Below are 144,179 nucleotides of genomic sequence, written 5' to 3' on the forward strand. Positions count from 1 at the left end.
TCATCGCTTCTGTCACCATCGTTTCTGTAATGGGATATGTCCCCACCGTTCACAGGCCAAAAATGTAGCTCCTAGCATACCATTTACATGACTCCCGACACAGTAGTAAGTTCTTATCGCTATTATGGGAAAAACTATCAGTTGTGTGTCGCCGATCATGGTCAGCATCTCATTCTTGATATCGTTTATTTTAGAATTTTTAGGACAGTGTTTTGGCATCATCTATACTCAGTTACCGCTCACGTCTCGTTTAAGCATGCTTGTTTCAGTTTGGAGCTGGAGCCTGAATGTCTATGATCTCCCCCTCCTCCGCCTCCTCGTCTCTTTGGGCCTTGCACAGCTTTTGGCTGACAGTACCGATCACAATTGTTTCCTAATCTCAGACTGAGCCAGCTTACTCTCTGATTCTGTGACCTGCTATCGTAGCTTCACCCAGAGTTGTCATTCATACACTCATCCACATGTCAATTGCTGTATTGCTGTCTACCTGCTACAAAACTCTCTTTTCTGTCCCCTCCCACGTACTTGTCCATTTTTAAGATGGATTTGAAAGCTCCAAGGCCACCTTTCTCTACACAGAATAGGGAGCTCTTATGTTCATTGGGCACCGCGTTGATGAAGAGCTGTGTTAGCTCGCCAGGATTATGGGAGTGATCCACATGCTGAATTTATTTCTAAATAGTTTTGAAGTGTGCCGAGTACGTAAGGAGTCTAATAACACGGCCAGAGTAAAGTCGTGGCGACCAGCGGCATCATGCTTGTGGAAGTGGATTTGCTTCAGGAACTGTCTGCAATAAGCAATTCGGGAAAGAAGACCGTTTCACTGAATAGCGGCTGCTGCCCAGGAGACGCACGTTCTCTACTTTTTAGACACTGTGGGGAGCTTTCCACCAGCATTACGGGACTACCCAGGCCTCCTGACTCCCTCCATCCTGGTAAGAAATAGAATACTTTCCCCTGCCAGCAAAACGTCTCGAGTTCAACAAGTTAATCGCCATGTATCCGTAACAGAACTGGAAATGAATCGCAAAACGATATGTGACAGGCACGTCACATTGTATTGTTTGGTTGATTTGCCGGTAGGTGGCCAAACGGCCATCAAATTAGGGAAGGATGGGGAAAGAAGTCGTCCGTACCCTGTCAAACGAACCATCCCGGCATTTGCCTGGAGTGATTTGGGGAAATCACTGGAAACCTAATCGAGATGACCGGAAGTGGGTTCCAACCGTCGTCCTCCCGAATGTGAGCACGGTGTGCTAACCACTTCGCCACCTCACTCGGTCACATCGTATTCAGACGTGCACACGTGTTTACTATGCTGTTAATATTATTAACCTTGTTACTAACGGAAATGATGTTGTTTACAGGCATGTAGACCCATTAGGCATAAAAAGATAATCTACTGGTCTTGTGTCCCATTTACTACAAAATTTTCTCGCTTTGGAGTTCATAGTTCCTTGCCCAGATTCTTACTACCAAACTAGCTGAGCAACTAGGCATTTCCCGGCTATTACTTCTGAAAATTTCCATTAGAAACGAAACCAAAAGGTGAACTATATCAGTAGTGTGCAGTTTCTTAACACGGGGAGCAGCTGCTTCACTTGCGTGCAACCAGATTTTGTGAACATCTCTATGCCAACGGCTCTTAACAGCAGTAGCGATGGCTATTGTTTTCGCCTATAGCAGTTTGTGCTTCGACGTTGAAAACTGTCAAAACTGCTGCCAGATGTCACAAATTTATTTAAGTTTACTCCACTGAAGGTGTGTCTTCGTAATAAACAATAAATGTGTTAAAGCTCCATAAATAATGCGGCAATTTTTTACGCACCTCAGTGTTTATAACGTCATATCTTTTGAACTATGTGTTGCACAATAACATGTTGTTTGTGCATTCAGCTGTATTTGTGGATACTGGTTGTGAAATACGCTACGAGTAAAATTTGTAGCAAAGAACTAATATATTCAAACGTCATAAATGATAAGACAGTTTGAAGAGTTTGGAAATTGGTGGTAAGGTCTTATGGTACCAAACTGTTCAGGTTATCAGTGCCTAGCGGCAGTTTGACCCGCCAGGGTAGCTGAGAGCGCTAATACGCTACTTCCTGGACTCAGGTAGGCGCGACGACACCGGATCGAATCCTCCTGGCGGATTAAAGAGGAGTGCCAGTATGCCGACCAACCTGGATGTGGTTTTTAGAAGGTTTTCCGCATGCCACTAGGTGAATACCGGGCTGATCCCCACCTCTCGCCTCAGTTACGCTACTCGCAGACATTTGGAAACGTTCACACTCTTTCATGGTTTACACTAGATGCAGACAGCTCGGGTACACTAATTACATCCTTGGGAATTCGGGGTGGGGTCAGGAAGTGCATGCAGCCACCCTCTGCGACTAACACTGCCAAATCCGTAGGAACAAGGCCGAGCCCGCGTCGAAGCGGGACAAAGGCCCAAAGAAAATGATGACATTATGTTGCAGTTCCTTACACACATCAGTATCTGTTGTTGTTGTGGTCTTGAATGTTAACACTTCTCGGGGCTGTATAAAAATGATTGAGAACCTGGCAGGGGACGCAACAATTAAAGTTATCTAGGCAGGTTCATACACAATGAAAGTTAGCCTGGCGTGGGACACCACAATGAAAGTTAACATTTGGGGTGACTATATAAAAAGATTGAGAATGTATGGAAAATCTAGTTTTTTGACAATATTTATTTTCCCAAAAACCCAAGGGTGACAACTTATACAAAACACGTTTTGGTAGAGTATCATAAAGAACTTACAGGTGGTTTAAGACCACCATGGGCAAGAATCATGGGTGGCAAATGTGAGTAAAGTACTTTGGCTCTAGAAACGTGGACAACACAGTTTGAAATAATCTGATGCTGAGCAGACTTTGACTGTCCAAATGAACAGAAGTTTATAATGGTGCAGCTGAGAGCACATGGCGATTGGGATTTGTACGCTCTGGCAAGGCTGGAGCATCAGTATGTTATTCGGTTTGCTTCTTGCAGCTTGCTAGATGTGTGTGCAGAGGCGAGGATTGAGGCGGCACCTGTGAGTCGTCGGGGTCACGAAAGAAAAGCAAAATCTCACGGTTTAGCGATGAGGCAGGCAGAACGCTATTTAGTCTCCACGAGAGCTCTAAAATCACAGTAGACTTCAGTGTATCACACACCCATTCGATTGTAGTTCCAAGGACCAATTTGGCTCACTTATATGACAGAGAGTACAAGGATACCAAACGTCCAGAGTGGTAAACCAAAAACGAATAAGTGTACCCTCGGCAAACGAGTAGTCTGAGACATTTGAAATCACACTGTCAGTACAGCAAGGAATTCACCACAGATTCCCCAGTCTAACTACTCGCAAGTGAAGTCAGTCTTAGGACAGGTCCCAAGAACGAACCACATATGCAAGATCTTCGACCAAAGTTGCTTCCAGACCAAAGGCCACAACCCAAGTGGCTCTCACCTCCTCCGAAAAAAACAATTCCGTTTTTCCGCAAAGTACAGGAACGACACTGTCTTCACGTCTTCACCCTGTCTTGAGCCATTCACAGGGCTTGACTGGCGATAAATCTCCCTTCGTACACGACAGCACGAACTCATGTCAAACAAGCACAAGAGTTAAGAAACCTGTGTCTCTGAAAAAAAAATGAAACCTCCAATTACTTGCCTTTTTAAGTTTTCCTGAAGGGAGAAGATGTTTTTCTCTGAAGTTGCATTGCTTCCCTTAGCAACAAGCCAACAGTTATAATCTTAAAGATCTCTATCTAAATCGACTGTGCCTTGGAGCATGTTAGTCCTACCTATGAGGCGTCATAAAGATTCTGTCTCTAAACGTTTCTAGAACACCAGAGTTTCTTATACGTCTGAGGAGGTCGATTGAGGTGGGTCTCAGATCTATTTGCATTATCAGCGAACACGAAAACTTGTGAATTTTTAATAGGCATGGTGCTGCAGACAATGACTGGTTTACGACTCCACTGTGTAGACACGTCCCTTCAGTCCGTCGCCCCCCAGTCCAACCTACGGCTGGCGCCAACGTAGGTATAGCGGCCTTGTCCTGCTGGAAACCTGTCTCGACTAGGGGGTGCTCTGTCTACCCTGTGTGGCTGTGGACTTGTCCAGCAGGATTTACTGAGGGATTGGCTCGCCGTCACTTGCTTTCAACTTCGAACATGCCGTTTCTATGAAATAAGAACCATAAAAATACTTCATGCTTTTGGTGACCAACCAGGCTCCAACAACGCTTGCTCAGAGACACAGAGAGAGACGTTCTAGAGTCTCGCTCAAGTTGTGTAACGCTGTCACAAAATCTCTATGAAAAGCGAGAGAGTAACTGGTCGTCTCTCAGTCCTTAGACCGAAGACTGGTTTTACACACCTCTCCATGATACTCTATTGTATGCAAGCCTCTTCATCCCTTAATAGCTACAGCAACTTATATCCTTCTGCGTATGCTTACAGTATACAGCTCATTTTATCCCTCTACAATTTTCACCTCCAACACTTCCCTCAAATATTGGATTGGTAACCTCTTGATGTCTCAGAATTTGTCCTAGAAACCAATCCATCCTCCTAGTCAGGTTGCGTCTCAAATTTCTTTTCTTGACAATTATTTTCAATACTTCCTAATTAGTTATGTGATCCACACATAAAATCTTCAGCATTCTTCTGTAACACCTTATTTCAAAATATTCTATTCTCTACTTATCTAAACTGTTCATCATCCATGCTTCAATTCCTTGAATGGCCACTTCTGGGATCCTCGGATATTTTGCTGTCCAAATAGAACAAACTCATCAACTCCTTTAAGTTTCTCATTTACTAATTTAATTGCCCGACTTAATTCAAGTACATTCCACTAGATACTAGAAGGTATCAGACAGATAATATAATGGTAAGACAGAGATTTAGGAACCAGGTTTTTAATTGTAAGGAATTTACGAGGCAGATGTGGACTCTGACCACAATCTATTGCTTATGAACTGTGGATTAAAATTGAAGAAACTGCAAAATGGTAGGAATTTAGGAAGATGGGAGTTGGATAAACTGACTGAACCAGGGGTTGTACAGAGTTTCAAGGAGAGCAAGAGGGAGCAATTGGCAGGACCGGCGGAAAGAAATACAATAGAAGAAGAATGGGTAGCTTTGAGTGATGAAATACTAAAGGCAGGAGAGGATCAAGTATCTAAAAATACGAGGGCTAGTAGAAATCCTTGGGTAACAAAAGAAATATTGAATTTAACTGATGGAAGGAGAAAATATATAAATGCAATAAATGAAGCAGGCAAAAAGGAATACAAACGTTTCAAAAATGAGATCGACAGGAAGTGCAAAATGGCTAATCAGGGATGGCTAGAGGACAAATATAAGGATGTAGAGGCTTATCTCACTAGGGGTAAAATAGATACTGCCTACAGGAAAATTAAAGAGACCTTGTTTGAATACCAAGACCCAGAAGTAACCAAAGAAGGGAAAGCAGAAAGGTGGCAGGAATATATAGAGGGTCTATACAAGGGCGATGTACTTGACGACAGTATTATGGAAATGGAAGAGGATGTAGATGAAGATGAAATGGGAGCTATGATACTGTGTGAACAGTTTGTCAAAGTACTGAAAGACCTAAGTCGAAACAAGACATCATTCCATTAGAACTACTTACAGCCTTAGGAGATCCAGTCCTGACAAAACTCTAACATCTGGTGAGCAAGATGTATGAGACAGGCGAAATACCCACAGACTTTAAGAAGAAATTAATAATTCCAATCCCAAAGAAAGAGGTGTTGACAGATGTAAAATAACCGAACTATCAGCTTAATAAGTAATGGCTGCAAAATACTAACGCGAATTCCTTACAGATGAGTGGAAAAACTGGTCGAAGCCGGCCTCACGGAGGATCAGTTTGGATTCTGTAGAAATAATGGAACACAAGAGGCAATACTGACCCTACGACTTATCTTAGAAGAAAGATTAAGGAAAGGCAAACCAACGTTTCTAGTATTTATAGACTTAGAGAAAGCTTTTGATAAAGTTGAATGGAACACTCTCTTTCAAATTATGAATGTGGCAGGGGTAAAATACTGGGAGAGAAAGCCTAGTTACAATTTGTACAGAAACCAGATGGCAGTTATAACAGTCGAGAGACTCGAAAGGGAAGCGATGGTTGCGAATGGAGTTAGACAGGTTTGTAACCTCTCCCCGATGTTATTCAATCTGTATATTGAGCAAATAGTAAAGGAACCAAAAGAAAAATTCGGAGTAGGTACTAAAATCCATGGAGAAGAAATAAAAACTTTGAGGTTTGACGATGACATTGTAATTCCGTCACAGACAGCAAAGGACTTGGTAGAGCAGTTGAATGGAATTGACAGTGTCTTGAAAAGAGGATATAAGATAAACATCAACAATAGCGAAACGAGGATAATGGAATGTAGTCGAATGCTGAGGGAATTAGATTAGGAAATGAGACACTTAAAGTAGTAAAGAAGTTTTGATATTTTGGTAGATGATGGTCGAAGTAGAGAGGATACAAATTGTAGACTGGCAATGGCAAGGTAAGCGTTTCTGAAGAAGAGAAATTTATTAACATCGAGTATAGATTTAAGTGTCAAGAAGTTGTTTCTGAAAGTATTTGTATGGAGTGTAGCCATGTATGGAAGTGAAACAAAGACGATAAAAAGTTTGGACAAGAAGAGAGCAGAAGCTTTAGAAATGTGCTACAGAATAATGCCGAAAATTAGATGAGTAGATCACATAAATAATGAGGAGGTCCTAAATAGAATTGTGGAGAGATGTTTGTGGCACAACATTACTGGAGGAAGGGATCGGTTGGTAGGACATATTCTGAGGCATCAAGGGATCACCAGTTTAGTATTGGAGGACAGTGTGGAGGTTAAAAAACGTAGAGGGAAACCAAGAGATGAATACACTAAGCAGATTCAGAAGGATGTAGGTTGCAGTATGTACGTGGAGATGAAGAAGCTTGCATAGGATAGAGTAGCATGGAGTGGTAAATCAAACCAGTCTCAGGACTGAAGATCACAACAACGACAACAACATTCCACTATACTTGGTTGATTATGTTGTTGTTAGTCTTGTGCCCACCTACCTTTCATGACAGTGTCCATTCTGTTCAACCCCTCGTCCAAATTCTTTGTTGTCTGTGACAGAATTACAGTGTCATAGGCAAACCTCAAAGTTTTTATTTCTTCTCTCTGAATTTTAACTCCTTTTCCAAATTTTTCTCTGGTTTCTTTTACTGCTTTCTCAAAGTACAGATTAAATAACATCGGAGAGTGGCTGCAACCCTTGTGACACTTACTTTTCAGTCACTCTTTCCTTTTCATGGCGCTCTACTCTTGTAACTGCCGTCTAGTTTCTGTGAATTTTGTAAATAGCCTTTCGCTTCCTTTATTTTACTCCTCCTACTCAGAATTTCAAAGGGAGTATCCCAGTCAACATGGGTAAAAGCTTTCTCTAACTCTACAGATCCTATAAAGATTTATCTTCCCATAAGTTACCTTCAAAGATTAGTCTTAGCGTCATTATTGCCTGACATGCGCCCACGCATCTCCAGAATCCAAACTAACCTTCCGCAAGGTCGTCTCCTATCAGCTTTTCCATTCTTCTGCAAGGAATTCGTGTTAGTACTTTGCACCCATAACTTGTTAAATTGCTAATTCGGTGTATTCACACCTGTCGGCAACTGCTTTTTGGGGAATTGGAATTTCGACATTTTTCTTGAAATCTGAGAGTATTTCGGCTCTGTCATATATCTTGCACACCATGTGGAAGAGTTTCGTCGTGGCTGGTTCTCCCAAGTCCAGCAATAGATCTGATGGAATGTCGTTTGCTCCCTGGGCCTTGTTTCGACTTAGGTCTACCAGTGTTCTGTCAAATTCGTCTCGCAGTATCATGTGTACCACTCACTGTATAGGACTGGTTTTCTGTCTAAGCTCTTGATCTTCATATACCTGCTTCTCTCTTCTCCAAACGTTTCTTTAATTTTCATGCAGTCGGTGTCTATCTTTCCCCTAGTGATACACGCTTCTGTTTCCTTACACTTGTCCTCTAGCCATTCCTGCTTAGCCATTTAGCATTTCCTGACAATGTTTATAATATGTGTGAATTCGTTATTTGACGTACCCCTGCCTAGCCCCTATAGGTTTTTTGGTTATAGCCCTATACTCACCTGAAGAAAAGTCCAGTTCTTCCCACCACCGTGCTTCAGTAAACCATAATAAGTCTAAGTTATCCCTTTTGCTTTTCAGTTTTCTAACGGAATTATCCTTTTAAGTGACTTAACATTCCTTGCTTCGGCTCACGGAACTCCACTTTTTTTTGATAAAAACATTATTGTAAGTACTTGCCACGCGGCAAATAGAGAGGCATGTAATGTTATTAACTTAGACTCTGTTGATAAATAACATAATGATTTTGTGTGATATCAGTTCAAGGCAATCATCTTTTGAGATGCATGAGATATACAGGCCACAGACTCGATCTTCTGGTATCCTGACTGGCATTTCTACTAAAAGGTGCAATTACTGAGTCCATCACATTTTCAAGTTTGTTGCTTCAGCCGGTAATGGAGTCAGAAAATACAAAAGATCATTTATGAACAAAAAGGAATAAATCACATGGTATCAAATCGAAACCAATACAAAGAATCTACATTCTCGTGCTCCTTGTAGTCTGAGTGCAACATGATTTGCGTGGTTTCATGTAGAATTATGGTCGTAAGGATAATAACATTTTGTGTTCAAAGACCACGTAGGTAAAAAACAAGGTCTAATGCAAGTCCTTAAATAAGACAGTACACAGTGAATGTAATTGAAGAAGGGAGAAGAAAGACAGTAGGGAGATCGGAGAGGTGGACGGAATATCTATAGGATCTGTGTAAAGGGTACCGTATTATACAAAAGGCTCTCAGAAGGTTTCCGTTTGAGGGCGTGGTTACAGCGTAATGCGCAACCCAGTTTGGCTGTGATACGGAATTATAAACACCGACATGGAGGCAAGAGATCAGTTTGACCATCATATAGAAACTTTTGCATCGCTCCTTGTAGAAATAGGAGATAAAGTAGGTGAATGTCGGATGGGGTATACGATAATTCGAAAAGAGTTAGAGCACTGACAGAGCTATGAAGAAAGATGGTCCTCAGAATAGATGACAGCCAGTCGAGGACACCGATACAAGTACAGTAAACCTCATGATTGTTGAAGTCTACTTCGTAATCCAATAGTTGGACGTTTCTACTACATCCCCTCATTGTTTTGTGAAAAAACCAACATCCTTGTCCATCACATTAGCAATAGGAATTGGTCATTTTCTTCATGCGGTATTTCGAATGTTACGCAGTTGAGTACAATGTACTAAAATTATGAGCTATTCTATTCTTGGCCGGTGTGCAGGTTGTTACCCCTGTGGAAATGTAAGGTTCATAGTTGTGGAAACCCGATCTGGATCCTGAGTACCATGTCACTTGCTTACTTTCTAGTGCAACTTGCTTTCCATAATTTAATTATAATTTGTAGTCACTTGTTGTACCGTTAACGTTGATTTCGTGAGCTACCCAGATGCGCAGATCTTTTTGTGTTTTATCTATCAAGTCTTCCAAACTTTTTGGTACCTTCAGACAGCGTTAGCGTCATTTTGTTATTTGATATGAGTCTTAGAGAACTTAGTTCTCTGTTAGTCTTACTGAGATTCATGTTAATCATAAGAGCAAATAAATACCTCTTAATCTCAGCCTTGACTTAGATTTAAAGAACTTTAAAATTATCCTACAACTGTTCCATGGTTAGGTGCCCAACTAATGATGAATATAACCTGCAGCACACCTGAGCGTTTTGTTCACACTGGCTGGTGTTGTCGTCATGCACAATGGCCGAACTCAGTGATTATTCAGTGACGGTAACAACCATTGCATTTTCTCGCCTTGTTTCGTTAAAAACCTGTTTAGGGAGAGCTGTGTCCTTTATCCCTAGAATCAAAAGTTAGCTGCGTGTTGTTTCATGACTATTTGGCTCACAACCCTGGAGTTTTCAGATTTATTAAAAAGCAGTAATTAACTAAATTTCAAATGACAGCACGCTACATTTTCCAATTTAGTGGTCCGATCATGGAACCTTTCTGAATGCATTGAGAATGCATGACTTTTTACATTTCTGTTGAGGAAGTGACAGTTTCAAACCGGTTTTCTGTGTCTCCCTGCACCAGCGATCCTTATTCCAAATGCTCTATGCTGAAAACAGATTCATGTCCTCCACTACGCTTATGTAATGTGATTAAAGATCAGAGATGGCTTTTGACGCATTGCTTGTACATTATGTGGTCAAAAGTATCCGGATACCCCCAAAAACATACGTTTTTCATATTAGGTGCATTGTTATGCCACCTACTGCAAGGTACGCCATAGCAGGGACCTTAATAGCCATTAGACCTCTTGAGAGAGCAGAATGGGGCCCTCCGAGCACTCATGGACTTTGAACACGGTCAGGTGATTGAGTGTCACTGGAGTCATGCGTCCGTACGTGAGATTTACACACTCCTAAACATTCGTAGGTCCACTGTTTCCTATCTGACAGTGAAGTGGAAACGTGAAGGGATACGTACAGTACAAAAGCGTACAGGCTGAACTCGTCTGTTGACTGACAGAGACCACCGACAGTTGAACACAGCTGTAATGTGTAATAGGCAAACATCTATCCCGACCATCACACAGGAATTCCAAACCGCCTCAGGATCGAGTGCAAGTACTATGACAGTTACGCGGGAGGTGAGAAAACTTTGATTTCATGGTCGAGCGACTGCTCATAAGCCACACATCACGCCGGTAAATGCCAAACGACGCTTCACTTGGTGCAAGGATCGTAAACATTGGGCTACTGAACTGTGGAAAAACGTTGTGCGGAGTGACGAATCACGGTACACAATGTGGTGATCCGATGGCAGGGGGTGGGTATGGCGAATTCCAGGTGAAAGTCATCTGCCAGTGTGTGTACTGCCAACAGCAAAATTCGGGGGCGGTGGTGTTACGGTGTGGTCGTGTTTTTCAAGGAGGGGGCTTGCACCTCTTGTTGTTTTGCGTGACACTATCACAGCACAGGCCTACATTGATGTATGACGCACCTTCTTGTTTCTCACTGTTGAAGAGCAATTCGGGGATAGCTATTGCATTTTTCAACACTACCGAGCACCTGTTCGCCATGGACAGCCTGTGAAGGAGTGGTTACACTGAAATAACATCCCTGAAATGGACTGGCCTGCACAGAGCCCTGATCTGAATTCTACAGAACACCTTTGGCAAGTTTTGGAAAGCCGACTTCGTGCCAGGCCTCACTGACCGACAACGATACCTCTCCTCAGTGCAGCACTCCGTCAAGAATGGGCTGACATATGCCTGACTGAACATATGCCTGCGAGAGTGAAATCCGTCATCAAGGATAACGGTGGGCCAACGCCATATTGAATTGCACCATTACCGATGGAGGGCGAAACGGACATGTAAGTCATTTCAGCCAGGTGTCCGGATAGTTCTGATCACATAGTGTATACATGTATTTTCATGAATATTTTGATGACTAGTAAGTACAGCATTGAAGCTGCAACAGATGAAAGCTATCTAGTAGTGCTGGCAACATTTCTTGTTAGCAAGGAGATTTGGTCAATAGTTTGGAATCGATGCATACCAAAAGAAGAAGGAATAACGTGCATCGAAGACGTCGGATCATTCTAAGGTGTTAGTCATTAATGCAGTTCGATTTGAAGGGTAATCCTGCATAACAGATTTAACCAGATGTGTTAAATCACGTTTTCCCTTCATATGTGTGTGGTAGAGTAATTTGAATTAATATCTAGTTCTTGCCTAGCCAATATGCAAACAGTCATATTTCGATGATATTTGTGTATGAGAGTGTCGCAATATATTTAATCTTCTTTCCAGATGAGGTACAGAAGTGTGAGAAAGGTTATGATGTCATATACTGTTTCGTACTTAGTACACTTCCCTCCTAGATCACGCTGATTTAGTCCTGATGTTATTGATGTGTGATTAACAGGGTTAACTTCATATCTGCAGTAAACGGACTGCAAAGTGAAGACTGTGTATTCTGTATTTGCTCAAGTAGTTTTCTGTTGTTTAATGCAATGATTTTGTATCCCCAAGGTTATAGTCTGGTGAGCGATGACACAGGCTTCAATGTGTTGAAACAAAGAAGATCCTTGACAAAGTTGAACCTAGCACCATGGGACACTCATGAGCAAAATGGAATCATGGAACTACAAAATTAAGTGCACTGTGATAAATTAGATACTTATGTTATATATGTTTGTATTCATTGAGTGGTGATCAAGAGATACTATATATAAGATTTGTCAGTGAAGATGTTATGATTATCCATAATCCTTGTGTGATCACTTTCTTAAACTATTGTTAATTTCTTGCACTTGTTTTCAAGTCTAAAAAGGAGGTAGACACGGTCAAAAGAGTGACAGCATTAGGACACACAAGAGAGTGAGTATTATTATCAGCTGATTACTTTCCCACACCAGATAATGGGCATTCCTGCTGTACTACTTGTCCATTCCAGCTAATGGACATTTCTGATTGATGTGTGTCAGGTACACTCAGTAATTACTAGATAATTGGATTGTTGACCTCCTAAGTGGAGATATGATTTTGTCTTCCAATAAAATACGTCATACGGCCTACCAACACAGCATTAATGCACCTTATCTACTCACACTACCAACCAAATTCAACTGTCAAGTGTGACAGAATCACAGTATGCTAACAACAATGTCATGTCAAAGAATTACCAGAGCCGTTGTAGAGTCACACGTGTGTGTGACAGTTTCTGTTCCAACTACAAAGCCAGTCATATACAACAACCAGTTACTCTTCCCTCTCAGTATATCAGTGCCTATGACGCCTCATATATGTTACTTACTGAAATTTTTAGGGGTTAAGTTTTTCATAAATAGTTGGGCAACATGTATTTCATGGAAGAAAGTACTGCCACATGGTGTGATTCAATGTTATCTTAATGACATTGTGTTTTCATCATTATAATGGGTTTATTGATTTGATGTGCTAATGTCACTAATTCATCTAATTTTCAGTTTAGCTCAGCATAGGTGAGCTCAGCTCAGTTTAGCTGTATCCAATTATGAGCCAACTTCTTCGTTTGTTTCTTTATTCTGTTCATATGATTTTTTTGTTTGCAGTACTGATGTTGCCTGAAGCGAAAATATTGTTGCCTTTGGTGTTTTATTTTCATTTTTCATCTGAAACCTTGAGCAGTCATTTGATTTTGTTCTGCAGAGTCTGCTGGTACCAAGTGATGACTGAAGCTATTCTTGTTATCCATATCAAACAATGGAGACTTCAGGTTGGAATATCAACATTATTATGAAAAGGATAGATTGCTGCTCAGTGTGAAGAGGAGTCGTTGATTAGAAGACAGGCACAAAAAAAGACTGTTACACATTGTAGCTTTTGGACAAAGGCTTCTTCGTCAAAGAAAGTGCACACACATTAACGCAAACAAGCACACCTCATTTACACATGACTGCAATCACCGGCAGCTCCTACTGAGACGGGTTTCGTATCTATCTTTATCTTCTGTTGCTATATGTTAATCCTTAAGCGTTTGTTGCTCAGTCAGGTAATTCACATATCACTTCCTAACTAGACAGCAAACTGTTGTGCCAATATTATATGTATTATGGGTTTTAACAATCGATCTTTGTGTCTAAACACTTTTTTGCTGAACCTGTGCCTTAATGATGCGCTGATACGATTCTGTACTTAAGCCTTGATGTCGTGCTTGACTTTTGTGTGAAGAAGGACAGCATGTTTGTTTTATTGGGGGCTACAAATTGACATTCAATCTTGCTTCTTTTTGCAGGATACGACAGGAACTCTTTGGGACATCTCCTTGTCATCTTCCTCCAAAAGACATTTAAGATCTGCTCTCAACTGAAAGTGGAGAGTGATAAAGGCGGTTTGCTGCACTTACGACAATGATACAATCCTGTACCCAGTTATAGATTGCTGCATAGGTTATCTTTGGGTTAGTCTGAAACATTTTGGGGCAGAAACCTTTGTTTCCTATTAATCCATCCGTATGGGAGAACATTTAATTTCATCACATCTGTGCCGGTGGGTTTTTGCCATTCTTTTGAGACATTTATAGATTTTCCTTTGTATCATTGTGTTACGTATAAAGCTCTGTGTAACAAGTGTCTTCTGGGCACCAGTGTTACACATGCTATCGTGGCTCAACGAAGTTTGGGGATAATTATATCCATTTATATTCAAACGCATTTCCTTGACACTACTTTCTACTTGCACGTAGCAGTTAGCATACGATCACCTGAAGCCGAGCGTACAGTTTGCCAAAAGCAATGCTAAAAACGTTCTACAATTCTTACAACAATTAATCTCAAAACCAGGCCAAATCACTCTGAACGATATACAATGTGCTCATAAAAGAATATCACAGATAGAAATATTTAATAATACCAACTGTAAGCATTGTAAAGTGTTGATTCAAAGGCACAATTAAAGAGTAACTAAAATAGCTTTAGATATGCACGTGTAGCAGTACTACTTTGTTGTTATCCCTATCTGGCTTTCAGCGCTAAATAAGCCAGATACGCAACATGGTGATTCCTGAGTGTAAAACGTTTTGTGTTCTGCTTGTTCGGTAAGTGTCAATCTGTAATTTAAGTTCAACATCCATTTCTTTAATGTTTAATTATGATTTATCAGAGTTGGGACCTAGAGTTGAAGAGATTATTGCATCCATCACTGTGGACTAGTTAATCAAAGTGTGGGAAGAATTGGATTTATGTTGGAGCTGTGGCACATATCTAGAGGAGACCGTATTGAACTTTGGTAAAAACATCTGTATTGAACACCTTACAGAAAAAGTTGTTTAGTTTACCTTCGTTTTGATGTATATGTCGTAAAGAATTTAAATGTAACTCTTATGATGTAGCATTGAAACTGGGGCATTCCTTTATGGACAACATATGCTTCACGTTTCAAAGAATAATTTTTCAGCACAATACGTAGGTGTCGTAGTTTTACGCAGCTGGCAGAGTCCAGTCCTTCGTACCATAGAAAGTGCTATTATTCGATGTCTTGCGTTTGTGCATTATCACAACAGTGACAGATCCACACGCCCACTACACGGTATGACCCTGTAAGTGTTAGTTCTTTACACGTTTTCACCTAAATTGAATGTTATTATTCTTTCGGTTAATGTAAATTCATTTGTCTGTGCCTAAGCCCTTTCCAAATTGTTCGAAAACGCTAGATTACCTTGTCTACTTTCCACAAATTTATATTCTGTAAATTCTGTAGTCACATCACATAACCAATTTGATTCAAGGGCCTAAAGAATGTTTATGAGAAGGAGTTTTTCATTCAGGGCATATTCAAGACTGACTGTTATACTGTACATTTTCCTAGACTCAGCACGAAGCTTCCAAATCCTAATATTTAAATTTATATTAGATAAAACGAATTGCCCTTTTTGAGTAATGCTTTGCTTGCTCTTGCCAGTCTACGTTTTGTATCCACTCTACTTCCATCATTATCATGTAGTTTGATGACCAAATAGCATACCACATTTTCTACTTTTTGTACCCCTATCGCTAATCTAAACTCCTCGGAATGAACTGATTTAATTCGACTACGTTCTCTTACCTTTCTGTAACTTTCGTTGACATTTATTGTAAACAGCTTTTCAAGAAACTAACAACCCCGTGCAAATGCTATTCAAACTGTTTTGTCGTTTCTGATAGAAATACAATGCCTCTGGCAAACAACAACATTTTATTTCTTTCCCATGACCTTCAGTTCCCTTGTCAAACCTCTCCTTTGCTACTTTACTGCTTGCTCAATGTACAGATTGAACAACATTGAGGATGGTTTTTCCAGACTGTCATACTATCAACAGAACTACTGCTACATTTGATGTAATTCGACTCTTACAGTCGTAATCTTCTCTCTACACACATTTTAAATAAACTTTCGCTCCATACAGATTATCCCTGCTACCCTCACAATTCCAAAGAATGTAGTCCAGCAAACATCACCAAACGTTTTCTCTAAATCTACTTACGCTATAAACCTATGTTTATATTTGTACATCCTGTCTTCTAAGATAAAGCATGGGGTAAATATTGCTTGGTATATTTCTACATCCCTGTGAAGTCATCTCCTCCTAGGTCATGTTCTACCACTTTTCAGATTTTTCAGTATCAGTACTACATGACCATGAATCGCAAAATTAATAGTTCGGTAGTACTCACACCAGTTTGCACCAGCCTTCTTTGAAACTGTAGTTATTAGAGATTTCTTGGCCCTCATTGTATCTGCCCAAACTCATTTGTTTTGCACACCAGATTGAACACGTTTGGAATGGCAACCTAACGCTAGGATCTCTGTAGATAGATGAAGAAGATCACCCACTGCCTTTTGCCAATGTGATGGACAAGAATGTTGGTTATTTCACGAAACAACAAGGGGATGCAGTATCTTGGCATACGATATAGACATCAACAAACATGAGGTTGGCTGTACTTGTACCTGTCTCCTCGACTGGTCGGCTTCGTCTCACAAGCGTGATAGGGTGGCAATTAAGTTCGATCAGCTGTCCAATGTTTTTCTCATGCTGTCCAGGCTGCATCACACCATCTCTATCTTTGATGGTTTTGCAGTAGAGGCAAAAACGTCAAATACAATGATTCTCTATGGGCAGCGGTGGCGGCACTGAACGCCCTTACTCAGCTACGTCAGGTACTGACTCTGCTCACAAAAGCCAAGGCAAGCTACAATCTCACTTCCACGAAAACTATGCGGCTCTCTGGTGAGGATCGCTTTTGCTAATGAGATTCCCTGACTGCCTTCTGTCAAGAACAGGACCCTGCGACACAGTGGAGTCTACCTTCACAGAACTAAAAACATAAAGCACTCATCCCAAACCCACGTATCCTGTAATGTCAATAAAGTAATCATCAAACAGAGGTGGAAGACGAAACAATATTGCTTAGCGACATGTACAACCAATGTCAAGTGTACCTACACAGGTTCCAACTGTAGATACGGTGAAAAGGAATTGTTTTCTCCTTGCCTTTTGAATGACATTACAACAATCATCCGCAGTTTCAGCGGTTCTGGGTTTTGTCTTAATAATTCCGAGATCCCGATCGTTTGGCAGAAATGTGTGTCCAGATAACATAAACTTATGGTCAACCATATGAATCTCATTTCTTGAGTTCTTTACAATCTCTTTCCAAATAAGCACAAGTTTAGAATTCCAATTTTGGCCATTTGCAGTGTCAAGGTACGCTATCATGGCCATGGAGTTCTACCTGCCTCAGAAGGTTGGAACCTACTTCATAGGAGCCTTTTGATGCCAAATTCTTATCCCAAATGTAGATAAAGCCATCTGGCATGCGAGTATTATGTTCTAAACTTTCTTGTGAATACATCGAACAAAGCACAGTGTATATTTTATATATTTAATGTGAGACTTCAGTGTGAGTTTTGAGGTAGACTTCAACATGGATTTTTTTTCCTTTATTGTTATTTTAACACCTTACATAAGATGGGCTGGCAGCAGCATATTACGTTGCTTTTCAGCCTCAAGTTGTACAATGAAAATGCAAAGGAGACACAGAAGATACAACACAAAGTGGTGGGAAAAAATACCGTAAACACAGAAACAAAGAACACGAAGCCGTTCGCACTCGACGAAAAAAACACTAAAAATTGTCGGCAGGGCGCACAAACACTGACAACAACGACGGCACAGGTGAACGAAGGAGCGTGATGGCGAAGAACACTAAACACAAACACGATGGCACACACACGAGAAACTGATGGCGATGATCTTGGGAATAAGGATGTCCACTCAGTGTGTGCAAGTCCAGGGACCTCCCATAAGGGGAAGAAGGTGGTGGGGGAGGGAGTGGGGAGAGCAAAGATGTCAAGGGCAGAGGGGATGGGGAGAGAAATGAAGGTAAGGGGTAGGGGAAGCCTGGGGGAGGAGGGGGAAGAGAGGGAGGAGGGAGGGAAAGGGGAGAGAAGGAAGAGAGAGTGCCCGTAAGAAGAAACACAGGAAGAGGTAGGGAGTATCAAAGTTGGTAGGAGGGGTAGATGGAGGGGAGGAGGGCATCATCCGGGAGGGAGAACTGGCGGAAGGCACCTTGGGAGACGGAATGGAGAGTGGAGAGATGGAGAGCAGTTGGGACGTAGAAATTCAGGCGCAGCAGTGGACAGGGGCTTCAACATGAAGTGCAAACATCCCTTGTAAAGACAATTTGTGCTTTAATAACATCTGGGTTCTACAAAAACAAAGAAAGAAAACAATGATAATACTTTCTAGCACTGTTGCGATGCCTTTTTGATTTTAGAGAGTAAATAAACCCGCAAAACAGCACAGACTAGCACGATTATATGGCCTTTCCACTTGACTTATACCACTACTGCTGCGAACGCACTTCACACTGGCGTGAAAGGTAGAATGCATTTGGCGCTCTCAAGCATCTTCGGTGAGAGTCTCGTTATACCACTTCTCCACAGGAAATTTCTGTGCATTGTGAGTAAACAGAGAGCTATAACTGGAAACCTATAATTATTTTATTCATACCACTTTTTTTCTTAGTGGCTTGTTTGATCTTAAGTCGGTGAAACCTCTCTCAAATTCCGATTCTACTACTGGATCTCCTTCCTTTTTCCTGTTGACTCTGGTAACATAAGTCTTGCTCCTCATAGAGACCTTCAGTGTACACTTTCCAGCTATCTGCTCTTTCCTTCACATTTAATAATTTCAAATGTTAATTGTATCGCTTTTGCTTTAAATTTCATGGAAAGTACGGTTAACTTTCTAACATGCTCTGTCAGTACATTCCACAAAACTTCTTTTTCGATTTCTTTACATTTCTCATGCAGTCATTTCCTTACGTACCTTGTACTTCGCCGGCCAAGCGGTTCTAGGCGCTTCAGTCTGGAACCGCGCGACCGCTACACTCGCAGGTGCGAATCCTGCCTCGGGCATGGATGTTTGTGATGTCCTTAGGTTAGTTAGGTTTAAGTAGTTCTAAGTTCTAGTGGACTGATGATCTTAGATGTTAAGTCCCATAGTGCTCTTAGCCACTTGAACCATTTTTGGACCCAATACTTCCTGTTTATTTAGTTCCCAAATCACTTGTAATTCTGTATTCCACAATTTCTCTGCATATCTTTATACTTCCTTCTTTAGTCGCTCAGCTGAAGTATTTTTCTATTACCCACTTTCTCTTCGCTGATACCTTTGTTGTACCCACATTCTTCATCCCACTTCTGTGGCTGCAGTTTTTAGAGATGTCCATTCCTCTTCATCTAAACTGCCTACGGAAGTATTTCTTATCGCAGTATCGACAGCGTCAGAGAACCTCAAGGGTACTTCTTTATTTCTTAGACCTTCCATATCTAACTTCTTTGCACTTTGATTGTTCCTGACTAGTATCTTAAGCTTCAGCCAACTCTTCACCATAACTGTGTTGTGATCAGAGTCTATACATCCTTCTCGGCATGCCTTACAAACCAATACCTGATTTCGGAATCTCTGCCTGACTATGATGTAACCTGACATAAATCTTCTCGTACCTCCCGGCCTTTTGCTAGTATACCTCATCATCTTGTGATTCTTGGACAGAGTATTTGCTGTTACCAGCTGAAATTTATTTCAAAGCTCTATTAGCCTTTCTCTTCTGTCATTTCTAGCACCAAGCCCATTTTCAAATCTAAACCTTCCCCTTCAATCACATTTTAGCCCCCATGACTACAAGATTTTAATTTTCTCTTACATACATAATTACCCATACAATATCCCCTTATACATTCGCTATCTTATCATGCTCTGCTTGCTACGTCGGATGTATGTCTGAACTAATGTGTCAATGTTGGTTTGCTGTCGATTATGATAAGAACAACCAAGTCGCTGAACTATTCACTGTAACTCACTCTCTGCCCTACCTTCCTATTCGTAACGAATAATTCCTTGTGCTGTTGCTATTATCCTATACCACTCTCATCAGAAACCACTGTTTTTTTTTGCGTGTCATTTCACTGAGCCCCACTATATCTAGACAGAGCCTCTGCACCTACATTTTCAGATTTTCTAGTTTCTCTTCCATAACCAAATGTCTGACATCCACGCCTCGAGTCATAGAACGCTACACTCTCGCTGATTACTCAATAAATCCCCTTAATCACTTCCCCTGTGTCAGTCGCCTTTCGGGGAACTGAACGGGGGACTAGTCTAGAATCGTTTGCCAATAATCTAATAATCATGGGGAATTGTAATGCCGTTGTAGATGAAAGAGCAGAAGAATGGGTTACGAGAGAATATTGGCTTGGTACTAGGAATGAGAGAGGAGAAAGGCTAATGGAGTTATGCAATAAATGTCAGTTAGTAATAGCGAATACTCTGTTCAAGAATCCCTAGAGCAGGAGGTATACTTGGAAAGGCTGGATAATATGGGAAGACTGAAGTCAGATTACTTCGTAGTAAGGCACATATGCTGTAATCAGATACTGGATTGTAAAGCGTACCCAGGAGCCGATATAATACAGTTACTATGAAGAGTGGGCTGTAGATTAAGAGACTAGTCAGGAAGAATCAAAGAAGTGGGACATGTAAGTACTAAGGAATAAAGAAATACCCTTGAGGATCGCTGACGCTGCGATAAGGAGTAGCTCAACAGGCATTTCAGTTGAACAGGAATGGACATCCCTAAAATGGGCAATCGCAGAAGTAGGAAAAAAAATACCGCAGGTACAATGAAGGTAACTGCAAAGAGACGATGGGTAGCAGAAGAAACACTTCAACTGATTGGTGAAAGAAGGAATTACAAAGATATGCAGGAAAATTCAGAAGTATAGGAAGAGAAGTCTCTGAGGAATGAAATAAATAGGAAATGCAGGGATGCTAAGGTGAAATGGTTTGCACGAAAAATGTGATGAAATAAAGAATAAAAGATTGTCGGAAGGAATGACCCAGCATACAGAAAATTCAAAACAACCTTTGGTGAAATTAAAAGCAGGGTCCATTACAGTGCGATTGCGTTGAGAATTCCACTGTTAAATGCACAGGACAAGGCAGGTATTTGGAAGAGTACATTGAAGGCATAACTGAGGAAGAACGACTATACGATGACGTGATAGAAGAATAAACATGAATCTATATAGAAGGGACAGGTGATCCAGTATTAGTATCAGAACAGAAAATAGTTTTAGTAGACATATAATCGAATACGGCAATAGCGGGTGGATAAAATTCCCTCGGAATTTTTAAAATCATTTTTTTAACTGGAAGCAAAGCGACTATTTACGTTGTTGGGTAGAGTGTATGAGACAGGCGAATTTCGGGGAAACGTAATCTAAACAGTTCTGAAGACAGCAAGAGCCCACAAATGCGAGAATTGTCGCACAATCAGCTAAACAGATCGTACATCTAATTTGTGGACAAGAGTAGTATTGCCGACCTAGAAAAATCATTTGAGCATGTAAAGTGGTCCTAGATGTTCGAAATTCTGAGAAAAGTAGTAGTAACCAATAGAGAGACAGAGGTAGTATATAATACGTAGAAGAACCAATAGGAGAACAACAAGACCCAGATACCAAGAAGAAAGTGCTTGGATTAAAACTTGTGTAAGGTAATGATGTAATCTTTGATTCCTACTGTTCAATCTATATATTGAAGATTCAATGACAGAAATAAAAGTGCGGGATTAAAATTCAGGGTGAAAGGATATCAGCGACAAGACTGGGCGATGGAATTGGTATCCTCAGTGAAAGTGAAGATGAGTTACAGGATCTGTTGGATGGAATGACAGTGTAATGGGTACAGGATATGGATTGCGAAGAAAGACGAACCTAATGAAAAGTAAAAAATATGAGAAGAGCTGGAAACTTAACACTAGGATTGATGGTCACGAAGTTGATGGAGTTACAGTTTTCTGCTACCTACACATTAAGATAACCCGTGACAGAAGGAGTAAAAGGACATCAAAAACTGACTAGACCTGGCATAAACGGCACTCCTGGCCAAGACAAGTCTGCTACTATTAAAGATAGGCCTCAATGTGATGAAGAAATTACTGCAAATGTACGTTTGAAGCACAGCATTGTATGGTAGTGAAATATGGACTGAGGGGAAGCCGGAACAGAAGAGAATCGAAGCATTTGAAATACAGTGCTATAGAACCATGTTGAAAATACAGTGGACTTAAAAGGTAAGGAGTGGACGAATTCCCCTCAGAATCGGCGAGGGAAGGAATATATGGAGAATAATGACAAGAAGGAAGGACAGGGTGATAGGACATGTGTTAACACATCAGGGAATAACTTCCACCATATTAGAGGGAGCCGTGGAGAGTAAAAGCTAGGGGGGAAGACAGCGATTGGAATACAGTCTGCAAGTAATTGAGCACGTACGTTGCAAGTGCTACTCTGAGATGAAAAGTTTGGCACAGGAGAGAAATTCGTAGCAGGCTGTGTCAAACAATTCAGAAGACTGATGACTGTCTACCACTCTGGCGTCTTCGACAAGACTACTGGGAGAACAAGAATATATTCTTATGAAAGAAGTCTTCAGATGCCGCTCGTGACAATTTTTATTCAGAATTGGAAAGGTTCTAAACCGGGACCTGGGCACTTGGCTCAGTAATCAAAGATGTTACCCTTAGATCACAAGTCCACCTCTTAGATGTTTGGAAACTGTTATATCAAGAATGCTGTTACGTTCTGTCATTATAACACTCATTTCTGTCACTGTTGAGGACTAAAATATTTTACAGTATATCCCATGCTTTTGTAATTAACTATTACTCCTTTTACTAAACTATGTTTTCTTTACCAATACTAATCAGAATGAATTTTTTTTCATTTGGTAAGAAAGTACATGGTCTGGTTCTTATAGACCTAGATATTTCTCAAAATAATTATCGAAACATTACATAGGTTTTGGGATCACTATGGTTTGGTGCTTTCACTACTTAGGAAATTTAACATACTCTAGTTGGGCGACTTTACTTTTCTGTTTACTAATGCTGTCTTTTCTCAAACTGTTCTGCACTTAAATTATAAGAAAATTAATATAAACCTCACTTACGAAAATTCTGGGAAATATCAGCTTTAAATACATTTTAGAGCTTTTGTATGTGGCTAAAATGCCATCAGTAAAATTTAGTTATATTTCATTCTCTGTAAATCCACTTGCTGTGTATTTTACTATAGGGTTTTTTATGTGACCTTTTTGTAAGTATTTCTATGCCTTATGAATTTGAGCATTATACTAAATGGTAGATATGTTAGGAGTACATAGAGTATGAGAAAAATCATGCCACTACTCCTTCATTTCAACAAATTGAAACCTACTTTCAAAGTAACAGCTTTATATAGAAACTGGATGCAAAGACTACTATGGAAACAACTGTAAAATTATGCGAATAACGAGAGTCTCAGCACTATGAAAAAAAGGGAATCTTCTGCTAATGATTACAGAATGGCATTACATTAATTTTACTAATATGAAATATTCAACATATAATATTACCAAAAATTCCTTTGAAGAGAAATAAGTGGCAATTCTAAAATACTGGTCCCACTGAACTAGTGTAATTCAACAAAGTTTCTTATCAAAATGAAAATCAGCTATCATTAAAACAGAAAATGCTGTAAAAGTATAATACATGCAAGAATGAAAATTATACACTAAAATTATTCATAATTTTGCAATCAATTAGATAAATAAAAACATACTTTTTCAGTAATCTCTTACTTATTATCAATAAGACACTTCAGAAATCTTATGATTTTCGTAGGGTTTAAAACATTGATCACAAAGTAGTTGAAATTTCCTTGTTATAGCTGGAATGCTAATTTCTTTACTCTTATTTTTTATTCACACTACTGTAGTATTTTACATTATAAGGTTTTATGTTTTTTCTATATCCTTCCCATTCAAAATTATACTAACCAAAATTTAGTTCTGAAGGTTTTATAGATTTTTGGACCGATTTCTAAATTTCATTTTACATATTTCTGAGTTTTAAACACAATTACTAGCAAAAGTCTTTTTCCATGTAAAATATTCGGAGTATTCGAACTGTGTTAAAATTTGATTTTGGACATATTTTCAAGTTTGATATCTAAAGCTACAAATATCTTACAAATTCTGTGTCCAACATTGTGTGACAGGGATATTTTAATGAATCCCATCCCACTGAATGTTTGATTAATTAATGAACACTAGGATACTACCTAAGTTGTGACTACATATGAATTGTTATTCATAGGTAATTATATATACTTATAAATATAGATTTATACAGGGTCATGTAATAGTTGGGTACAGTTTTTCTGGAAATACAAATTTCTATTTGTATATCGATATATTTTCAAACCTGTGTCTTAACATTATGAAAATTATTTGACATACAATTAGCTTGAAATGCTCTGAAAACAAATGTACATTTCTTTTGATATTATCGCCACCAAGTTTTAAATGTGGAAAAACCAGATGTCTCTATTTACATTTTATTTATTCACTATCTATATGAGCAATAATAAGAACTATAATTCTTTTGTGTTTATGTTTACTGTTCGATATTTGGAAAGGAAGTGTGAGTAAATGTGAAAAGATAAATAAAAAAAGGATTTTAAATAGCAAAAAAATTTAAGGACCAGCACCTCATACAGGGTATTGTACATGTTTCCGCTAATATGGAAAGTGAGGCGTTCTCAGCGGCAACTGAACTTTCCAGTACATATGTCTAACGCATTATCTCTTAGTTTTACCAACACATGGCTCCTCATCAGTTTTTGTTTCCAAGTAATGTCTATGTAGACTTCAACCATAAAAGCTTAAGCAAGAACAGTGCGTCATACCACAGAACTATGGCTGTACCCAGACACGTACATCTTTGTGTGAAAGAAATCGATGGGACAAAGATATTTCTTCATGGCAGCAAAAATATGGAAATCAGAAGGGGAAAAGATCAGGTCTGTATGGAGGATGTCTCAGGGCTTCCCTGTTAAACTTCTGTACTTTAGTGGAAACAACCTCGACAACATGTGAGCCCGATCTCTCCCATGCAATTCCAGTGTTTTGGGAGACCTGAACAAAGACATTCACGACTGACGACTTGCTCCATACGAAGACGTGCACACCTGGGTACAATCATGGTACCGTAGGAAACTGGAAAAATTTCCCATGAAGGCACTGACTTTCTTGTCACACAGTGAGGTATAAGTATTAACAATTACGGCGACTGATTTTTTAATAATGAACAGTTTACTTAATTTTCCTGTTTTTTGTGTTCAGTCTATAAAACGGAACACTTATAGGAGCACTATGTTGCCCACTGAGCAACTTGACATTTATGTCACATACTGAGGTCTACAGATCCTGGGCCGTGCAAAACATCGAAACTTGTAAATTAATGCAATAAAATCATACTGCCATTATCTTACATATTTTGTCCCTCGCAAACTCACTCATCATAACCTATAGGGGACTTCCCGTTGAACTAGATTCATGAAATTTGGCAAGAAGTGAAATTACACAGTTCAAGTAAAGCAAAAACTCCGGGAGTTGATAGTTTGTAGTTATATCACACGAAAAAATGTCTCTTTGTCGTTTTTTATCCATCTGTCTATCTGTCTGTCAGTCCATCTGTTGGGACCTATATCTCAGGAAAGGAGACGCCTAGGAAGTTAAAATTTATGTCACTTAATAGGGTCTACAATCTCTTTTCGGTGTAAAATAATTCGTTTGTAAGTCATTGCAATCAAAGTATACGGCCATTTACAGTCATTCTTTTGGTACAAACAAGATTTAATCAAGAAATTTACCATGAAGCAAGGTGTAACAGTACAATTAACTGAGAAAACTTGAAAAATTGTTTAATAGTAATTATATCACTTAAAAATTCTTTTTGCCATTAGAACTCTCTAAGCATACGTCATACATCAAAATCATAATATAAATATTACTTCACGTAGTAGTCACGTTTGAGTTTGCAAATAAAAGTTATACCATTAAATGTTCATTCCATGCGCACTTCTTTTTGTATGTCTGGGCAAGTCTCAGGAAGTACTGTAGGGATATTGGTACGGTCTTGTAATTCTCATGACGTATATCTTACCATTATCGTTATCGATAACTGGCTAAAATCGTGTAGACTCTCGATTCCTGGGATGCATGAATCTCATTTATAAGCAACTAATCCTTCACACAAGTTTTCTGGCAAGGGAGTGGCTATCGGTCAATCGAAGAGAATTTCCTGATTTTGGCCTTTGTGTTTTCCGAGTTCAGAAGGTCGTGAGCTGCCGAAAACTAGGACGCTAAGGCTGGGGCAGCGTCAGCAGAGCGGAGCTGTGTTCACGTCTGGAGACGGTGTGGAGGCCGCTTGAAGTGTGTTTGGCAGGGTGTGTTGCTGCTGACACCGACTGAGCGAGGTCGTAAGAAGGCGGCATATACTGGAACAGGCAGTTGTGCCACGGCAGTATCCTTGGACAGCTGTCTGAAGTTGCACGCACCGCGGTTGACTGATAATTTGCCCACATGTTACACACTGGACCTCACGGTAAGCATCCCACCGTTGGCTGATTGACCAGATGTTGACATTTCTGTCACCAAGGCACTTCACCAAGGCACTTGTGTTGAGTTTTTTCGTTTGGCTGTGAGTTAGGTTGAGCGCATTTAGACCACAGACTGTACCTGTCGAAGTATCAGGAACCTACTGAACTTTTTATACAGAGTGAACCGAATTAGTATGTCGGCATGTTGCACGTTTTCTAATCCTATCCAATGATATTTCAGGTTTGTATTTTTGTAATTATTTTGATACATAAATATTATGTTAACTGAAGAGAGTAGTTAACGCTAAAAATTGTCTCTACTGTGTAGGCTGATTTATATCAGTGGCAGGCCGCACATAACTCTTTTTTTTACCGTTGCGTGTCAGCAGTAGTATATTGTACTATTGCAATTTAATGTTCTGTTCCTGTCGTATGGAGAATGTGTGCCGATTATGGTTTCTATCTTATGCGGTGTAACTGCGTGTGGTTCGCACCGTTTAATCTGACTACTTGTGCGTGGAGTCAAATATTCTGGTAATGATCATGATCAAACCAGGTAGCAGATGGAGGAGTTGTTAGGTTTCTGTACTTGAAATAAAGCCTTAGTTCTTAAAGAACTTGGTGTTAAATTGTTCCTTTTGATTTTACAAATGTGTGCCGTTCTATTTTGGATAGTTCGGTAATTGCTGTGTTGCATGTTTCAGTTTGCCCACGTTGTTTTAAACACACTAAGCTACATCAGTGCCATGCGGTTGACGTTTGATTACCTAAGTGGCATGAATTCGAGAGAGCGTGAATTTAGTTCCATGGAATGTTAACTTATGTGACAAAAGGTATATTTCGTAATCAACGATTTTAATCTCTGTGTCAGCAAATTGTTTAGTTGTGTTAAGGGCGCAAGATTAATTACTGTTATGTTTTGATAGATCCTTTCACTGAATAATCACGTGTCTGTGTTACATAACAAAGTCCCTTTCAAATCGCCAGGTAGAATTGAGTGGCTTGTCATGATTATGCATATAGAATTGTAACTTTAGATTGCCTTATGGACTGAACACTGAAAAGTTTAAGTAATTTAATATTGTTCGAATAATTCTCTTTGTTAACATACCTGAAGAATCAAATCAGCATCACCTCTCGTAGCGGCTGTTACTGCAAAAACTTACTTGTATAGAGTTTATCCATATTATTCATTAAGAAAATTTGATTTTGTTGTTAATTCAAATAATAAATCCTTTGCTAATGATTACTATGTTATGAACTCTTTGACCACAAACGTGATGTAAATTTTGTAGCAGCAGTCCAGTGTGTATTCCCCAATCATATTAAATCTACTAAGCTTTGTTTTATTTCACTTAATGATTCTTTCATTTATTTGGCAAATTATTTTGTACTATTTCAATTTAATTGAGTGTCAGTCTGGTGTAAAGTTTAAAGTCGCTGCTACTGTTGATCTTTGACAGTTGATTAATCCCTGAATGATGACCTTAGAGTAATAAGTACGGTTAAACTTTGTCAATTTTTGATTAACTGCGAGTCGTGCGTGATGCAAAATTGTTTAATCACGGGCTTCTCTTATTCTGTCAAGATATCGAGTTTGGTTAGTAAATGCGTGTTGTGCACTAGATTGTTTCATTTGGCCACCAGCTACAACCTCTCTCCCCACCGCCTGAATAATTAAATTTGCACCCAACCGTCAATGCGCGAATCCTTCTCGCACTTAGCCAGTTTTTCCCGTTAATTTCGTTTTAATTTGACACCCGCTTATAAACTGTTGATCTTTGCGTCTCACGCCTTATTCGTTGACCATAGTCATACTGGCATCCGTTACCAGAACCTTCTGGAGAAGTAGATTACGTCGAAGCTACACCAGAGAAACGTGGAACATAATGAGATGACCGTAGTTTTAATGTTGCGCGTCAACCACATACACGAGGCCCGCAGCAGAATACCGCCGGCGGCCGCGTCTGCTGCACCGCGAGGAGTTCGCGTAGTCGGGTGGCTCGCCGTGGCCGCGACCTGGGGGCTGCAGCACGGCCCAGGTGGGGAATATACATAAGCGACCGACGCTGATGCGCGGCCGCGCGCCCTGTTTTATGCATGCGCTGAGCGGCGTAGCGCGGCCTGGTCCGGCAGCCAACAGCTAGCCTCGCGAATCAATATTAATGGCCACCTCGCTCCGCTCCGGAGCGCCAGACGACCGCGGGCTTGGTCTGTTCCACTTGGAGCCCCCCGCAACACACGCACCACAGGAGTTGCTGTCCCTCAGCCGAGCCTCCCTCCATTTCCGAAATTCTAAGCAGTAGTTTGCTTTCTGTGCCCTGTAAATGGTAACATGTCGGGCGGTTGGCTATTAGAGAAAATCCCACACAGCAATTCTGTCATGGTGTTAACAAATTTGTAGAAGAAGAAAAGGGTTTATAATGAAGTATATGAGGACCTGGCGTTCCCTGGGTATGTACTTTCTCCAGTCTTCTATTGATACATGTCCTCCCTCCCTCTCTTTCTGTCCATCTCTACCACCCCCTCTCTATCTGTCCACCTCCTAGACCCCACATTCTCTTTCCATCTTCTCCTACCAGTTATGTCTCTCAATCTGCTCCTTCCTCTCTGTCCCTCTGCTCCTTCTCCCTTTGTTCTTCTCCTTCTCTCCTCCTATCTGCTCCTTCCCCACTCTTTGTCAATCTCTTCTGCCTCTTCGCTGTGCCTATCACCCTTTTCACTTTCTCTATCCATCTCCTGCTCGTACCACTCATTCCATTTCCTCCTCACCCGGTCTCTGTCAGTCTCTTCCTTACCTTCTCTCTATCCAACTCCTCTACCCATCTCTTTCTGTTCGTCTCCTACACTTTCCATTCTGTGTCTATTCCCAATTCCCCTATTCTCCCCTCTCTATATCTATCTCCCCCTCTTCCCCTTCTCTGTCAATTTCTTCCTTCTCCTATGTCTGTTCATCTTCTCCTCCCATATCCTTCTGAATTTGTCTTCCTCCACCTGCCTCTGCTCATCTGTTTCCTGTCTCTCGCCCCCCTCTCTGTCTCCATTTCCCCCTTCCCTACTTCTTCCCATCTTCTCCTGCTCCTATCTGTACCGATCGCCTCTTTCCCCTTCGCTCTCTGTCCATCTCCTCGTCCTCCCTTCTCTCTTCACGTTATCACACTCACGTCAGCAAGAGGCTTGCGCTTACTACCCCTCCAGTATTTTTTTTTTCAAACTGTAATCGATACGTGTACCAAATTTCATTGAAATCGTTCCTGGGGTTTGGGATGAGTTTTTAACCTGTTACTTTCCTGGAACACGAATATATAAAATGTAGTCCACATATAGCACCAGACTTCACTGTTATTTCTATACATATTTCACCTGTATACCTAGTGAATTTCGCCCTGGGGTTTCATTATCACGAAGCGCAATCTTTATAACGTCTTATCTCCTGAACTATCTGCTGCTCGACGATATAGTTTTTGAGGTGCATCCACTAGGACATGTGTCGACGATCTGGAAATGTATTGTGAATAGAATTAGTAGTATTAGGAAAGTAATAAAGTAAAACGTCACGCATGATGCGGCACTTTCTCACGCATCCCAGTGTTTGCGACGTCATGACTGCAGAACTAATTTTCATACGGTGATATATTTTCTAGGTTCATTCAACGGCATATATAGGTACTCCATGCGAAATTTTTAGCGATTAATGGTAGTAGCAAATAAGTAAGAAATTAAAACGTCAAGCCCCATGCTGCAGTTTTACTACATGACCAGCTAAAATGTAGTAAGCAACAAACATTTTTCCTGTCATGATTTTCTTGGGTCGTCAGCGAGAAAAGTTTCTGAAAGCTTTGATATTACGTGCAAAGTTTGTTGCAAGTCTCTTAGTGCCCGCATCCTCAAATTCTGGATGACGAAAGTCTGGATACTGGATGAATTACGTCGTGGGCTACAATGCTCCACGTCCATCCCCACCCCTTTGATAGATGGGTGGTTTCTAACCTCACAGTGGCTCTTTGCGGACAGCGATATGTGTACCTAAGCTAGATGAAATCGGTCCACTGACTTAAGAGCAAATAAGGAACGTATGCAGGGTGTAAGTTCTAAGTTGACAAACCAGAATAATTCGAAAAATAAGCTTCACACGAAAAAATGTCTAGAATCCAAAGTTGATTATTTTCGAGGGGGACATCTGCTAGTGCTAAAATTATCCCACCACCCAAGCCCCCTGGGAGTGGGGCGGGAGGCTACCTTAAAATTTCAAATCGGAGCCCCATTTTTCATTGCAGAATCGGATACTACATAAAAATCTATGTACATTTTGTCTCTGAATATTTGTTTTGATTCCGGGTACTTAGCGTTGTAATTCAGAAAATCCATGTTCTCGTTTTTGCGTGGAAAATGGTTACGGATAAATAAAAGATACTTACTTACTTCGTAAATTTTGATTCGCTAAAACTAAAACTCTCCCTCTCTCCCCATAGGGGATAAGTTTTGTTTGTTTTGTGGTCACGACGCCACACAACTTTTAATTATCAAACAAGTTATCTGCATAGGTAACTAACTAACCAAACATCCTACTTCTTATCGAGTGAACTCATTTTTTATTTATCCGTAACCATGTTCCACGTAAAAATGAGAACATGGATTTCTTGAATTACAACGCAGACTACCAAGAATCAAAACAAATGTTTAAAACAAAATGTACGTATTTTTTATGTAGAAGCTGATTCCGCAACAAAAATGGGGGTTCCCATATGAAATTTGAAAGTTATCCCCAGCAACACCTCCAGGGGGCTGGGGTGGCGGGTTAATTTTAGCACCAGCAACTTTGAATTCTACACATTTTTCCGTGTGAAACATATTTTTCCAGTTATTCTGGTTTGTAAACTTAAAATTTATACTCTGTATACATACATAAATATACACATACGTACATGCATTATTATAATCTGTATGAATTCGATAGCACTGTTGTGAAAAGTTCTAGGTTCTCTTTTTACACAGAAAGACATTTATCACTGTTGTTTAGGTAATATGTAATTAGAAACAGAATGTAAAAGCTTTTTCTGAATAATTCAAACAATGCTGGAAAGGGACTTCGGGAAATCGTGAAGAAGGTCTTAAATTTTGGGTCCACTCCTGTTCTTTATATATGTGAAGGACTTCCCATTTGGCTTTCATCGAACTTGGCTGATACTTTTTACAAACGATGTTGTTATTATAACACATCCTATTAGAGAGAAAATGACAAAATAAATAGTTACTGATATTCTGCTAATAACTGTTAAGTTGTTCTCTTAAACTGGGCTCCTCCTGATTTTTTTTATTCGGATTTATGGAGCTAACAGTCATACCAAGAATTACTCTAACACACGAACAAGAATCGATAGAATAGTCCAGATTTATGGGCATAGATACTGATGAAAACTTCAGCTTGAAGAAACATGTTAGTGAGCTGCTGAAACAGTGAAGTTCAGCTTACAACTGCTAGTCTATGAAACAGGCGAATCAATTTCATAACATATGTTGCGCATTTCCACTGAATACTATGGAATAATTTTCCTGGGTAACTCGTCAGGGTACTGTTTACACAAATCTGACCAGTAAGAGTAATATGTGGTGTCCTCATGCTGTCGTCTTGCAAGTACTTCTTGAATAATTTACGCATTTCAACTGCACTTTCACAATACATACATTCGGGTCTGAATTGCATCATAAAGAAATGCATCACAATTCGAAAAGAGCAATGATGTCAGTATCTACAACATAAGAAGAAAAAATAAACTCTATTGCCCATTATTAAAGCTGCCTGAGGCCCAAGAACGAGTTCAGTGTATGCTAAAATAAGTTTTCTATCGTTTGTCCTATAACATAATTTGCCTGACATTCAGCAAAAATAAGTAGTCCTAACTGTAGTTGTATGAGTAGGACTGAAAAATTATCTGTTCGTTAATGTTGAAATCAGTCATGTAGACAATCCTGTGATCTGACTCTTTCCACATTTTTTCGATAAAAATAATCGGTCAAATCATGCGTGGAATTTGTAATTGACTTAGTAAATAGGACTGGACACGAGGGAGATGTCCTCTTAACAGAAAATAATATCTTTAGACAAATTTTTTGTTCAGTTATCACATGAAAAGGGCACACACTACGAAATCGTGGTGTGAGCCAAATGAATCCAGCAACAGTCCAAGATTCTGAGATACATAGACATCTTGTGCTTTATAGGTGAAACAACAGCCTCATGTAACCACAAATTTCATTATATCACCATATCAGCATTATTGATGTAAAATTTTGTCACGTTTCCTCCTAAGCATAAGACCAGAGTTATACACCCCTAACAGGTTTTACTTTGGTTGACAGACCCGGTAAGTGCTTCGGTGGCTCATTGGTAAAGCGTCAGACAGCATATCCATAGGTCAACGGTTCGATCGGGTCCAGGGATTTTTATCAGTCATTTGTCATGTCAGTCACCTCTGGCACTGTTAACTGAGATATAAAGTGCCTACCTGCAACCAGGCTTGGAGTCAATGTTTAACTGTAGATTCCCAGGTAACGGAGTTCCAAGATCAGACGGCGGCAGCGGCACAGCACCTCCACTGTGTTTTTCAAACCAACCTTCGGCTGATAACAGCTTTACAATTTTTATTTTGGCTGTGAATTTAGAATGTCCAAGGAGGTATAGGTCATGGGTTCAATTCACCAGTCAGATGGGAATGATACGTTTTTGGATCTTTGATGTTTCCATTTCTCAAGTGTTCCAGCAAAGAAAGCTGGCTTTTCATTTTGACACAAATGACAGCTTCTAGGTGGTTGATTATCCCTGTATGTATACCAAACTTATTTTTTGCTATACGACGACTGTATTCTCGCGCAGCATTGTAAGATGGCATAGTTAGACGAATATGCTAGAATTCCATTTACGAGTAGTCGAAATTGACACCTTGTCGGTACCATGTATCCGTCCCTCCTGACGTCGCCGGCGATGGTTTGTGGAACATTATAGGAAAACGGAAATCGTGGGAGAGCCGTGCTGTAGAGGGATACTGGTAAATGGAGGACTGTGAGTACGGCTCGTCGGTGGTGCATCGATAGCCCTGTTGCTTCGGCACTTGCCCACCAAAGTCCCAGTGTGACATAGTGTACTAAACCGCCAGGATATTTTGGATCAAATTATGCCTTCGGACCTGCGATTTCTCTCTACAAGTTCTCGCGCAGACAAAAATGAAGCACTCGAGGAGCACCAAATAATCATTATTGCCATGGGTAACTTGCTATTGAAACAAAAAAGTGGAGAAATCACGATGTACACAAAGCATTCTCATGTTCTCCTTCACACACAGTTAAGTAGCTTGCAGAGTATACAGGGTGGACCATTGATCGTGACCGGGCCAAATATCTCACGAAATAAGCGTCAAACGAAACTTGTCTAGCTTGAAGGGGGAAACCAGATGGCGCTATGGTTCGCCCGATAGATGTCGCTGGCATTGGTCGATACCAACTGCGTTTTTTTAAAAAGGAACCCCAATTTTTTGTTACACATTCTTGTAGTACGTAAAGAAATATGAATGTTTTAGTTCGGCCACTTTTTTCGCTTTGATATACGTGGCATTGTAATACTCACAAACATATGGCTCCCAATTTTAGACGAAGAGTTGGTAACAGGTAGGTTTTTTAAATTAAAATACAGAACGTAGGTACGTTTGAACATTTTATTTCGGTTGTTCCAATGTGATACATGTACCTTTGTGAACTTATCATTTCTGAGAACGCATGCTGTTACAGCGTGATTACCTGTAAATATCACATTAATGCAATAAATGCTCAAAATGATGTCCGTCAACCTCAATGCATTTGGCAATACGTGTAACGACATTCCTCTCAACAGCGAGTAGTTCGCCTTCCGTAATGTTCGCACATGTATTGACAATGGGCTGACGCATGTTGTCAGGCGTTGTCGGTGGATCACGACAGCAAATATCCTTCAACTCTTCCCACAGAAAGAAATCCGGGGACTTCAGATCCGGTAAACGTGCCATGGTGTGGTGTTGCGACGACCAATGCACCTGTCATGAAATATGCTATGATAAGTTGACAAAGGTACATGTATCACATTGGAACAACTGAAATAAAATGTTCAAACGTACCTACGTTCTGTATTTTAATTTAAAAAACCTACCTGTTACCAACTGTTCGTGTAAAATTGTGAGCCATAAGTTTGTGACTATTACAGCGCCATCTATCACAAAGCGAAAAAAGTGGTCCAACTAAAACATACATATTTCTTTACGTATTACACGAATATGTAATATAAGTGGGGGTTCCTATATAAAAAAAAACAGTTGATATCCGTTTGCCCTACGGCAGCGCTTTGTAGCCGGCCAACAACAGCGCCATCTGGTTTCCCCCTTCAAGCTAGACGAGTTTCGTTCTCTGTAGTTTTTTCGTTTGATGCTTATTTCGTGAGACATTTGGCCCGGTCAATATCAATGGACCACCCTGTATATGACGGATAATACACCAACATATCACATAATTAAATATTTGTGAAGTCTTCCAATAAAGATTACGAGAAGTACCAAGCCATTGCCTTTAAAGAGGAAAAAGTATTAATGCTATTGCAACTCGATTCTACAGTGTCACTTACCCTTGACCCAGGTCCAATTACGGAGATGTTTGTGGCTTAATCTGAGAGAGCCGGAAGTCAGTATCTGTATCCCACCAAACATCTTCCTTTTGTGGCCATGTGGTGGTGCTGAAAATATCTTCCACAGTAGGGATTCGAACGGGCGTTCACCAAGTCGAACACACCACAGAAGTTTACACTGTGATCTACCATTAAACACATGAAATAGCTGCGTGTAGCTCTAAAACAAAAATCACTCATTATTACTGTTTGTCTTCCAAAACTCCCGTTATCATAAAGCAAAGTCGTCGTTGCATAAATGAGCTAACCTCTCATTTTGCAGCTACTGTGATAAAATCAACACAAATGTGGCCTGCAGGGATTTAATTTCATGCAAACAGAAGTGCACACAAATGTGCCTGTTATGAAGACGCGATCGTTGCTGAATCATACACATAACTGGAATAATAATTTGTTTTGTTCTCATTAAATACTCTTTCAACTTAATTATCATACGTAATTAAAATTTCTGGTATATCTGTTACTAATTTTTGACAAATTGTCAGTTGTGGAGCACAGCGCGTGTTTATCATATTAATGTATGATACGATCAGACTTGATTGCATTTGCTAAACGATTATTTACGTCGTTCACCATTAACTGTTTCGGATCATCCAATGTCTTTCCTGAATGAAAACAACAATAAAATCTGTATCTCTCTCCTAACACATTAGTGATGGCGACAAATCTTAGAATTCAGTAGCGCAGACCTTACTCAGTGAGATACCATCATTAAGTCAAACCGTAACACAAACACTGTTACCTCTCGTTCCTAACGTGCAGTACAGTGGCCGGATATAGTGTCAAATGTACTTCAGCACAACATTAACAGCTCCTAAAAACAATTTTAAAGCTAAGGTTTTAATAATCAGGAAATTACGTTTGAACTTGTTTTACTAGAAAACTTGGCAGTCCCACAACAGGGCACTTGCTTCGAGGAGTGTAGATTGATGTCACCTGCGGAACAATCACAGAGTGTGAATTACCGAATAATGGAGCAGTTAAGGCGATATACGAGGATGTTACTGTCATACAAATTGATGTTATGTGGAAACTCGAGATTTAGCAATTTGCTTTAATTATTTTCCACAGTATGCGAAAACACATTCTCACGCATCTTGTGACTGTCGAAGGGATTTCTAGGCATTAAAATAGTGACACTTTGTAAGAATACGAGCTGGGAAAAACATTCAATGTTAGACTGTTAATCCGGAGATCTGTGCACGTGGTAACATTAATAGTGAGATAAGCCCGAATCAACTAGGCTTCCTAATCCACACATGCCTTGCTGGAATTAGTCCCTAGAGGCAAATTGTCCTCCTAGACGCTGTGAGGATTTCATGCCAGATGCTCCTTGGTATTATCTCTAACAGAGCTAACTCCAGTGATACGTATGCTATTGCTGAGCTGGTCAATCAGCTCGGCAATGACGCCAGTGGCACTATGCGCATCTCAGACATCCAGTTTACATACTGAAACAAATGAAAGGTCTCTGGTGGATTCCTTTCATGTTAATTTCTTAAATCTGTTGTCAGTTACGGCATAAATTCCTCTTCTAAATTTACTGTGGTGTTTCTGACTATCTGGTAGGAGACAGAGCAGTGAAAGATGTTACTTTACACATAAACAAGAACGATCTGTCACACTACTACACTTTAAAACACACCTTATATGTAATTCATGTCACACAGTCTCATACGGAACCTACATCCACTTTCTATTATATATTGTATATGATAAGATACTGTCATCCCCCTTCTCTTCTGTGTGAGTGGATGAATGAACAAATGTATTTCTAGTTGCATGCTTGATGGTAGCAGACAAGCCTGTCTGCTAGCGAACAGTAGGACCAACGTCGGAACAGGTAGCTACGCTTTCTAAAAGCAGAGAGGTTTCCATTCTTAGTATGTTCCTGTCCGGCCCTTCTCATGTTGGCATAGGAAGATGTCTCTCTGGTCACTTCCGTTTGTATCAGGGAAACACGCTCGATAGGAGAGCAGGTCAGTCTGTCCGTGGCGAGCGTCTGAAGTGATAAGATCTCCGGCTAAGCGCGTGTCTGCTAAGTCCGTGGGACAATGGATTTCTTAAGATCAGCCTAACTGAAAATTTAATGACCTTTATTTCAGGTTTAGCTCTAAAATATCTAATGTTATCTTAAATTGCAGCGCAGTGTAATTCGAGTGTGAAGTACAGAATATATTCCGGTAGTTGCTTTGTCACTACTTTGTGAGTAAAGTGGAACCACGTGTTGATCAGTAACTCTAACTAAGATCATCAATCTTAAATGCGAATGTGCGTGAGATTATAACGTCTCGTCTTGACAATGTTTTTCAATATAGCGACTTTTCTTTATGCTCAACCCACGTGAGGTGTACTTTGAGAGACCAGCACCACGTGCTTATACAATTGTTTGACCCATCAGGTTAATAGTAAGACGATAGTAACCAGTTCCAGGTTTTTTCTTTTGTAAACTGCTTTTCGATCTAATTTATTTTAATTATCAAAATTATTGTGGAGTTACACTCTTTGTGTAAACCAAGTTGACCACGTGAAGCCCTCAGCTATTCTTTTCGGGAAGATTTCACAGAGAGTTAGTATGAATTTAGTATAGCAGTGTGTAGTAATTACGTGACGGACAGGATTGCGCTACGAACGTAACTTCTTTGGGTGAAAATTGAATCGGTTGGTTGTGGTTAATTTCCTCTTGCATATGTTTCAACGTTCTTCGTGTGTTATTTTGTGAATGTAGTGTTGTATTCAGTCTCCCAATATTGTTCCATATTTGATGTGTTCCGTAAGATTACAAACTCATATTTTCACAATCCTAAATACGGCACCAGCTTAGTTATGACTCAAGTTTAATATGCTGAAATTTCAATGATCAATGTTAAAATAAATTTCCAATTATAAATTGATTTATTTCTTTTTATTTAAATTATCTTTATATATATATATATATATAACCGGTTTTCGTATGACTATTAAAAGATTATAATTAATGTTAGTCTGGTTGGAAATTTGGTAAGCTAGACTGGATACCTGATGAAACAGTTGCGCAATAATGCAAGGTTAACTTACCCAGACAGCTCACAGCTTTTAACCCACTTTTATGGTCTTGAATAGCAGCACCGCTTACACCACAAATTAATGCAGCAATATTACACACATTCTTATGTAGAACATGACTATCGTACATAAAGCAACACCATTCTTCTGTATTCATCCTACCCAGTTGCCGTCTGTACCATTAATTTGATAAGAGTTCGCGTCGTTAGACACTTTTTAATTATAGACTTGCATCATAATTTTCTTCTAACGATTTTTCCTTTCTTATTCAATGGATATCTTTTAGTTCAAGTGTTATATACCATTTTATGGCAACAGGAACGAAATATTTGGTTCCTCTTGAATTCGTAGGGAAGCGATTTGTGAGATGTACGCTGTAACATCAACGAGATAAATTTTAGCTACAGTGCGACGAGAGGAAATTATGCCTCTAACAGTTATAAATATTATCTATACGAAATATAAGAAAACAAGTAAAAACGATGGTAAATATTAATTATTTATATAATATTTAATGATGTAATTGGACGTATCGATGTGTACCGTACAAAGACAATTATAATTGTAAATTCCTTTTATGATCTGCGTTTGTCTTCCTTTGTTTTTACCTTTTGTTGGTTGGCTTTTGTGGGTTGCGCACGCATATCAAACTGAGGTCTGTTAAGAAATTGTAATCATTTGTTTATTATTACTTGAGAATAGAGTTCATTATTATAATAAATATGAGTGAATAATTATTTGAAACTTTTATTCCTCTCTCAGTAAGCTTTATCTGTGTTAATAATTTATTTTCGCAGCCAGGAGCGCAGCCATTGATGATAGCAATTTGTATCGCGTTTTTGCCTGCGTTTTCCTTAGAAAAAAAATCTAATGTTTGCTTGATGAAGTCTAAATAATGCACAAAACGAAAGGGAAGTTTAATAAGCATTTCAAATACTTATCCTATTTGCTGTGACAATAGAAAGTCTCTGTCAATTGTCTGCATCCATCTTAACAATTATCTCAGTGGCAAATTAAAATTACGCGCTCTGAAGACATAAATGCCGAAGGTAAAACAAATGTGTAAAAATAAATGTACTCCGGTGGTTCCGAACTCATTTCAATGAAAATAATTCGAATCAGATTGGTTCTTTAAAAACAGTGCTCGTAGCACGAGCGTTATACCAAACTTTTCTAGCTGATATATGAAGCCGAAATTAATTACGCACGAGTTGTGAAAAATATTGTTTCAGGTATCATACGTCATTGTTGGGCGCGAATGACATCCAGTGGTTTTAATGATCATTTTGCTGAAGATCACTGTTTCCATCATAATCCATGGTTGTATAGAGTCTGTTGTATGAACTGTGATTTAGTGACACTAACACAACTTACAGACAGCACTTTAACACGGCGTTAACTTGGAGTTCTTTAGCAACTTGACCAAATATTTAGCCGGGAGAAAAATTATTTAGTAATTACTCAATGTAATAAAGTAAGATTATCATTTTCATTTACAAATTACTTAAATACCAATCATAGCGAACGCCACAACGCGCATGGCCGAACGATGCCAAATCATCTTCAGTGCTCAACAGAATTGAAGGAACACTCTCTAGAAACCTGGTCATTATCTACCATTGCCAAGCATAGGCTTTCAATTAGCCCAGAAGGTGCCTACTACCTTCTTCTGTAATCTCTGTAAAGGTATAAGATTGTGGCGTCCTGCGGCGTCACGCTTGCGCTCGACAACGCTTCAGACAGCAAGGGGTTGATAAGACGGTCACAACTCAGAAGTTCATCTGAGATGTGAAGTAGGTTAATGATTCACACTGAGACCAAACTTCGCTACAGGACGTGTTACATTATGGGAAGGTCATCACATTTTATCCCTTTGTTTGACGTCTGTGCGATGGAGGTTATTAACCGCAACTCCCGGCGTTTTCTTATGAGTGGCCGAGGAAAACATTCCCGACACACCGCCGGTAAGAAAAGTCACGAAAGGGGCTCGGGGTGAGGCATAAGGTGCATCAATTAAACCATCTGTTTCCTTGCAGCGCTGATTCCACTGCATTTAGTGGTCACAAACGACAGTTTGAAGTGTGATGAGGAACAGGGCGACGTTTTTGACCAACTTTGTCACTGCTGACACTCTCGGACGTTTCCGCGCTTCTGCAGGGACACTGCATCCCCATTAAACGTGATCTGATCCCTTTGGAGTCGTGGACGACCGCAAGTTTTGCTTTCGTGTACAGACTGGAAACATTAGGGTTCGTTCAAAATCATTAGACGAAATTTGAACGTGATACCATGCAGAAAACAGTTCTTATGCAACTGATCCCTCCTATCTCGCGCCCTCCTTAGGCATGACCTCAGGGGGTGCGACATTCACACCGGCATGAATAAAACGGCAAGGGGCCCTCTAAGAGTAGCAGTTCAGGGAAATCTAAAGTGGCACCCTCTTACTCCTATTGGCTATTTTAAAAACCTCTCTCTACAGAAACAAATGGTTCAAGTGGCTCTGAGCACTATGGGACTTAACTACTGTGGTCATCAGTCCCCTAGAACTTACAACTACTTAAACCTAACTAACCTAAGGACATCAAAGACATCCATGCCCGAGGCAGGATTCGAACCTGCGACCGTAGCAGTCGCGCGGTTCCGGACTGCGCTCCTAGAACCGCTAGACCACCGCGGCCGGCTCTACAGAAACAACCTACAAAGTAATCAAAAGTGTTTGCAGGCATGCAACTGGTTATGCAGGGGTGCCAATGGGTTGCTTACCGGCAGATGCCTTGGACTGCCTTACAATTTTTTCCTCTACACCATAATTTTTAAAATTCTCGTGAAATATGGGCAGGTTCCATCTAGGGTCTTCACTAAGTGGGTGGCCTTAGAGGGAGCCTTTGCCGTTTTATTCAGGCACATGTCAGTGTCGCAGCTCCACGTAACTAAGCAACATGTGGACATGAAGTACGAGGGATGAGAATGAGTAAGTATTTATTCCTGCTTTGTAACTTTTAAATTTTTTCAATGGCTTTGAACAGTCCCTACTGTTTCCAGCCTGTACACGAGAGCAAAAATTGCGGTCGTCCTGCACCCCAAATTGGTCAGACCACGTTTAAAGGGAATTCAGGCTCACAATGTCCTTAGACATGAGCGTAAACGTCCGAGGGTGCCAGCAGTGTCCGTTTCTTGACGATGTCTTTCAGTTGCTCACTGCAAAGCGAAATGTCGTCTTCGAGCGCGAAATGTGTGGGAATCAAAAGCCCAGGGAGATTGGTAGCTCCATTGACACTCCTTATAACAGCCGCTGAGGTCTTTTCGTGCCTCTTCTCAGCGACGGTGTGTCTAGAATGTTCTTCTGGGCCACTCACAAGGAAACAGCATAACTACAACGCTGGGCGTCGCACAGCCGTCAGAGGTGGTGATGAAATGGGGTAAGAGCTGCTGGGACGATCTCCTCATCGTGTGACACCTCCACGGTGGGGTTAGTGAGAATTGTGGTGAACTTTGGTGCCAATGTGAATCATTAGCCTACGATACTCGTCACGTCGCCCTTTTCTTCGCATGTGCTGACACCATTCTGTCTGAGGTGTCGTCAAGCCCCATGCTGACATCGCAGGGTCTCAGTCTTTTGCACCATCAGAGGAGAACTTTTTACTCGACCTTAAGTTCGAACCTATGTGTCGTAATGGTTGAGAATTAAAGGCTTTTGAAAATGTGATCCGTTAATTCTGTGACGCAGTGTATTTTTCATAGAAAATTGTTGGAGATGACTGGCCATGTTCTTACGAATATGACTCTCGAGGCAATAAACAATCGAGCCAGTGGAAAATAGCCTCATCACCACAAATGAAGTGCCCGTACTATGTGAGAAGCGACGTGACATTAACGTTTACTAGTTTTTCCGAGAAGAGGAGTTCACCATGAGTTCTCGTGACGGTACTGCTACATCCGTGCGGATGCTCCACACGGTACAGCATTGTCTGCTGGGTTGCCTGATCGGCAGGCTTTAAGCACCGAGGCAACACTAAACTTTCGGTTAGGCGCGTTGTTTTGTAGTGGCTGTCAGTTGGATGGAAATAGAGTTCAGTATTCATACGTTCACCAGGTGTTTATGGGGTTGCACGCCCCGACGAAAGCAGGAAGGAATGAACAGTAGGCTGGAGAGTGTGTGGCTCTGCTTCCGGGGTCGATGTACTACTGGCTAGTACGAGGACCACCAGGGCTAGAGCTAGAGCACGGGCAACGTAACTTGGTGCCTGCACAGAAGCACATTCTCGTTCTCAATTCTGGGCGAGTCCACACATCTGGTTCGAAGCGGCGGCCGCCTCAGTTTCCTGCCGCTGACTGAGCTGTGTGCTTCATCTGCAGTGAATGAAACATTCTCTCTCCACCTCGGTTACGCAGCAGGGATTGAAGCAAATTACCTGCGTCTGCTCTTCAGCTTTTCCTAAGCGATTGTAAAGAAACTATTCCGCAAAAAATGCGTTTCCGTGGCATGTCATAATCTCGTTTGTCAGTACCGTGATAAAAGGTCTACAATTTTCTTAATGGTCATAGCTACTATGATACTTCTGTATTAAGTAGGGTACTGCGCGAAATTCTAATAGTTCACCGTAAGAAAGAGGGGTGACATTGAGTTTTCGTTTGTTGGATGTTAGGCCACATATTGATGTTTACAAACTGTAGATAATACATAAAACTCTCCTTTAAATATGAGACAGAATCTAAATCTATCTTCAGTCTCGAGAAAATGATTCGTATGTAGTGCACTCACTTCGAATCACATTCTTGAACAATAAAGTCAAGGCGAAATCCCCCATTTATCATAAACAGTTCGAGATATCGAATCGAGTTTTTGGAAAACGTTAGCACACAAGGCAGACAGAGTATTGACATTTGGTTACTGATAAAATTTCTTGTCTACCGCATGGCTATAATCACAATTCAGCTACTCGTGAGGGTCCAGTTTGGGCAGTAATTATTGTATGACAGCGAAAATTGGTAGATAAGCTGATGCGTTAATGCGGAATCGGTCTACACTGGACGAAAATTAGTTCCAATTTTCTCCACCAAATGCAAATCTGGAACAGCACAGTCCCTCGCCGTCGTCTCCGGTGTTCATACTGAACAAATTGTGTAGGAGCGGTTAATAATAATATCAATATGCCTTGCTCACTTGTTTGATCTTTTCTACCCACGACCTTTTCCTAATCGGTTACATATGGGAACAGTGATGTGCCTTTTTCTTGCATTCATAGCGCCATATTTGCACCTGAAGGCGACATTTGGAACTATCTACGAAGTTTATCTTTCATATGATAATTACTGCCCACACTGGACCTCTGCAGTTAGATGCTTTTTAATAATAGCCGCCGGTACTATGATATGAGGAACTAGTGATTATTTCAATATAATAATGTAATTACTTTAAGGGACGTGGATAACTGGTGAAATGAAAATTATTATGGGCTTGTAATAACAAAAGTGAAGGAATCAAACGTTCATCTTTACACTGAGATAGTGTTTTTCGTAAGCTATTAACCTGACGTTCCCTCAGTCGTTTGTATAATAATAGACTGCTTCAAGGACTCTTTCATAGATGGAACTTCATTAGCATGTTAGTGAGGTGAAATTATGTAAACTGCATTGTAGTTTTGCAAAAGAAGTTAATTTTATTGTGGAAATAGGAGAAAGAAAAGTAGATTCACAAATCAGTAAAAAACAAATCGATCCTTGGGCTGCAATGTCCGCGTAATCCTGTAATCCATTGTGTTTTTAATAATATACGGTTTACTTTCCCACGTGTGGGAAATTAAGGAGATGGGACCTGGATAAACTGAAAGAACCAGAGGTTGTACAGAGTTTCAGGGAGAGCATAAGGGAACAAATGACAGGAATAGGGGAAAGAAATACAGTAGAAGAAGAATGGGTAGCTCTGAGGGATGAAGTAGTGAAGGCAGCAGAGGATAAAGTAGGTACAAAGACGAGGGCTGCTAGAAATCCTTGGGTAACAGAAGAAATATTGAATTTAATTGATGAAAGGAGAAAATATAAAAATGCAGTAAATGAAGCAGGCAAAAAGGAATACAAACGTCTCAAAAATGAGATCGACAGGAAGTGCAAAATGGCTAAACAGGGATGGCTAGAGGACAAATGTAAGGATGTAGAAGCTTATCTCACTAGGGGTAAGATAGATACTGCCTACAGGAAAATTAAAGAGACCTTTGGAGAGAAGAGAACCATGTGTATGAATATCAAGAGCTCAGATGGCAGCCCAGTTCTAAGCAAAGAAGGGAAGGCAGAAAGGTGGAAGGAGTATATAGAAGGTTTATACAAGGGCGATGTACTTGAGGACAATATTATAGAAATGGAAGAAGATGTAGATGAAGACGAAATGGGAGATACGATACTGCGTGAAGAGTTTGACAGAGCACTGAAAGACCTGAGTCGAAACAAGGCCCCCGGAGTAGACAACATTCCATTAGAACTACTGACGGCCTTGGAAGAACCAGTCCTGACAAAACTCTACCAGCTAGTGAGCAAGATGTATGAGACAGGCGAAATACCCTCAGACTACAAGAAGAATATAATAATTCCAATCCCAAAAAAAGCAGGTGCTGACAGATGTGAAAATTACCGAACTATCAGTTTAATAAGCCACGGCTGCAAAATACTAACGCGAATTCTTTACAGACGAATGGAAAAACTGGTAGATGCAGACCTCGGGGAGGATCAGTTTGGATTCCGTCGAAATGTTGGAACACGGGAGGCAATACTGACCTTACGACTTATCTTAGAAGAACGATTAAGAAAAGGCAAACCTACGTTTCTAGCATTTGTAAACTTAAAGCTTTTGACAATGTTGACTGGAATACTCTCTTTCAAATTCTAAAAGTGGCAGGGGTAAAATACAGGGAGCGAAAGGCTATTTACAATTTGTACAGAAACCAGATGGCAGTTATTAAAGTCGAGGGGCATGAAAGGGAACCAGTGGTTGGGAAAGGAGTGAGACTGGGTTGTAGGCTCTCCCCGATGTTATTCAATCTGTATATTGAGCAAGCAGTAAAGGAAACAAAAGAAAAATTTGGAGGAGGTATTAAAATTCATGGAGAAGAAGTAAAAACTTTGAGGTTCGCCGATGACATTGTAATTCTGTCAGAGACGGCAAAGGGTTTGGAAGAGCAGTTGAACGGAATGGACAGTGTCTTGAAAAGAGGATATAAGATGAACATCAACAAAAGCAAAACTAGGATAATGGAATGTAGTCAAATTAAATCGGGTGATGCTGAGGGAATTAGATTAGGAAATGAGACACTTAAAGTAGTGAAGGAGTTTTGCTATTTAGGAAGTAAAATAACTGATGATGGTCGAAGTAGGGAGGATATAAAATGTAGACTGGCAATGGCAAGGAAAGCGTTTCTGAAGAAGAGAAATTTGTTAACATCGAATATAGATTTATGTATCAGGAAGTCGTTTCTGAAAGTATTTGTTTGGAGTGTAGCCATGTATGGAAGTGAAACATGGACGATAACTAGTTTGGACAAGAAGAGAATAGAAGCTTTTGAAATGTGGTGCTACAGAAGAATGCTGAAGATTAAATGGGTAGATCACATAACTAATGAGGAGGTATTGAATAGGATAGGAGAGAAGAGAAGTTTGTGGCACAACTTGACTAGAAGAAGGGATCGGTTGGTAGGACATGTTTTGAGGCATCAAGGGATCACAAATTTAGCATTGGAGGGCAGCGTGGAGGGTAAAAATCGTAGAGGGAGACCGAGAGATGAGTACACTAAGCAGATTCAGAAGGATGTGGGTTGCAGTAGGTACTGGGAGATGAAGCAGCTTGCACAGGATAGATTAGCATGGAGAGCTGCATCAAACCAGTGTCATGACTGAAGACAACAACAACACGGTTTACTTCTCGAGTTATTGATCATTCTGGTACAACCCATTAATACGATCGTTTCCATACGCTCTAGATGTTGCTTGGAGAGATTGCTTGCGAGATTGTCATTTGAACGAAGGCTTAATGCGTAGACTTACACAATCCCTGTCACAACGTCCCGTCGCCTAGGGAGCCTCCACCACATACCACAGTCTCACCTCCTCCCCACACCACCACTTCTTGCAAGTGTAAATTAGGCTGACTGGCAATCTGACACAATTATTACTAGTCAATTATTGTGATGAACGTACTGTATGTGCTTTATTCAGTGATAAATGCCTTCAAATGTTAGTGCAAACTGCCACTCAGAAGTTGTATTAGTCACTTTGTGAAAACTGATGTAATGTTTTTATGCATGCCCAATATAGCGGGTACCACGCATTATTAAGTGAAGTGCTAAGACTACTACATGGGGAACTGTAGAAGAATTTCCGCCTACTTTGTAGCGGAGGAAGTTTTGGCTCTCTTACCACGATAACACTTCTGGCTGCGATGTATTGGATGCCAGTAGTTTTCGGCGAAGCAAAATGATAACATAGCTATGTCAAAACCTCTTAGCACATCTGGATTCGTTACGTTTCCGGTGTCCCAGGACGAAAAGTAGCAAGAAACGGAAATTATTTCAGGACAAAGACGGAGTCAAGGAAAATCACCGAACAGTTCATATCACATCACGAAAAATCAGGGGTTCTTCTTGATCTTTCTATCACCCCACGCTTCAGTGACTTTTATTGGTACGATCTCTTAGGGTTGATACCACCGATTTCAGGAATAAAAATAACTGAGTTGGATGCCCCCTGATAAGGCGAGAGGTGGAACACGTAACGCACGTAGGAACATTGTCGAAAATGATCGCTTTGTTGTTCCAGGTGTTATGGTGTGGGGAACAATAATATCGTTTGGGCGTGCTGACCTCCAAATCTATCAACGTGGTACATTCATCGATCAACGTTATCGTAACATTGTACTCCTTTTCCATTTGTATTCGGCTACGACTTGGAACGAGAGGATATTTGAGGAATGGAATGACTTGCCCGATCCCACGAATTAAATCCCATCGAGCAAGGTGGGGCTGCGTCGGACAGTCTTACTGCAGCAAATCCATATGCATCAATCCAGCAATTGCCATTTTTGATGGTGAAGGAATGGAAAGCCCTACGGAAAGAACTACTTACCAACTGATAGCCAGCATGGGAACAAGCTCCAGAACATGCATTGCCGTACGTGGTGGTCGCACACCCTATTGACAGCCACATCCAGCCTTTTGCAATGCCCAGCGGACCATCGTGAATCACGATGACTTAACTGTATGTATTGTCTTTGAATAAAAATATCATTTTTGTTCATCCCAGTGTGTATTCCTTTCAGTTACATTCTCGGCTATACTTTAGCAGTCAGTCAGCAGTCACCGAGCTACTTTACCTGTCAGTAACACACCATGCCAAATTTACTTTCGTCGCTGAGTTTTGCACACCACTGTATAACACGGCAACTAATAAATAAATGAAAATGACCATCGCAGTTCACTCCTACATTTAACAGTTCTCCCCTCGACGTAGTGACGAATATTGATACTCCCTAATGACGGGTCAACATATTCCCATTCATTTTTATATCGCGGTTACAGCCACTTTAATACGATTTATTGCGTTTATTAAACATTTAATTATGGATTAATTTTCTTCCTTGTGTCATTTTAAACGTATCGCTTTCTAGGTGCTAAACATCTAGTATGATTTATATCAATTATTCAAAAAAATGAACATTTGCAACCCAGTTACCGCCCCAAATAACCAAATTAAATGAGTTTTATTCTTGTGCTGGATAAAGGGGATGGTATCATTTGGCGGAGGCCAACTTTTTGTCTCTGACTATTAGCCTTGCTTAAAAAACAGCACAGTCATTTATACACCCGCATTGTACCAGATCTCTTAGTGCAGATTTGTTCAAGGAGGCCAGGGGGTCGTACGGCGATTCTCTCTCTTCCTGCGTTTCACAAAATTATCAAATTTCAAATAGTGTTATAGCTTGTTGCTGTAACTAGTTCGTAGTTTGCGATGTATCCCTTGCACACGAGCCACACCAGACAAATCTCGTCATATATCGCCGCGATTGTTCCAGCAGGATCGATACTGTATCTTGTTCTGGAGCGTATCGATCTCGAACCTGCTCGAATGCAATTGTCGTTTGCGTAACCTTATCACAAGCACTGCAATGTAACTGACGTTTTTGCAAAGACGATGATGAGCCGGTTGATTCAAAACAGAGTTGATTGTTTCGTTATAACACTTCCCGCAGCGGTAGGTGGGATGAATACAAAATTCAGACCAGTGCCGTATCAGTAGGATCTAGTACAGACTTTCCATGAATGAAATTTAGTACTATGATCCTATATAACACGCATTTAAAATAATCCCGTCGCACAGAACATCTTTACGTACGAGGAATGCCCTGGCAACGGCATAATTAGGATACACTATATTGCAACTACGAAACAAGATTTAATGTCTATAATCGTTTGGTTCATCACATTGTTAAGTTTCACTGTGTCTTATGGTCTCACTGCAAAGGCCAATAAAGGCATTTTATGCGGACGTGTTCATCCAGTGACGACGGTATACATTCCAGCATCCAGTTGGGTCCATCGACTCACATGGCTGTAACTGCATATGATGGTTTCAAAGACGTAATGGTGAAATAATATTAATATCATTATATTTTATGCGGCTATTATCGTCTGCATTGGTTAAGAGTTAAGAAAGAGTAACATACCTGCAGGATCCTCAAAGGGACTTGTTTGTTGGCGTGAATGTTAGAAACTTAAACAGAATATCATTAAGAAGATCTATGAATCGATCCTTGGGTTGCTTACGCGTCCGGTACAGGTGTGGACAATTTTTTCTAACGTCTCTAGTCTCCACTCCACCAACGATTAAGCTTATCCTAACTGGGTCATGCAACTTTTATCAAAGGAAGAACGACGATACCAGCCATAAACAATGAGTTGGACCATTGCATGAAAGAACTTGACTGTATCATAGTCGCCGTCATCCGCAGGCAAAATGCACGGCTAGTAACTGCAACCCGTCTCTGGCTTCTTACGTCAAGTTTTTTTCCCTTTCGCTATTGGTGGTTGTGAAGATATGCAATTGTAAGAATTTGGTATTTCCATTGCACTGTAGTCTCGTTCACATGCGAACCCCCAGGAGGAATTTAAATTATCTGACACTGATTCTACTACCAATATTGCACTTTTCTCAGTAACCAGATGTCGTTAACAGTGCGTTCAAGTTTTACAGATCTAGTTATTTATTCTGTTCACACAGCCTCGTATAGGGTCCGCTCTGCGTCGCGGTTGTTGAGGGGCAATATCCTGGTTTATTGAGTCGACTTTTACAAAGTACATACGTGCCCTCCATTAACTTCACAGCATAGCACACATATCACATTTACATTGGTTTGTATACAAGGACCAGCCCATAAATCTGTACTAATTTTGTACAGGTAAATTTGATGATCAATATTAACTTCTTGACAAGCATGTGACGAGACCGAAGGCTGACATACTAACTACACGTGACTAGGAAGTATGTCACCTTGTTTCGAATCGTTTACTTATTTCCTAATACTGGCGGTCCACTAGACATTGCATATATCAAGCAATCTGTTTAAAGTGTAAGATAAGGATTAAGGAGGCTGAGCTCAGGTGAGCTTAAGAATACCATCAGATTCAAAAATGGGTTTATTACTTGGCAAAGATAATTCATTGTTATACATAACTATCACAACATGATATTCATGAAGTTCAGGAAGTACATGTTCATAGAAAATGGTACTATGTAATTAAATATCCTATCTTGAACACCAATATAAATAATCCAAACGGATAATCATAAACACACAAACTCTCACAGCTTGGATATGTGGATTAAGGGATACGACGATAAAGAGGAGGAAGCACTCAGTCAAGTCTCACACCTATCTCTTCACGACGAAGATTTAAAGTAAATACTTTGTTGTGTTTCTTTATTCCAGATATCAATGAGCAATCAATGGTGCCAAGGACAGGCACTGAGCTGCCGGGGGTATTTCCTCAGTCAGTGCCATCAGCGAAGAAAAAATGATTAAATGAGCTGCCAAGAGATTTTTTTACGTCAGGTAATAATTTTATTCCGAATGATACGCTTGTTAATCACACTGAATGGACAGACGTAAGAGTCTGGAACACAGGACACATGGAAGTTTAGTGGACGAAATATAAAATATCTCCAATAATTTCGGAGTAGGAAAATTCCATAGGATCCACAATGCATGTAGCTAGTCATTTAACTCAGCGCTTTGCGAGCTAGACTTTAAACATGATGGTTTGATTATAACATTGCATTTGATTGCACATGACGAGCAGAAAACCAAATTTAGCCTAACTCCAAGAAAAACAGAAAATAGGAAACTAATGTAAACTTCTTCCTCATCTAGGAATTCATCTGATTCTACGTAATGTGTTCTTCCTTTTGAACAGCACGGTTTTGGTGTAAAACATATTGGGGGTCATAAGATAGGTTTAAGGGTAACCTACTGTAACTGCAGTAAAGTAAACGAAATTGAAAAATAATGTTAGTTCCACCTTCTGTAGGTAATCACTTGACTATACACACTGTAATATTTTTTGGACAGCTAAGCCTTGCTACAGAAAGCAACCTCTGAACATTTGGTGAAGTTAAGTCAAACAGCCCCGAGATGAACAGAAAGACGACTCCTCAAAAATATTCGAATATTACGAGTCTCAAATGATAAAATGAGGTTCAGGGGATGGAGAATGCAGGACACTACAACATTCGACAGTAAAACATACAGATACTGAAATAACATGTCTCTTCTTAAATTTGCAACAACACGTGTAATTAAGCAATTACATCACTATGAATAGCAAGACAGGGTAATATTCTGGAATTTCTTCACTAACATTACTGCTGAAACGAAATATTTGCGATTCTCTTGAACCAACTTAATTATCATCACTCTTCTCTGCCACTGCATTTAAAAAAAAGCAAGGAATCGAAACGTCAACAACAGAGGACCTGATGATGGGCAAGCTGCGATCACCCACCTAGTTACCAATGGAACGGGCACTTGCCAATAGCCCAGGGGCAGAATACCAACTACTTCCTGGGATGTAGTGATCTAAGCCTCGCCCTATCACTATTCGAAGCTCGCTCTGGATTTTACGACAAGCGGAGACACTTCAAGACGTCATCACAAAGACAGATACAAGGAAAAACTGGTACCAAGTGGGCTGTGTATGGTTTTGTTAATAGACAAAGATACCTCTTCCTTTATCCAGAAACTCAGGGACGTTGCAACAGAGCGAAACTGATAGAGAACATGTTAAAATGAGAAATGCCCTTTACACTTATTAAAAGGATTCAACTGACTCGTTTCATCTTCAGGAAAGGAAATGAACTGTGCCTATCCTAAGTGGAGTGTGAACAGAAGTATTTTATGCATATACTTCACTTCCTGTAATGAAAGCAAACCTAGCTCCTCGTGGACCTCAACATATCAACAAGTGTACAAACTGATAGTGTGACCAACAAAAACCTGCCCAAATTTGGTGCAAAAAACACAGAAAACAATCACCATGCTTAAATATGGATACTCTAAGAAATATTTTTACTTTTACACAAATCCAAGACAAAGGGAAATTTCAAGTTATAGTAGTGAAAGAGTTTAAGTTTACATTTCGTCATACGATAAACACTGTGAACATAAATAAATTACGTTGTTACCTGAGGTACCTGGCCGTATATCGCTGAGCATATTGACAAAACAAAAATTTATACAGCATGTTATGCTCCACAAACAAAGAAAACGTTGAACATAATTGCTGCCCATAATTGTTCCACATATGTAATTATGGCCTCTTAATAGGATCAAGAATCTTCAAAACAACTTGCACTCAACTAATGTGCAAAAATATATGGTTATCAAAATAAACTTAACATCATTTTAATGACCAGCAATTTATCATCCAATATCATAACTGAACACTCAAGAAATAAGTATGTGAACCATAACGGACATTTATTTAAGAAAAACGACCAAGGCACTTAGAAAAAGATCTTCTTTACAGTGGCATGTACCACAAAAAGCCATACCCAAAGAATGTGAATATCTTTACACCGACTTGAGTTAGGGAGGAAACAATATGAGGTACACAGTCAAAAACTAATGTTAGAACATGTGCTCCTCTTCAAAGTGCGTCGGGGAGTACAGATGCATTTTATAGACAAGTATCTGTCTCATAACAACAAGGGAAGGCACATTGGCTTCATAGAAAAAAAAATATCTGTCGACTATACACTTCACTCAAGAGGAGACACAGAAGTGAAGTTGTTACAGAGTTCTATTCTTCTAGCAAAAATGACTGTTACATTTGTCTAATTACTAATAATTTAGAATTGAAGCACAGTGAGCATTCTGATTTTAGACTTTCTCATCTGAGGGAGAGGTGGATTCTGTTCCATAGAGTAGCATTAGACGCCTCTGCTCCTCGCCTGATGATGCTGAGTGTCACCTCCAGTATACTGCAATCACAAGACGTCGGCTTCAACAGGTTTGACAAACTACGTTCTACTGTCAGCGTCACACTGCTGGAACATGATATACATCGAGGCCTCACGTGAACGTTCTGCAGTTTAGGGCCTATATGCACTAGGTGGGTTTGTTGCCGTTTGTCTATTTTCATTTCAGACTCAAACTGCCACAGTTGAATCTACCATCCTCAGAAAAGGCATCAAGTGACATCACTGGCCCTCACGTATGTGGTGGTGAAGATGCTTGAAGTTTTCATAGCTTGGTAAGGCCCATGGTAGTTATCTTGTGAGCCTCATAGCAACCAGAATAGACCTGATGCCAGGCAAGCCAGGAACAAGCCCCTTCATATATATCGGGTTACTCCTACGCAAGTAATCCTTCTTTATATGACCTGGATTACCTTTTACGTTCCTCATATGTAATGTGTAGCGTGGTGTGCATGGGTACTGACTGTACATAACATGTTTATGACAGTACATGGTTCAAATGGCTCTGAGCACTATGGGACTTAACTGCTGTGGTCATCAGTCACCTAGAACTTAGAACTACTTAAACATAACTAACCTAAGGACATCACACACATCCATGCCAGAGGCAGGATTCGAACCTGCGACCGTAGCAGTCCCGCGGTTCCGGACTGCGCGCCCAGAACCACTAGACCACCGCGACCGGCTATGACAGTACATGCAGCGCTACATGCCATAGTATTGGTTTTATGCACTTTGGGTATAAAAAGCTGTGCCTCTGCCACTGCTAGTCACACAGGGTAAGTGATCCCTGCAGCTCGTGATGTCAGATGAACTGAGCAAGCCACTCTGTCACCAGGACGTGAGATACAATTACCTAATTGGCCAGCACCAAGTCTGTATGTTCCCTTGGGAATGCTGGCATACTGCTCTCGACTTTCACTGAGGCTTGAACTCCATACACAAAGGGCCCTGGCTTAGACGACCCCTGTTGGTCAGTGCACGGCATGAAACTTAAAAAACAATAACCCATGGGACCCTAAGTATGCCCTTGAACGGCGCGTCTTATAATCTGTACACTATATTGTTTTGTCTGGTACTTTCTTATTAAAGCTTCGGTAAATCCTAACTAATTTTGGCAGTAAGTGAAATCAATAAGCGGATCAAAATAACGAAACAAGAAGATGCCAGGGAGGAGGCGGAAAAACTGAATTCAACGTAGTTGCTGTTTTCTCTTTAAGTCATCATACGAGAGCGGAAATGGCAGATATTGAAGTAAGTAATCGGGGAATTGGACAAAGGCATATGGGACGTGTGAGATACCGATCAGATTACAGAGAGATTATACGAAACAACTTGTTCTCCTTGTAGCAGAACTGTATTGTAAGCCGTAAGGTCAATGAGGGGTAACTTTCAACAGATAATTCCAGTTTTCTAAAAGGGTCGGCGGGTAAATGCACATAATGATATACATACATAGATAGCTTCAGTTTCTTGTAACAAGTCTATCGCTCTCAGAAAAAATTATACTCTATCTAACAATTCTCTGCCTACTCTATAAGTTTATTTTAACCCTAATGAATTGTTGTGAAAACAGATTTTAAGCAAGTTTGTAGAGGAAGACGGGCTCATAAGTAGGATATTCCAGGGCACAAAGAAGGTCAGCATCGCTCGTAATATCATCTTTTTTCTCCGCAGGCTGGAAAATCTCTTATATGAAAACCAACCTAGATTCCATAATCAAAAATCTTCTGAAACTCGTTTTACCTTACTACCGTATGGCTTTCGATCAGGTTTACCATCGGAGTATGGTTCAAATGGCTCTGAGCACTATGGGACTTAACCTCTAAGGTCATTAGTCCCCTAGAACTTAGAACTACTTAAACCTAACTAACCTAAGGACATCACACACATTCATGCCCGAGGCAGGATTCGAACCCGCGACCGTAGAGGTCGCGTGGTTCCAGACTGTAGCGCCTAGAACCGCTCGGCCTACCCTCGGAGTAGATACACGATTTCGTTGAGGACTTTCTTTCAAACGTAGCGTAGTGTTCTTAAAGGGAAGAAATGAGAGGAGACTGCTTTCAAGGAAAGTCGAGGAAACTTATCACTTTCTCCCACGAGCGTTTTAGGACTAATGTTCGTACATGACTAATTCATATTGGAATATGTGTTGTTACTGTTACGTCGACTAGTTATATCGCAATAATAATAGCTGCGGTGTCAGCTGAAATCTTGGTCAGAAAAAATGATGATATTACGAGCGATGCTGACCTTCTTTGTGCCCTGGAATTTCCTGCTTATCAGCCCGTCCTCCTCTACAACACTTGTTTAAAATCTGTTTTCACAACAATTCATTAGGGTTAAAATAAAATGATAGAGTAGGCAGAGAACTGTTAGCTAGAGCAGCATTTTTTCTCTTCACATCGTCATACTTCTAGCTATGCCTTGTAATTACAAAAGTAAGGTGTCAGCCAAATCCAACACCTTCCATGAAAACCCTGACATGATAAGCAAATCCAGTAGTATGTCACATAGCTCTGAATAAATCGTGACATTAAATTAACCAAAGTAATACGAGTAACGAGTGAGCAAATGGAATACCACAGACTAACACAATTATGCCTAAATGCATGTCATACCTTCCCACCATGAGACCGATGCAGTTCCGAGGGGAGAAACGAGAACAGAAGCCGAGAGCAGAACCGTGTTAAGCTAGAAGGCCCTATGATAAGGGACGGACTGGACACCCACGTCAGCAGCCTACCGCTAACACTACCACCCGCACGTTTTAGTGTTAGACTTTTTCGCGTCTCTGTTACGTCAAGGACCACCCCCAGCCCATGTTAAATGCTAGAGCCCTCCAGAAAAACAGTATAGATCTTACGATAACACAAAAAGGGCCATTACCCACCGCATGTTTTAGCGTGAGACGTTTTCGCGTGTCTGTTACATTAGGACCACCCACCAGCCCATGTTAAAAGATAGAGCACACCAGAAGAACAGTATAGATCTTACTATAACGCTAAAAGGACCACACCAGCTGTAGGTTTTAGCGTGAGACTTTTTAGCGTCTCTGTTACGTTGCAAACCTTAAAAACAATGCCCCACCACGAAAAGTGTAACGTTTCTCATTGGATAGACTGAATTTTTGTAGGTGGAGCTTAATGTTAACATTCAGACCCCGACTGGTCAGATGAAAACACAGCCAGATAGTTTTTTTTAACCAACTTCGGTAAATTGTAGTAAGGAGAAGCTAGGAAAGAGTTGCTTCCGAGATGGCGAGGTGAGTGGAGCTGTGCTGCCCGCCGCTGCCCTGACGCTGCCTAAACACCGATAAGGTAATGAATGCACGCGATCCCGCATTTTTGAGCACATAAGGCTTCACTCAGAACTGCAGAAGTCTCATCTGTTACACCCCCTTTTTGCGTAATACTAGTGTCGATCGTCGATTAAAACCCACGGTGTTCACATTTGCCACTTGAAGAACAGATCTGAAACGCGATTATTTTTCCTTTATATAGTTATTGAGAAGCCACATCAGCCACTGTAATTTACGACAAGTTAGATAAGTAATTAAATATAATTGAGGGTCACTGTAGACCATTTTGATAGTTTTCTCTTTCGTGAAACTTAAATTAAACCTAGATTATAGATGTGATATGGCATAGGTCATCCTTCGATCGATTGTAGAACTTGGAAACCCATTGAGGGAATATTCGTTAACATTTTTGTTGAACGCATTTGGTTTTTACCATCCTGTATCAAAACATTTCTTTTTATCAATAGTGCAATTTATAAACAATGTTTTGGGAGTAGAATAAAATTTCCAATGGTAAACTTAACTGCTTTTTCGTCGTTATTTTACCAGCTAACTAAAAATAGGAAAGCCTTGAACCCCTTCCACTAAATTTAGTTAGTATTAAGATTCTTTTACAGGGAGTGCAGTGGAGCTGACGCTGAGATCATTTAGTATTTGGTTATATCATCGCTAGTCTCACTGAACTCTTCTGAATTCTACATGTCGTGTGTGGTCTGGCGTCTCCTTACGAGCAACAGGTCCCAGGTTCAAACTAGTCAATTCCCTAAAAAACACGCTCAGAGCGTCGTTGCGCGAAAGTGTTAGGGAGACACGTTATAGAGCAATCAGACACCACCCTGAATGTTTAGACAAACTCTGCATGACACAACGGTAGGTGAAAACTATCATGTCCTTCTTCGTAAACCGCGGGCAAACAATTTATTATTGAGTGATGATTCTCGGATGGTACATAAGTAAGTTTCGGTCGGTTGAAAAACGTAAACTACAGTGAAAATCCAATGAAGCTTTGCACAGATGTATTGGGCAGTGTGTCTGTTATGCCAGTTGAGCGCGTCACATTGAACTTCGCAGTTCTGAACTCACAGTGAGCAGCGTTTTCCATGGATAGCGTACCATCACCCACAGTACAGCCCGGGCGCAACTCCCATTGATTTTCATCCCCGCTCACATGAACCGCTGGCTATGAATACAATATTTTGTCACAGACAGCGAGCTGTAGACCAGCATAGAGGATTGATGCCAAGCACTGGCGGCTGTCTTCTATGACGAGGGTATAGGAAAGTTGGTGTAGCGCTATGACAAATATCTACATCGCAGCAGCGAGTATGTAAAGATGTAGCTGGAGGTTTAGCTAACAGTTGCAAGCAAAACATTTTTGACTTTCACTGCACTGTGGTTTCTGTTTTGTGGCCGACCGGAACTTGATTTCTGGACAGCCCTCGTATTTGCGCAACATCTCAAAGCAAAGTTGAAACTAAGACAAAGTGTTACACAATTGTAACTTTGTCCTAGTACTACAAAACCAAAGCCCGTAGAGACGGTAGTTGCGGCTGTCCGTACTAGGCAAAGTTACGCACTTTAAGTTCCACAGAGGCGGTGATTGCTGTGGGGTGCCAGCCCTGTTGGCTGCTGAAGCGACGTCGTGATTCGGGGCGTTGCGTTGCTGTGTCGATGTGGTCGCAAGGGCTGGGCTCGTCGAGAGCCCCGATTGATGGCCCGCTGGGGGTGGCAGGCTCTAAACCCATCTGCTGCTCGCCATTGATTGAGCCGCGTCTTAAGCAGGCCGCAGACGAAAGAATATCGCACATTATTAGGTGGTCAAGAGACCAGCAAGTATGCTCCCTGCGTCTGCAGCAACGCCGCTGCCTCCGATTTGTGCACTGTTTGTGGAGGAAGCTGGCGCCTCTGGTGACGCCTGTTAGAGATCAGTGTGTCAACAACTACTGCTTGGCAAGACGTAGTGGTAACCTGACCATAGCAGACTAACTTAATCTGGTGACTAGTTACAGCCACATTCCAACTGAATGTAGTGCGCCTTGTTGACTCGCAGTGTGAGTGTGAAAAGTCATCACAAAACGTTATCGCAGGAAGTATCTTTGTATATGTGAATGGGTGGTGTCTGTCATTTCGGACATACCTGAAAGAACAGACACCACGTATTCATAGAACTGAATCGCCTCGATGGGCAACGAATCACCACCTTCAGTGTGGATGCCCAGTTGCGTCCTAGATTCTGCGGGAATCTCAAACTAGCGAGCATGGTGAACATGGACGAGAACTGCGGATAGGTGACGCCGGTGGGAATGTGGGCCAGCGGAGAGGCGTGAAGAGAGAGTCTACGTAATTGCGATATACTCTGTATATGCATGGTGCAGTTGTTAACACAGCTGAGCAGTAGGCAGGAGATCCTGGATTCTAATTTCTCTCTTGCACTCATTTTCAGTCGTCGGTAGTGATTCTACATAAAAGTCCCAGTTCGGCTGACATATTCAGTCCCTTTCCCTTCTCCCACCTCCTCCTTCAATTTACATAATAAATATATTTGCGTGAAGCTACGACAACTTGCTGTTAACATCGTTAATTCTACAGACAATAAGAACGAGAAAGTTGCAATGGTGCTGACAGAGAAGATGACGGCAAGTGTATGCATAGTTGAGAAACAAAAGTTACGTAAGTCGATGGAGAACAAATGGTGGAAGGAATTACACGACGCCGATGGAACAGAATTCAAGTATGTGAAAAGCACCTAAAATACACACAGTAAATATGTAACTCAGAATACACATAATCGTATTGTTGCACAGTAATATCTGCTATATTATGAACAATACAAAGCGAACTGCAAAACCTTCACAGCTTGACTTCCAGGCGTTTATAACCTTGACTAACACAATAATATGTCACCCTTCTACGGTTTATTGACACTAATTCAAATAATTCTGTTACCAAGTGCCAATTTTGTAGATGTTCACTTTATAGAAAACTACATAAATTGATGGTGATTATACAAATCTCTAGGAAGTGCAAGTGAAGCGGATAGTTCCAGCGGAAATGACAAGTCCGTTGACATACTAAGCATGGTGACGGTGCACGTTAAAGTCGAAGTTCCAGAAAAGCATTCGGATTTTAATTCCAGAGTGCAGCCAAATCAACAGCGCACAGCAGTTCCACCGCTGCGTAGCGCTTTCTAGTTGTGGCCTAGAACATAGCACCATTAGAATTGCTTGTAGAAGTCAGTATCGGCGTTAAATGAGGCTCCATAGTTAATGATGCTGGTGGTTGGAGTCGCTGTATATTCTGGGGGTCCAGTAGCGTGGTCTGAAGCGCACACGCGCGGAGACGGTCTGCGATGCGGTGCGGAGATATAATAGTGGTGTGTGCCATATGGGCTACTCTGAGAAAAAACTATGACATCAGTGAGATGTGATTAAAATGTGCCTGAATGGAGGAGAGAGGTCTTTTAGGAAAGAAACCAAGGAACATAATTAAAGCATCTAGTGGCGTATTTGCAAAAAAACAATTTACGAATATTGAAAAATAGAAAAATAGCAGATAAGTTTTAGCTGTTGTGGACGCACACTTTTAATTCGTGGCCGTAACAGGAAAATTCCGTAATAAATTCCGCAAAAAAATTACACCACTCAATTCAAGAGCTCAAGTGAGAGTTATTTGATATGTCATACACCCCTCTTCTCTTCTTCTTCTTTTTTTTTTTTTTTTTTAAAAAAAAGACTTGAATCCAAATTGGCGTATTTCAAGGTGGCGGCCAGGAGTGACATTCACTCCAACAGGTGAGGCCCCACATCAAACCTATGTTCCCATCATCACATTTCAATTTTCCCTTTAATCTTCCAATTCATGAAGGTGTCCAAGGACTTTTGAATCGCCCTGTATTTCTTTAAAGTCAGTACCGTAATTAGACTGTTTTTATTTTCAGTGTTACATTTCACGATCATGATTCCGGCTTTACAATGCCATTATCAAGTGTTTTCATGTTATACAGTGCCTAAGATGGCAAACTGTCGTATTTAAAATACACTATTAGACACATTGTCTAACGGACTGTATTTCTGGTAGAAGCCTACTGCTTTGTTTTATCTCTGAGTATACCATCTTGACTTAAGCAATGCCATGTCATTTTATTCTCGTTCAGATTGACATCTTGTTTTGGGATTTTATGTTTCAGAATGTGAGTTAAGAACTGTGTGTAGTACCACGCTGTACAAATACATCTACAAAAACACCCAAACAATTTTTTAAGAGAGTGTCAAACACTAAGAAGGTACATACAATGTGGTTGTAACTCGCTGCTAGAGATCAAAATAATGAAGTAGCCTAATTCCCTATATGAAATATCAACGATTTGGGTCTCAAAAACAAAATTTAAAAAAGCGCCTTTACGAGTGCGTGTGACGAGTGCAGTTATTGGAGGTAATCGTAGTTTACAATATGCATCTGATTAACTAAAATTGTGTCATATTTGATGGTATAGTGTAGAAATATTATGGCAGGCCACTTTCATCTCTGTCTCTTGTCGTTAAGGATTCGATTGCAAATAAATACTCGTGACAAGCAAGAGTATAAAGATGATTGCTGCTAGTTTATTTGCAGTAATTCATGTTGTGCTGTTAGACTCATGTCTAACCACACACTCGGGAATCGCTCTGTATTAGGAAAAAAATTGTGAGTTATTTGTGACAAAGAAAAATATAAATGTAGCCGTCCTTTCTTTCATGCACAGATATTTCATTTTTTAAACACGTGGAAACCACTAAATGGGAGTTATTCATTTTCTCTCGGATGTTTGCCCCAAACAATTATTTGTGGCAATGTACCTCCTTTCTCTTCTAGGCATTAGCACAATTTTGCACACAAAATGGAATACAGAATATCAGAACAGCATCACACCCGTCACGGTCTAACGGCGAGCCTGGACTTCTTGTTTGAACATTAAAGACGCGAATGCCTTACTGATGTTTCCCAGTTCATATCGTGCTTTGACTTCTGACGTTTCACCGCACGCCTTCCTCCACGGCTTACCGTAATGATGCCGCCACACGTAGTCGTCTCATAAATGGGAGTCTAGGCGTGTCTAGGCCTGTCCACCCGTGATGCCGCTGCCATCAACGCTTCAGTTCGCCTCACCCACGGACACCTCCGTGGTGACCGTCGACAAGTTGCCGGCACGGTCTCTAGCACCCTCAATACGGCAACCTGTGTCCTCGGATGCATCCTGCCCTTGGTTTTGCTGTGCAGTTTCTCTGGCGCTCGCAAGATGCAGTGTCGGGACGCGGGTTGCTCTGCTCTGTACCCAGCCAAGCAACCAGCCTCATTCATTATCCACGAAGCAGATTCTCCTGGCACCTTCGAAGTTGGACAGGGAGGGATGCGGTATCGGCCGTCATCCGATCGGCCTCACTTTCAAGTACGTGCGCCGCCGTCATGCTGCCGCGTTTCCTACAGCCGCCACGTGCTGCCGTGAACACTTACGCCGCGGCCAACCATATGTGAGCATCTCCTCACCCAAGCTCCAGCGGCTGGTCTGTGTAAGTTCAAACATCGATACACAAAACCCATTTTTGCGTGTTTGCCATTTTACAACATTTACAGACTTTCTTAGTGGTTAGGGGGTCGTCATCTACAGAGTAGTCATTGCAGAAGAGTGACTGAATTGTAAACCTTTGTTTTTCCTACTGTGTGCAATCTCTAGGGGTTGATCGATGAGAGGACAGGGAACCGGATATGTATGGTTTCCGTGCTAGAGACATTTATTCAATCATACTTTTTTACAGAGATAACAGTCTAATAGGCGCTTCACTGTGCAGCTAGCTACAATATTTATGATTTCCTCCTAGAGGGTGACACTGTTCCTCACACATCATGTCCTAACGCCCCATCCTGACATAGTAATTGGTAATGTTGTGTCCGATTCACTTGTAAGTAGACTGTTTAGAATTTTATGTTGGTAATGTCACCTAGCGCTCTGTATGAAAATCACCGGCTGTGCCGTGTGCAGTCTGTCTGTGACTGGTTGGCATTGTTGGAATATTCGCCATTGTAGTGTTGGGCAGTTAGATGTGAACAGCGCGTAGCGTTGAGCAATTGGAGGTGAGCCGCCAGCAGTGGTGGATGTGGGGAGAGAGATGGCAGAATCTTGAGAGCGGACGATTTGGACGTGTGTCCGTCAGAAGGAGTAAATTTGTAATATTGGGTATCATGAACTGATATATATATATATATATATATATATATATATATATATATATATATATATATATATATATATGATGACTTTGGAACAATATTAAGGTAAATACATTGTTTGTTAGCTATCAAAATCTTTCATTTGCTGACTATGCCTATCAGTAGTTAGTGCCTTCAGTAGTTAGAATCTTTTACTTAGCTGGCAGTTGTGGCGCTCGCTGGATTGCAGTAGTTCGAATAAACGAAGATTTTTGTGAGGTAAGTGATTCATGAAAGGTATAGGTTATTGTTAATCAGGGCCATTCTTTTGTAGCGATTTCTGAAAGTCTGATTGCGTTGCGCTAAAAATATGGTGTGTCAGTTTAGTGTTGATCAGAATAAGTAAAGAGAGTAATGTCTGAGTACGTCCGGTTTTGCCCAGCTGTTTTAAATCAAATAACGTAAGGGGTTTACCAGAACAGTAATTCATTAATTTTTCTAAGGGGACGTTTCACACTTATCTAGCTGACTCACCTTGTAGTGGATGCGATACATCGTTGTACACAATGGTTCCGTATTCGAATCGAGAGCTTGTTGATATCGTGTTTACTTACGGAAAGGGAAATGGCAACGGCAGCTGGCAGCAAGGTTGTCCTCGCCGACAACAACCGCAGCATTCAATGTATGCAAGTTTCACTGTTTGTCTGCGACAGGTCGTTTAAGGAAGCAGGAAATCATGATAAAGGACGTACCCGATGTTTGGACACCATTCTTGGAGGAAAATGTGATTAACGCTGTGGAAGGCGATTGCCGTGTTAGTACCAGGCAGTTGCGCAGCAAGTACAGGGAAGCCAGACGACCGCGTGGAACATTCCCCATCACAACGCTACTAACATAACCACTTACAGCTATTGGAGGGCTTACTAGCGACAGAATTTCCTCATCTGAAGCAATTTTGTAGCTGGTTTCTTCACCAGGCAGCCACGATTCTGTGCTTTCTGCCATGCAATTTACATATGAGGCCATCTGCGGGATAGTATGCAGAACCCCCATGGTATGCGAATCATCAGCATCGGTGCCGCCGGAATGTGTGCATCGGGATGACTGCCGACCGTATTTTGTGACCACACTCCCTGCCACGTCACCTAACAGGCCTGATACTTCTGCGATTCTTGCTGGTGTCCTTGCTTCCGTTGCTCGAAGAAGTGCCATTCATGATTCTAAGGGTTATATGGCTGCTACATGATGGTGTTCTAGCCCACTTCACACGTCCGGACCCAACTCAATCGTGTCTGGCCTGGTCGACATATTACACGAGGAGGTCTAGTTGCGTGGCCTGCTCTTTCATGGGATCTCAGCACGAGCAATTTCTGGTTATGGGGCCATCTTAAAATTATCTAGTAAGCAGAGCCCATTCCAGAAGTGTAAACACTGGAGCACCTGCCTTTGACAATCTTCGGATGCACCCCGGCCGATGGGAACGTCTGAAACAGAACATGCCACACCAAGTACAAGCGTTCTTCAGACACATGTAAGGCATTTTCAACACATACTGTTACTGTGGCCGCATGATACAGCGCCTATTAGACCGCAGTCTCTGTAACAATGTATGGCTCAATAAGTGGTCTCTATCATAGAAACCATACATTTCCAGACGTAAGTTTATTAAACCTTTTTGTTCCATATCCTCTCATAGAGCAATCCCTAGAGTTTGTTTAGCAACTGTTGCTGCAGCCACAAAAAAATATGTTTTACTTTTACTATTGGTATTAGATGTAGAAGAAATAAATATCTGAACTGTCTGTTCATAATATCTGTTCGTGTATTCACAAAAGAACGACACAGCGTGCAAAGAAAGGTAAAAGAGCTGCCTCCATTTCCACCTTCTCTGGCGTAAACACGGCGGTACTGCCAACGTAGTCAGGTTACCAGTTTGGCAAGATATAGTTATATTTGCGAAACACACGGAACACTTGCGACGCTCAGCGCATGACAAGAGCCAGAAGAGCACTTGCAGCACTGTAGCAAGAGTATCCGCCGGTCGCGGGCGTTGTGTCGGAAGCAGAAGTGGCCGCGCATAAGAAAAACAACTTTATACACTTTGTTACGCGGTGACAGGTTGTGCCTCTTCTGCTTTCTTGTCCACTTAAGAAAGTCGTGTAAACTTGATAGTTCTTTTTATTATTATTTCGTTTGGCATCAAGGATACATTACTTGAATTGAACAGCAATGATGTTACTGGTAACACAACATGCATATACTACAAATAAAATAGATTACATTCACTTATGGTAACAAAAGTCTTAGATTAGATCGATAAATCAATAATATTCATATGGATACAAACACTAGGATGAGTTACATGTAAAAGAGAAAAAATTGTTTTTATAAACAGTAATATTGACAAACAGAGCTTCAAGTTGTAATAAAAACTATAGGTTAATATCTAAAGTATACAGCCAGGAGATTGCTTCCTCAGAGACCTCATGTATGCTGGTCAGAGTTCCAGCATATTTCCGTAGGGGACACTCTGTGACTATGTGATGTATTGTTTGGCGTTGGTGTCCGCAGTCACACTTGGCGGGTACAAAGTAGACTAGCCTCCAAGTGGTGTACCCAGAGCAACGTATCTAAGTTACGGCAAAATAGTCTACAGATATAGGCTGCTTGACCTCTGGTGGTTGCAAATTACCTTAGGATATCCCAGCTGTTAGAGGATACATAGCAACTTGATAGTAAGCATGATGTTTTCTGATTTATTGTCAGTTCTAAATCTCGTTATGAATTCAGAAAGTTTTTTCCTTCCATTCCTATGACCATTTCTTGTCACTTTTCTTTTCAAGCTTCTCTGTGATGCTCATACCTGGTAGATCTTTTAAATATTTTTATAAGCAACCAATTTTGACTACCTTCAATTAAGAATGTTAAGGATTCGTCTAGTGAGTGCATGCAATTTCAAGTTTTCCTCGAATTAATAACCGTGAGTACACTTGTGGTGGGCCAATTTTTGTCGGTCCTGTAAATACGGGTGTGACTTTCTTTCCGCGCATCTCTGGCGCATGCTCATAAAACGAGGTGATGGGAGCATGAACTCTAAAAATGCATCATGTATGTGTGATAATGTTATCAACTTTGTTAAAAATGATAACTGAATGTAACCATTAGCTTTTAAAACCATGAAGCACTAGTTGTCACTAATCACATTAAATGGGAGTACTTATGAGCAGAACGTATAGAAGGAAAGACAAGACGAAGTTATATACGTTTTATTTACATCTGCAACATACCTGCATTACTGGGAGGAAAGATATTATTTTCTGGTGGGCTACGAGATGAACTGTCACTCAGTGGTCTGATGTATGTGTGTCACCATCTTGAGAGTTTAGTTGTTCGTTCATGTTTCGCTCCCTGCTCACGAGAACTGGGCGCACTTTTGTGGAACTTTTTCCTCTTAATACAAATATCCAATCGGCTGGAAATGAGGCAACTGTCTTTCCGATTGGTAATAGTAGAGGAAAGACTTCTGGTTCGGCCACTCGCCCAGTAACCAGTACCTTACTTAGAACAAGGGTTCGGAACTATTCTTAATTTGATTCTGGGACGATATGTCCCAAAAAATCTGAAGTTTATGTGAATGCGTTTGTTTATGCGCATACACAGTAACGCCTATGATCTGCCCGAAATTTACAGTATGCCTGCGGTCTTGCTTGACAAAGAAACCCTGTAACTTGCGGTCATTTAGTCACAAAATTTCCCTGGAGGCGCCGTGAGAGAGAGCAAAGTGCATGTCGGCCAATGAAATCACAATTCCTACTTCGACAATGTGTGTGTCCAGCTGCACAGATAAGCCACATAAATTTTCTGAAACGCTAGTCTAGGCGTTAACTGAACGATTTTAATTTTGAAAATAAGCTGTTGCTTGTGATAATAGAATGAACCGTTTTTGGCTCTGAGCACTAAGCGACTTAACATCTGAGGTCATCAGTCGCCTAGAACTTAGAACTAATTAAACCTAACTAACCTAAGGACATCACACACATCCATGTCCGAGGCAGGATTCGAACCTGCGACCGTATCAGTCGCTCGGTTCCAGACTGTAGCGCCCAGAACCGCACCGCCACTCCGGCCGGCCGTACGTTTTTAATGGCTATTTTAACCACCGTAATAAAATTAGATCTGTGGTGAAATGTTAGAATAGTGTTTCAAGAATGAACTGTTGCACTGAAACGATGGAATTATCTTGAGCAGTATCATTTCATTAAAACTTTCTGGCGCAAAAACTCATGATTAATGGCCACATCTTCACTGTGCGAAATAGGTTGCTAACACTAGACACGAGGGTTGCCTTGAAAGTAATGCACCACACTTTTTTTTCTTAGCCGAAAACCATTGCTACGAATGCCAAACGTTACGTATGTATTACCTGAAGTCTCATGAGTGAGTGCGACACGTTTCCGTCACTTCGGGCAGATAGCGTAGCTGCAGGACAGTTTCAATGTGGCGTCTGTAGATGATGTACGTTACAAGCAACGTGCCGTCATTGAATTTCTCACTGGCGAGAAAGAAACTGTGGAGAGTATTCACAAACGCTTGTGCAATGTCTATGGAGCATCTGCTGTACAGAAGTACCGTTAGTCGCTATGGACGGAGGATGAGGTCATCAGAAGGCTGTTCGGCGGAACTACACGATTTGCAGCGGTCGGGGAGACCATCCACGGCTCTCACATGTCGTATTTCAGCGATCTGATGTTATCATTCGTGCGGACAGACGCATTAAAGGATGCCATTCGTGGAAGACATTTTGAGGACGACGAAGAGCTGATTCACACAATGAAACACTGGCTCTGGCACCAGCATAAGAATTGGTACCGGCAGGGTGTACACGCCTTTGTTTCAGGCTGGAGGAAGGTCATAGAACGGGATGGACATTACATGGAAACATTGGGTGTATAGATAAAGCATCATTCTTTAATGTGTGTAGTTTTATGCTCAATGAAGAATTCTTGAAACATACGTGGTATGGACTACTTTCTGGGCAACCATCGCATTTAATGATCATTACACTCATTTCACACTAATGTACCAGCTGCAACATATTTAGATATTACGTTGTTTTATACAGTCTGCAGTTATAACCTACAATCAGCCGGTCACTACGGTTTGGTCTTTGACTGATGTCGGGGATGGTTGATCAGAGTTCTAACACAGGAAAGATTAGTTCACTTTATTACAAGAATGTTAAAAATATTTACTTAAGTTTTTACAATCCACAGGCACAGGATTGTGTCGAAACTTTGCAACTGTGTATGAATACAATGTAGGCTTTCACGGCTGTTGTTGTCTTCAGTTAAAACGTACGGGCTGAGAGGCCGTGGTCGATATATAAAATTTCCACCTTACGTTTCGTCCCCATCTGCGGGGACATCGTCGAGAAAAGAGGAAGTTTTAGAGTTAAACAAAATATGGATGTCGACGTTGCGCCAGCAGAATGACAATCGATTACTCTTAATCGAGAATGATGACTCCTTCCAAAGTTAGGCATACCGTTGGCGTCACGTGACGAATGGTGGTGCCCTCTATGTGCTCTATAAATGCGAGAGTAGCTGGAGCCTCAGTGGCAGTATCCGGACGACCTCAGAAGATGTCTCCCCCAGATGCAGACGAAACGTTAGGTGGAAATTTCATATATCGACGACGGCCTCTCAGCCCGAAGATTTTAACTGTCTATGAATATTTAAGCATCATTTGATGCACACATTTACTAAACTTTTCTCTCTCTCCGAATCAGAATTTAAGTATCACATGTGTCGTAGCTAGAGAATTTTATCTGCTGGATCGTTGGTTACGAGCTGGCGCAGAGTCTCCTCTGGACGGCTGTAATCGGCCCCCGGGCGGCGACGCTGCGGAGCTGAGAAGCAGCATGTGGTGCCTTCCATTCTCCGGTGCGCACTGCCGTGAGACTTCAGTAGCTTCTGCTGTATCGATACGAGTTGCCGACTTTTGTACGGCACCGCTATCTATGGCATTTGCGATGTTATATTTGCAAATGCATAACGATAACTTAGCGTGTTTGTGTGTGTGTATGTGTGTATGTGTGTGTGTGTGTGTGTGTGTGTGTGTGTGTGTGTGTGTGACGGTGGCTGAGTTTGAGTTTGTTTGGGTTTATGTGTGGGATAGTGCGTGGAAATATAGGTTGGTAGCTGAATGCGTTTCTCATGGCTGTCATTTGTTACAAAAATACAGCGATGGCACTCTGTGTCAGATACACTACTGGCCATAAAATTCCTACACCACGAGGATGAGACGCTACAGACGCGAAATTTAACCGACAGGAGGAAGATGCTGTGATATGCAAATTATTAGCTTTTCAGAACATTCACAAAATGTTGGCGCCCCTGGCGACACCTACAACGTGCTGACATGAGGAAAGTTTTCAACGGATTTCTCACACACAAACAGTAGTTGCCCGGCGTTGCCTGGTGAAACGTAGTTGTGATGTCTCGTGTAAGGAGGAGAAATGGGTACCGTTTCCGACTTTGCTAAAGGTCGGATTGCAGCCTATCGCGATTACGGTTTATCGTATCGTGACATTGATGCTCGCGTTGATTGAGACCCAATGACTGTTAGCAGAATATTGAATCGGTGGGTTCAGGAGGGTAATACGGAATGCCATGCTGGATCCCAACGCCCCCGTAACAGTCGAGATGAAAGGCATCTTATTCTCATGGCTGTAACGGATCGTGCAGCCACGTCTCGGTCCCTGTGTCAGCAGATGGGGACGTTTGCAAGACAACAACCATTTGCACGAACAGTTCGACGACGTTTGCAGCAGCATGAGCTATGAGATCGGAGACCATGGCTTTGGTTACCCTTGACGCAGCATCACACACAGTTGCGCCTGCGATGGTGTACTCAACGACGAACCTGGGTGCACTAATGACAAAACGTTATTTTTTTCGGTTCATGATGGTCGCATGCGTGTTTGGCGACATTGCGGTGAACGCACATTGGAAGCGTGCATTCGTCATAGCCATACAGGCGTATCACCCGGCATGATGGTATGGGGTGCCATTGGTTACACGTCTCGTTTGCCTGTTGTTCACATTGACGGCACTTTGAACAGTGGACGTTACGTTTCAGATGTGTTACGACCCGTGGCTGTACCTTTCCATCGATACCTGCGAAACTCTACATTTTAGCAGGATAATGCACTGCCGCGCGTTTCAGGTCCTGTAGGGGCCTTTCTGGATACAGAAAATGTTCGACTGCTGCCCTGGTCAGCACTTTCTCCAGTTCTCTCACCAACTGGAAACGTCTGGTCAATGGCGGCCGAGGAACTGGCTGGTGACAATACGCCAGTCACTACTCTTTATGAACTGTGGTATCGTGTTGAAGCTGCATGGGTATACCTGCACACGCGACCCAAGCTCTGTTTGACCTAATGCCCAAGGGTATCAAGGCCGTTATTACGGCCAGAGGTGATTGTTCTGGGTACTGATTTCTCATGATCTATTCACCCAAATTGCGTGAAAATGTAATACATGCCAGTTCAAGTGTAACATATTTGTCCAATGAATACCCGATTATCGTCTGCATTTCTTCTTGGCGTAGCAATTTTAATGACCAGTAGTGTCTAAATAACCCGCTAGACTTTCGTCAACCTTGCCTACATCATACTATTTCATCAAATTATTTCACAGAAAAAATACATAAGTCAAGGTACAGTATTCGCAGTACGTGTGTTTGAAACGCTCTTGTTAAAACATGACCTTGGGTGTCCGATTAGCTGACAGTAAATATTATTCTCTAGGAAAGATGTATATGTAGGAAAACCCAGCGTCACAAGCTATTTGTCAGAAACCACTGTGAAATCCGTGTTGCAGGAATCGCGGCTGAGGTAGCACTCATCGTTTGCGAAGCTTTGCCGCTGACGTCGTTTTCCTCAAGACAGGCGGCGAGTGTGGAGCGCCGCAGACAAATCACGCCGCTTCGTTCAGCGGGTGGCCAGCTGGAGGCGTCGCTGGTTGGGGGGTGGGGGGGAGCAGGGTGGAGTTGTGGTGCGGGGGTGGAGGGCGGGTATCCACCGCAGACGGCCGCCGCTTAATGGTCGTCGGAGCGTCGTGAAGGATGGCCGCGGCTGTGGCCGGCTGCGAGGCGCCATCCGTCAAGCGTCGCGGCGCTCTACCCCCTACCCGCCTGCCACCTCCCACCACCACGCTGCCGCCCCCCCCTCGCCCCCCCATGCCCCACTGACGGCCGCGACGCGCCTTGTGGCTGACCGCGCCGCGACGCCTTATCTGCCGCTGAAGGATGGCATCCGCGCCGGCGCGCCTGAATTATGCATAACCTGCGGCTGACGTGGCGTTGGTGCCAAGCCGGGTCCTCCGGCAGGCACGAGCCCTTGTAAACGCCGGCTCCGGCGTGCCGAGGAACCGACGGCGTCACGCACGTAAGAGCTCCAGGAGGCTCCACGCCGTACGAGCTGAGCTACAGGTAACAAATGAAAGTCTAGACATAGCGTGTCTGTGACCTTATAACCGCGCTTGGTGACAGTGCCGGCTTTCGGAAACTGAAATTGATAGTCCACAGTTGCCTTAAGCCCAGTTTACACACGTGGCCAACGGTAAATACAGACCAGAACGCACATCTGTGTGACGTCAGCGATGTAGTGTTAATTGCCAGTCGACACAAACACCCGCTTTATCAGATTTCATCAAACTTCATTGATCTAACTACTTCATTGGAGTTGTTACACCATCGCAAAATTTTTCGTCATATAGTTCGGGTACCGACGCCGAAGAGTTAACAATTGCACTTTACTTGAAAAGAAAACGATTGCGTGTGGATAGCGAGAGAAGAAGCTTGAAGTGTTCATGAGATTTGGCTTCGTAAGCTACAATACGAGGACATAACGAACAACAAAAATTACTTGAGAATGGGTGAACGAATATTTCAGTTTGCCCTCTCAAAAGTGACCCTTCAAATGTTCAAACATGATACTAATTTAAGAAATGTCATTCCTTAATTTCATTCATCAACAATCTATATTTATCGAAAGGATGCATCTGCGTCATTCATAGTTTAAATAATGAAACATTGGACTAGTTATGCTATTTTTCATGTTTAATATGCGGATTTTTGAGAAGTTCTTCTCATTACCAAAAGGAAATACATCGGCATTTTGTGTTGTATTTGTACCGGTGTTGTGCTGTATCTCTTGCCCTGCATTGTGTTTTTATGGTTTACAGCAAGCGGAGAGTTTTCTTTTGTCCAGTTTTCCGAAACGCCACATAGAGCACCAATGTAAGTATTTGCACTTGATCATAAGGCTCAATTCTCTCAAAGCATCGAGCAAAAACACATACCAGCTGCAGTCTTCCATTGTTTAACTCGTAAAAGCTATGTCTCCTAAAAAATCATCTCATGGCTAAATAAAGATTGCCGTAACTATTCCAGCTTGCAATATGGTACTCCAATCCCAAAGTGTAAAATTTTTGGCATTATTTCGGAATTATATGAACCAATACATAAATCACCTAATTAGTTCTTATGTATATAGATTGAAGTGGAGAGCTGAAATTTGTGCCAAGGCCAGGAATCAAACCCTGGTCTGCTGCTCAACTGCGTGGACGCGTTACCTAGTAAGCTACCTTGGCACAGCATTCCCCCAATAGCACCGACCATCCTGGCACCGCCTCCCTCCTCAATTCCGATTCTGATGGCCGCCGCTGTATGCTTTAAATTGCCGCTTTCACACGAACAGAATTGCCGAGGCTCTCCATGTTGTGGAACAGCACCTCAGCAGATACACAAAAACATATCACTGTGAGACCAGTGAAGTCTCTGGAACTGTCATTTCCTTTGTAGAACTACCTGCTCCTTCGTTTCGTTACGTTCGATGCTGAGGTGCTACTCCAGAACATGGAGAGCCTCTGCAATTCTTTTCGTGTGTACGGGGGAGTTTAAAGTAGACTCGGCCGACAGTGAGAATTTGGATCGAGGAGAGAACCGTGCCAGGATAATTCGTACAGTTCTGCGAACAGCTCTGCTGAGGAGGCTTAGTGACTAATAGACTTGTCTCGTAAGCAAGAGGCCGGTATCAGGTTCTCGGCCTTCGTACAACTGTTCACTCGCCGCTTCGCTCTATGTACGTAAAATCACATCCGTAGCAGACAGATATTGTCTCTGTATCATTTCATTTCACCTAATTAGGAAATTTGTGAAGGTTATGCTATGTTAATCTTATGTGTTAGCAGAAGAGCCAACAGCGAGTTACGAAAGGAGGCTGAAATGCACGCGTGAAGAGGGAAGAACTATACTAACGTGAGGTCTGGAACGTGACAAGGAATGAGAATTCAGAAAGTGGGCATAATTAGTTTGATACCTAATTTCAATCCATTAATGATGAACGTCGCCCTTCACGGTACATGATGCACAATATTATCTGTTCGGAATACATTCTTGAAGTAATTATAGTAACTGAATATGGCGCCTTGATAGGTCGTAGCAAATGACGTAGCTGAAGGCTATGCTAAAATGTCGTCTCTGTAAATGAGATCGTATGTAGACAGTGAACGATCGCTAGCAAAGTCGGATGTACAACTGGGGCGAGTGCTAGGAAGTCTCTCTAGACCTGCCGTGTGGCGGCGCTTGGTCTGCAATCACTGATAGTGGTGACACGCGGGTCCGACGTATACTTACGGACCGCGGCCGATTTAAAGACTAACGCCTAGCAAGTGTGGTGTCTGGCAGTGACACCACATAATCCATTAATTTCACTTACGTAAGTTCTGACACATTTGACTTTTCACATCTCCCTCTCCTTCCACATTCTTTCTTTTCACATGTTAACATCGACCACAGAGCAGCAACTTTGAATAGAGCTCGTTGCTTCAGATATTTCACTGTTAAGTTCCAACCACTTTTGTCGGTTTTTGTAGTCAGAATTTGGTACTCTTCATACTTCGAAAAGATCACTGTGGTGCTAGCTACACACCAAATGTACTTCGACATTTTATAACTTAAAAGCACTAAACCAAGAGAATCGACGTGTAAACGATAGCCCTCGCTCCAACTTTTATTAAAGATTTTGGCTAAAAGATTACGAAATTGACAACGATTTGACCAAAGGTCTCTGATATGTATTTATCGTTGGCCACGGTGCACAGACGTTACGTCACGTCACTGACGCAGTGTTCTTTCCTGCTACTTGCATGGAAGCTCTTCACACGGAGGTGGTATGGCTTAGACGTGTCGCTTCGTGCTGCGCCCCACTTCCGCTTGCGGCCACGAGTGGCACACCTAAGCGACACGCGATGGCGACGGCGTTCAAGTGGCTTATTGGTGTATTCATTAATGAATAGTGTCTAACTGCGATATTATTGAGAGTCTAAGACAAAGAAAAAAATAAGTGCCGAAATAGTATCGTAGCTCTCAATCAGCAACATCCGTTGGCGAAATGTATAATTATTCGATAAGAAATAAAGCCTTCAGTGGACAGTTGTAGCGAGGTATATTAGTATAACAAGAAATACGGCAATGGCAAACTTCAAGAAAGTGAAACTAAAGTTAATATGAGGATTCTTGGTTGTAGGCTTTGTTAGGAATCGTTTCACCCACGAAGTCATTAAGCGATATAAACTGGCACGTTTGTCTGTAAGCGTCTTTTTTGCGCCCAAAATTGAAAATCTTTGATATTCAATTAGTAACACCTTTTCGTTTTCGACAAGAAGATCATATGACGCATAGAATCGTTTTCTCTCTATTAACTGCCCCTTACTTATATCCAATCGCCGCAAATTGGACTGTTTAAGTGAAGTATGATCAAATGACGTAAGGAGAAGGAGATTGCATCTTACTCACTCACTCTCTCATTAAATGAGAAATAATTATTACTGAGGTTTTTTTCCTGTTCCTGTTTCTGAATGTTGCTTTACAAATATCTCGCTCCACAAATGGTCAACTTCTACCTCAGATAGGAAAATTAAACACCCCAAAAGCAGAACACAGCTGGATATACTTGTATAAATTATAGCATAATCGTCTTCTTTGTTCTAGGTGGACAAAACGGGGAGAACTTTGCATAGGGACTGCAAGGAGCACTGGGATGCTTTCAGCTTCAGTTACAATGACAGGTCGACAACAACATGCCCCTCCTCAGGTACGTACTAAATGACGGCATAACATCCCAGTTGGTCAGATTTTTAAAAACTGTAACTACATTACAACGAAGCATATCAAGAAAAGGATGGTGGAAGCCAATGCCTAATCACTTGAAGATGAGCCTCCAGCGCTTGAAACGCATCGTGAATGGAAGTAGTTATCACAGTTAGTACTGAAAGAGATTGTATAAATACATTCCGTTTCTATTATGATGATGCTGTTATTTAGCCTGTTTCCAATCAATATGTTAGTGCTGTAATTTTATCTTAAACTGTTGAAAGCCTTCTATTGTAATACAAGTTTGAACATCTAAGCTCATCTATTTCCTAATTAAATTACTTATCGTTTCCCTGATATATACATAAACTGAGCAAAAGAATCTGGACTGCCATACAACCCTATGAAATGCGGGATTGACGAGATGCCACGACGAGCGGACCTGCCAGTACAAAAGGGGAGGGAGAGTTTTGTGTTGTCAGTAGAGAAGCGGCAGCAGCAAAATGGATCGGCCAGAAGAACTCAGAGACTCAAATTTTCATTTGATAGCCGGCCGGGGTGGCTGAGCGGTTCTCGGCGCTACAGTCAGGAACCGCGCGATCGCTACGGTCGCAGGTTCGAATCCTGCCTCGAGTATGAATGTGTGTGATGTTCTTATGTTAGATACGTTTAAGTAGTTCTAAGCTCTAGGGGACTGATGACCTCAGAAGTTAAGTCCCTTAGTGCTCAGAGCCATTTGAACCATTTATATTTGATATCAACAAATTTCTCTCTTCCACAAACGCTTTTACTGCTATTAGTGGTCTGTGTAAAAATCTTGACTGCTTGGTGCTCTGCAGTTTCTATGTATTTGTTAAAGTATATATTCTGAACACCATGAGCTGCACTTGAAATATTTAGTAGGTAAACCGGTATATTCAGGTCTTTAACCCTTTGTCTGCGGTGTCTGAAACAGAGGAGCAAACAACTGTATGTACATCAGCTTCTGCAACATAGCGATTGTATGTATAAAAACAGAAACATAAATCTACTTACATAATGATATCTATATCCATGACATGCCTGTCGGTGCAAATTGTTCATGAAGTTCCACCACCCGTCCCTCCCTCTGAACCAAGGAATTTTGTGGCAGGCTGGCTCTTGCGTATCTCTACGATACAGATAACACATCCGTAGGGGTAACCACAGCGGAGGGATATCTGTTGAGAGGCCAGATAAACCTGTGATACCTGAAGAGCGACTGCAATCTTTCCAGTAGTTGCATGGACAGCAGTCTCGAGGACTGACTGATCTGACCTATTAACATCAACAAACATGGCCTCACTATGCTGGTACTCCTAAAGGTTGAATGCAAGGGAAATCTACAGCGTTCTGTTTCGCCAGGGCATGCAGCTTGGTTAAATGATGATGGTATACCTTTGGATAAAATATTCCTATTTCCGGGTAGAGACTACTGAGGAGGACCTCGTCAGCAGGAAAAATTAAACTGACATGCTACGCGTCGGAGCATGGAATGTTGGATCCCATTAACAAGCAGGTAGATTAGAAAACTTTTGAGTGGAAATTGATAGGTTGAATGCAGAAATATTGGGGGAAAGTGAAATTCGGTATCAGGATAAACAGGACTTCTGGTCAGGTAAGTACAGCATTATAACCATGCCATGGGTATGCCAACTAGCAGATGATGAAGAGGTTGAAGAACTACATAATAAGACAAAAAAAAATGGGTAAACAATTGAGGGAGAGAAAAGTGATTTGGGACTGGAATTCGGTATCTGGAAGAGGAAGAGAAAGAAATATAGTAGGTGAGTATGGGCATGGGGAAAGAAATGAAAGAGGAAGCAGCCGTGTAGGATTTTGCCCAGAGCATGATTTAATGACCGATAACACCTGGTTTAAGAATCACGAAAGAATATTGTATACGCGGAAGAGACTGGCAAAACTAGAGGTTTTCAGGCTGATTGTATAATGGTAAGAAAGAGATTTCGGAACTAGATTTTAAACTGTATGATATTTCGGGGGCAGATACAGAGCCTGGCTGTATTGTAGATTAAAAGTAAAGAAGTAGAAAATAGGTAGGACATTAAGGAGATGGATAAGTTGAAAAAAAAAAGAGATTGTTGAGAGTTTCAAAGGGAGCGTTGGGCAACGATTGACTGAAACAGTAGAAGACGGATGTTTAGTTTTGTGACATGAAGCAGTGAAAGTAGAGAGGATCAAATCCGTAAAAGCGCAACACTTAGCTAAGCCCCTTGGATATCACAATATACACTGAATTGAATTGAGGAAAGGAGAAAATAATGCAGCAAACGAAGCAGGCCAAAGGGAATATAGACGTCTAAAATCCATGGAGAAGAAATAAAAATGTTGAGGTTCGCCGATGACATCGTAATTCTGTCAGAGACACCAAAGGACTTGGAAGAGCAGTTGAACGGAATGGATAGTGTCATGAAAGGAGGATATAAGATGAACATCAACAAAAGCAAAACGAGTATAATGGAATGTAGTCGAATTAAGTCGGGTGATGCTGAGGGAATTAGGTTAGGAAATGAGACACTTAAAGTAGTTAAGGAGTTTTGCTATTTGGGGAGCAAAATAACTGATGATGGTCGAAGTAGAGAGAATATAAAATGTAGACCGGCAATGGCAAGGAAAGCGTTTCTGAAGACGAGAAATTTGTTGACATCAAGTATAGATTTAAGTATCAGGAAGTCGTTTCTGAAACTATTTGTGTGGAATGTAGCCATGTATGGAAGCGAAACATGGACGATAACTAGTTTGGACAAGAAGAGAATAGAAGCTTTCGAAATGTGGTGCTACAGAAGAATGCTGAATATTAGATGGGTAGATCACATAACTAATGAGGAAGTATTGAATAGGATTGGGGAGAGGAGAAGTTTGTGGCACAACTTGACCAGAAGAAGGGATCGGTTGGTAGGACATGTTCTGAGGCATCAAGGGATCACCAATTTAGTAATAGAGGGCAGCGTGGAGGGTAAAAATCGTAGAGGGGGACCAAGAGATGACTACACTAAGCAGATTCAGAAGGATGTAGGTTGCAGTAGGTACTGGGAGATGAAGAAGCTTGCACAAGACAGAGTAGCATGGAGAGCTGCATCAAACCAGTCTCAGGGCTGAAGACCACAACAACAACAAAAACGAGATTGACTCAAAGAGCAAAATGGCTAAGAATCAATTGTTAGAGGAAAAATGTAACTCTATAGAAGCATGTATAACTAGGAGAAAGAAAATCTACATAACGGAAATTTACAGTTCAGCGGCAGTGACTACGTTTTTTGTAAGTAAAGTGCTGTTGACTTTCCCCTGTCATCGAAATTTACATGACATTATATTTCAGTAAGATGATTCATGGCCGCATTTTGCCTCTGCCGTCATGATCTGTATCGATGTGCAGGAAGTGGGATTGCTGCTCTTGTAACTCTCTATAGGGAAAAAATTTGGTCATGGATTGCCCACAGACTGCCACTTCGCCACTACAGATCTATTATAGTTCAATAACTATGGCATCGAGTTGGAACACTAGGGAAAATTTACCTGTGTCCATCTCAGTTCAGTCGACATCCTGCCAAGTTAGAGGCAGCAGGTCCTTCTACTAAATGTCCCAAACTGTAGACTCCCAAAACACCTGTAAAAACAATCTATTCTTCGTTCTGTGATGTATACATCCAACAAATAAAATTTAGTTTTTTGAAATTCTTTCTGTTCAGGTTTTAATGACCAGCAATGTATCCTGTGCAAAGCTTCTTATTTGGCCACTAGCCATCTCAACTAACAAAAGACTTTCAAGAGCAGTTGAACGAAATGTGTAGTGTCTTGAAAAGAAGTTGTAATATGAATATCAACAAAAGTAAAATATAGGCTGTAGAATGCAGTCGAAATAGGAAAACAGTGATCTAGACGGAATTAGATTAGGAAGTAGGACACTAAAAGTAGTTGATAAGAGTTTTTATTGGGACACTGAAAAAACTGATGATGGCCTAAATATGAGGGACATAACCCTTTACCTACTATCGGGTCCCATAAGTTGAACGTTGTGTTTCGTATCTTCTCTATATGTAACCATTCGTTTAATTTTAATAAAATTTATGACTTCTCGTGATTTATCAAGTTAGTCATAATTTTGGAAAAAAATATAACAGTTTACCTATGCTTTGTGTTAAAGCGATGGTGCACGTTTCCTCCTTAGAGGCCTCGCAGACTCCTGTAGTTACAAGCAGTTTTTCAACAACCAAATGTCTGTCTGCGCAGCCTCTCTTACGTCATTTGTCATTTCTGACTAACTCCGGTATTCTTTCCCTTGTGATAATCACATGTTTATTTTGATGCATTTTTCTCCTAACAGTTGTCTTTCCTCGAAACTGAAAAATTTATACAGAAGAGGACTATCAGATGAGGAGATATGGGAACTGTGGGAGCAGTATTCTGATTCTGAAAATCTACCTAGTGTATGTGGATCTTCCAGTAACTATGATAATGCTGTAGATGTCGTTGAAAACTCAAACTTACACGGACATAGTGATCGTGAAGAATTCCTTTACGTAGATGGAAGAACAATTTAGTGCAAACTCTGTTGAGGGTAACTCATTGTTTTCCTGTAACGGAAATGAAATAAGGCCAAAGCTCATCAAGCTGGAGTTTCTGGTAGGCAGTGCGTAAAGGACGAGTTGAAAGTAGGCCAGGGACCTACAAGTTATTCGATTAGGAACAGTGATAATCAATAATCTTGTTTCTTGTTCTTCTTTCGTGTATCCTCATTGACAAAGTGTGTACGTGGACCAACAAGGAATGCCAATTCGTTTACGAGTGCTGGGTGGACATAGATATGCGTGACATTAAAAATTTCTTTGTCTTCTAAGAAATGATGATATCAGTCATCTTTGAAGTGTGGAGAGTGGCCGACCACTATTTAATGAAATTATGTCTCACTACCACTTCCATACTATTCTGAGAATGTTGCACTTTGACAATGCAACCAGACGTTATCATAGGACAAGTGACAAACTGGAATCAGTCTGAGACGTGGTACATTACCCTTAAAGATTCCTGCATTCCGTGATGGTGCATGACCGTGGTTGGTCATATTTCGAGGTCGCTGTCCATTTCCACGATACATCACATCAATACCTGGTAGATACGGAATGAAGTTCTGCGCAGTATGTGACATAGCAACAAACTACTGCTGGATGATGAATGTGTATTTGTGATAGGAGGAAGAAACCACAGCTGTGCGACTTGGAGAGAATATTGTGAAAATTCTGGCAACTGAAACTGGAAAGTCTGGACGTAATATCACCTGTGGTAATTCTTTTACTTCTCTAGTTTTAGATCATTATTTGTTGTCAAAAGGTCTGACGTTAGTCGACACTATGTGAAACAGAAGTTGCCTGCCCATTTTATTACACCTAAACGACATGAAGTAAGCTCTACATTATTTGTTTTTTAAGCATATATGATGACAGGCTCTTGTGTTCCTCAGAAAAACAAGGCTGATAGTGGCCTTAGCTCTCTTCATGACCAACAAACGGTGTCATCACAAGTAAAGACGCCTGAAGTTATACATACCCAAAAGGGCAGCACTGACATCAAGGACCGGAAGGCGTGATGTTACAGTGTGAAGATGAAGAAGGCATTGGTCATAGGTGGTTTTCTTAAACATGACCAGCGCAAGTGTAATGAATGCATATAATTTGGATGTTGCTGGTTTCCAGTAAAAAAATGAGACATTGGGCCTACGTCAAAAATTTGCAAAATCATCTTTCTGTGGTAAAGACGTCAGTGATTCATTAGTAGTACCACGAAGGGCAGTGAAACTAACAGCTAAGAAAAGGCTTCTCCTTCCATATTATGTGTACAATGACAGAAGAAGTCAGTTACCTGTTGTAAGGGCACCAAACTTGTATGCATGGAAAATTCTGCTGTTGACTGTAGACCTAGGCACAAATTTCCAATAAGAATGAAAGGAACCAGTTAAAGCAAAAAATTGTGTTGTTTAAAATGTCAGCTTTAAAGAAATAAAATTATTTTGGGTAGTATTCATACCTCAAAAGTCTTTCACATCATAAGTAGTCAATGTATGTTAACATAAGCAACACGGACCTCAGAGGGAACGTTATACAGGTTTTCCGTTAAGGACACCTTTTAAACATCTTGAGCTGCCCTAGAAATGTTTATTAGCCCAGTCAGTATTAGGTCATTTGATACCAGAGAAAAAAAGACTATATGTACATCGATTTCTACAACTTGACAACAGTATATACAAGAGCAAAAACATTGGTTCATTTATACACACTTTAAAAAGTTTTGCATCACCTCGGTTCCGAGAGTTCTGGAACCTGTACAGAAAACTGGATTAGAGATCAACATAAACATCATTTCCTCCCTTTTTATTGCTCATGAAAACCACACATTGCATTTTGTACCACCACACGGCAAGACATCCTGAGGTGCTGGTCCATATTTCAGTACACACCGCTGTCTCTAATACCCAGTAGCACGTCCTCTTACATTGATGTATGCCTGCATTCGTCGTGGCATACTATCCAGAAGTTCATCAAGGCACTGTTGGTCCAGGTTATCCCACTTTTCAACGGCGATTCTGCGTAGATCTCACAGAGTGGTTGGTGGGTCACGTCGTTCATAAACAGCCTTTTTCAATCTATCCCAGGCATGTTCGACAGGGTTCATGTGGGGAGAACATGCTGGCCACTCTAGTCGAGCGATGTCGTTATCCTGAAGGAATTCATTCACAAGATGCGCACGATTAGGGCGAATGCCTCGGCAATATGCTGCCGATATGGTTGCCCTATCGGTCGGAGGGTGGCATTCACTTATCGTACAGCCGTTACGGCGCCTTCCATGACCACCAACATCGTACGTCGGCCCCACATAATCCCACCCTAAAACAGCAGCAAACCACCTTGCTGCACTCGCTGGACAGTGTGACTGAGGCGTTCAGCTTGACCGAGTTGCCTCTAAAAACCTCTGCCACAATTGTCTGGCTGAAGGCATATGCGACGCTAATCGGTGGAGAGAACTTGATGTCAATCCTGAGCGGTCCATTCAGCATGTTGTTGGGCCCATCTGTACCGCGCTGCGTGGCTTCGTCGTTGCAAAGGTTGATCTCGCCATGAACGCCGTAAACTAAGCTGCGCATCATGCAGCCTATTGCGCACAGTTTGAGTTGTAACACTACGTCCTGTTGCTGCACGCAAAGCATTATTCAACATGGTGGCGTTGCTGCCAGGGTTCCTCCGAGCGACAATCCGTAGGTGGCGGTCATCCACTGTAGTAGTAGGCCTTGGGTGATCTGAGCGAGATGTCATCGTCAGTTCCTGTCTCTCTGTATCTCCTCCATGCCCGGACAACATCGCTTTTGTTCACTCCGAGAGGCATGGACACTTGAGAGTCATTCCTGATGCAATGCAACAATGCGGACGCGATCGAACCGCGGTACTGACCGTCCAGGCATATTTTAACTAAAGACGACCCGTGTATCTCCTTCCTGCAGGAATACTGCAACTGATCGGCTGTCGGACCACATACGCCTAATAAGCACTGCTCATACATGGTTGTTTACAGCTTTGGGCGGGTTTAGTGACATCTCTGAACAGTCAAAGGGCCTGTATCAGTGATACAGTACCCACAGTCAACTTCTGTCTTCAGAAGTTATGGGAATGTGTGTATTTCTAACAGTGTCTCTTATTTCACATAGATAACGGCGTACACTTGCTGATGATCGGTTAAATTGGATCAGATGACGCATCCCAGTCCATGTAAACATTGCCCACACCATTATGGAGCCACCACCAGGTTGCACAGTGCCTTGTTCACGATTTGGACCCATGGCATTGTGGAGTGCGGGCCATATTCGAACACTGTCATCAGCTCTTACCAGCTGAAATTGGGACTCATATAACCAAGTCACGGTTTTCTCGCGATGTAGGTATCGCATAATTTTTTTTGAATGAATTAGATTGAATATTGCTTCATACAACGATAAACGGGTATTCATTCGACAAATATATTATACTAGAACTGACATGTGATTACATTTTCACGCAATTTGGGTGCATGGATCCTGAGAAATCAGTATACAGAGCAACCACCTCTGGCCGTAATAACGGCCTTGATACGCCTGGGCATTGAGTCAAACAGAGCTTGGATGGCGTGTACAGGTACAGCTGCCCATGCAGTTTCTACACGACACCACGGTTCATCAAAAGTACTGACCGGCGTATTGTGATGAGCCAGTTGCTCGGTCACCATTGACCAGATGTTTTCAGTTAGTGAGAGATCTGGTGAATATGCTGGCCAGGGCGGCAATCGAACATTTTCTGTATCCAGAAAGGCCCTTACAGGACCTGCCATATGCGGTCGTGCATTATCCTGCTGAAGTTTAGGGTTTCGCAGGGATCGATTGAAGGGTAGAGCCACGGGTCGTAACACGTACGAAATGTAACGTCCACTGTTCAAAGTGCCGTAAATGAGAGCAAGAGGTGACCGAGTCGTGTAACCAACGGCACCCCATACCATCACGCCGGGTGATACGCCATTTGGCTATGACGAATACACGCTTCCAATGTGCGTTCACCGCGATGTCGACAAACACGGATGCGACCATCATGATGCTGTAAACAGAACCTGGGTTCATCCGAAAAGACGACGTTTTGCCATTCGTGCACCCAGTTTCGTCGTTGAGTACACCATCACAGGTGCTCCTGTCTGTGATGCAGCGTCAACGGTAACCGCAGCCTTGGTCTCCGAGCTGATAGTCCATGCTGCTGCAAAAGTTGTCTATCTGTTCGTGCAGATGGTTGTTGTCTTGCAAACGCCACCATCTGTTTACTCAGCGATGGAGACGAGGCTGCACTATCCCTTACAGCCATGCTGATAAGATGCCTGTCATCTCAACTGCCGTTGGGATCCAGCACGACATTCATTATTACTCTCCTGAACCCATCGATTCCATATTCTGCTAACAGTTATTGGATCTCGACCAACGCGAGCAGCGAGCGATAAACCGCAATCGCGATAGGATACAATCCGACCTTTATCAAAGTCTGAAACGTGATGGTACACATTTCTCCTTCATCACAACAACGTTTTACCAGGCATCGCCGGTCAACTGCTGTTTGTGTATGAGAAATCGGTTGGAAACTTCCCTCATGTCAGCACGTTGTAGGTGTCGCCACCGGCGCCAAATTTGTGTGAATGCTCTGAAAAGCTAATCATTTGCATATCAGAGCATCTTCTTCCTGTTGATTAAATTTCCTGTCTGTAGCACGTCATCTTCGGGGCGGTAGTGTAGTACCTATTTGTCTGCGCACCTGAGTGTTTCTTGTAGTAACACTATGGTAATTCATGGTATGTTTGTACGTGAGTGACTGTACCGCCCACAGTACAGAGCTATATGTCCCGCAGATCCATAATCCCCACTTTGCAATCGCCGCTCTCAGCAAGGGAAACGAGCAAAAGCAGGCTAGTGCGAGACGAAAAAGGAATCACGCAACTCGATTGATATGATCAAAATAGGAGCCGTTTGGTAATAATCGCTCAGTGACAAGGCATTTCTAGGAAGCTCTTCATGTGGAAGGCCTCTGCAAAAACGTGCCGGGCCCTCAGGAGCCGCCACCGGAGTGGTTGTGGCTGGAGCTGCGTGGCTACGCCCCCCAGAGGCGCTTCTGCGGCTGCTTGATGTTCGGACGTCAGACGTCAGCGATCGGCGGCGGTGGCAGCGGCGGGCGCGTCTTGTTAGAGTGGCAGCCACCGGCGCCAGCCATGAATACACAAGCAGTCCCCCCCCCCCCCCCCCGCCACAGCATCCCCCTCTCCCCCCCCTCCCCAACCTCACCTCATCCTCACGCCAACACGACGCCCTCACTCTCCGTACACACACCCGCGAGCACTCCCAATAGGCTGACAAATAAATCCGATTTTCTGAATCGCAAGCGGCCGCTTTTCGCTAAATCGCGCTGCGTGAAATTGGAAATGGAATGGCGTTCGAGATGAAAACGGTCAAATATCAGTGGGCGAAGGTAGATTTAAAAAAGCTGCCACAGAAAAAAATTTCGTCGAAGGATGAAGCACTTCGCACTATAGCATTGTGTGACAACAGGCTTAAAATGACTGCTTTCAACTGGATTATGGGTACATGCGCAGCAAACGAATGGTATTCGTTACAGGTGTCTTCGAAACAACGCACAAAAAACGTGTCCCTAATCTGCTGGGCTGTTGTACCTAGTTCACGCAATAACTCTTCACAAGAAGAGTTCACTATCATTCAATTTTAATCGATTAGACACTGTTGTGAACGTGATCGTAATAATTACGGACATATCGTAATAAACTGTTTCAGCCACAAACATTCGTGCATCACTGTGCAATATTATTCACCCACATGCTAGCCCTGCCACTTCGTTTCGTGTACGGTATAATCAGTCAAACAAAATTGATCTAAATTATGTGAAAAAGTGTAGAACTAACTATGAATCTGTGTTGGCAGATAAAATAAATAGAGTTACAAAGACCAGTTGGGATTAACTAGTCGCTTTTATGTTTAACTAATATTTGCATTTTATTGCAATTAAAATCTTGGAATGAAATAAACAGGTCGCCAGCCCTAAAACAGACACTTTATTTGTGACTCTGTTGCTCCTATTCTGTCCTAAGTTCAGATTACAATTAGTTACTTATACAGTGTGGTCCATTGATAGTGACCGGGCCAAATATCTCACGAAATAAGCGTCAAACATAAAAATTACAAAGAACGAAACTTGTCTAGCTTCAAGGGGGAAACCAGATGCCGATATGGTTGGGACGGTAGATGGCGCTGCTATAGGTCAAACGGATATCAGCGGCTTTTTTAAAAATAGGAACCCCCATTTTTATTACATATTCGTCTAGTACGTAAGGAAATATCAATGTTTTAGTTGGACCACTTGTCTCGCTTTCTGATAGATGGCGCTGTAACAATCACAAACGTATAAGTACGTGGTATCACGTAACATTCTGCCAGTGCGGACGGTATTTGCTTCGTGATACATTACCCGTGTTAAGATGGACCGTTTACCAACTGCGGAAAAGATCGATATCGTGTTCATGTATGGCTATTGTGATCAAAATGCCCAACGGGCGTGTGCTGTGTATGCTGCTCGGTATCCTGGACATCATCCAAGTGTCCGAACCGTTCGCCGGATAGTTACGTTATTAAAGGAAACAGAAAGTGTTCAGCCACATGTGAAACGTCAACCACGACCTGAAACAAATGATGATGCGAAAGTAGGTGTTTTAGCTGCTGTCGGGAATCTCAAAGATGTCGGTGTTGAGAATGCTACATCAACATCGATTGCACCCGTACCATATTTCTATGCACCAAGAATTGCATGGCGACGACTTTGAACGTCGTGTACAGTTCTGCCACTGGGCACAATAGAAAGTAGGAGACGATCACACGTTTTTTGCACGTGTTCTATTTAGCGACGAAGCGTCATTCGCCAACAGCGGTAACGTAAATTGGCATAATATGCACTATTGGGCAACGGAAAATCCACGACGATTGCGACAAGTGGAACATCAGCGACCTTGACTGGTTAATGTATGGTGCTGAATTATGGGGGAAAGTATAATTGGCCTCCGTTTTATCGATGGCAATCTAAATGGTGCGATGTATGCTGATTTCCTACGTAATGTTCTACCCATGTTACTACAAGATGTTTCACTGCATGACAGAATGGAGATGTACTTCCAACATGATGGATGTCCGGTACATAGCTCGCGTGCGGGTGAAGCGGTATTGAATAGCATATTTCATGACAGGTGGATTGGTCGTCGAAGCACCTTCCCATGGCTTGCATGTTCACCAGAGCTGACGTCCCCAGATTTCTTTCTGTGGGGAAAGTAGAAGGATATTTGGTATCGTGATCCACCGAAAACGCCTGACAACATGCATCAGCGCATTGTTAACGCATGTGGCACTATAACGGAAGGCGAACTATTCGCTGCCGAGAGAAATATCTTTAGACGTATTGCCAAATGCATAGATGTTGACGGACATCATTTTGAGCATTTATTGCATTAATGTGGTATTTACAGATAATCACGCTGTAACAGCATGCGTTCTCATAAATGATAAGCTCACAAAGGTACATGTATCACATTGGAACAACCGATATAAAATGTTCAAACGTACCTACATTCTGTATTTTAATTTAAAAATCTACCTGTTACCAACTGTTCGTCTAAAATTGTGAGCCATACGTTTGTAACTATTACAGCACCACCTATCACAAAGCTTAAACAGTAGTCTAACAAAAATTGATATTTCTTTACGAACTACAAGAATATGTAATAAAAAATGGGTTTTCCTAATTAAATAAACCCGGCTGACATCCGTTTGACCTATGGCAGCGCCATCTAGCGAGCCAACTATAGTCCATCTGGTTTCCCCCTTGAAGCTAGGCAAGTTTCGTTCTTCGTAGTTTTTTATTCGACGCTTATTTCGTGAGATATTTGGCCCGGTCACGATCGATGGACTACCCCGTATACTCAACATGTCGTCATTTCTTACGGTGGAGTACATTCTCTTATTCGAGGGATCACAAAGTATTTAATGGCATGTGTTTAAAGTCGTTGTGTTTTCGTTTGTCCAGTTGCTATGAGATTATTTATCGATTACCACTTTTTAATTGTAGTCTACTGTTGCTATCAGTCTTTGTATATTGTCATTTCGTCATTTGGAGATACTGAGAGGAGTGCTAAATGGGGAAATCGGAATATTTCCTACATACTCTTATGGCTGAAATTAATAGAGGAATGACAGCTGTGGATGTATCTAGAACCGTTTGCGGATATAACGGTTGTAAGACGGATCGTTTTGACATCAGTGATTCTACACGTTTAGGAAGACCTTCGTAGTTTCATGAAGATAGATTACACGCATTAATCCACAGTGATCACGTCTGATCATTCCATCATCGTGCGACATTGTCAAGCGTTGGAGAAATTTCAAAAATGGGGTTTGTGGGAACCGCATCCTGTAAGCCTAAAATGACAAAAATCAGCCGGCGGTCATACGTGCATTTCTGCTTGCTTGTCGTCAAATGGCTCCTGAATAACACTGACATTTATCGTTACTGGTGACGAGAAATGGTGCCTTTATGCTAAGGTAAGGAAAATAAAGGAACGGTTGATCCAAAAACGAAGCAGCAACTTCCGGTACAAAGGCCTGCGCTCATTCATTCTGGTGGAACAGCGACGGTGTTCAGATGGTTTAGATGGCTCTGCGCACTATGGGACTTAACGTCTGAGGTCATCAGTCCCCTAGAACTTAGAACTACTTAAACCTAACTAACCTAAGGACATCACACACATCCATGCCCGAGGCAGGACACGAACCTGCGACCGTAGCAGTCGGGAGGTTCCAGACTGTAGCGCCTAAAACCTCTCGTCCACTCCGGCCGGCTAGCGACTAGCGACGGTGTGGTCTACTACGAATTGCCTCCCCCAGGTGTCAGCAGCACTGCTGACATTTATTGTCAACAACTGAGACCAGGAAGACCATGTGAAGTTATGCTGTCAAACGATAAAGCCTTTCGGGATCGGAAATCATTCCGCACCCACCTTATTCACCTAATCTTACGCCCTTAGATTTTAACCATTCCTTCTCTCTAACGAATAACCTTCAAGAAAGTTTCTTCACGGATGAAAATGTGCTCCGAACATGGATAGACGATTTCTTGAGCTTAAAACCACGTGATTTCCACAGTCACGGAATCGAAAAGTTACCCGAGCGTTGGAAACTGTTGTAAATAGTGAAGGAGAAGACATTATTGATGACTGAAGTCAGTGTTATTGTATCTTTTGTGTTCATTACATTTACAGAAAAACGCTACGCAATTATCCACGAACCCAGTGCTAACGTCTCAGTTCAAACTCAAATTTTTATGATCGCATAAAGCAGAGATGAACGAAACGAAAAGTGGATGGATCAGAGCACTGATAATAGCGACGTAGCATAACCTTAGTACAATGCTTCCTGTCAGAAATTTCTATGGATTGACAAGTACTAAAAATTCGCTCTCAATATTACTTCATCCAAACGTTAATCGCTTCCAAGAAATAATAAAACACGATAGGCACGATGGAATGTGGCATCTAAGATATCGATACTGAAAATTACCTAAAGCAATGTAATTAATTATAGTTAAATATATATTTATAACTTATTCGACGGTCCAACCGTGCTTTCCATTATTAGCTTGAAACATTCTTCTTTATTTTTGTTGCTCAAATTGTAGTTAATGATTTAAATAATAGGAATAAGATGAATTTTCAAACATAAAAGAGATTCAACTTACATTGTGGCAAAATTATTGTCCTCAACATTAATCACATTAAGTATTCATAACGTCACACTCTGAATGTATGACAATGGGAAATGGGTATCGTTCCAGGTAATAATGACTTGGGATGATGGCTATGAAGCTTATATCACATACAAGATTTTTACAAAGGGAAAATTCTGAAGTGGTTTCATCTTAAACTTTACATACTGCAGGCGCGACGTAGTGACTAGGGCTAACAGCGTTCCATGGTTCCCATTAAAAATTTCTCATCTCGTGGTGGACAAGTCTCTAACACTGTCTGTGGCCAAACACTGCTACTCCTTCCAATGGAAGTCATCAACGTACTGTGGCCCTTGTTAGTTGCAGTGCTTCTAGAAAACACGACAAAATGCTGCACATGTAATCAGTACCAGAGCCACATATCTGCGTTTTTCGTCTCTCTCATCTACACGACATCTCATTGGCCCGTTGTTGTCAGACACTGTCCAACTCCAAATAGTTTGTTATTTTAGTCCCCTTGGACAGTTTCAGTGACAAGATACAACACGATGGTCCTGACTTTACCAGTGTGTTTTCATCAAAAATGTAATAATATAAACAGTTTCGGATCGTTTTCATTTTATTTACCAATTTCCTGGTTTCTGGAAGGAATGGAATCAGCAACTGTATGCGTTGCCATATTATGAAATAAATTGCGGAAAACAGACCAAGTTCCAATATTATTTTTTCTTATTACTTGACGACTAGATTAGAGCCTAAGCTCATATCATCCTAAAAACAGGTACCAAATAGTAATCACATCTTAATTACATAATACGAAGTTTTGAAAATGGTAGAATGTAAGGTGTACCAGTTATGGAAAACACAATTTTTTCCAAGTACCCAAATATGTTTCAGCACCACTGTGCCATCATCAAAGGGTTTCCGTTTTATTTAATCCGTAGTGTGAACATTTTTACTAAATGATTACAAAATTATGTGGATATTTAGTTCAATTAATAATTCGTTTCTTCTTCTTAATACCTTTATACTTGGTGAGCATGATTTTTCAGGACGACGTGCGTAATATATATTACAGGTAGCTGTCCTCTGCAACCAAACAATGCTGATGAGAAATCTTGTTGGGGGTTAACCTATCATGTAAACGTAGTTTAGTATGTAGCGATATTTCGTGCCTATATTAGTTTTTACTTACGTTTTCGTGTGGCAAGCCCTTGTATTCTCAGCATCATGGTGAGGTGTCGTGATTCACACATAAATATAACACGCATTTTCACAAATAAGGTCGTAAAATCGCTTGGCACTTCACAAAAACACAGTGTAATTGTGGTTGTTGTGTGTCCCAGCGCTGGAAGTGTTCGTTTGTTCACCAGTGAGTTCGGTGACAAATTTGAATCTTGTTTACGATTTACCTTTGTGTGTTTGTGTGTGTGTATTCTGTACGCTTATTAGTTGTTTGTGTTGTCTTTTACATTGTGTATCTTTTGTGCATAAAATGGTGCGAGTGTAGTGTATCGATTTTTCGTGTGTGTGTGTGTGTGTGTGTGTGTGTGTGTGTGTGTGTGTGTATGTGTGTGTTTGTATGTGCGTATGTGCACTGACTGGCAAGTGTTGCATTTGAGTTGATATATTCCTGATGTGTTAAATTGATGCATGGGTTTTTTTTGTGTACATTGGACAGACATGCAGAAACTTCAAAACCAGATACTCCGATCATCTCAGAGCTTTAAAAAGCAACAGCTCCCTAGCATATTTGCTGACCACCATACAACCCACAATCGTCACCCAACTACAATAGGACAATAGAAACAGGCTTTAAGAATACTATTTTATATATATATATATATATATATATATATATATATATATATATATATATATATATATATATATGGTGCTATTTGTTGGTGTTTTTAAGACTTAGTACAGGGATTCAAAATCTGTTTCATCTGCATGCCGAGTATGTCGCTGGCATGATGGCATATAGATACATTTTTGTTCCCATTAGATATTGTTAAATAAATATCTTCTTGTAAAGATTTTGTTCTATTTGAAATACGTATTTTGCACTGCTTCTTACCACGTGCACAGTTACAATATAGGAACCTAGCGACAGGAGGAGAAATGCACAACCCACCCATCATTTGGCACGACAATGCGCGGGCGCATACAACGCAAGCTGTGGCTGCTCTGCTCGGTCGATTGGACTGGAAAGTACTGTGCCATCCACCATACTCCCGGGACTTAAGTCTTGTGACTTTGATTTGATTCCGAAGATGGAGGAACCACTTCGTGGCATTCGCTTCAGAACTGTTCAAGAGATTCGAGAGGCAGTAGACCGCTTCATTCACACCATCAGCAGAACAGAATCTGCTAACGGTACACTACGCCTTCCACATCGCTGGCAACGGGTTCTACACAACGCTGGTGACTACTTCGAAGGACAATAACAGGGTCATACATTTAACTCTTTTGTATCGGTTGTGAGTAAATAGTTGCCACTATTTAAGTTCCAACCCCCGTATGTCCTAAAACTTATAACAACGTTCTCCACGTTCAGAAAGTGCTGTCTCTCCAACTGTATATTCAGTTAAGTAATAGCTGATCCTTGTGGTAAATTAGATAGTCATTGAAGTGGACGTCAGATTTCAGCCCTCACAAGCACTCCATTGTCAGCCGAGTCTCAAAATGGTGTGGTTGGAAAGGTGAAATTTCAAAACTATTTGCATAAAAGTCAGCAGCTATTAATTATAAATCTGTACTGTAGTGCCTCTACGCAGCCTTTAGCAAAACTAATAAGTATTAGTGAGGAAGCCACCATGAGGTACTGCATCAGCAGCCACAGGCTGCACATCACAGCGGTAATAAAACCTGCAGTCAGTACACGAGGGCAAGAGTCCTATGACATGACTAGGTGCCAGGTTTTAGCGAAGCAAATGCACCTCGTAGAGATTTAAATGTGTCTGGATTTGAGTCAAAAGTATTCTCGTCATCAAAGTCCAGCACCACGCCAGACCACAGCCAGGGGTTCGCGTCTGTGCAATGCCTGTCGCTGCCAGCTCTCAGTTCCTCATGGGACTTGGAGCCACAGCACCGGCATCCCGCAGTCCCTACCTGCTGCTGAGAATGTTGAGTTTCGCCGTCAGGGCTTTTGCTACAGTGCTTCAGTGCTAGCCGACATGCAGTTATTGTCAGAGAGCAGCGGGTCGAGTCTCGCACATGTCAGTCTTCTCACGTCGCTACAGTGCATGTGTGCGCAGCCGAAGGGTCGTTGGGTCGTTCCAGGTGTCATATCTGACGGAGGAGTAGCACCCCACTGATGTCCCTACCGTGGTCTACAGAGATAGCTGATCTGCCACTGGCTTGCTTGTGGCAACACGGGGGGCCTAAGCAGCATCCTCTCACTAGGGCGGAAGCCACTGCCTGTATCTCACCTCGGGCCGCAGTCAAATGAGTGGGCCATGTTATGCCTTGCAAGCCACAACAAATCACGTACCGAAATTGAGTAAATCCTTCTTTACCGTCAGCAGTGTTTTCACTGGGTCCTCTGGCCCGTCACCACCACCATTCAGCCCATCGGATACAGCTGCAGTGTCGATGTTGCAACAGTCAGTAGCAGAAGACAGTGTGTCACCCCTTCGCCGCTCCTCTACACGTTCTAACGTTCGAGCCATATCCTACAATATCATCAACTGGGATGAATGAGACCGGATTCTTTTTTTGTGGTGACTATCATGGCGACGAGAATTAGAGGTCGTTATAAAGGTAGGGTTACATATGTAAATCCAAAGAACCAGTGGGTTTAGTATGAGGGTAATTCTAGAGACGAGCGGTTAAAACCTGTGCATTTCGCACAGTACAGTTTTCTTGGGCATTCTGTCTCTTGTAATGAATCTGTAGCAGCTGCTTGCATCACATGTAATCGTTTGCGGCATATACACACCTGGAAATTGAAATACGAACACCGTGAATTCATTGTCCCAGGAAGGGGAAACTTTATTGACACATTCCTGGGGTCAGATACATCAAATGATCACACTGACAGAACCACAGGCACATAGACACAGGCAACAGAGCATGCACAATGTCGGCACTAGTACAGTGTATATCCACCTTTCGCAGCAATGCATGCTGCTATTCTCCCATGGAGACGATCGTAGAGATGCTGGATGTAGTCCTGTGGAACGGCTTGCCATGCCATTTCCACCTGGCGCCTCAGTTGGACCAGCGTTCGTGCTGGACGTGCAGACCGCGTGGGACGACGCTTCATACAGTCCCAAACATGCTCAATGGGGGACAGATCCGGAGATCTTGCTGGCCAGGGTAGTTGACTTACACCTTCTAGAGCACGTTGGGTGGCACGGGATACATGCGGACGTGCATTGTCCTGTTGGAACAGCAAGTTCCCTTGCCGGTCTATGAATGGTAGAACGATGGGTTCGTAGACGGTTTGGATGTACTGTGCACTATTCAGTGTCCCCTCGACGATCACCAGAGGTGTACGGCCAGTGTAGGAGATCGCTCCTCACACCATGATGCCGGGTGTTGGCCCTGTGTGCCTCGGTCGTATGCAGTCCTGATTGTGGCGCTCACCTGCACGGCGCCAAACACGCATACTACCATCATTGGCACCAAGGCAGAAGCGACTCTCATCGCTGAAGACGACACGTCTCCATTCGTCCATCCATTCACGCCTGTCGCGACACCACTGGAGGCGGGCTGTACGATGTTGGGGCGTGAGCGGAAGACGGCCTAACGGTGTGCGGGACCGTAGCCGAGCTTCATGGAGACGGTTGCGAATGGTCCTCGCCGATACCCCAGGAGCAACAGTGTCCCTAATTTGCTGGGAAGTGGCAGTGCGGTCCCCTACGGCACTGCGTAGGATCCTACGGTCTTGGCGTGCATCCGTGCGTCGCTGCGGTCCGGTCCCAGGTCGACGGGCACGTGCACCTTCCGCCGACCACTGGCGACAACATCGATGTACTGTGGAGACCTCACACCCCACGTGTTGAGCAATTCGGCGGTACGTCCACCCGGCCTCCCGCATGCCCACTATACGCCCTCGCTCAAAGTCCGTCAACTGCACATACGGTTCACGTCCACGCTGTCGCGGCATGCTACCAGTGTTAAAGACTGCGATGGAGCTCCGTATGCCACGGCAAACTGGCTGACACTGACGGCGGCGGTGCACAAATGCTGCGCAGCTAGCGCCATTCGACGGCCAACACCGCGGTTCCTGGTGTGTCCGCTGTGCCGTGCGTGTGATCATTGCTTGTACAGCCCTCTCGCAGTGTCCGGAGCAAGTATTGTGGGTCTGACACACCGGTGTCAATGTGTTCTTTTTTCCATTTCCAGGAGTATAGTTCAACAGACAGACGTAATAGGTAGTACAAGTATCTGTGTTAATGTTGGATAATTATTTGCGTGTTATTTTGGAGTATTAATTCTCAATTAGGTAAAGTCGAAGAAAGTGGTTTTAGATTATAAGCTAATGGAGATAAGTGCAAATCGGGGTGTTAAGATCGCAGACCCTGTGAGTGGGTTTGGCTCTTACTGACCTTGCTTCTCTCTCTCTCTGGTAGATCGTCTGAAGATGTTTTAGCATTTGTTGAGGATCTCAGGTCATTGGCTAACATAGGGGGTTTGGCCGACATGCAATTATTATAGACGTTGAGCTTATATTTAAAAGGAGAAATGATGTCGTTTGCATGGTGCACAGAGGCTCTGAGCAAGACCTTAGATGGTGATTAGAAAAAATATGTTGGAAACAGAGCAGTCCATGGTTTTTCGGTGAGCAGTTGAGTGTGGTATCCAAATGGCATAATGAAGCAGTAGAAGACTTAGCGGACGTAATTGAGAAACTCAGTGTATATACATATGAGTTAGAGAAGAGTGTGGAGGTAAACGGAATGTTGCTAGAGGAAGCCGAGCAACGTATGCTTGATACGTAACTAAAAGGTTTAGCACCAGAGATGTCTAGGGCAGCGCACACTGGCACACTGCCTGTACCTCACCTCCGGCCGGAGCCAAATGAGTGGGCCATGTTATGCCTTGCAAGCCACAACAAATCACTGGCACACTGGTCTCTATGCAGTGGTTAGATTAACATTAGAGTATGACGAAGTCTGTGTGTCAAAAGGGGTGAGGGACCGGAGAAATGTATTTGCATCAAATGCAAAACCTTTAAATAGGGATGCACAGAGAATGTTCCGAGAAAATGGTACCAGCCACAGAGTGGTAATGCGGATAGTGTGAACTACCAACGATTTAGTAATGACTATGGCAATGGTGATCTGGGGGGGGGGGGATAATAAGTGCCTGTTACACTTCAGAGGGCATTCTAGAGCCGACGGAAGGAAATCCCAGTAAAGGTAAATGCAATAAAAACGACGAATGCAAGAGCTGAATGTGTTGTGCCGTAGCTGGTATGATAGATGGTTGAGAATATAAAGTTTTATTGGATATGCAGAAGCAGGTGTCAGTGACCTCAAGAGTCATACAAGTTGTGTGGAGTAGAGGATAATGATATACAATCATTGGGGTCAATTATCATGAGTTTTTCGTTAGGGACAACTAAGAGTAGGCAATGTGTAGAGGTAGCGTCAGAAGCATGCAAGGGCTACATCCCAATACTAGTGTTTGCATCAAAAGTATGCCATAATTGAACTTCTATGATGTATATTTGATGTTAGCGAGAAGACATACCGGCTGAGGGGAGCTGTTGTCAACATGATCTGTTGCTATGGGTATCTGGTCTCGAGGATAAACTAGAGCAATGAGATTAAAGCTTAATTCACGTGACTGTGTGTCAAGTGGTACCAAAAAGTCGCTACAAGCGAATGTGGAGCCTGACTTACCAAATGATTAAACAGTATGACTGTGGAAGATACCTATCTAATTCCGAACATCACAGAAACAATTGAAAATCTTGAGCAAGGCCGATAGTTCCTGGTTGTAGACTTGAAGAGTGAACATCATCATCAGTTAGAAATGGCTCTAAATGACACATCAAAAATTGCTTTTTCAGCACCTTGGGGATACTATCAGTATAGAAGGATGCTTTTTGGTTTAAAAATGCACAACGAACAGTCCAGCGTTTATCAGAAAGTGTCTGATGTGCCTTGATGACGTAATCGTCTTTTCGAGAGATATGCAGGAACAATGATGACTGATGAGGGAAGCAACGTTACGGAGAACTCATTTGCCACTAAGAACTCAGAAATATTCCTTTACACTAAAAGAAGTATTTAGCATATGTAATTAGTAAGGATGGTGTAAGAACTGATCCTACAGTGAGAGAGATGTTTAGCTTGCTGTAAAGAGTAGCTTATTTTTGGTGTTATCTGTCCGAAAAGAAGTTCAAATTAGTGACAGACCATGGTGTTCTGAAGTGCTTACAAGGTCTGAAGACCCCATTGAGTAGACTGATGGGGTGGATGGTAAAACTCAATGAATGTCAGCATGAAGTAACCCACAAACGAGGTAAGAAGCACAGTACAGGATTTTCCTGTACCAGGACCCCAAAACTCAATTAATGTTAGCATGAAGTAACCCACAAACGAGGTAAGAAGCACAGTTCAGGATTTTCCTGTACCAGGGCCCCCAAACGAGCTACACCCATTTCTGGGGCTTGCAAATTATTACATGAAGTTTGTGAATGGGTCTGTGGACATTGAACAACCAATTAAACAGTGTGCTCCCTGCCGCCGTTGGATAAGCAGCTGCAGTAGCAAGTCGTACACCCCTAGCTTACTTATTTGTTACATAGTTTAATTCTTAATTTCTTTGCGTGTTGTTGGGTACTTGCATTGTTTAATTCGTAAATTTCTGGCGTATTATAGTATTTGATAGTTGTAGCATCGCGCTTTAGTGTTTACTTCGTGGATTCTTACTTGCGTGTGAGTTTCGGATAGGAGGTGTAATTTCGAGTTGTAGCTACTGTAATCGTAAATTCAGGCAGATTGTAGCGCAGTCGTTAGGCATTTGTACAGGTTAGTTAATATATTCTTTTCGTGTTTCCCTTGCGTTATCTAGGCACGGACTCGTGTTTCAGTAACTGTTATTCAACATCGATTAGAATGGACAGGGACTGTGATTGCTGTGTTCGGATGAGGGCTGAGTTGGCATCCGTTCGCTCACAGCTGCAAGCGGCGCTGACTTCGGTCGCGCAGTTTGAGGCTGTTGCCAATGGACACCACTGCGGGGAGCCAGACTTGGGTATCACGGGTATGTCAACCTCGTCCCATCTGTCCCCAGATCGGTCTGCCGCTCTGGTGGCCCCGTTTGCTGCCCGCAATGGGGCTAAGCCCTCGCCTGTGGTTGATGGGGAGGTCGTTCTAAGGCGTGGCAGGCAGCGAAAGACATCCCCGGAGGCTCATCAGAAAGCCTCCCCGGTGCGTCTGACAAACAGGTTTCAGGCACTGTCTCTGGCTGAGCCAGATGCAGCTGCCTGCCCTGTTTCAGAGGATAATTCTCAGCCTTCAAGGTTCGGGCAATCACAGAGGGTGGGCTTATTGGTGGTTGGGAGCTCCAATGTTAGGCACGTAATGGGACTCCTTAGGAATATGGCGGCTAAGGAGGGGAAGAAATCCAGTGTGCACTCCGTGTGCATTCCGGGTGTAGTCATTTCTGATGTGGAAAGGGTACTTCCGGATACCATGAAGAGCACAGGTGCAGCCAGCTGCAGGTGGTGGCACATGTCGGCACTAACGACGTGTGTCGATATGGATCTGAGGAAATTCTCTCTGGATTCCAGCGGCTATCTGATATGGTGAAGGCTGCCGGTCTTGCTTACTAGATGAAGGCAGAGCTCACCATCTTCAACATCGTTGACAGAACTGACTGCGGACCTTTGGAGCAGAGCCAGGTGGAGGGTCTGAATCAGAGGCTCAGACGGTTTTGTGACCGTGTTGGCTGCAGATTCCTTGACTTGCGCCATAGTGTGGTGGGGTTTCGGGTTCCGCTGAAAAGGTCAGGAGTTCACTACACTCAGCTGGCGGCTATACGGGTAGCGGAGGCTGTGTGGCGTGGACTGGGCGGTTTTTTAGGTTAGAAGGCCTCGGGAAAGTACGAGGTGGGCCGCAATCTCAAAGGGTGAATGGCAAATACAGGACGTGCTTGGATCAAGGGACAGTCGGAACTGTAGTTGTAAATTGTTGTAGTTGTGCTGGGAAAGTCCCTGAGCTTCAAGCGCTAATAGAAAGCACAGAAGCTGAAATCGTTATAGGTACAGAAAGCTGGCTAAAGCCTGAAATAATAAATAAGTTCTGCAGAAAAGTCTCAGACGGTGTTCAGGAAAGATAGATTAGACAGAATTGGTGGTGGAGTGTTTGTGTCTGTTAGTAGTGGTTTATCTTGTAGTGAAGTTGAAGTAGATACTCCATGCGAATTGGTATGGGTGAGGTTATACTTAACAGCCGAATTAAGTTAATAATTGGCTCCTTCTACCGATCCCCCGACTCCGATGATATAGTTGCTGAACAGTTCAGAGAAGCTTTTACTCTCGAAACAAATAAATACCCCACTCATACGGTTATAGTTGTTGGGGACTTCAAACTTCCCTCGATATATTGGCAAAAATACTTTTTCAAAAACGGTGGTAGGCAGAAAACCTCTTCCGATATTGTCCTAAATGCTTTCTCCAAAAATTATTTCGAGCAGTAAGTCCACGAACCCACCCGAATTGTAAATGGTTGCGAAAACACACTTGACCTCTTAGCCACAAACAATCCAGAGCTGATAGAGAGCATCCTAACTGATACAGGGATTAGTGATCACAAGGTCGTTGTAGCTAGGCTCAATACCGTTTCTTCCAAATCCACTAGAAACAAACCTAAAATAATTTTATTTAGAAAAGCGGATAAAGTGTCACTAGAAGCCTTCCTAAGAGACAATCTCCATTCTTTCCGAACTGACTATGCAAATGTCGACGAGATGTGGCTCAAAGTCAAAGATATAGTAGCAACAGCAATTGAGAGATTCATACCTCATAAATTGGTAAGAGATGGAACTGATTCCCCATGGTACACAAAACAGGTCCGAACGCCGTTGCAGAGGCAACGGAAAAAGCATGCGAAGTTCAGAAGAACGCGAAATCCCTAAGATTGGCTAAAATTTACAGACGCGAGAAATTTGGCACGGACTTCAATGCGAGATGCCTTTAATATGTTCCACAACGAGACATTGTCTCGAAATTTGGTAGACATTTCCGAAGAAATTCTGGTCGTATGTGAAGTAAACAAGCGGCAAGACGCAGTCAATACCTTCGCTGCGCAGTGCCTATGGTACTGTTACCGACAAGTGTGCCGCTAAAGCGGAGTTATTGAACGCAGTTTTCCGAAATTCCTTCACCAGGGATGACAAATGGAATATTCCAGAATTTGAAACACGAACAGCTGCTAGCATGAGTTTCTTAGAAGTAGATACCTTAGGGGTTGCGAATCAACTCAAGTCGCTTGATACGGGCAAGTCTTCAGATCCAGATTGTATACCAATTAGGTTCTTTCAGATTACACTGATACAATAGTTCCCTACTCAGCAATCATACACAACCGTTCGCTCATCGATAGATCTGTACCTACAGATTGGAAAATTGCGCAGGTCGCACCAGTTTTTAAGAAGGGAAGTAGGAGTAATCCATCGAACTACAGAGCTATATCATTGACGTCGGTTTGCAGTAGGGTTTTGGAGCATTTACTGTATTGAAACACTATGAATTAACTCGAAGGGAACGATCTATTGATACGTAATCAGCATGGTTTCAGACAACATCGTTCTTGTGCAACGCAGCTAGCTCTTTATTCGCACGAAGTAATGGCCGCTATCGACAGGGGATCTCAAGTTGATTCCGTATTTCTAGATTTCCGGAAAGCTTTTGACACCGTTCCTCACAAGTGACTTCTAATCAAGCTGCGGACCTATGGGATATCGTCTCAGTTGGGCGACTGGATTCGTGATTTCCTTTCGGGAAGGTCGCAGTTCGTGGTAATAGACGACAAGTCACCGAGTAAAACTGAAGTGATATCAGGTGTTCCCCAGGGAAGCGTCTTGGGACCTCAGCTGTTCCTGAGCTATATAAATGACCTGGCTGACAATCTGGGCACTTCTCTTAGGTATTTTACCGTCTAGTAAGGTCATCCGAAGACCAGTATCAGTTGCAAAGCGATTTAGAAAAGATTGCTGTAATGTGTGGCAGGTGGCAGTTGACTCTAAATAAGGAAAAGTGTGAGGTGATCCACATGAGTTCCAAAAGAAATCCGTTGAAATTCGATTACTCGATAAATAGTACAATTCTCAAGGCTGTCAATTCAACTAAGCACCTGGGTGTTAAAATTACCAACAACTTCAGTTGGAAAGACCACATAGATAATATTGTTGGGAAGGCGAGCCAAAGGTTGCATTTCATTGGCAGGACACTTAGAAGATGCAACAAGTCCACTAAAGAGACAGCTTACACTACACTCGTTCGTCCTCTGTTAGAATATTGCTGCGGGGTGTGGGATCCTTACCAGATGGGATTGACGTAGGACATCGAAAGGGTGCAAAAAAGGACAGCTCGTTTTGTATTTTCACGCAATAGGGGAGAGAGTGTGGCAGATACGATACGCGAGTTGGGATAGAAGTCATTACAGCAAAGACGTTCTTCGTCGCGGCGAGATCTATTTACGAAATTTCAGTCACCAACTTTCTCTTCCGAATGCTAAAATGTTTTGTTGAGCCCAACCCACATAGGTAGAATGACCATCAAAATAAAATAATAGAAATCAGAGCTCGAACAGGAAGGTTTAGGTGTTGGTTTTCCCGCACGCTGTTCGGGATTGGAATGGTAGAGAGATACTATGAGTGTGGTTCTATGAACCCTCTGCCAAGTACTTAAATGGGAATTGCAAAGTAATCATGTAGATGTAGATGTAAACAGTTGTTGATGGAAAGTGACAAGTTCATGTGGTTTGATTCCCTCTGTCTGACATATAGCACAACGAAGGATCCAAGAACATTGGGTTCTGTGCCCACTCGTAACTTATTTTCAACTTCTGTCGACTGTGCATTATCCTCATTGAATTCGCTTTCCCTGGTTTCCATCTCAAATAGCTCTGCAATACTCATTACTTCGTCCTTTCCTCCTACATTCGTTGTGCATGCCTCTGGTAGTTCATCTTCCTCGTCAGTATTCTCCCAATTAATTTCGTCCCAACACGATATTGTTATTTTCTCTTCTTCGTTTTCATCTGGTCCCTGCGGATTTGTTTCTTCGTTCTTCCCTTCTCGTGATAAGATTTTTACTTCTCTGTTCAAGGTGCTGCAATTGTCCTGGGACGGCGGGTCATTCTCTTTGGCATGGGCGCTTAGCTGTCAATTCGAACGTTTATCGGGGTTTTGTGGTCTTATCTCCGCCTCTTCTATCTGTATTCGCTTTTCTTGTTCAGCTTGTTGATAGTGGTTTCTTTGTTGACAATTTGTCGGTCTATTGGTTCTCCAGTACCCATTCCGGTTGAGGTTATTCCCTCTGTAATAGTTGTTGCCATTCCTGGGCGAATTATAATTATTGCCATATTCTCTTCTAAATCCATAACCGGTTCTTTGTTGCAATCTATTGTCGTTTCTTGGTGCGAAGTTATCACGTGGTTCGTAATTATTGTTTCTTCGTACTGTGTCTTGTGGATTCCACTGCTTTTTGCTTTCGTTCTCACGTGCGTTTCGTCTTTTTCTTGCGTCATCTTCCGAAAATATGAACTCTAGTTCCCTTAGAATACCTTTAAATGCTTCTACGTCATTGCCTCCGCGACCTACTAATGATTGCTGGTATTTCAATGGTAGCTTCATCGCGCATAATTTAATCAACTCTCCGACACTGTGTGGTACATCTAAGCATTGATTTTTGTTTGCCATTACTTCGAAAAATTACACGGGACTCTTCTCTCCTGAATTTTCAAAATATGGGTTCTGTAATAATTCGTATATCACTCTGTTCTGTGCTTCGCTGGACCAATATCGTGAGAGAAACTTCTCTCTGAAATCTTCGTACGATCGGCATGTCGCTGCAAAATTTTCCATGATTTCTGCGACTGTTCCTGACATCTGTGCACATATAAAGTCTAATTTGTGTCCTAGCGTCCAGTGTTCTGGTAATCCTACTCGGAATTGATCAATAAAAGTTCGTGAATGTAATGAGTTTCCTTCTCGAAAGTGTTGAAATTTTCTGACTGTGAGGAAATTATCGTTGTCGTACTTCGTCATAGTTCCATATGAAATTTGCGATTCTTCGCCACTTTTGTTTCTGATCATTTCTCTCGTCGTTCTTTCCTCTTGTGGTAGATCCGTTGGATATTGTCCACTGTAATTTTCGCGTACCCGCGGTGCAGCCTGCCTCATTTCACGTATGTTACTTTCCGCCTGTAATTGGAATCGCAAATGCGTAATATCTTCGTTAATTTCTTGTTTCTCCGGTGCTGTTACAGATGCGGACATGGTTGCAGACTCTGTGCTTGTTCTATCCTGTTCACTACGCTCTCCAATGGTTTGCAACAACTCTTTTCGCAATTTCTGAAATTGTCGCTTCGTTTGCGCTTCTATTTTGTCTATGCGGTTATCATATTTTCAGCGCTGCTCTTGTGATACGTTTATGCAACATACTTTCTTCAACAATTTCACGCGCTGTACCTGCTGCTTGTCTAGTAATTACGTGTATCTGTTTCTTTAGTTTTTTGACTTCTCCCTGGGTGTTGTTACGTAATGTTTTGATCGCGTCCTGAGTGTCGTTACGCAATGTTTGTACGTCCACTTGTACCTTGTCAATGACTGTTCTCAATTGATTATGACCTTTTATTAAGTTTCCTATCACTTCTCCAGATTCTTTTGCCTCGTCTTCAATATGACTTAGGTGTAACTGAATTTTTTTGTTTTGTTCTTTAATCTCACGCATTTGTCTCGTGGTTTCTGCATTCTGAATTTGAATTTGGTTCGCAATTTCTTTATTCTGCCTTGTCATGGTTTCCGTAATTTCTTGTAATAATTGTGCCAGATTGGTGGGTCCTATTGCGTTTTCTTCCGACGTCCTACGCTCTGTGTTTTCGCCCAAGTGTTGGTTCGCAACTGATTGCATTGACCTCTGCTGTGACACGTTTCTGCTCGCATTCCTTGTACTCTGTGGTGAGGGAGCTCTGATTACATGTACCATGGGTTCTACGTATTCAAGACGCAAGTTAGAATCCTCATCGACTGCCTCTCTACTTTCTTGCTCCTCTGTCGTATGCTGACCTAGGTTTTCTGTGCCTTGGCGTACATTATCCTCGTTATGGAGCGTTGTCTGTCCTATTTCTTGCGATACTGCATCGTCTGTTGTACTGTTCTCTATTCTCTGTCGATTTTCATGCTGGATCTCTACCTCAATTCGGTAAAGGTCACGATCTGCCATTGCTAATCTTACCGAATCCCTTATTTTCTGTTTTAAAAGCAATTCACGCGCCCTACTTAGTGTCAACATGCTCTCATACGATCTCACGCGTTTTATAAATTTTTTGTTCACAAGGCTTGACACTACCAAGACTGACAATCCATTCACTTACTTGTAGGGACAGAACCAACTTGTCAACGATGTATCCGCCACCTGTGCGCTTGCATTGGAGAGAAAACTTAATTCTAACAATTTTCGAAATTCATAACTTAATTATGCTATGGTCTCTGGTAGAATGTCTTTCTTGAATACTTTTACTATCTATCGCTGCAGCTACTGTTTTCGACTATGCATAACTTAAACAAAAAAAAAAATTATTTTTTATTATTTTTTTAACAAGATATTTTTCTGACCTACTTAGGCATGTGGTCGACCTTCAATTATGGTATTTTACCATCCTGGCAGGTTCGCCATTTTATAAACATTCATGGTGGTGTCTGTTTGTTCTATATCGTGTCTCCCTACCACTTTCGCGCAACGACACTCTGAGCGTGTTTTTTAGGGAATTAACTAGTTTGAACCTGGGACCTGTTGCTGGTAAGGAGACGCCAGACCACACATGACATGTAGAATTTTTGAAGAGTTCAGTGAGACTAGCGATGATATAACCAAATACTAAATGATCTCAGCGTCAGCTCCACTGCACTCCCTGTAAAAGAATCTTAATACTAACTAAATTTAGTGCAAAGGGTTCAAGGCTTTCCTATTTTTAGTTAGCTGGTAAAATAACGTCGAAAAAGCAGTTAAGTTTACCATTGGAAATCTTATTCTACTCACAAAACATCGTTTATAAATTGCACTATTGATAAAAGGAAATATTTTAATACAGGATGGTAAAAACCAACTGTGTTCAACAAAAATGTGGACGAATATTCCCTAAATGGGTTTCCAAGTTCTACAACCGATCGAACGATGACCTATGCCACATCACATCTATAATCTAGGTTTAAATTAAGTTTCACAAAAGAGAAAACTATCAAAATGGTCTACAGTGATCCTCAATTATCTTTAATTACTTATCTAACCTGTCGTAAATTACAGTGGCTGATGTGGCTTCTCAATAACTATAAAATAGAAAAATCATCGCGTTTCAGATCTTTACTTCAAATGAAAAATGTGAACACCATGAGTTTTAGTTAACGATCAACACTAGTATTACGCAAATAGGGGTGTAGCACATGAGTCTTCTGCAGTTCTGAGTGAAGCCTTATGCGCTCAAAAATGCGGCATCGCGTGCGTTCATTACCTTGTCGGTGTTTAGGCAGCGTCAGGGCGACAGCGGCCGGCGCACCAGCCACCCAGCTCGCCGTCTCGGAACTAACTCTCCTCTAACTTCTCCTTACTACAATTTACCGAAGTTAGTTTAAAAAAACTACCTGGCTATCTTTTCATCTGACCAATCAGGGTCTCAATGTTAACCTTAAGCTCCGCCTACAAAAATTCTGTCTATCCAATGAGAAACGTTATACTTATCGTGGTGGGGCAATGTTTTTAAAGTTAGCAACATAACAGACGCTAAAAGTCTCACGCTAAAACCTGCAGCTAGTGTGGTCCTTTTAGCGTTATCATAAGATCTATACTGTTCTTCTGGAGGGCTCTATCTTTTAACATGGGCTGGGGGGTGGTCCTGGACGTACCTGAGACGCGAAAAAGTCTCAAGCTAAAACATGCGGGTGGTAGTGGCCCTTTTTTGTGTTATCGTAAGATCTATACTGTTTTTCTGGAGGGCTCTTGCTTTTAACACGGGCCTGGGGGGGGGGGGGGGGGGTGGTCCTATACATTACAGAGACGCGAAAAAGACTCACGCTAAAACGTGCAGGTTGTGTAGTCGTACAGGTAGGCAGGCGGCGTGGGTGTCCAGCCCCTCACTTATCGTAGGGCCTTCTAGCTTAACACGGTTCTGCTCTCGGCTTCTGTCCTCGTTTCTCCCTTCGGAACTACGTCTGCCTCACGGTGGGAAGGTACGACATGCATTTAGCCATTCTTGTGTTAGTCTGTGGCATTCCATTTTCTCAGTCGTTACTTGTATTACTTTGGTTAATTTAATGTCACGATTTATTCGGAGCTATGTGACATACTACTAGATTTGGTTATTATGTCAGGGTTTTCATGGAAGGTGTTGGATTTGCCTGACACCTTACATATCACCACCCTTCGAACTTAATTTTTGCACTGAATTTAGGCAATGATTAAATCGTTGTCTAAGTCAGTCAAAAATTTTCTAATTTATCTAAATTTTGTTGCATATTGTTCAGCCACGTTATTCTGTTCTATGCTAGTTTGTATAACTAATTTATATTTTTATATTCTTCCACATTATAATTAAAAATGACAAGAGAAGAATATTTTTATACTATTATTAATTTTTAATTATTTTCTTTCTTTATTTAAGTGTGATGCTTGTTTTTTAAGAAGTTTGTTATCGAAAGTGAGGAGTCTTTCACATTGATTTTCTTAGAAATATTGTTTTTATAAATGTAGTAATTAAGTAAAATCTATTCCTAACACATTTTTCTAAATATCATGTACAAGAAAAATGCTTTTGTTTCTAGACACTCATTTCAACATTGTTACCCTAACAAATAAGCATTATTTCCAAGAATTGCTTTGACAAAAAAATATACATGCACAAATATGGAGATATTATTCTAATAAATGGTACAAATGCTAAAAAAAAGGGAAAACATCCAACAAGATAATTTTTTATTCCTTGTTTTTATAACAAGAAAATAAGTAAAATATAGTTATTCTTTTATTTTTATGAGGAGAAAATAAGTGGCATATTGTTTCTTTATATACTGTCCATTTGAGAACTAATGACTTATTTTTATCGATAGTCTACTTTTTTACTTAAGTCCATAGTCAATGACTGTTATTTTGTAGTTTATTAGCTTTATGGTGTGCTTAACGTATTTAGTTTTTCACACGTTTCTTTTGCACAATTCCTACATCACATAATTTGATTTCACACATTCACACAATCCTATGAATGTTTAAGCATGAGGTTGGCGAATGTTTTTGCACGAAGGTGATGGACTTGAGCGAGGTGGATGTGGGCAAGTATTTGATGTACAGCTTCGTTCGTCCTTCCTTGTTGGCTTTGCAAGTGTGTTGCTGTTGTGGAGGTCCCATGATGGATCGGAGCTGTGGGTGCAGAATCTCGTGGTTTACTGGCTTTGTATGCGTTAAAGTCATCGTTATGTGTCGCTGAAAGCGGTCGTTTTTCGTTGTTATACTTTGCAGACGACTAGTTTACTATAGGATAGGGATTTGGGGAGGCATGTCGTCTATTCTTCACCCATCTTCTTTCTTGGTCTCAATCTTGCGAAACTTCAACTTCTGTTCTTCCTGCTTTTTCTCTGCTTCTTACTTGCTTCTTGGTTCTTCTCTGGGCAGGATATGGAAATATTTATTGATAACTAGTCGCTTTGAAGTTCTCCTCCTAGTAACAGTTTGATAAATTGTTTAGGTGTGTCATTTTTACTTTGTGGAAGTTTTCTTTAGTTTCGTGCATCAGCGTGCTGTTTAATAGCAGTAGTGTGACTTTTACGCATATTTTTTTGCCAGCGGTGGCTTGCCCAAGCGGTCTTCTCGTCGGGCCGTTTTTGCTCGCCCCACTGAGTCGGGGGGCGCCCTGGGGTTTACGAGCGGTGAAAATCCGGTGTCTGCTTGTCTGTCCGTGCAGCCATTCCCTACTGACGCTAGGCGCGTCTCTGTAGGGCTCTGTCACTGTCCATCCCAGAAGGGTTCCACCTAGCGGGCACATTTATTGCCCACTTTCGCTACAAGGGCATTCTGTTAGTTTCGCTGTCCTTTTCCTTCTCTCGACGCTCCTGCAATGTAGGCATCATGTCTTGCTAATTACGTCCTTTTCTTTCTTGATACATCTCGCGTTGCAACTTGTGGGGTGTTGCATCTCTTTCTTGCTGGAATTTTACAATGGTTCTTACAAAAAGTTTTACTTATAATCATCTAACATATATCTAGTACCTACTTGTTATACGCCTTCTTAAAAAGCTTTACAAATTCGGCGCCTTTTCCATGTTACAATTCTAAGATATTTGGAGTCTTAACGTCAACTCAAGAATCCTCAAATTCGTTTTTTATTTTTGTGTAGTGTCGTGGTGTATGGCATTTTAGGATTTCATGCTGTTAGACTATCTACGCTTTATCCCTTCACCTTAATTTATCGTACTATTGGTGTTATTATTGAAACTACTTTCCTTTTCCCACCTTCCTCTCTCTTCATTCCTCTTTCTCCTGACGATCTTATCTGCAACATAATCTTGAAATATTGTGCTGAATATTTACCAGTAATAAAATTAATCTTCAAGCTTTTACTGAAAGTGTTTAATACTGCCAGCCTTAGGTAAATGTACCTCTGATTTATCTCGTAAAATACCCTCTAATTCTTTTTTACTGTGTTCCGAAATATCTTGAACTTCTTGTAATTTTTCGTCGATTTCTTTATGGACTTCTAACATGAGTTGAGGCGATTCCCCCTTTTGTGCATACCATTCTAATTCTTCATCCTCTTTATCTCGCATCATTCTTAATTGTTTGCTTATAACTGGTATTTCTTCTAATTTTAGCTTTTGCTCAAAGAGAATTGTGACATTCCCCAATGTTACGCTACCTTTCCCCATACCTATTATCGCTCGTCTCTCATTTAAAAATCTGCACCTATAATCAAATCTACAGTTAGTTTAGGTATAATCACGAAGTTGGCTTGGATATTTTGACCTTGGCACGAAAGAGTTAACCTTGTTTGTCTCGTAACTTCCGCAGCATTGTTTCTAATAGGACCTCTTACTTTAATCTTACGTGTTTTCAGAACTGGCAGTTCCTCATTGGCATTACACTGCATGAATAAATTTTCTGAGATCGCAGTCAGTTCACTTCCACTATCAATTACAATTTTGACTAGAATATTCTTTACCATGGCCTTCACAATTGGTTGAATTTGAAAGGGTTGGTTCTGTTCTTCTTCTTCTTGCATCAACGAATCCTCCACTGAATCATACATGAGTCTTTTTAGGAATTTCCCTTGTGAATTCAAACTTTCTGTAGGATAAGCTTCGACTGCTACTTCTCTCTCTTTTATTTCCTCTTCTCTATTTCTTCCTTCATTTACGCTTTCTTCTGCATCCTCTACTTTTTCCTCATCCTCGTCTATCTTCTCCTTCTTCGTCGCTACTTCCACATAATCGCATCTAAATGCACTAATTATCGCTTCATAACTTCCTTCATTATATACGTTGGGTTGTGTGCCCACTCGTAACTTATTTTCAACTTCTGTCGACTGTGCATTATCCTCATTGAATTCGCTTTCCCTGGTTTCCATCTCAAATAGCTCTGCAATACTCATTACTTCGTCCTTTCCTCCTACATTCGTTGTGCATGCCTCTGGTAGTTCATCTTCCTCGTCAGTATTCTCCCAATTAATTTCGTCCCAACACGATATTGTTATTTTCTCTTCTTCGTTTTCATCTGGTCCCTGCGGATTTGTTTCTTCGTTCTTCTCTTCTCGTGATAAGATTTTTACTTCTCTGTTCAAGGTGCTGCAATTGTCCTGGGACGGCGGGTCATTCTCTTTGGCATGGGCGCTTAGCTGTCAATTCGAACGTTTATCGGGGTTTTGTGGTCTTATCTCCGCCTCTTCTATCTGTATTCGCTTTTCTTGTTCAGCTTGTTGATAGTGGTTTCTTTGTTGACAATTTGTCGGTCTATTGGTTCTCCAGTACCCATTCCGGTTGAGGTTATTCCCTCTGTAATAGTTGTTGCCATTCCTGGGCGAATTATAATTATTGCCATATTCTCTTCTAAATCCATAACCGGTTCTTTGTTGCAATCTATTGTCGTTTCTTGGTGCGAAGTTATCACGTGGTTCGTAATTATTGTTTCTTCGTACTGTGTCTTGTGGATTCCACTGCTTTTTGCTTTCGTTCTCACGTGCGTTTCGTCTTTTTCTTGCGTCATCTTCCGAAAATATGAACTCTAGTTCCCTTAGAATACCTTTAAATGCTTCTACGTCATTGCCTCCGCGACCTACTAATGATTGCTGGTATTTCAATGGTAGCTTCATCGCGCATAATTTAATCAACTCTCCGACACTGTATGGTACATCTAAGCATTGATTTTTGTTTGCCATTACTTCGAAAAATTACACGGGACTCTTCTCTCCTGAATTTTCAAAATATGGGTTCTGTAATAATTCGTATATCACTCTGTTCTGTGCTTCGCTGGACCAATATCGTGAGAGAAACTTCTCTCTGAAATCTTCGTACGATCGGCATGTCGCTGCAAAATTTTCCATGATTTCTGCGACTGTTCCTGACATCTGTGCACATATAAAGTCTAATTTGTGTCCTAGCGTCCAGTGTTCTGGTAATCCTACTCGGAATTGATCAATAAAAGTTCGTGAATGTAATGAGTTTCCTTCTCGAAAGTGTTGAAATTTTCTGACTGTGAGGAAATTATCGTTGTCGTACTTCGTCATAGTTCCATATGAAATTTGCGATTCTTCGCCACTTTTGTTTCTGATCATTTCTCTCGTCGTTCTTTCCTCTTGTGGTAGATCCATTGGATATTGTCCACTGTAATTTTCGCGTACCCGCGGTGCAGCCTGCCTCATTTCACGTATGTTACTTTCCGCCTGTAATTGGAATCGCAAATGCGTAATATCTTCGTTAATTTCTTGTTTCTCCGGTGCTGTTACAGATGCGGACATGGTTGCAGACTCTGTGCTTGTTCTATCCTGTTCACTACGCTCTCCAATGGTTTGCAACAACTCTTTTCGCAATTTCTGAAATTGTCGCTTCGTTTGTGCTTCTATTTTGACTATGCGGTTATCATATATTTTCAGCGCTGCTCTTGTGATACGTTTATGCAACATACTTTCTTCAACAATTTCACGCGCTGTACCTGCTGCTTGTCTAGTAATTACGTGTATCTGTTTCTTTAGTTTTTTGACTTCTCGCTGGGTGTTGTTACGTAATGTTTTGATCTCGTCCTGAGTGTCATTACGCAATGTTTGTACGTCCACTTGTACCTTGTCAATGACTGTTCTCAATTGATTATGACCTTTTATTAAGTTTCCTATCACTTCTCGAGATTCTTTTGCCTCGTCTTCAATATGACTTAGGTGTAACTGAATTTTTTTGTTTTGTTCTTTAATCTCACGCATTTGTCTCGTGGTTTCTGCATTCTGAATTTGAATTTGGTTCGCAATTTCTTTATTCTGCCTTGTCATGGTTTCCGTAATTTCTTGTAATAATTGTGCCAGATTGGTGGGTCCTATTGCGTTTTCTTCCGACGTCCTACGCTCTGTGTTTTCGCCCAAGTGTTGGTTCGCAACCGATTGCATTGACCTCTGCTGTGACACGTTTCTGCTCGCATTCCTTGTATTCTGTGGTGAGGGAGCTCTGATTACATGTACCATTGGTTCTACGTATTCAAGACGCAAGTTAGAATCCTCATCGACTGCCTCTCTACTTTCTTGCTCCTCTGTCGTATGCTGACCTAGGTTTTCTGTGCCTTGGCGTACATTATCCTCGTTATGGAGCGTTGTCTGTCCTATTTCTTGCGATACTGCATCGTCTGTTGTACTGTTCTCTATTCTCTGTCGATTTTCATGCTGGATCTCTACCTCAATTCGGTAAAGGTCACGATCTGCCATTGCTAATCTTACCGAATCCCTTATTTTCTGTTTTAAAAGCAATTCACGCGCCCTACTTAGTGTCAACATTCTCTCATACGATCTCACGCGTTTTATAAATTTTTTGTTCACAAGGCTTGACACTACCAAGACTGACAATCCATTCACTCCTTGTAGGGACAGAACCAACTTGTCAACGATGTATCCGCCACCTGTGCGCTTGCATTGGAGAGAAAACTTAATTCTAACAATTTTCGAAATTCATAACTTAATTATGCTATGGTCTCTGGTAGAATGTCTTTCTTGAATACTTTTACTATCTATCGCTGCAGCTACTGTTTTCGACTATGCATAACTTAAACAAAAAAAAATTATTTTTTATTATTTTTTTAACAAGATATTTTTCTGACCTACTTAGGCATGTGGTCGACCTTCAATTATGGTATTTTACCATCCTGGCAGGTTCGCCATTTTATAAACATTCATGGTGGTGTCTGTTTGTTCTATATCGTGTCTCCCTACCACTTTCGCGCAACGACACTCTGAGCGTGTTTTTTAGGGAATTAACTAGTTTGAACCTGGGACCTGTTGCTGGTAAGGAGACGCCAGACCACACATGACATGTAGAATTTTTGAAGAGTTCAGTGAGACTAGCGATGATATAACCAAATACTAAATGATCTCAGCGTCAGCTCCACTGCACTCCCTGTAAAAGAATCTTAATACTAACTAAATTTAGTGCAAAGGGTTCAAGGCTTTCCTATTTTTAGTTAGCTGGTAAAATAACGTCGAAAAAGCAGTTAAGTTTACCATTGGAAATCTTATTCTACTCACAAAACATCGTTTATAAATTGCACTATTGATAAAAGGAAATATTTTAATACAGGATGGTAAAAACCAACTGTGTTCAACAAAAATGTGGACGAATATTCCCTAAATGGGTTTCCAAGTTCTACAACCGATCGAACGATGACCTATGCCACATCACATCTATAATCTAGGTTTAAATTAAGTTTCACAAAAGAGAAAACTATCAAAATGGTCTACAGTGATCCTCAATTATCTTTAATTACTTATCTAACCTGTCGTAAATTACAGTGGCTGATGTGGCTTCTCAATAACTATAAAATAGAAAAATCATCGCGTTTCAGATCTTTACTTCAAATGAAAAATGTGAACACCATGAGTTTTAGTTAACGATCAACACTAGTATTACGCAAATAGGGGTGTAGCACATGAGTCTTCTGCAGTTCTGAGTGAAGCCTTATGCGCTCAAAAATGCGGCATCGCGTGCGTTCATTACCTTGTCGGTGTTTAGGCAGCGTCAGGGCGACAGCGGCCGGCGCACCAGCCACCCAGCTCGCCGTCTCGGAACTAACTCTCCTCTAACTTCTCCTTACTACAATTTACCGAAGTTAGTTTAAAAAAAACTACCTGGCTATCTTTTCATCTGACCAATCAGGGTCTCAATATTAACCTTAAGCTCCGCCTACAAAAATTCTGTCTATCCAATGAGAAACGTTATACTTATCGTGGTGGGGCAATGTTTTTAAAGTTAGCAACGTAACAGACGCTAAAAGTCTTACGCTAAAACCTGCAGCTAGTGTGGTCCTTTTAGCGTTATCATAAGATCTATACTGTTCTTCTGGAGGGCTCTATCTTTTAACATGGGCTGGGGGGTGGTCCTTGACGTACCTGAGACGCGAAAAAGTCTCAAGCTAAAACATGCGGGTGGTAGTGGCCCTTTTTTGTGTTATCGTAAGATCTATACTGTTTTTCTGGAGGGCTCTAGCTTTTAACACGGGCTGTGGGGGGGGGGGGGGGGGGGGGGGGGTGGTCCTTTACGTAACAGAGACGCGAAAAAGCCTCACTCTACAACGTGCGGGTTGTGTAGTCGTACAGGTAGCCTGGCGGCGTGGGTGTCCAGCCCCTCCCTTATCGTAATGCATCCTACCTTAACACGGTTCTGCTCTCGGCTTCTGTACTCGTTTCTTCCCTCGGAACTGTGTCTGCCTCACGGTGGAATGGTACGACATGCATTTAGCCATTCTTGTGTTAGTCTGTGGCATTCCATTTTCTCAGTCGTTACTTGTATTACTTTGGTTAATTTAATGTCACGATTTATTCGGAGCTATGTGACGTACTACTTGGTTTGCTTATTATGTCAGGGTTTTCATGGAAGGTGTTGGAGATGCCTGACACCTTACACAAGTTTTTAAAAAATACACTCCTGGAAATTGAAATAAGAACACCGTGAATTCATTGTCCCAGGAAGAGGAAACTTTATTGACACATTCCTGGGGTCAGATACATCACATGATCACACTGACAGAACCACAGGCACATAGACACAGTCAACAGAGCATGCACAATGTCGGCGCTAGTACAGTGTATATCCACCTTTCGCAGCAATGCAGGCTGCTATTCTCCCATGGAGACGATCGTAGAGATGATGGAAGTAGTCCTGTGGAACGGCTTGCCATGCCATTTCCACCTGGCGCCTCAGTTGGACCGGCGTTCGTGCTGGACGTGCAGACCGCGTGAGACGACGCTTCATCCAGTCCCAAACATGCTCAATAGGGGACAGATCCGGAGATCTTGCTGGCCATGGTAGTTGACTTACACTTTCTAGAGCACGTTGGGTGGCACGGGATACATGCGGGCGTGCATTGTCCTGTTGGAACAGCAAGTTCCCTTGCCGGTCTAGGAATGGTAGAACGATGGGTTCGATGACGGTTTGGATGTACCGTGCACTATTCAGTGTCCCCTCGATGATCACCAGAGGTGTACGGCCAGTGTAGGAGATCGCTCCCCACACCATGATGCTGGGTGTTGGCCCTGTGTGCCTCGGTCGTGTGCAGTCCTGATTGTGGCGCTAACCTGCACGGCGTCAAACACGCATACGACCATCATTGGCACCAAGGCAGAAGCGACTCATCGCTGAAGACGACACGTCTCCATTAGTCCCTCCATTCACGCCTGTCGCGACACCACTGGAGGCGGGCTGCACGATGTTGGGGCGTGAGCGGAAGACGGCCTAACGGTGTGCGGGACCGTAGCCCAGCTTCATGGAAACGGTTGCGAATGGTCCTCGCCGATACCCCAGGAGCAACAGTGTCCCTAATTTGCTGGGAAGTGGCGGTGCGGTCCCCTACGGCACTGTGTATGATCCTACGGTCTTGGCGTGCATCCGTGCGTCGCTGCGGTCCGGTCCCAGGTCGACGGGCGCGTGCACCTTCCACTGACCACTGGCGACAACATCGATGTACTGTGGAGACCTCACGCCCCACGTGTTGAGCAATTCGGCGGTACGTCCACCCGGCCTCCCGCATGCCCACTATACGCCCTCGCTCAAAGTCCGTCAACTGCACATACGGTTCACGTCCACGCCGTCGCGGCATGCTACCAGTGTTAAAGACTGCGATGGAGCTCCGTATGCCACGGCAAACTGGCTGAAACTGACGGCGGCGGTGCACAAATGCTGAGCAGCTAGCGCCATTCGACGGCCAACACCGCGGTTCCTGGTGTGTCCGCTGTGCCGTGTGTGTGATCATTGCTTGTACAGCCCTCTCGCAGTGTCCGGAGCAAGTATGGTGGGTCTGACACACCGGTGTCAATGTGTTCTTTTTTTCCATTTCCAGGAGTGTAGCTGAAAATTTTTCAACATGACCTATACACAGCTACAATTATAAAAGTGCCATTAGTTAGTTTAAGCTCACATGCCCGTACCTCTATACGTTGCTCTACACAATAATTTTTAGTTTCTAAATTTTTAACACTATGTGAATTTTAGAATGTGTGAGAACTCGCCCTCTATTCATAGTTTCTGTGCTTACATGTGCTGAAAACTTGCATCCATCTTCATTTATGTTTTCCATATCCGTGATTATATGATGGTCTGACAGGAGTATTCCACCCTCAGTTTCTTACTTTCAAAACGAACAAGAAGCTAGTCTTACTTTGTTTTTTAATTCGCTGATATTGCTTTTATGAGAGTCATGTAACATTTTAATATTATTTTTCACATACTTTTGTGTGAATCTTGTAATTTTTAACATCTCTAGTACCCGCCTGACTAACTTCTCAATAAGCTTAACATCATTTAATGTCGCATAATTGGACACTGATCTTAGCCTAAAAAAGAGGTATTCCCCCGAGTTTCAGTGCCCCTGACCCCCCTATTAACGATTTTTCTATCATGCAGGCCCAAAAAATGGTTCAAATGGCTCTGAGCACTATAGGACTCAACTGCTTTGGTCATCAGTCCCCTAGAACTTAGAACTACTTAAACCTAACTAACCTAAGGACATCGCACACATCTATGCCCGAGGCAGGATTCGAACCTGTGACCGTATCAGTCGCACGGTTCCAGACTGCGCGCCTAGAACCACGAGACCACCGCGGCCGGCATGCAGGCCTACTTACGTTTCCGTTTCCTACTCAGATGCTGTCCAAGCGTTGTGAAGTCCCCCCTAACAACAGCATCTGCTGGAACCAGACCTGTTCCTGACAAATTAATCGTCTGAAGCACCTGGTGTACCTCCATATTGTCCCTCCTGACAGAGCTGTTCAGTTGGGGCCGATTATACCGCATGAAAGCAGGAGTCAAGCCAACACTTGTATAGTTCGCTGCAGATAGTATTTTTAGCCGGCCACACTCAGTATTGTAACCCTGATCCCTATCAGAATTGTTTCGTGCTCCAACTACAATAACGACATGATCCTGATTTGTATATCGCTTGCACAATGATCGTACTTCCTTTACCACTTGGCTAAGACATGCACTGGGCTTGAAAAACCTTGTGACTTGGTACCTCCCACCTAATTTTTCCTGTAAGATCGGGCCCACACCTGATCCATGGCTACTGCCTAACAGCAGGAATATGCCCCTACTTTATATTTTGAAGCAGTTGGGTTGCTGGTGAAAGTCTGTTGTGTATTAACTACACGTACATCTATCTCATTTCTCCTTCCTCTTTCTCTTTTTTTGTTTTTCTTTGAGTGACCAGTCTTCCAAGTGGTTTGATGCCGCATGCCACGAATTCTTCTTCTGTGTCAACCTCTTCATTTCAGAGCAGCACTTAGAATCTGTGTGCTAAATTATTTGGTTGATTTATTCCAATCTCTGTCTTCTTGTCTTCCTCTACAGTTTTCGCTCTTTACAATTACCTGTAGAACCATGGAAGTCATTCCCACATGTCTTAACCGGTATCCTATCATACTGTCTCTTCTCCTTCTCAGTGTTTTTCACATATTCATTACCTCTCCGATGCTGCGCAGAATTTCCTCATTCCTTACTTTATCAGTCCAACGAATTTTCAACATACGTCTGTAGTACCACTTTTTAAAGGCTTCTGTTCTCTTCTGTTCCGGTTTTCCCACAGTCAATGTTTCACTACTATACAATGCTGTGCTCTAAACGTACATTATCAGAAATTTCTTCCTTAGATTAAGATCTAGGTTTGATACTAGTAGAGTTCTCTTGGCAAGGAATGCCCTTTTTGACAGTGCTAGTGTGCTTTTGATGTACTCCTTGATCCGTCCGTTATTGGTTATTTTGCTACTTAGGTAGCAGAATTCCTTAACTTTATCTACTTCGAGACCATCAATCCTGATGTTAAGTTTCTCGCTATTCTCATTTCTGCTACTTCTCATTATATTCGACATTCTTCGATTTACCCTCCGTCCATATTCTGCACTCAATAGACGATTCATTATGTTTAACAGATCATGTAATTCTTTTTCACTTTCACTCAGGTTAGCAATGACATCAGCCAATCTTATCTTTGATATCATTTGAACTTGAATTTTAATTCCACCCCTGATTCTTCCTTTTATTTGCATAATTGCTTCTTCGATATACAGAATGAACAGCAGGACGAAAACTACATCCCTGTCTTACACCCTTTTAAATCCTGGCACTTCTTTCTTGGTCATCCATTCCGATTATTCCCTCTTGTCTCTCCTACATGTGTTATATTACCTGTCTCTCCGTATAGCTTACGCCTATTGTTCTCAGAATTTCGAAGATCTTGCACAATTTTACATTGTCTAACGCTTTTCCAGGTCGACAAATCATATGAACGTGTCTTGATTTTTCTTTTATCTTGCTTCCATTATTAACCGCAACGTCAGAATTGCCTTTCTGGTGTCTTTATCGTTTCTAAAGCCAAAGTCGTCTTGTCAGCGAACTGGATGTATGATCTGTTAAGCTGATTGCGCCATAATTCTTACACTTGTCATCTCTAGCAGTCTTCATAATTGTGTGGATGATATTTTTCAGAAAGTATGATGGTATGTCTTCAGACTCGTACATTTTACAAACCAGCGTGAATAGTCGTTTTGTTACCACTTCCCTCAAGGATTTTAGAAATTTTGATGAAATGTTATCTCTCCCTCCTGCGTTATTTGATCGTAAGTCCTCCATACCCATCTTCAATTTTGATTCTAATACTGGATCCCCTACCTCTTCTAAATCGAATCCTGTTTCTTCTTCTAACACATCAGACAAATCGTCCCTCTCATAGAAAGCTTCAGTGAATTCTTTCCACCTATTCGCTCTCCTCTGCATTTAAAAGTGAAATTTCATTTGCACTCTTAATGCTACCACCCTTGCTTTTTATTCGACCAAAGGTTATTTTGACATTTGTGTATGCTGAGTCAGTCCTTCCGACAATCCTTTCTTTTTAGATTTCTTCACATTTTTCATGTAGCCATTTCGTCTTAGCTTCCCTACACTTCTTATTTACTTCATTCGTCAGCGACTCGTATTTCTACATTCCTGAATTTCCCCCCTGCGTGTCTGGGGGTTAGAATAGGCCTTAGGTATTCCTGCCTGTCGTAAGAGACGACTAAAAGGAGTTACAAACGTTTTGGCCTTCCATGTGATGGTCCCCCTTGGGGTTTGACCTCCATTTTTCAAAATTCTACAGAAGTAGAAGCCTTTTGGAGAAGGACGCCCTACGTGGTGTATCACTGGTCCTCAGTGCACTAAGACCTTGGCACTCATCATTTAACGACGTTGTAACCGCACCCACTATTCCTCAAATTGGGCCTAAACGCCTGATGGGTTGCACAAATGACGCCCATAGTGCGTCCCCATCTACACCTACGATCATGATGGACTTTCCATGGCACCCGAAATCCAGCATGGTAGCCAGCCCGTTGTGGTGGGGTCGTCATGTACCCTCTACGTTGTAGCCCCCTGACAACACAGGGATCGTACTGCCGATACCTGAGCTGAACCCTCCCCACGTCGGCCAAGGAGTAGATGCCCGTCTCCTTGGGGCATCAAAACTCTCGGCAACGGTCATCCTGCCAGGTGGCCCTTGCTGAGGCTGGGTTGCACCCGTGGGGAGAGCCCCTGGTCGGAGTGGGTGGTATCAGGGCGGACGTTTCGCAGATGAAACGTCAACATGTATCAGGTCGATCTGCGCCCGAGTCTTTTAAAAAGAAAGGTACTGTCTCTGGTTCTGGTTCTCCTGCCCTTTCCCCCTTGGCCACTCTGTGGGAGGAAGGACAGGCCTGCTGGCGAAGTACTTCCTCCGCTATTTAGTCGGTTCTCGGACCCATGGGGGAACGTTCGCCACCTCCAAGCCCATGTTCTTTGTCCAGCACATCGAGGACATCTTCGGGGAAATCGAGGCTCTCAGTAAAATGCGTTCAGGGTCCGTTCTTATAAAGACCACATCCGCTACACAGTCGGCGGCGCTCCAGGCGTGCGACCGACTAGGGGACATCCCAGTGTCCATTGTCCCGCATGTGGCACTGAATAGGACTCAGGGGGTTAATTTTCATTGGGACCTCCTGCAGCAATCTGATGAGGAGCTCAAGGCCAACCTGGAGCGCCGAGGCGTGCATTTAGTCCGGCGAGTCCAACGCGGCCAAAAAGATCGTCGCATCGACACCGGGGCCTTTATCCTCACCTTCAAGGGGGCGTTCTCCCGGAGAGGGTAAAGGTGATGTGCTACCGGTGCGACGTGCAACCTTACGTCCCGCCTCCTATACGCTGCTTTTGGTGTTTGTCCTTCGGGCACATGTCGTCACGGTGTGCGACTGAGCCCCTTTGTGGCGATTGTGGACGTCCTCTTCGTGAGGAACATACATGCACCCCACCACACCGGTGTGTCAATTGTCCTGGCCTCCACTCGCCTAGATCTTTAGACTGCCGCGGGTATCAGAAGGAGAAGAAGATTCAAGAATTGAAAACGTTGGACAGTCTCTCTTATTCTGAGGCCAGGAAGAAGTGTGACCGCCTCCGTCCCGTGACGTTGACAACTTCGTTCGCCTCAGTCGTACCCACTCCTTCTACAGTACCCTCACCCCTATCCTGTCCCCCCTCCACCTCCTCAACCCCATCCGGGGTCTATGCCTCCGCTTCCCAAATCCCTCCCTTCCAAATCCTCCTCCATCGCGGCCACTGCCCCCTCTGCCCCAGGGGCCACCCTTCCTCCTCCTCTCCCTCCGCCGCTTGAGAAGCGATCCTCTTCTCAGGCGTCCATCGGGGAAACGTTCCGGACCCCGGCTTCCGAGGTCTGGCGTTCCAAAACGGATCCCGCGCGTGAGGACCTTCTTCGGGTCCAGCCCACCATCCCTGTGCCTCATCAGACTTCCAAGAAGCCCTCCAAGAAGAAGTCTTTATCCCCCTCTCCACTGCGTCACGTTTCGTTTAACGCTCCATCCATGAGTCGCTGCTCCTGGCCGTCCTCAGTTTCGCCGGGACTCTCTGCTGCCAGGCACTCAGCTGGCCTGTCGTCGGCGAATGATGCTGCCCCTCCTACGCAACCCAAGAATGCGGCCGCAGCTGGCGACGACTCGATGGAACAGGATCCGCTTCCCGCCGGTTGTAGCGTTGTTCCCTCGATACCTGGCCCTCAGCGGCCGTCGAGGTGACCAGCTCTTCATCCGTTTCGTTCCCCCTTGTTTCTGTCTAGCGATGGCTTTGTTACATTGGAACATAAGAGGTATTCGATCTAATCGGGAGGAGTTACAACTGCTCCTCCGCCTGCAATGTCCACTCCTCCTTGGTCTCCAGGAAACCAAGTTGCGCCCAACTGGCCGTATTGCTTTTACCCACTATGCCTGGAGTGGTCTGACCTCACCCCTGGGGCCGGTATTCCAGGTCATGGTGGGGTCATGTTGCTCTTTCGGGACGGTGTCTATTACCATCCCATCCCACTGACCACCCCACTCCAAGCAATAGCTGTCTGTATTACTCTTTCTGCCATTACTTTTTCTGTTTGTACTGTCTACACTCCATCGTCCTCCGCAGTTAGTCGGGCTGACGTGATGCACCTGATTGTTCAGCTTCCTCCGCCGTTTTTATTGTTTGGCGGCTTCAATGCCCATCATCCCCTTTGGGGCTCTCCTGCATCCTGTCAAAGAGGCTCCCTCTTGGCGGATGTCTTCAACCATCTCAATCTTGTCTGCCTCAATACTGGCGCCCCGACTTTCCTCTCGAACTCTACTCATACCTACTCCCACCTGGACCTCTAGATCTGTTTTACCACTCTTGCCTATCGGTTCGAGTGGTATGTCCTTTCTGACACCTATTCGAGCGACCATTTCCCCTGTGTCGTTCGTCTCCTGCACCACAACTAAGACCCACGTCCTTAGAGCTGGAACATACCGAAAGCTGACTGGGGACTTTACTCCTCCCTGGTGAACTTTCTGGACCACGATTTTCTCAGTTGTGACAGTCAGGTCGAATACCTCACGGCTGTTATCATCAATGCTGCCGAACGTACCATTCTTCATACTACCTCTTCTTCACGTCGCGTTTCCGTCCCCTGGTGGAATGAGGCTTGTAGAGACGCTATCCGTGCTCGACGACGTGCTTTACGCACCTTTCGCCGCCATCCTACGTTGGCGAATTATATTGGATACAAATGACTCCGAGCGCAATGCCGTAGAGTCATCAAAGACAACAAAAAAGCTTGTTGGGCCTTTTTCACCAGCTCCTTTAGCAGTTTTACTCCCTCTTCTGTCGTCTGGGGTGGCCTGCGCCTGCTGTCGGGCATTAAGGCCCACTCCTCGGTACCTGACCTGACTTCAGGTAATGAGGTACTTGTTGATCCTGTGGATGTCTCCAACGCCTTCGGCCGCTTTTTTCGAAGAAGTTTCAAGCTCCGCCCATTACCACCCTGCCTTCCTTCCCAGGAAAGAGGCAGAAGAGGCTCGGCGACCTTCCTTCCATTCGCTGAATCTGGAAAATTATAATGCCCCCTTTACTATGTGGGAACTCGAACGTGTACTTGCACTGTCCCGGTCCTCTGCTCCGGGGCCAGATGCCATTCACGTTCAGATGCTGACGCACCTTTCCCCAGCAGGCAAAAGCTTTCTTCTTCGTTCCTACAATCGCGTCTGGACCGAAGGTCAAGTCCCCATGCGTTGGCGTGACGCCGTCGTTGTTGCTATACCCAAACCCGGGAAGGATAGACACCTTCCTTCTAGTTACCGCCCCATTTCTGTTACAAGCTGCGTCTGTAAGGTGATGGAGTGCATGGTTAACGCTCGGTTAGTTTGGATTCTTGAATCTCGACGGCTACTTACCAATGTTCAATGCGGCTTTCTTCGCCGCCGCTTCGCTGTTGACCACCTTGTCTCCTTGTCGACATTCATTATGACCAACTTTTGGCGAAAGCGCCAAACGATAGCAGTGTTCTTCGATTTGGAGAAGGCTTATGATACCTGTTGGAGAGGAGGTATCCTCCGCACTATGCACAGGTGGGGTCTACGCGGTCGCCTGCCCCTATTTATTGATTCCTTTTTAACAGATCGAAAGTTTAGGGTACGTGGGGGTTCCGTATTGTCCGACGTCTTCCTCCAGGAGAACGGAGTGCCTCAGGGCTCCATCTTGAGAGTAGCCCTTTTTGCCATAACGATCAATCCCATTATGGATTGCATTCCACCTAATGTCTCAGGCTCTCTTTTTGTCGATGACTTCGCGATCTACTGCAGTGCCCAGAGAACATGCCTCCTGGAGCGCTGCCTTCAGCGTTGCCTTGACAGAATATACTCATGGAGTGTGGCTAATGACTTCTCTGAAGAGAAGACGGTTTGCATCAACTTTTGGCGATATAAAGCGTTCCTTCCGCCATCCTCACATCTCCGTCCCGTTGTTCTCCCATTCGTGGAAACAACTAAGTATCTAAGGCTCACACTGGACAGGAAACTATGTTGGTCTCCGCACATCTCTTATTTGGCTGCTCGTTGTACACGTTCCATTAATGTCCTCAGAGTTCTTAGTGGTTCATCTTGAGGAGCGGATCGCACTGTCCTGCTTCGCTTGTATCGGTCCATAGTCCGATCAAAGCTGGATTATGGGAGCCTTGTCTACTCATCTGCTCGGCCATCTCTCTTACGCCGTCTCAACTCCATCCACCATCGGGGGTTACGTCTTGCAACCGGAGCATTCTACACTAGTCCCGTCGAGAGTCCTTATGCTGAAGCTGCTGAATTACCATTGACCTACTGGCGCAGCGTATTGCTTTGTCGGTATACCTGCTGACTGTTGTCAATGCCCGACCACCCCTCTTATCAATCCTTCTTCGCCGATTCTCTCGACCGACAGTATGGATTGTACATGTCTGCCCTGCTGCCCACTGGAGTCCGCCTTCGTCGTCTGCTTAGACAATTGGACTTTTCCCTCCCTACCACCTTCAGAGAGGGTGAGAACCCGACACCACATTGGCTCCAGGCTCCGGTTCATATTCATCTCGACCTCAGCTCGCTCCCGATGGAGGGTACTCCGGCTGCAGTATATTGCTCACGGTTTGTCGAACTTCGTTCGCGACTTGCCAGTCACGCCTTTATTTACACTGATGGCTCCAAAACCGACGATGGTGTTGGCTGTGCCTTTGTCGTCAGGGCCGTCACTTTTATATACCGGCTCCTCGACCAGTGTTCCAGCTTTACGGCCGAGCTTTTTGCTCTCCATCAGGCCGTTCAGTATGCCCGCCGCCGCCGCCATTCATCGTATGTACTCTGATTCACTCAGTGCTCTTCAGAGCCTTGGAGCTCCATATCCGGTCCATCCCTTGGTGCAACGGATCCACCAGTCCCTCCATTCTTTTGCTGATGATAGATCTCCTGTCAGCTTTCTGTGGGTTCCTGGCCATGTACGAGTGCCTGGGAATGAGGCTGCTGATGCTGCAGCCAAGGCTGCAGTCCTCCTGCCTCTGCCAGCCTCCCATTGTGTCACGTCATCTGACATTAGTGGGGTTGTTTGTAAGAGGCTTGTGTCATTGTGGTGGGATACTTGGTCATGACTTCAAGGAAACAAGCTCTGGGCCGTAAAACCGTTCCCAACTGCTTGGACAACCTCCTCCCGACCATCTCGGCGGGAAGAGGTCCTTCTGACCAGGTTGCGGATTGGGCATTGCCGGTTTAGCCACCGCTACCTGCTCTCCGGTGACCCAGCCCCGCAGTGCCCTTGTGGTCATACATTGACAGTGCGCCATGTTTTATTGTCGTGTCCCCGTTTTAGTCAATCTCGTGTTGTCCTGTCTCTGCCATCTACTTTACAGGATATTTTAGCTGATGACGCTCGAGCAGCTGCTCGTGTTCTTCGTTTTATTACTTTGACTGGCTTGTCCAAAGACATCTAACTCTTTCAATTATTTTATCTGCAACTTTGTAAGAACTTTCTGGTGTGTCCCCCCCCCCCCCCCCTTTTAGTTTTACTAGATTCTATGTGCTCTTACAATTGTGACTGGGCGCTAATGACCTCAGTAGTTGAGCGCCCTTAAACCCCAATAAAAAAAATCCTGAATTTTTATACTTCCTTCTTTCATACCCGTCGTTTCTTCGCAGTTACCGTCTTTGTACCTACGTGTTTCTTTCCAACTTCTGTGACACCCCTTCTTATAAATGTCCATTCCTCTCCAACAGTATGCCTAGTGAGCTATTCCCTATTGCTTGATCTACAGCCTTAGAGAATTTCAAGCGTATCTCGTCATTTTTTAGTACTTCTGTATCCCACTTCATTTTTCCTACTAATCTCTTAAATTTCAGCCTACTCTTCGTCACTTCTACGTTGTAATTTGAATCTGTATCAGCTTGTGGGTACGTCTCACAATCCAGCGTCTGATTCTGAAATCTCTGTTAATGATGTAAACTGCAATCTTGCCATATAACACGGCCTTTTCCAGCTATATATCTTCGGCCTGTAATTCTTGAACAGATTATTCGCTTTTACCTGCTGAAGTTTATTACAGAACTTAGTCTTTCTTCTTTCTCATTCCTTGGTTCAAGCTCATATCCTCCAGTGAACTTTTCACCTGCTCCTTCCCCTAAAACAGCATTCCAGGTTGCTATGACTATTTTATTTTCATCTCTCTTTATGTACTGTACTGTAGTACCCTTTCAATATGCTTATATACTTTTTCTACCTCTTCATGTTTAGCTTGCGATATCTGCATGTATACCTGAACTATCGTTATCTGTGTTTGTCTGCTGTCGATTCTGATGTGAACAACCCTATCACTGAATTGTTCGCAGTAACACACTCTCTGCCATGCCTTCCTATTCATAAAGAATCCTGCTCCCGTTATACAATTTTCTACTGCTCTTGATACTACCCTACACTCATCAAACCAGAAATCCCTGTCTTCTTTCCGCTTCACTTCACTGACCTCTATTATATTTAGATTGAGCCTTTGCATTTCCCATTTCAGATTTTCTAGCTTCCCTACCACGTTCAAGCTTCTGATATTCCACTCCCCGATTCGTAGCACGTTATCATTTCGTTGGTTACTCGATCTTTTTCTCATGGTCACGTCCACTCTGACAGTCCCCTCCAGGAGATCCGAATGGGGGACTGTTCCGGAATCTTTTGCGAATGAAGAGATCATCATCACACGTTTTCATTACAGGCTACATGTCCTGTGGATTCACGTGATTTTTCCGTATGAGTGTTAATTTTCATTAAGTGACTGAAAAAATGAAAAACTGCAGTAGAAGTTTCAGAGACAAAATTGGAAATTAAAAGAAAAAGACTTAGACTTTAAACGAACCCTCGCATACTAATACACCATACGAGCTGCACATCTACCGCTCATTAAATAGACACTTGCCGTATATTTCGTTACACTGTTGCCAAACTGCCTATTGACGGATATTTTCTAGTGAACGTATGCACACGAAGAAATTTTAATGGCAACTTCTTCGCATTATAAGGATCCAAGGAACATCACTGTGGTATAGGTGTTCGCAAAGTTTGGTTTATCCTGTGTGTGCCAGGGCGCGAAGTGTGTATAACATAGACATGTTTTCTGTCACGATATTTGGACGGTGAGATATGAGGGAATACGAATGGTACCTATGAAACCCACACTTGGGCGACACTTAACCTGAGATATTACATAGCACTTAACGGTTTGTTGATTATCTGTTAGAAAAGGTGTTATGAAATAGAAGCTCCAAAAGCGAGAGCTTACTGTGGCTTCTAATGCGGTAAGTAGTTATGTGGCGCCGTATCAGTGGATGGGCTGCTAGGAGGTCAACGACAGACCGGCCGGTGGCCAAGAGATATTAAGCGGTTCAGAAGTCTTGCTGTCTCCTGGAAGCCAATGCCAGCAAGAATGAATGAACAACATTGCTTACAACGCCACAGATATTTCTATGTTGTTGTGTTGTTGTTGTTGTGGTCTTCAGTCCTGAGACTGGTTTGATGCAGCTCTCCATGCTACTCTATCTAACGCAAGCTTCTTCATCTGCCAGTACCTACTGCAACCTACATCCTTCTGAATCTGCTTAATGTATTCATCTCTTGGTCTCCCTCTACGATTTTTACCCTCCACGCTGCCATCCAATACTAAATTGGTGATATCTTGATGCCTCAGAACATGTCCTACCAACCGATTCCTTCTTCTGGTCAAGTTGTGCCACAAACTTCTCTTCTCCCCAATCCTATTCAATACTTCCTCATTAGTTATGTGATCTACCCATCTAATATTCAGCATTCTTCTGTAGTACCACATTTCGAAAGCTTCTATTCTCTTCTTGTCTAAACTATTTATCGTCCATGTTTCATTTCCATACGTAGCTACACTCCATACAAATACTTTCAGAAATGACTTCCTGACACTTAAATCTATACTCGATGTTAACAAATTTCTCTTCTTCAGAAACGCTTTCCTTGCCATTGCCAGTCTACATTTTATATCTCTACTTCGACCATCATCAGTTATTTTGCTCCCCAAATAGCAAAACTCCTTTACTACTTTAAGTGTCTCATTTCCTAATCTAATTCCCTCAGAAACACCCGACTTAACTCGACTACATTCCATTATCCTCGTTTTGCTTTTGTTGATGTTCATCTTATATCCTCCTTTCAAGACACTATCCATTCCGCTCAACTGCTCTTCCAAGTCCTTTGCTGTCTCTGAGAGAATTACAATGTCATCGGCGAACCTCAACATTTTTATTTCTTCTCCATTGATTTTGATACCTATTCCGAATTTTTCTTTTGTTTCCTTCACTGGTTCTCAATATACAGATTGAATAACATCGGGGAGAGACTACAACCCTGTCTCACTCCCTTCCCAACCACTGCTTCCCTTTCATGTCCCTCGACTCTTATAACTGCCATCTGGTTTCTGTACAAATTGTAAATAGCCTTTCGCTCCCTGTATTTTACCCCTGCTACCTTCAGAATTTGAAAGAGAGTATTCCAATCAACATTTGTCAAAAGCTTTCTCTAAGTCTACAAATGCTAGAAACGTAGGTTTGACCGTCCTTAATCTAGCTTCTAAGATAAGTCGTAGGGATAGTATTGCCTCACGTGTTCCAACATTTCTACGGAATCCAAACTGATCTTCCCCGAGGTCGGCTTCTACTAGTTTTTCCAGTCGTCTGTAAAAAATTCGCGTTAGTATTTTGCAGCTGTGACTTATTAAACTGATAGTTCGGTAATTTTCACATCTGTCAACACCTCCTTTCTTTGGGATTGAAATTATTATATTCTTCTTGAAGTCTGAGGGTATTTCGCCTGTCTTATACATCTTGCTCACCAGATGGTAGAGTTTTTTTCTATGTAAAGAAGGTAAAAATGAATTTACGATGTCACGAGTCACAGTGTACATGTTGTGCGCATATGTGCCTGAAAGATGACGAACCATGTATGAGAGTATGTGTCGTGTGACGGTGGATATTGTTGTAGCCCGGGCAACTGTATTTGTTGTACCAGACAGTGAACAATGAAAAGTAATTAGTCATTCTACACAAAAATTTGCTTTTATTGGTGTGGCAACAGTTTGCACTCGGAAATTTTCTGTACTTGTGCTATCCTGTTGCTGCTCGGAAGAATCACTTCAATCTCGTTCGAAGTATATGTAGTGGCATTACTGGACCGCAAATTTAAAATTCCCGACCGCTGAGGCTCATTGGAACATATATCAATTTACAAAAACATCGGTCCTGTAGTATTTTACCTACTTCAAGAATAATATAAAAAATTCCTTTTGCGAAGAATAAATACGGCAAAAGTAAATGGTATCTGCTGCTATCTTTTGAAGTCTTTTTGTATCAGTTTCCTTTTTATGGACTCTCCACTTCATGGACTCTGCAGGAAAGACACGTGGTATGTACACAGTAAAGTTAAGCTATACAGCGATATTTGTGGAAAACACTGGAAACAGTATTTTCTTTCTTCGGCAGATCACGGAGGTAATGCAGCGACAAGTTACCATAAGAAAGCCCTATCGTTCGTCGGTTTGTGCATGCACAGTAATGCATTCGCTATAGCTTACACAATACATTCTGATTCGAGTGAATGAAATCATTCTTGGTATCAGCTTCACGTCTCTTGTTCCGTGAACACGTATTTCCTTTGAAGGCGTACGGTGTATCTGCTTTTGAACCAGAAGTTCTCTCTTTCAGTATTCCAAGTTTTCGCATGCGGTGGAATCTGTATACGTGTGCAGTTACTGTGACGAGTATCGAAAGAATACGTCTTGCACTGCAGCGTAGGGACAGTTTAAGTTTCAGGGAGAAGTGCGGAAGAAGGTTTCGTGTCCTACCAGAGACACGTACTTCATGAGGACAAGATAAAAACCTGCGCACAGAATCAGAGCACGTGCAGAAGTGAACTAGCAGCCGTTAATCTCGCTCGCCATCCGTGAGGAGACTGGGAAGCGATGCAAATACAACCGGCACCATTCGATACCAGAGCTGTCCTGATGCATACTAAACCCGGTACAGCCGTGCAGGTCGCAATGCAGACAATATGAATACAATGTTGGATATTGTGACTGTAATCATCAGTATCAAAATTTAAATTTACCGATTTTTGAAAAAAATGTTATTTCAACCTTTTGCTTGTATGCCTATGTAATCCATTATACACATTCCTTGTAAATCATGAGAGTACTGACCATTTGAATTCGTCCACTTATTAAATATAAGCATGTATGGTAGAAATTCATGTGGTTACCGCTAAAGCATGAGATACTTTGTAATACTCATTAATAAGTCGAACTCATCCAGGATGCATGTGATATGAGTGACAAGCACTTTCGAAAATCTGAAACTCGAAAAATGGAAAATTTGTACAATTCATGAAAATAAATGAAAATTAACTGCGTGGAAGACTTCGTAATTGTCATACATCCTTTGTAAAGACAAATGCGTTGGTTTGTCGCACCTCCGACACTATTTTTTCGTTATATGACGAATTAAGTTCACATAAAGTACCCAATGGCCTCAATGTACCTTAAAAAACTTGTTGCCGGAACTAGGAGATTATTAACAAATCATCAAGAAATAGGTTATTAAGGTTAATAGCCCTGAAATTAATATGAATTACAAAAATTGTCGACATTACTATTGTAGTTACAAATACAATAAAGAACCACAAAATCTTCAGGTTTGTTGCACTATATAAGTTGATTACGAAAAAAACAAAATTTGAAGGGCAGTAGTGCCAGAGAAAAGACTGCCAAGACATTTTTCTTATCACGCGAACTGAATAGGAAGCTCAACAATCAGAAAATAAACTGATTTTTGTACCTCTTGCTATCCACCAGTATGAAAGGTAAAGCTAGACATGGAAATTACTATTGCAGAAGATACAGAATCGCTAATAACAAAGTTACCTCTTTTAAAAAACAAATTCATTTGAGATTACTAAACAGACATCAGACCATATTAATGGATCACAAATTTTTCTTCATCAACAGTCTGAGAATATATTTTGAGCTCAAACATAGTGACGTGTCTTGAACAGAATCACCTGCTCCGCGCCAACCAATCATGGATACCGAAAACATGGATCATGCGAAACCCAACTCGCACCTCTCTCACATGACATACTAAAAACTTTAGATCAAGGCAGTGAGGTAGATAACGTGTTTCTTGATTACCAAAAAAAAATATTTCACTCTATGGCACAGCTACGCTTATTGTCGAAAGTACGGTCATACGAAGTAACAAGTGAAATTTGTGACTGAATTCAGGACTTTATGGCAGTGAGGACGCAGCATGTCATCTTGGATGCACAGTCACCGTCAGATGTAAAAGTAACTTCAAACGTGCCCCAGGGAAATGTATTGAGACTTCGCTGTTAACGTTGTATATTAATGACCATTAGACACTGTTAACAGTAGCCCTAGACTTTATGCAGATGATGCACTTATCTGTTATGAAGTAATGTCTGAAAGAAGCTGTATTATTGTAAGTGACCTTGACAAGATTTCAAGGCAATTCAAAGATTGGCAACTTGCTTTAAATGTTAGTAAAAGTAAAACTGTGCGCTTATACGGTCACTGCTTTTGCCTGGAGGCCACATTTAATGAAGTTCAGGAGCCTGTTCCGGCAGCCACTAAATGAGTTTTGCCCATCCAGTTCAAGATTTTGTTCATGTTCGAGCAAACATATATCGTCTGTGTTCCCTCGTCACACTCAAATCATTCCAGCGACTGGCCCAAAAACTGAGGACACCAAGTTTCTTTATACAATTTGAACGAGGATCACAATGTGGAGTTACTCCCCTTGAGCCGCTGGAAGGCTTGAACCAGTGATTTCGAAAATTCTGACACAGGCTAGGCTACGACTTCCTATACTTGAGCGAAAAGCCTGAGAACTATAAAGGCCCACCCCCAAAGTGGCTCTTCGAGACCTCACCAAGGCATCTGCGGGTTTTGAATGTACAGTATTTCAGTCTAGGTTCCTCTCCATCCAGAGTAGATAAATGATAGGAGAGATCCAGAAGCGTTAATACACAGCTCACAGAAATGCAATCCACAGATAAAAATATAAAATCCTGATGAACTGCTAAAGCTTTACCCTCAGGGTCTCGGAGTATGAACCACAGCTTGAAAGAAAAAAAGCAGCGCAGGAATAAAGATCTGGCTAAATTAACAGCAGTGATAGGTATTTCTGATGAATCTAAGTGTATATCTAACGGATAGGTTCAGAGCGTGTGGCTTTAGCCATAAGATAGTTCATGCTGTCATGCGAAATCGCATCACACACCGTAACTCGAGGATAGGTCCAATGTGTCCCGCACGCAGACGGGCTGGTTGCAGGGCTTCAACAGACATCCTTCTAACCGACACAAAGCCATCGCTCCCACTGAGGCAGGAAACACCACAGACCTCCACCCTGCCCTCCAATGAGCTCTACCTTGACATCCATGAATTCGCAAATGACGGTGGTTTGTGGACAGTGGAATGCACGTTACAGGGCATCTGGTTCGGATCTCTCCTTGAAGTAACAGACTTGTAACACACCGTTGCGTCACTGGGGTGCCAAAAGCTGCTCAGACTGCTGCTTCAGATGCAGTGCAATGCGCCAGAGCAACACGCCGAACACCATGGTTTTTTCTATCGGTAGTGCTATGTGGCCGTCCGGAGTCATGTCTTCCTGCAACCATAGACTCTTACGATCACCGATGCCATTAGTCACGTATAGTGGCTGCATTCCTGCCAAATCCTTCTGCAGTATTACAAAAGGAACACCCAGCTTCCCGTAGCCCTATCAATCGACCTCGTTCAAACTCAGTGCGGTGTTGATAATGGCGTGTTTGTCAAAGGCATTCTTGACGAACAACAGTTCACCAAGTCCAATCTCAGACCGTTACAGCGTTTATTTAAATCAAACCTAACCTGCATTCTCATAGCGGCTCCACTGGCGCCACTAAATATAATTGGAGAAAACATACTGAAATCTGTCGAGGTGTTCATACGGAAACCATAGCCCGCGTCATGTAGGATGGCGCTTCCAAGCATAGTGGCGGAGCGGTAGGAAAGCGCTGAGGGAATAATATCTGTACATGCATGGCAACAGAGGATGGGAAAACAATGTCCAGGTTACCGACCTGTGTTCCTGCAGACAACAATCAGGTTCATTTGCCTGTGTTACATCGTATTATATGTTCGAATCTATAACTGGAATAATAAATTTTAACACCGATTTCAGCAATTGTTTAGAGACATTTACTTCATGTCCCAAAGACGTACCGTCCACTGTTCCACACCTTTAGTCTTCACGGTGTCGCAAGTCGAGAACCGCTAACGCAGCTATGTGAAGACGTCAAATACAATTTTTCTCAAAATTACAACAGTCTGATGACAGGGTCACAGGAACTGAAAGCAATAACAATGATTTAATGCGATTTGGACTGTTATAAATAAAAATGTACACACAACAAAATAAACTTCAAGCGCAAACTTCTGTTTCTAGTCCGCAGAATCTTTTAAAATGTGTATAAGGGGTGATTGTTAGTGTGTTTGATTGTAGTTAAGTGTAATCTCTCTGCTTAAAAAACTGTTGTAAAAATGGTCAGTATGTAGTAATATTTTTCGCTGTCAACAGGAGTTACGAGTGTAAACTAACTTACATTGAGAGATGGAATTTATGATACATTGCATAAGCAAACCAGCTTCCGCAAATAACTCGAGGGACTGCTGAGCGATTATATCGAAAATCACCAACAGCTCGACAGGTAACCGTCTCCGTCATTTTAAGGCATTTTCTAATTCATGCTTTGAAAATGACAGGGTTTTACCTGTCACAAATTTTTATGAATTTATCCGACAGCTTTCTTGCAAGCTATCAGAGCATGCAACGCGGTGAGAAAATCTTCTCCTTGGACCATATGTTGAACATTATAGTCTGCATACTACATCGGATACAAATTCGTAATAAGTAAAGGCCAGGAAATTCTCATGTACTATGTATGCAGCTGATACGTTGTCAAACAGAGCTTTAAGACATGAGTCTTTAAAACCATGAAATATTATTACTTTACTTTGTTCCCGACTTTACATAGTAATCAGCAGTCACTGATGTTTAAGTCTCTGTCCGAAGCGTATGACTGTAAACGTAGGACGGTAGGTTAAAGGCTAGTGTCCATCTTCACTTTGCCTTCTTCCTGAAGCTTTTCTGTACACCGAAAAGACTGTGCCTACGCTGAAGGGAAGATGTCGTATATTACTTTATGCACAAATGATTAAGTGTCTGTTATCTTGAATGATTTGTTTTTTCACCCATATAGTTATTAACCTTGGCCCAAATTAATTCATTGGTATTATACTGACAGTGATATGTGGGTAAACGCAAAACTGTGTGACTGCATTCATGTGCAAGAAAATCAAATCTCTACGTTCTGTCTCGTAACTCATATAAATTAACGGGCTTCAGGAAATTGGCACGAGTGTCTTTGATTCTGTGCGAAGAATTTTTATTTATAAGACAAAGCAAAATATCCGCTTTCCTGGTGTTTTTTCTTAGTGTTTTATCGGTAATAGTAGTATGTTAACTAGTACGGTACATTACAACGACAGACTTCGAGGTATAGTCTGGCACTATTTGTTAAGTAAACCACTTTACGAAACTGACGGCTTTCATTTCAGAATGGTAGTCACTGCTGTCTTTCTTGCACCTAAATACAAATTTAGCCTCAGGAACAAGACCAAAAAAGAGCCAGCATGGAGAACAATTATCCATAAACCTATTCCAATGGGAACTTTATGACTGCTAGAATTGTCTTTCATTTTCCATCAGGTGTATCTGTAATCATACTGATTTAATCCATGTTTTATCAAGTTAATACTTTGTTGTACTACCTCCATCTCTCATACCATGCATCTTTATCAAGAATGTGGTTCGTTCTGCACGTATGCTACTTCTTTCAACTACAAACTCTCTTCTTAACATATTTGAAGCCAAAATCTTTTAAAATTCTTACACTGACGAAGCGCTACCCTTAAAGCCAATATTCTCACGCATAATTGTAACAAACTTTCTTGGGATATCAGGTATTCACCATTTACACACGGCACTTTAAAGCATCGTTGTCACAACCATCCTTTTGTGTGAAAGCTTTCTCGCGATTTTGATGTTTCCCAGGCGACACAAAACCATTTGTTCCTCAGGTTTCTACAGCTCCTACACTTTCGGTTACAGCTCTCTCTACAGTTTTCGTGTCGACAGCACGTGCTTCTGCAGTCCGTTCTTGTGTCTCCAAATGTCAACAGTATGAATCCTGCTTTCAAATTGACATTTGAAAAAGTAATAAATGCGAAAAGTTATCCCCCTCGCCTGCTAGTGAATTATTTAATACTTATTGCCGTTGCCTGACTTTTTTCCTTTAATCGCACTAAAACGTTTACGGATAAACATTCACAGCTATATTTCTACAAGCAAAAAGGAAACCACAAAGAGTTGAACGAATATCTCGGTTGCTGCGAAGTACGGCAAGAGCGCAGCATGTAGGAGGCAGATTCTCGCCGTCTAGCCGTAACTCAATGCTAGCCCTTCGGAAGGAAAATGAATCTTATTGGCTGCCACTGGTTAATGGATGGAGATGCGCAGAACGGCTGAAAAGTGGGCCTCCTTCGTATATGACGCGGACTTTATTACCATTAAACAAGACTCCCATGTATCAACAATGATTACCAGTGTACAGAACAAACTGAAACAAGTAAAACGATATACTCAAGTGCCAATATCGTGTCCACAATGGAAGTATATGCCTACAAATGAATTAAAAACATCCCTGTCACTGGCAACCTTCACCTAGAGAATTACTTTAGTGGAAGTATCCAATCGTGACTATATTCTACTCTAGCTTAACCAGGAGGTCGCTACCGCTTTACAGAAAAATGGTTCAAATGGATCTGAGCACTATGGGACTTAACATCTGAGGTCATCAGAACTACTTAAATGTAACTAACCTAAGGACATCACACACATTCATGCCCGAATCAGAATTCAAACCTGCGACTGTAGCGGTCGCAAGGTTAAAGACTGAAGCACCTACAACCGCTCGGCCACACCGTCCGGCTATTACAGACATCCTATTCAAATGAATACAGCTAGATACAGTGAAATTATTTATTTTCAAGCAAAAATGTATAAAGTTAATGCTGAATGTTAAATCGTATTCTTAATCTAACTTTGAGGATGGGAGAACATCTGTGACATTCCTCAAATATTGTCCCCGTGTATTAGAGGAACGCATTACATTGGCTGACACTGATTAGACTCGACATACACAAATCCTCCACCTTGAGTGGCACTGGCAGTAGAGAGCTTAAAGAGCAATACAATGGAACTCAACACGTTTACTGTGATTCTTTCCCTATCTGAAGAGCCGTGGTGCGTGGATCAGTGATTACACTGCTGGGGAGAGTGATACTGCAACATACCTGTAACATAACGTAACGCGCTGCCAGCAACCTTCTACGGCTGTAATTGCTTCAGTACAACATAGAACACGAGTCAAGGTACACAAACTCAACTCAAGAATTCGTTAGTAAGGTAACTCAACTGAAGTATTCGTCTGAAGGAAGAACTTCAGTATGCCTAAGACTCCAGAGAGAAACAAAGAATTATCATTCTGCTTCCAGAGAAACGATTTCACTGACTCCTAGTGGCGAAATTCTAACAGTGAGACTCTTCACTGACGCTCTTGTCAGAGAAGTCTCTGAGTTGCTCCCGACGCGATATATCCTCTTCTGACATCCACAGAAGGGTACTCTTAGAAGTCGCACACCGATATTCAACAATGCTCGTGGCGTCAGCGTGTGCGATCCCTGCTCCGTAGCCAAACTTTTATGCCTGGTGCATCGCTTTTTGCTGTTAAGGGCATTTACGTCAGTGACGTGCTGTTTTGTAAGTCAAGGTCGTACTGTAGCTCTCAGCTTATAGAGGTACCCTCATGTTGTTTTGGCGCTGACAGAGTTCGCGAATACGACATTCAGTTCTGCAGCAGCTTTTGCAGGTGTCGCCCTATTTTTCCTCGCAATCCACCTCAATGACCGTCTGTCTCAATAACTCAATACACACTTTCGCTAGCGTCGGACGTCCGACCGATCAGTTGGCAGGACTCAGCAGAGAGGCACCTTTGAGGATGTCCAGCGCAGTCCTGGATGAAACGTCACGAACAGAAGAGTTTCTTGGACCACGACCGCAAATCTCGAAGGATTTACCAGCAGCTATGTCATCCGGTCGTCAAAGTATTCATTCTATGGTCAGTTCTTGAAAGACTAAGCAACTGGTGCATAGTAAACAAACCAATGAAACCAGTGCACACTTTGTGGTACTAAAACGATCATCGTCAAGAACGACAAATCCTACGATCAGAGAAAATGACCAACATATGAAAAGAAAAGCCGCATATAGGTACCTTGGAACTGGCATCGATGAAACGCAAAAGTTCCATGCATGTTGTTGTTGTTGTTGTCTTCAGTCCTGAGACTGGTTTGATGCAGCTCTCCATCCTACTCTATCCTGTGCAAGCTGCTTCATCTCCCAGTACCTACTGCAACCTACATCCTTCTGAATCTGCTTAGTGTACTGATCTCTCGGTCTCCCTCTACGATTTTTACCCTCCACGCTGCCCTCCAATGCTAAATTTGTGATCCCTTGATGCCTCAAAACATGTCCTACCAACCGATCCCTTCTTCTAGTCAAGTTGTGCCACAAACTTCTCTTCTCCCCAATCCTATTCAATACCTCCTCATTAGTTACGTGATCTATCCACCTTATCTTCAGTATTCTTCTGTAGCACCAAATTTCGAAAGCTTCTATTCTCTTCTTGTCCAAACTAGTTATCGTCCATGTTTCACTTCCATACATGGCTACACTCCAAACAAATACTTTCAGAAACGACTTCCTGATACATAAATCTATATTTGATGTTAACAAATTTCTCTTCTTCAGAAACGCTTTCCTTGCCATTGCCAGTCTACATTTTATATCCTCTCTACTTCGACCATCATCAGTTATTTTACTTCCTAAATAGCAAAACTCCTTTACTACTTTAAGTGTCTCATTTCCTAATCTAATTCCCTCAGCATCACCCGATTTAATTTGACTACATTCCATTATCCTCGTTTTGCTTTTGTTAATGTTCATCTTATATCCTCCTTTCAAGACACTGTCCATTCCGTTCAACTGCTCTTCCAAGTCCTTTGCCGTCTCTGACAGAATTACAATGTCATCGGCGAACCTCAAAGTTTTTACTTCGTCTCCATGAATTTTAATACCTACTCCAAATTTTTCTTTTGTTTCCTTTACTGCTTGCTCAATATACAGATTGAATTACATTGGGGAGAGGCTACAACCCTGTCTCACTCCTTTCCAAACCACTGCTTCCCTTTCATGCCTCTCGACTCTTATTACTGCCATCTGGCTTCTGTACAAATTATAAATAGCCTTTCGCTCCCTGTATTTTACCCCTGCCACCTTTAGAATTTGAAAAAGAGTATTCCAGTCAACATTGTCAAAAGCTTTCTCTAAGTCTACAAATGCTAGAAACGTAGGTTTGCCTTTTCTTAATCTTTCTTCTAAGATAAGTCGTAAGGTCAGTATTGCCTCACGTGTTCCAACATTTCGACGGAATCCAAACTGATCCTCCCCGAGGTCTGCATCTACCAGTTTTTCCATTCGTCTGTAAAGAATTCGCGTTAGTATTTTGCAGCCGTGGCTTATTAAACTGATAGTTCGGTAATTTTCACATCTGTCAACACCATGCATATGTAGAAATAATCTGTCACAGAGGCAGTGGATAAAATTTGAAAGTTTCTGCTGTTCGCAGTATAAGTCATCGATATGGTGCCTCTTGGGACACCAAACTCTTCGGCTAATTAGGTTACAGGAACACTCGCCATATGAGAACCACTTATTTGCCCAGGTTTGAAGTCACTTACATCCGACATAACGAACTGAGAAATATGCTGAATACTGTGCTGACTACGATTGACACTTGCATTTGCATCATATTGAGGACATCATTCGGGTGGTGTTAGTGGTCAAATGCTATACTGCAACACGTAGGTTTTGCTAGCATGTGCTTTACAGAAAAGTCATATGGTACGAATTTCTGGAAGACGGTAATTGGCGGGTTCAGTAGCATTATTGGAGGTTTTTCCTGTCCTTTGCGCCCACAGGTACTTTTCCTTCCTGAAGTGTGGGAGTTACATGAGCAAGTTCAAAATCGCTCTGAGCACTATGCGACTTATCTTCTGAGGTCATTAGTCGCCTAGAACTTAGAACTAATTAAACCTAACTAACCTAAGGATATCACACACATCCAGGCAGGATTCAAACCTGCGACCGTAGCGGTCGCTCGGCTCCAGACTGCAGCGCCTAGAACCGCACGGCCATTTATGAGCATGTGCAGCTGTGAAGTTTAAATACTGAAATGGGTGTGCCTGCAGTGTATTGCCGTGTTTGTGTTGGGGATAATGAAAGGAGAGGGTGAATCCCTGTGGGGCCACGTTGCACACTCCTCTGGAAGAGCATGAAGGGGGGAGCCGAGCTTATCGTCCATAACTAACTGACTGAGTACCATCAACAATGCCGGTCGACAATACTTCAGGACAACCTGGAGAGGTTTCGAACTGAATCCAGGACAATGGCGCGAAGTCTGCTGATCACGAACTCTAGGGCCGACCGGGAAGTCCGAACGGTTCTAGGCGCTACAGTCTGGAACCGCACGCCCCTACGATCACAGGTTCGAATCCTGCCTCGGGCATGGACGTGTGTGATGTCCTTAGGTTAGTTAGGTTTAAGTAGTTCAAAGTTCTAGGGGACTGATGACCTTACAAGTTGAGTCCCATAGTGCTCAGAGCCATTTGAACCATTTGAGCGAACTCTAGAACAACACGCCTCCCGTTGTCGTAAAGGAAATGGGAAAATTTTCCACAGTGCGTGGCGTACCTGGACGTTACTCATCCATGTGCTCTTCGCATGCAAGGCTGCTTAATTTAGGTGATCTCGAAAAACCCGGCATATCTACCTCAGCACGGTCGTTCACAGCATCTACCTTTATGTCCAAGCATGCACTTCTCGCGATGTTTGCATGATCTTGTATACACCCTGTATACACATAGTAGAGTATGCTGTAGGTCGGGAGGAGGCTAGCGGGTTGAGGGGGATAGCCGTACGATATCCCCAGTAAAGAGTCATTGTAAAGAAACTTCTAAGGAAACGCCGACTACTAAATAATGAGTGTAAAGGAAATAAAATACAGAGACATGCTTAATAAAATGCATTTCTCTGCCCAGAGATCACTGTGTGAAGTCTCCGATGAGTACCGTGCCAGAATCTAATCGAAAAATACGCTAGACTAATGTAAAGGCTGCCATAGGGAAAAAAGTTAGCGCCCAAACACTCGTGGATGGCACAGGAATTGATACTGAGCTTAACAAAACAAGAGTAGAATCGCTGAGCTACGTTTCCAGATATACCTTTATCAACGAAGATAGAGAAGCACTGCTAGAGTTACCTTCTCATACAGCTACAGAGACGATGGACTGGGTAGATGCCACTGTCACGTGTCTTGAGAAGCAGTCAAACAGGACCGTAGCGCTCGATGTATTGTGTGTCTTTCTCATGGTTCTGCATGTTTCTACAGCTTCACATTTTGACTGTAGCCGTCCTTTTTGAGTGAATGTATGGAATTTAAGTGCATTGTCGGATCCGTAGTTCATACGTAAGTGCTGAGAAAGGTCCTACATCTACATTTATACTCCGCAAGCCACCCAACGGCGTATGGCGGAGGGCACTTTACGTGCCACTGTCATTACCTCCCTTTTCTGTTCCAGTTGCGTATGGTTCGCTGGAAGAACGACTGTCCGAAAGCCTCCGTGCGTGCTCGAATCTCTCTAATTTTACATTCGTGATCTCCTCGGGAAGTATAAGTAGGAGAAGCAATATAGTCGATACCTCATCCAGAAACGCACCCTCTCGAAACATGGTGAGCAAGCTACACCGCGATGCAGAGCGCCCCTCTTGCAGAGTCTGCCACTTGAGTTTGCTAAACATTTCCGTAACGCTATAACGGTTGCCAAATAACCCTGTGACGAAACGCGCCGCTCTTCTTCGGATCTTCTCTATCTCCTCCGTCAACCCGATCTGGTACGGATCCCACACTGATGAGCAATACTCAAGTATAGGTCGAACGAATGTTTTGTAAGCCATCTCCTTTGTTGATGGACTACATTTTCTAAGGAGTCTCCCAATAAATCTCAACCTGGTACCCGCCTTACCAACAATTAATTTTATATGACAATTCCACTTCAAATCGTTCCGCACGCATACTCCCAGATATTTTACAGAAGTAACTGCTATCAATGTTTGTTCCGCTATCGTAAAATCATACAATAAAGGATCCTTCTTTCTATGTATTCGCAATCCATTACATTTATCTATGTTAAGGGTCAGTTGCCACTCCCAGCACCAAGTGCCTATCCGCTGCAGATCTTCCTGCATTTCGCTACAATTTTCTAATGCTGCAACTTCTCTGTATACTACAGCATCATCCGCGAAAAGCCGCATGGAACTTCCGACACTATCTACTAGGTCATTTATATATATTGTAAAAAGCAATGGTCCCATAACACTCCCCTGTGGCACGCCAGAGGTTGCCTTAACGTCTGTAGACGTCTATCTATTGATAACAACATGCTGTATTCTGTTTGCTAAAAACTCTTCAATCCAGCCACACAGTTGGTTTGATGTTCCGTAAGCTCTTACTTTATCAGGCGACAGTGCGGAACTACATCGAACGCCTTCCGGAAGTCAAGGAAAATAGGATCTACCTGGGAGCCTGTATGTAATATTTCCTGGGTCTCATGAACAAATAAAGACAGTCGGGTCTCACACGATCGCTGTTTCCGGAATCCATGTTGATTCCTACAGAGTAGATTCTGGGTTTCCAAAAACGACATGATACGCGAGCAAAAAACATGTTCTAATATTCTACAACAGTTCAACGTCAGAGATATAGTTCTATAGTTTTGCGCATCTGCTCGACGACCCTTCTTAAATACTGGGACTACCTGTGCTCTTTTCCAATCATTTGGAACCTTACGTTCCTCTAGAGACTTGAGGTACACGGCTGTCAGAAGGGGGGCAAGTTCTTTCGCGTACTCTGTGTAGAATCGAATTTTTATCCCGTCAGGCCCAGTGGACTTTCCTCTGTTGAGTGATGTCAGTTGCTTTTCTATTCCTTGGTTGTGAGCAATGCAAACGATCTACCACGGCTGAGTAAAGTTTTAAAACTTCTGCTTTGAATAATAAGGTAACTCCATAACAACTGCCTTGCTGCCAAAAAAGAGCTGAAGGCAAGCAAGAAGCGTTTAATGGATTCGAAAACAATGTTTTGATATACAGGAGATAAAGCCCCGACTAAGGCCTGCTATCATTTTTATGTTAATAATTTGCAAGCAATCGCGATAAAGTCATGATCTGTTCAATTGACTCTTTTATTAGAACATGTTACGCGTTTCGGGATTACACCCATCTTCAGACATCACAAACTTCAACTCCTTCCTAACCAACCAGGCGTACAGCCTTAACAACTCAGTGTCCAATAACATCGTCAATTGAAGATCTCATGACTTTATTCCCATTGTACAGCATTGTTGGCCAATTATTAAAGTTTTGATTAACAGTCTGATGCAAAGTACTAAAAGCCTTACTGATAGTCAACGTATAAATATGATCTACACTGTTGCTCGTGATCATAGTGACGCCGGAAAGGACGAAAACACAAAGAAGCAGAAAAACTGAATTCCTTCTTCCCTAGTTGACTGACAAAGGAAATTCTTAAACGTCGCCCCATTTCAACAGGTGAGACACGCCGTCTAATTGTATCTCGGTTAGTGGGTGACACTGTGGCTCAGAGTGGAATACATTTAGGAGATCCTGAAAAGGCAAAGTCTCCCTTTTCACCTACTTTCATTATTTAAGGAAAATATGAAACTGTGTTCCACGCCAGAACTTTTCCCTGAATCCGAACTGAATCCTTTAGGGACTCTTGTTTTCCTCCAGTAACATCATAATTTTAGAGGTTGGAGTGGGTTCCAAGATACTGAAACAGATGCACGTTAGGGACTTTGCTATGTAATTCCATATATCTCATCTGTTACTCTTTCTATAAACAGGAGGGGCCTGCTCTGCTTCCCAGCGGTAACAACTACTGGCAGCACAAGCGATTAACATTTCATATGAGCTAGCAAAGCAAGTAATTCAGCGCCACATTCAATCTAAAATCAAAGTGAAATTTTCTGAGTTCCTGTTGCCTTGCTCGCCTTGCGTAGTCTTCAACATTTTTCAGTGCTGAGAGTGATAGTATCAGTACGAGTTTATGTGAATGCCGAACATTCGTACGATAGTATTCTCATGCGACAAAACATTTTTAAATCCTGTATTTAATATTTATGTTTTCTGCCTCTAGCCTTCAATTCCAACGAAACAAACCCAATTGACGATTTCTCCCCGTTCTTTGACTTTACGTTTTACCTTTTTAATTCTACGATGGTCTGATTAATTTTTGGCAGGTTATGACTAAAAGTTATTGTCCACTTCATCCATTACTATTATTGTAGACTCACGAGTTGTTAGTTTTCTCTTTAATTTTGCATACAGTCTTTGCTGAAGTGAGTTTACCCGTAGCTTTTTACATCACATTCTCTGGATAGTGCCACTAAACCAAGGTTTACGTAACTCAGAGAGGGAATTAAAATTTCGTCTTGCACCAAAATATAATTATTCGTCAGGTCATGTAAGAATTGGTGTACTATACACATGCCACTACCCTTGTAACCTAAATGTTTTGCAACATTATAACTATACAGATTGCTCACATAATAACGCTAGTGATAAAACTTACTTGTTAAGCACAGTTGACCTAAGTACCACAATTAAGGAACTCAAAATACATAGCAATGTCTTCATTAACATTACAAAACAGACCTGGGACTACTGCTGACTTCACTTACACCTTACAATGCGCTTCTTGACAAGGACAGTTTGATCTTTGTACTGTTGCACAGCAATCACGTTTCCGGGTGCACCAATAAGCTTCCGAAACTGTTGCGCAATACAAATGGTAACAGAAACAAGTCCAACTCAGACAGTGTGTCACAAATGTAGTTTGGAGTAGGGCCAATATTTCAAAAGCATGGCAACGCCCGAACCTAGTTGCTACACAGCAAAGAGCGCAAACTGTGCAGTATGGCTGCAGCCAGAACGTCGTTCTGAAAACTCCACTATACGTAGTAGTAATACAACATCAGAGCTGCCCCGCTACAAGGCGTGCCAGTAACTTAAGACACCACGTTGCGGACAGGACCGCTGACACCTCTGTTTCAACGAGAGCAGAAGGTGCCTAACCTGCTCTAATGAGGTGATATTTGGTTTTAAATACTTCTGTTTCCTACAGCTCGTTCTCCTTGTGTCACCGACGCCGACAGACTGACAGTTCTGCTAGTTATAGGTCAGCTCTTATGGCGAACAACCATTGGCTGCTTGCCGCCTGCCTGAGGAATTCAACTAAGAGTCTGTAGCGAGCCGGCAGTGGGTAGACTTCATCGCTCTACACCTGTTGCTATGTCACAGTCGTAACAGATGACAGATGCAGACCTAAGAGGCCTTTCTCTGCTGAAGGACCTAGCCGACCGGAAGGTACCATCCTCTGCTTGCTCGGTGGGCACCTGAGTGGTTTCTCCCGCCCTGTACGTGCACTGCATTCGTGGCTGCTCGATGTGTGTGTTGGGATAGCCCTGTGCTTCCTCCTCCACAGCGTCTGCCATCCGGAAGGCTGGCTCTCACCCCTATGGGACTTACCATCGGAGGTCATCAGTCCCCTAGAACTTAGAACTACTTTAACCTAAGGACATCACACACATCCATGCCCTAGGCAGGATTCGAACCTTCAACCTTAGCGGTCTGAAGCGCCTAGAACCGCTCGGCCACAACGGCCGGCCCATCAGGAATGTGCTGTGGGTACAGGTCAAAGTGCGTTTACCTCTCCGAATGCGCTGGGGCCGTCGAGTTCATCACGGGGCATCCGTAAGTCCAACTCGGGGCCTACTGCCGTCCCCACGCTGCATCGTTGTCAGGCAGCGTGCCTTACCTACCACACTCTACGCAAGATTTTGAGTTTCATTCCAGCCTGGCCTGTTTTCTGAGCAGCAGGGAATATCCTTTGCAGCTGACACTGTAATAAAATGATATTCTAGAAACCGCTGTTTCTCTGGCTCATTCATGTAATACTGAAACACTCACCAGTCGTCGGAGCTCGGCCCCTCACTCATTACAACGTTACCGCCTCACCTGTCTAACATCGACACCCACTATCCTCCTCACCAAAGGGTAACAGTTACAATTGGAGGTCGGAAGAGGGCTTCACCACTTGCGACAGAATACAACTGGCGTCGGAAGTAGCCGATTGCGTCACAACGTTGTACACCATTATACTGGTACGCAAAAGGTGTAGAAAAATTTAAGTTGATGCAGATGATTAGGAAAAACAGTCTCGTAATTTTCAAAAACATTGGTACTGTGCTTCATGGGACAGTCACGTTGATTAAATATCTAGGCATAATTTTCCAGTGCGATATAAAATGGAACATACATCTGAGGACTATATACGGAGGGAAAATGGTCGATTTCAGTTTATGGGGAGAATTTTGGTAAAGTGTAGGTAATATAAAATGAGACCGCATATAGAACACTTATATGACCCTTCTCCAGTTTTCCTGGAGTGTGAGGGAACCCCTGCAGGTCAGATTAATGGAAGACATCCAAGCAAACGAGAGGCAAGGTGCTAGTTTTACTACTGGTGGGTTCGATCAACAAGCTTAACACGCAAGTATTATGGACAATTAGGATTCGTATGGAGGCATA

The sequence above is a fragment of the Schistocerca gregaria genome, chromosome 7 (genome assembly GCF_023897955.1).
Source record: "Schistocerca gregaria isolate iqSchGreg1 chromosome 7, iqSchGreg1.2, whole genome shotgun sequence".
Taxonomy (NCBI): domain Eukaryota; kingdom Metazoa; phylum Arthropoda; class Insecta; order Orthoptera; family Acrididae; genus Schistocerca; species Schistocerca gregaria.